The 132,427-nt window shown below is 38.0% G+C and overlaps 4 protein-coding genes across 5 annotated transcripts; all 4 read left to right on the forward strand.

Annotated features, from left to right (window-relative positions):
* Nucleotides 1–2,547: 2,547 nt before the first annotated feature.
* lbx1a (ladybird homeobox 1a) lies at nucleotides 2,548–5,043 on the forward strand. The gene is made up of 2 exons (XM_056238030.1): nucleotides 2,548–3,306; nucleotides 3,857–5,043. The coding sequence occupies exons 1-2, from the start codon at nucleotides 2,982–2,984 to the stop codon at nucleotides 4,339–4,341; spliced, it is 810 nt and encodes a 269-aa protein (XP_056094005.1). The 5' UTR covers nucleotides 2,548–2,981; the 3' UTR covers nucleotides 4,342–5,043.
* A 27,491-nt stretch (nucleotides 5,044–32,534) lies between these two features.
* tlx1 (T cell leukemia homeobox 1) lies at nucleotides 32,535–35,789 on the forward strand. 2 transcript variants are annotated; one of them, XM_056238034.1, is made up of 3 exons: nucleotides 32,535–33,331; nucleotides 34,256–34,493; nucleotides 35,527–35,789. In XM_056238034.1, exons 1-3 carry the CDS (start codon nucleotides 32,863–32,865, stop codon nucleotides 35,735–35,737), a joined length of 918 nt encoding a protein of 305 aa, XP_056094009.1. In that variant the 5' UTR covers nucleotides 32,535–32,862; the 3' UTR covers nucleotides 35,738–35,789. The 2 variants fall into 2 exon arrangements, with proteins under 2 accessions (XP_056094009.1, XP_056094010.1); XM_056238035.1 differs by having other exon boundaries at nucleotides 34,292–34,493.
* Nucleotides 35,790–40,433: 4,644 nt separating this feature from the next.
* On the forward strand, nucleotides 40,434–41,468 carry sdhaf4 (succinate dehydrogenase complex assembly factor 4). Its single transcript, XM_056238029.1, has 3 exons — nucleotides 40,434–40,609; nucleotides 40,773–40,904; nucleotides 41,123–41,468. The coding sequence occupies exons 1-3, from the start codon at nucleotides 40,531–40,533 to the stop codon at nucleotides 41,230–41,232; spliced, it is 321 nt and encodes a 106-aa protein (XP_056094004.1). The 5' UTR covers nucleotides 40,434–40,530; the 3' UTR covers nucleotides 41,233–41,468.
* Nucleotides 41,469–43,156: 1,688 nt separating this feature from the next.
* Nucleotides 43,157–97,918, forward strand: LOC130072804 (stromal membrane-associated protein 1-like). Its single transcript, XM_056238069.1, has 6 exons — nucleotides 43,157–43,477; nucleotides 71,652–71,785; nucleotides 74,897–74,982; nucleotides 83,898–83,973; nucleotides 93,916–93,987; nucleotides 97,769–97,918. The coding sequence occupies exons 1-6, from the start codon at nucleotides 43,360–43,362 to the stop codon at nucleotides 97,916–97,918; spliced, it is 636 nt and encodes a 211-aa protein (XP_056094044.1). The 5' UTR covers nucleotides 43,157–43,359.
* The last annotated feature ends 34,509 nt before the right edge of the window (nucleotides 97,919–132,427 follow it).

Genomic DNA, 132,427 nt, shown 5'->3' on the forward strand with positions numbered 1-132,427 from the left:
AAGATGCAGTAAACAGTTAATCTCTCAGCTACATCAGTTCATTTATATGTTATGTTTATATTATAGGTTTTGGGACTGGTCGGTCTATTATTAGAATGTGACGTTTTAGAAAAAAACGTCTTTCACTTTGATTGAATCAGTGGCTAATTAGGAGTATATTATCAAATGGAAAATGTTACACTGTTTATTGATGTTTGATATTATCTTAAAGGTTGCAAGTGATAGATTAAGAATAAACAAAGGATCAAAACTAATTTTCGCTCAGTTTTAATTTTAACTGTCGACATTTAATTCAACGTAGAATAGTTGTCAAATGATACATTTCTCTCGTGAAAAGTGAAAAATGGCCTCTCAGTTTAGACAGTATCAACATTATATTTCCATTTTACCAGATGTGTAGCCAGATCATTTACAATCCCCAGAAAGGTCATGTGAATAAAAGTTAGTGAAAAGATCTGATATTGCCTGTGAAATCGGAGCTCTCAGGTTTGGAAGCGGAGAATAAATTGTGGAATAAAACTGTCCAGACAGACGTTCACTGGATAAAAAAAATAAAAAAAACCCACCTCTGAGTCATTAGACGCATGCAGAATAGCCTACTCACATACCCCGTGTAGACAATGAAAAATGACTTATATATTTTTGGTTTGGTCAGTCTTTCAGGCATGGACAATCCCCAATCAAGTTGCATGTGTTAGCTGTGCACGAATCACAAAGTAGGCTACTGAATTGTAAAACACAATTAGCATAGGCTAAATTGTGCACCATATCAAATTAACAGCTATAACGCTTCTTTTGATCAATATTTGTTCAGGACGATAATTGTGGAATATTTAAATTACTGTTGTAATTATGCGATCTAAAATGTATATTATTATTATTAACGGTCATGAATATAAGTAGTAGGCTATGCGCTGAATTTATTGCATTGTAAATCATGAAATGTTGTACGCCTATGATATGAATTCAGTGGTAGGCCTATCTTCCATGGCATTTCATTGCGTCATATCGCGCAGGCATCCTTCTCACTGTAGACAACACTAAATGATCGTGTCACACAGGCTAAACCACCTGCCTCTGTATCCTTTATTGGGGTGTTTTTTTTCCCCTTTTCATTTTCAGTGGACAATTAATTTGTTTGATGAATGTATGCAAAATTGCTGTTTTTGTTGTTGTTTTTCTAGTAGCCTATTTATTTGAACTGTTATAACGTGGACTGTTATGGTTAATGTTTTTGTCGAATTTCTATGAATTCGTACGCGCTGCAAGAATAAATAGCCCATAATTTATGAGTAATAGCCTATAATGCAAATTATATAATTAAATATGAATTATTATTATTATTGTTAAATATTGACACATTAGCCTTGGAATAGGCTACATTCACTTTAAGGACATTTAAACAAATGCGTGACTATAACAAAGCTGCAAGAAAGGAAAACTTTCTGTATGGAGCTAATAGGCTACTAACCAACAAAACGCACTGTTTTCTCATGCTAGATCAGCCTTTATCCGACATACGCGGCTGTTATCCGACGTCCCTCGTGGTGAGCTTCAGCCTTATTCTGCCAATTTAACCGAGGCCTCGTTACGCTAAAGTAGGCTACACGACGGAACAATGCAAAAACAATAATTAGACGCTTTAATCAATGCACTAATTATATCAAATGCATACGAGCCAAAAAAATCATTGGGTTATAGCCTGAATTGTATTTTCTATAATTAAGTTAAAATTAGCTATTTTTAGTATCATTTCTTTGCATCTGTAAGTTTACCCCCGTTCTGCGTAAATCGACGAAAAATCCCATAATGCCAAATATACCGGGTATTGAACAGCAGGCGATTTTTAGAGATGAAATATCTTACTGCTGATGTGAGCTGGCCCTTTGAGCTTGAATTATGGCAAAGAAGATTTGGTGCAGCTGAAGGGGACGATCTCTCTCTCTCTCTCTCTCTCTCTCTCTCTCTCTCTCTCTCTCTCTCTCTCTCTCTCTCTCTCTCTCTCTCTCTCTCTCTCTCTCTCTCTCTCTCTCTCTCTCTCTCTCTCTCTCTCTCTCTCTCTCTCTCTCTCTCTCTTTTACACACACACACTTATTTTGTTTTATCCACAAGTAGCCTATTATCAGCCGTGATATACTACCTGACTCTAAAATACATTTAGTAAATAAACCCTAGAGAATATACATTTTAAAGCACTTTTTTGTTGTTTAAAAATGTATTATAATTTGTAAGCATCGACAGCTTGTAGCCTGCTGAATGTATTTTTCTGATATGTAATTGTACTTAATATATTTTACCAAAAATGTAAATGTGCTATATTACACTAACGTTGTACTAAAGTGTAAATAAGAACGAAGAGAATATCGACAAATCATTAATTTGTAGTAAAGAGTGGGAGCGTTAAGTGTAATCCGGCTGAGCTCCTCCTCCCGGCCATGCCCTCTAATTAACGGGGCTCCTTTCCTGCTAAAGTCTGCATCAGACTGCAACATAGTCAAAGAGCAAGAGGGAGAGAGAGAGAAAGAAAGAGGGAGAGATAGGGAGAGAGAGAGAGAGAGAGAGAGAGAGAGAGAGAGAGAGAGAGAGAGAGAGAGAGAGAGAGAGAGAAGTGCCACTGGATGTAATTGATTGTCTTGCTATCAAGAATAACTTGTTAGTAATAGTCAATTCTGGCTGCTTTTGAGGCTGACTGTTTCCACTGAAGCATCAGAGGTTGTCAGGCTGCTTCTCACTGAAGCTCAACCGTTATCCAGGAGCTGAGGACAGCAGACGTGGCGTTTTTTAAAGAAAGACTTAAAGTTCTCCAACCCTGCGGCAAAAGCAACAACATGCTGCTGATCGGCTACATCTAATTCTACGGATTTGGGGATATCTTCTCATTCAAGTTGCTCTCAATAGTTTTTATAAACTGAGCCGTTCTGCATTGCGCGAAATCGAGAAAAAAAAAAGCATATTTTTAAAACAAGCTAAAAAGACAAATAATGACCTCCAAAGAAGACGCAAAAGGCGCCTCGGTTGAGGATCGAAGGCGCAGTCCGTTGGACCATCTTCCTCCCCCTGCTAACTCAAACAAGCCCCTCACTCCGTTCAGCATAGAGGATATTTTAAACAAACCATCAGTCAAACGAAGTTACACAATTTGCGGCACGGCGCACCTGCTCTCGTCCGGTGAGAAGCACCCATCCACGGGCCATCCCCTCTCCAACCGCGCGCTGCTCACCCAGACATCTCCACTGTGCGCCCTGGAGGAACTCGCCAGCAAAACCTTCAAGGGACTGGAAGTCAGTGTTCTACAAGCGGCAGAAGGTAAACAAAAGGCCCGCAAAATTGTTTAGGCTGTCACGATATAATTTTTAGGGACACTATTCCTAAAAACTATCACTCAAAAAAGAATGTGTTTTGTCAACAGCTAAAGTAAAACTCAGTAGGCTATAGTATTTTTTACGTTTTATTTGTTTAAACGCTTCATTTTTGTGTTAATTAATTATCGAATGCATTTGTTAAAATAACCTGAACAAAGCACAAAAATTTGAGATTAATTTTGTGCATGTGTAATTAAAAATAAATTGTTAAATGATAGCTAGGCTATATCCACGTGCAATTAAAAAACAAATGGCTACAATATGTGTGCATGCATGTGTAATTTAAAAAAGGATTTATAGGCTATATTCGTATTTTCAGGCCTATTTTGTCAATTGAAGCTAAACAAATAAAGACTCCTGAAGACATTTTAGAAATGATAGTGTAGGCTATTTATATCAATACAGGCCTGTATTTGAGAAAAGAAATTAAAGAAAAGTAGCAGGCTCTGAATGCATTTTAATGTCGCTGCATTATTTTTGTTCGTTCGATTTAGGAAGAGACGGCATGACACTCTTCGGTCAGAGGAATACCCCCAAAAAGCGGAGAAAGTCGAGAACAGCCTTTACCAATCACCAAATCTACGAACTGGAGAAAAGATTTCTGTATCAGAAATATCTTTCTCCTGCTGATCGGGATCAGATCGCTCAGCAGCTCGGGCTCACCAATGCTCAAGTCATCACCTGGTTCCAGAACCGTCGAGCCAAACTCAAAAGAGACCTGGAGGAGATGAAAGCGGACGTGGAGTCGGCCAAATCAGTAGGCAATGTACCTTATGAGAAATTAGCCAAACTAGCAGACCTAGAGAAATGCGTTAATGGCACTCTCGGAGAATCAGGGGCCAAGTCTCCAACGCGGTCTAATCACGAGCACGAAGGCACCAACAAACTCCACATGTCACCATCATCACCATTTACAGACCACACAACGAGCAAAGAGTGTTCCGAGGACGAAGACGAGGAAATTGATGTCGATGACTGATTTTCCTTGAACAGCATCGGTATTATTTACCTTTTTTTCTGAGATGGTCCTAGTTGAAAGTGCCATTAATGCACCAAATGTATTAAATGACTTGTATTAAAAGCAAATATAAAAAAAAGGAAAAAAACTAAATCAAAGCAAGCATGGGACAGTTTCTTCAGATCTATTTATGCAGTGGCAGTATTGTAATCATTTAGCCTATTCGTTTAAACAGATAGCTGAAGAGCAATAAGTACATTGATAATATTTCAGTCAGATATAAACAGACAGACACACACACACACGTATAGCACGATCCCCAACGCAGATTTTTTTTTTTTTTATCAGGTTCTGACTACATTGAATGCATGTTTTATTTTGTTTCACGAAATTATTTTAGTTGAAACGGCTGCAGATCATAGGCCTAGATATCTCAAAATATCCCGAAAATGAATTCACACGCGCAGCCCCCCTGCGTGTCTCTATTGTGCTTTTTGGTCTATGACTAAAATCGTTTGATAAAAGAGTGTATTATAAAACATTTCCTACAAAAGCTATATCACAGGAACAAATCGACTTCTCTGATTAAATCTGGATTGTCACATTTTAATATATTTCTTATGGTTTGTATGCCTGTAAGTGCCTTTTAAGCCAGGAAACCATTTAAACCAAGTGTACAAAGTGTAATGTATTTAAAATGAAATAAAAATGCCTTTCTCTAAATTTTTGACGTTAGTCTGATAGTCTTATTTATCGTTTTCGAAATAAGCAATCACGTTAATATAAACAAAGCTTGTGTAAAATAGCATTTTGAAGTGTTTTTGTTGTTGTTGTTGTTGTTTATATTTGTAGCCTACTGTTATTTCAGTGCACCAACACTCTTTTGAAGTGAATTGAATGTGTTTTAGATTTGACATTTTACGCTTTTGATTTTCAAAATGGCATAACATGTTTTCCTGTCCCCACGATGTGTTTCAATATCCACAATGGATGTGTGTGAGAAACAGGAATCTGGATTGATGAATGCGCGCATAAAGGATGCCCAAAAACGCAGGGTTTTTGGCCCGTTTCTCCGCGGTTGAAAGACGCTATTTCCCTGCAAAGCGAAGAGATGCAGTCATTTCTAGCGTAAGGCGTGAAAACTGGGGACAAATGAGCAGTCTCCCCTGATGTGACAAGCTACAATGAAGCATGCTCTGCCTCCCGCGGCTCTCAATACGGAGACAAGCGTGTCCCACCGAATAAAAAGGACACAAACGTTTGGAGGCCATATGGTTTTTGAATTTTCCTCACAATTTTCAGACAATTTGATGGATTGAGCTAGCCTTCTTTTTAAAGTGTTTCGCTCAGTTTTCACAAAGGCAATAATGCGCACAGGGGCGAGGGCATCTGGGCCTATTAATGTCCCCTCTTTTCTCTCCTTTCACTCGGCTGTTTTAAACAAGTCAATGAATTACAATGATACTGACTCGTCTTGTTAAGAGGTTGTCTTCTGCCTTTGTTTGTTTGAGTGTTTGGCTTAAAATAATAAAGTTACCATTTTGGCTACGCGTAAAAGCAGAGCATATGGCTGGAGTGACACTATGTTTGGAATTAGAGCAAAATTCCTTACGGGGTTTGACCGAGTTATTTCTTTAGACAGTGTATGTTTTAGATGTTGTTGTTATATATATATATATATATATATATATATATATATATATATATATATATATATATATATATATATATATATATATATTATAGGCTATATAAATAATTCGGCCATGTTTTTTTGCACGTTTCTTTTTCAATTCGTAACAGATTTGATAGGCATTTGTGTATTAGATGAGATCTGTTAAATAATAATTCTATATTAATTATTTATTCTAATTTTGCCCTGCAGATTTTATTTAAACATTTCTTAAATAACAATAATAATAAATAGGCTATTATTAGTAATAGTATTATGTACTTTATTATTATTATTATTATTATTATTATTTACATGCATTTAATTCAGTAATATCATTATTATACACATTCAAAACAAATAAAAATATTTGTAATGAAAGTACATTTATACAATATAAGGTTATTATTTATTAATTGTTACTCATAATTTTTTTATCATTTGTTTACTCGTCCGCTTATATCCAATGTAGTCTAATAATTTTGGCAAATATCTTTCGTAGTCGAATTGCAGAAATGTGGATGATAGCCTACAGTCGAGTGAAAAAAGTTTTTTATTCGTGATTCCATTATTCGTGTTATGCAAATGATTCTGTATCATAAAAATTAAAGATCTCCGTCGCAGATATTTTAAGCAACATGAAGCGGCTGTATAGCGGGATCAGAGATGATACGCGGACAATGTGAGATTTGTCACCGCTCCATTAACATGAGCAGACGCCAGAGTCTCCAGCACTGTCTGCTCATGCGCCTCTTTGCTGCAATAGAATCATCACACACCTTTTGTATGTGATTGTGATTTACCGTTTTATCCAACTTTGAACGTTGTGGTTATACTTGCCCACATCAAACACACAGACCAGAGGGACGCATTTAGGGCTAGCTCACAAATGAGAAGACTCAGATGTCCTTATGCAGGGTAAGTCCGTCCCTCTCTCTTCGCGCTATTTGCACAGGCAGAAAGTGGAAAATGTATATAAGGGGTGCTGATATATCAGGGGCGCGCGAGCTGGTGGGGTTCAGTTCCTTATTTTATGAGGTGTTGTCAAATGTGGCAAAGATAAGTAATACTACAATCTGAAAGAGCATAACGTGGTAATTAATCCCAAAGTCTTAAGTGTATTTCAGCTCAAGAGAGAGAGAGAAAAAATCTCTAATTCAATCGCCCGGAAAATTGAAGTTTGATGCATGAGTCCCTGCTGAAACAATGGGTTTTGCAGCCTCCCTCCCTCCCAACCATCCCAACTCTCTCTCTCTCTCTCTCTCTCTCTCTCTCTCTCTCTCTCTCTCTCTCTCTCTCTCTCTCTCTCTCTCTCTCTCTCTCTCTCTCTCGTCTCTCGTTCGGTGTGAGTGTGAGCGTGAGCGTGAGCGTGTGGAGCGTCGTGAGTGTGGAGCGTCGTGAGTTTCTTTTCCTTTTTCCCTTTGTTTTTTCTTTTCTTTTTTTCTTATTTATCACTTTATTTAATTTTTTTGGATTGTTTAAGTTTATTTATCTTTTTTGGGGTCGCGTGGGGTTTCCCCTTGCGTGACCATGGCGGACTCACGAATTGGTGTTCTAAAGAATCTCACGCGGCGTCACGGTGTTAAAGTGGCGTCCGCGGTGAGTGTTGAAGATTGTTGTTTGGCAATGGGAGAAGTTGTTGGGCATGACAGTATTTTGTCGGCGTCTAAAATGAATAGTGCTGTTGTGGTCTTTTTGAAGTCGGTTGAGAAGGCAAACGAATTAGTGGAAAAGGGAATTGTTATAAATAATCTCTTCACACCTGTTCTACCTCTTTCAACACCCTCAAAAAAAGTAACATTGTCTAATATTCCACCTTTTTTTCTGATGATACTTTGGTTGAGATCTTGTCCCGTTATGGAAAGCTGGTTTCACCAATTAAGAAAATCCTCATTGGTACTGCTTCACCACTGCTAAAACATGTAGTTTCTTTTAGAAGATTTGCCTTCATGATTTTGAAAGACAGTGAAGAACTGGATTTGACTTTTAACATTAAGGTTGACAACTTTGATTATGCTTTCTATGCTACAACTGATAAGATGAAGTGCTTTAACTGTGGTGGGGTAGGCCATCTGATTCGGACTTGCCCAAAAAAGAATAAAGATCGTTCATCGACTGATGTGCAAAGCATGATGGAGGCTAGTCTAAATAGTGATGAGGAAAGGGTTGAAGCAGGGCCTTCTAATGCTCCCATTCTGAGTGTGAAAAATGTGACTGTTATAGAGAATAGTGGCGTTTCTGGGGCTCAGAATGTAGTTTCTGATGATATCACTGAATCAGTAGAGTCTTTGCAGGAAGGTGAGTTGAATGCTACTGCTGTAGTGAGTGTAGGAGTCAGCGATGTCATTACTGAGTCAGTTTTGATAAAGGATAAAAATAATATAAAATGTCAATCATTTGAACTGTGTGATGATGCTGTTGATCTAGAGTCAGATGCAACTGAGTTTAAAATTCCAGGTAAAAGGAAAAGTTCAAGTGAAGTTGAAAGTGCTAAACAGAAAAAAACAAATGTAGTTGATGATGATGACCAAGAAGGCATGGAAAGTGGCAATGAGTCTTCAGATTCAAACTTCAGTTTTTCTCAAAGAGCTTCATCCAGTCGTGATTATGAGGTAGAAGACATTAAAATATTCCTCAAAGCAACGAAAAATAAGAGAGGAGTACGTGTCTGTGAATATTTTCCAGACATCAAACAATTTGTTGACAAAACCAAAATGTTCATGGCGGAAAGCTTATTTACAAACAAGGAAATCTATCGGTTAAAGAAAATTGTACGAATTTTAAACCCTGATCTTGTAAATGATAATAGCTAAAAAAACAGATGTGACACATGGGTTTCTAGTTTTGTTTTTATCAACTTTCGCTTGTTTTTTATTTTCTTCTTTTCTTCTAAAAATGAATGAAGTTAATATTGCTTCCTTGAATATTAATGGAGCAAGAGATATTAAGAAAAGAATGGAAATTTATGAATTTGTGAAACAAAATAAGTTAGATGTGGTGATGCTGCAAGAAACTCATAGTGATCTAAAAAATGCTTCTGATTGGGCTAGAGAGTGGGATGGTCTTTCTTTTTTAAGTCATAATACTTCACTAAGTGGTGGAGTAACCATTCTTTTTGCAAAGAATTTTAACCCACATTCTTTTCAAGTAGAAGAAATAGTAAAAGGTAGACTTTTAAAAATAAGAGCAAACTATGACAAGAATGTTATTGTTTTTATTTGTGTGTACTGTCCTGTCTCCGCAATAGAGAGAATGGTGTTTTTAAATATATTGTGTTCTGTGTTACAAAAATGTAATCAAGAAGAGTTTTTGTTTTTGGGAGGTGACTTTAACTGCACTGAATCTAATCTAGATAGGAATCATTTAGAACCTCATATACCTTCTAGAAATCGATTGATTCAATTTGTTAAGATGCATGAACTGTGTGATGTTTGGAGACGATTAAAGGGCATGCAAAAACAGTATACTTGGACTCATGTGCGTGATAGAATCATTTCTATGGCAAGATTGGACCGATTTTACGTTTTCAAACACCATTATAATATTATAAAGAATTGTCACATTGTACCTGTTAGTTTTTCTGACCATTGTATGGTCAAATGTTCAGTTTTTATAAATCTTTTAAAACCTCAAAGTGCGTATTGGCAATTCAATACTGCCTTATTAAGTGACACACATTTTAAAGAGTGTTTTAAATTTTTTTGGGAGGATTTTAAAACTAAGAAAGGTTTGTATAACTCCGTACAACAATGGTGGGATGTAGGAAAAGCCCAAATTAAGCAACTTTGTTTACAGTTTACTCGAAACATCACTACAGAGACTAATTTTAGAATGAGTATCTTGGAGGCTGATATTTTAAAACTCCAAGAATTGGCAGAGTCTACTGGTACAAGAGGTTTCCTAGATTTACTTTTAGACAAAAGAACACAATTGGCTGATCTACTTGGTTCTAGGACACAGGGGGCCTTGGTCAGGTCGAGATTTCAGAATATGAATCAAATGGATGCTTCAACCAAATTCTTTTTTAATTTAGAAAAAAAGAATGGTCAAAGTAGAACAATTCATGCTTTACGATCTGAATCTGGTATTCTTTTGACAGATCCCTCGGATATTCGCCAGAGGGCAGTTGATTTTTACGAGAATTTGTATAAAAGTGAAGTTGCTGTAGAGCTAGAAAACGAGGGTGAGTTCTTCTTTGAAAACTTACCTCAGGTGCCTGAAAGTATCAACACTGGAATCTCTGGCCCTCTGAGTATGAGTGAGCTACAGAAGGCATTTCAAGGGATGGTGTCTGGAAAGACACCAGGAATCGACGGTATACCAGTGGACTTTTACAAGTCTTTTTGGTCAACAATAGGAGATGATCTCCTAGAAGTGTTGAATACCAGTCTGGCAACGGGTAAACTGCCTCAAAGTTGCCGAAGAGCTGTGTTGACCCTCCTACCGAAAAAAGGAGATCTTGGAGACATAAAGTGTTGGCGTCCAGTTTCTCTGCTCTGCAGCGACTATAAGCTTTTATCGAAGGTCTTAGCTAACAGACTGGCTAATGTAATGGACAGTGTTATTCATCCTGATCAAACCTACTGTGTCCCAGGTAGATCGATATTTGATAACATTTCTTTTATTCGTGATCTTATTGAAGTCTCCAAGATGCTAAACCTAAAATGTGGTTTTATTTCGCTAGATCAAGAGAAAGCTTTTGATCGGATAGAACATTGTTTTTTATGGAAGGTCTTAAATGCATTTGGCTTTAGTGAGAGTTTTATTAACTATATTAAAGTCCTTTATAATGATGTGGAGAGTATTTTAAAGGTCAATGGTGGTTTATGTACTCCTTTTACAGTGTTTAGAGGCATAAGACAGGGTTGTGCATTATCGGGCATGTTATATTCTTTAGCAATTGAGCCCTTGTTAAATCAGATAAGGTGTAAACTTCAAGGTGTAATGTTACCAGAATGTAGGAATAAATTCATACTGTCAGCATATGCAGATGATGTTACTGTGTGTATCAATGGACAAAGTGATATTCAGTTTTTGGTAAATTTGTTGAAAATTTTTAAAAAAATATCTTCTGCTAATATAAACTGGGGAAAAAGTGAAGCTTTTTTAATTGGGGATTGGAAAAATGATAAACCAAAACTTCCTATGGGCCTGCAGTGGGGAAAAATTGGTTTTAAATATTTAGGAGTTTTTATTGGAGATGAAGTAGTCACACAAAAAAACTGGGAGGGTATAATTGAGAAAGTTAAAGGTCGACTTGATAAATGGAAATGGCTGCTTCCAAAAATGTCATTTAGAGGGCGAGTTTTAATCGCTAATAATTTGGTGGCTTCGTCGCTGTGGCATAAGTTTGCTTGTCTAGATCCCCCGTTAACTTTGCTAACAAAACTACAAGCATTGCTTGTGGACTTTTTTTGGGATAAGCTGCATTGGGTCCCGCAAAGTGTCCTTTTTTTGTCCAAAGAAGCAGGTGGTCAGGGACTGATACATCTGCAAAGTAGAATAGCTGCTTTTAGATTACAATTTGTGCAAAGACTTTTAACTGTTTCAGATGTTTTTAATTGGAATGCTGTAGCAAGATTGATTTTGAATAGGTTGGGTAATTTTAATTTGGGCAGGACAATTTTTTTGATGGATCCACTGAAATTAAGTTTTCCTACATTACCTGTTTTTTATAGGAATGTTTTTAAAGTGTGGAATCTTTTTACTTTTCAAAAAGTGGAGGACTCAAAATCTCTTTACTGGCTTTTAGAAGAACCCTTAATCCATGGGAAGCGGTTGGACTTAACAAGCAATTGTTTTCTTCCTGGACTAAACAAAGCACTTATTGACAACAAAATAGTGACACTTGGACGTTTGCTGGAAGTAGCTGGACTTGATTTTAAAAACAAGGAAGCAACATCTCAATGTCTTGGAATTAAATCCACTCGTGTTATAGGCCAACTTCTTCAGAGATGGGAATCTGCGTTAAGTGATCAAGAGAGACTTTTGTTATTGGATTATAAAAACGAACTGTGTAATCCAGACTCAGAAGAGTGTTTTCCAGGTTTGATTTTTGCTCTTAAGTTGGATGGGTGCTCTGGGTTTCATTTTGAACAAGCTGATTCATTAACTGTTGATTTTTTTTCCTGTGACAGAAAGCGTTTGTATAAATATTGTGTAATTGTTTTTAACAAGGCAAAGTTGAATAATAGGATAGATACACCTTGGCGTGGTTTTTTTAAGTTGAATGAAGGAAAAAAACCAGAATGGAGAGTTTTTTACAAACCACCATTGACCAAAAAGACAGGAGATTTACAATGGAGAATTGTTCATGGTGTTATTGCAGTCAATGCTTTTACTTCTGTTTTAAATCCTGAAAGCACTGATAAGTGTCCTTTTTGTGATGACAGAGAAACTATTTTCCATGCTTTTTTAAACTGTTATAGACTTGAACCATTGTTTTTTGTTTTAAAGGATGTTTTTAAAAAATGCCATGAGGTATTCTCACAAGAGATTTTCATTTTAGGATGTAAATATGTCTTAAAGAAAAAGTTTGTGTGTCAACTGCTTAATTTTGTGGTGGGACAAGCAAAAATGGCTATCTATTTGAGCAGGAGAAAAAAAATTGAACAGGATGTAGTACAAAACATTGTTGTATTGTTTTTCAATTTGGTACAATCTAGAATCTTAATTGATTTTTATTATTATAAATGTATTGGTGATTTGCCTTCCTTTGAAAATATTTGGAGCTGTAATGATGCTCTATGTGTTATTTTTGAAGATGAATTAATTTTCACACTTTATTGATTTATATTAAGATTTTGTTTATTATTTTGGAGGCTATATAATTGTAACAAGATGCATTTTTGTAAATAAAAGCTTTGTGAATTCTCAAAAAAAATTCTCTCTCTCTCTCTCTCTCTCTCTCTCTCTCTCTCTCTCTCTCTCTCTCTCTCTCTCTCTCTCTCTCTCTCTCTCTCTCTCTCCTCAACCATTTACCCTTTCTTTTTTTCTGGCTAATTGTTTGATTAGAAAAGAGATACCTTAATTAAAATGTAATCTTTATTTATTTATTTATAGATAGATAGATAGATAGATAGATAGATAGATAGATAGATAGATAGATAGATAGATAGATAGATAGATAGATAGATAGATAGATAGATGAATGGATTTTTCCTTTCATGCAGTTATTTAAAAAAAACTTTCATCGACTGCATGCGAGACTATGTCATAAAGTGTATGATTCGAGTTGAAAAATTAAGCAGATTAACCTGAGGGGAAAGCTTGATTGATCACTAAATAGGGGTGGATTCCTGTGTTTTAGTTATAACGCTTCTGTGGGACCCCCTTAATACTTCAAACTTCAATTTTACGGACGATTGAACTAAGCATGTCCCTGACAAAATTGATATATGTATTAATTTTCTTTAACTGTTGATTAATTACTCTCCACTGAAAGAATTATACAAGACTTTTTTTTTTGCCTCGAATTTGCATATTAATCAAATTCTAGTTGATAATTCAAACGGAAAAATGGATCTAAGGGAGTTGAGGGGCATAACTCGAAAAATATACCTAAGCCAGATATTTTTCCCCTCCCTCGCTGCTAAGCTGCGTGTCTAGTGTATTAAAATCAAAGATGCAGAACGAGTTAGCCTGGCTATTTGGTGAAAACAGAAATTGCCTGTCCAGTTTTATGATGTGTTCATGCTGAGCAGGCAGATCTTAATGTGTCCTGTCAAAATGTCTAAGATTTAAAGGGGAAAGAGGCCTATTCAACATAGGGGCTGTGTGTGTGTTTGAAAGAGAGCACTGGGAGCAAAGCTTTCATATGTGTAATTTGCCACAAAAAAAATCCCTTTTTTTATCGCCCATATGAAGCATGCATGATTAGTACTAATATTTAGAATTTCAGCATATGCTTATTTCTTTTGCTATTATTATTCTTTATCATTTATTTACAGCAATAATAATAATAATAATTGATTGATTTATAATTGAGTTAGATTTATAAGCGCAAGAGAGATCAAGGCGTCTTAATTTCACCTCTTAAGCCTCTTTTTCATTTTTAATAGTCATGCAGGTAGGCTACGTGTATATTTCATTGTTTTTGTTTTCAGCTTATAATTGAGAAGTTGTCACAATATAGTTGTATTGATTTTGTCTACTGAGGGACCTCTCCTCATCTGCTGCTACATCAGGATATTGTAATTGCATTCTCAACATGATACAGAGGAAAATGAGAAGAAACGCATTCCGATAAATTTGCTATAATTTTTGTTTTGCCAATAGAAAAGTGTTTAGCATATTGAACTAAAGAAAACAATGGCACTCGTTTCATATTTTCAGTATTGAGCTTTGTCTGCGGACAAAAATGACATGCCATTGAAGTTCATTCAAATACAACATGATCAAATCAGTAAGTGCTTATTGTCCTTTGATCTACCTTTAGGTGTTTTTGTCTGACTAGTAACAAATATGAAAGAAAAAACCCGACGAGCTCTAAGGTCTGTGGATAGTGATCTCAGTGGCCAAATTATTGCCATTGGCAATCAAGGCCACTTAGTTAATTGATTAAATGTTTAAAATCAAATTTTTTACCTAGGCTATAAAATTACAGTTATAGGTCTAATGCAATTTAAAAAGGTGTAGGCTACAATAAATTAAAAATAGTTCTGAAATAAATTACAAAAATTAAAGTCTGAAATAACACCCGACAGAAAAAAAAGATTCTGAAGAAATTTTGAAAGCATTTAGAATAGAAAGAACGAACATGAGCGAAACCGAAAAATAACCAACGTTAAACAGTCTAATCTGCCTCAGATGCCCTTTCATATAGCGTAATGACTATGAATTCAGGTTGATTGGGACACTTTTCCCAAGTCATCTCAATGGCAAAAAGTGCCCCAAATCACACTCTGAATTCACCCCTATTTACTTTTACTTGTAAAGTCATTGTATTATTGAATGCAATTTATTTTATTTTTCTTTATCAATAATACTTTCCCGCTCTTTTTTGTTGTTGTTTTGCACGATTCTCATCATTTCAATTGCACACATCAACGCTGAAAATGTTTTGGCAATAGGTAAAAAATAGCTAGGCTACTTTTATGCCACAGTAAAGCATCTGAAAACTAAATTAAAACTGATAGAGAGAGACTAGGCTACTAATATTGTAAATATTAACGCACTGATAATTCATGCATGCAAACGTAGCTACAAGTAGCCTACTGAAAGAAAATAACTAAGGATAAAAATAACTTTTAAGCAATGAGTTAAATTCATAAACTTTGAGAGGAGAGGCTTTTTTCTCAGGTGACACGGACAGCTCGGATAGTAGGGCCCAGAGTGGTTAAAAACGGCTCTGGTAGGGCCTATTATCCGTTGTCTTTGGGGTTTGTTAAAAGAAAGGGTGCCATCGTGTGGCCTAAATGTTCATGTTTCTCTGAGCTCTCAAATCATGTGTATTTTTGGTCTTGTCGCGCCATCTAGTGGTGAAATGTATGTAACACATTTAACACGCATGTGCTTATGCAGACGCAGCGTAGCCTACATTTGAGAATCGGGGGAGAATAGACTTGAATGTTAAAAAATATATATTACATTTACCTACAATTATATGTACGTTTCAGTCGTATTTCGGCATTTCAATAACCACAAACGTTGGATTACAATTTAGCCTAGTCAGAACGCACTAAATGATGAACTGAAGTCGCGCTTACCTGAGGAGGTAACCATAGCAACAGTAGGCTTCTCAAAATCGGGGTTCACAGACAAGCATGCATTGGCTACTGTCGTTGTTTATCACTTCATGAAAGATGTAAATATCAGAAAATGTGTTTTATTTTAAAAGTATTTCAGATAGATTATTATGTTTGTGTGCTGTGGGACTGCCAGAAGCCTATAAACTGTTAAAAGGTAACTTAATGGCAACTTTAATGATATTGTATCTACAGCACTGCAGCATAGTAGGCTAGTAGTTTTCGCGGATCCGTGTGAATGGGGATCGTTTTGACAATGGTGTCGTCTGTACGCGGAAAACTCAATGGAAAAACTCACCGTTTTAAGCATATCGTTGTCGTGTAATTCGTAACGTTAACCAGTTAACCTGTAGCGGGCGGCTAACGAATAGGAAGTCTCGCGCGTTCACAGAAAACAGCTTACTTCCGCTTTGCAAAATAAGGTGGATAAAAAGCGATTTCTGTTGTCACTGGTTTACTGCACTTTAGTTTAATGCACTCCAGTCTGTATGCGTAGGCAGAGTTAGGCTAGTACAATCAACTTTCGGTGACCTAAATATCTGTAAGTTAAATATTTTAATATTGTCTATGTTTTCAAGTATGACCAAGGCAGTGGATGAAAATAAGGAGATCCCTGACCTCTGGCCTTCTGTTATCTTACTGAAGTGATCTGTGGGTGTGTGGAAGTGCTGCTCAGTGCCCTGGGGAGAGGATCGAGGCCTGCATGCTGTCTGGACCCATCAGAGATGCATTCACAGCTGAGAGAGAGAGAGCACAACCCAGACATTGCCCATGGGGAAAGAAAGACTTCTGGGAAACCAGAGCAGGAGAAGTGTGAGCATGCAAAATTAAGGTATAGGCTACTTTCATTTTTTAATATGAAAAATACCAGCTAATCGGAAATAATTCAATACTTTTTAAAAGACATTACAAACTTAGTCAAATTGTGTGTGTGTATATATATATACAGTATATATATATACAGTATATATATATATATATATATATATATATATATATATATATATATATATATATATCGCATACCTTTAGTTCTGGCAGGTCACGTTAGTCAAGCTCGCATCAGCTGACTCTGAGCTGATCCATGTCTACCTATAGGATTACGACGCCCATCACATCATCCATATATAAGTTCCTTCACTATTATCAGTGAGTATCGCGTTTCTCAGGAGCTAATTACCCTCCTCCATCCCCAGCTCCTCCTCTCGTCAGTCGGGATTTGGCATTCTGATTCCCCTTTGAATCAGACTAAATTCTCGAAATTATGTTGTACATTAAAATATTGACATTAATGATATCTGCAATACATTCATGTTGGTTCTGTTCTGTTTACCCTAAGGGGGGGGGGGTTATTGCTGCTCTCCCTGCTCTTATCCCTGCTAGGCTGCATGGATGCGCAGGGAGTTCTCGCCCAGAACACATACCGCCAATCCAAACTGTATGCTGATTGTCAATCGTATTTGACGACAGTGGTCCTGACAGAAATGTATCGCTGAACCTTGCTGAATATAAACATTAATTTATTTTTTACTGACCCCAAACTTTGAAAGGTAGTGCGTATTTAATATTAGCATCGACCAGCCTACTACAGCTAAATCTTATTAATTTCATAGTACTATATGTATATACCTGAATTTCTTCACAATATTGTTATACAGTAAATTGCAATGGAATTTTACATAATTTATTCCAATAAATTATGCAATCCAATAACAGATAATCTAACTACATTGTTATATTAACTGCATCATTTCTGTGCACTCTTTCAGTTCCAATTAACTTTTTGTATTTTGTTGGCATGACAAAACGATAAAACAGTAATATATCAAATATCAAAATTAGTACAAAATTAGAATGTTGAACAATAAGCTTATTTATTAAAAATGAATAAATTATGAAGGTATCCAGTAATATGTTAAGGTATTAAAAGTAAGTTGCAATGCCATAGAGTTGTAAAAGCAATAGAAATGATAGATAATAGAATAATAGAAACACACAGGACAGGAGTACTGACTGTGTCTTGTGTTGGTCAGTGGTAGCCCTGCGGACGCATGATAGAAGAGAGGAAGGACAGGAGAAAAACAGAACAGCAGGCAGAGTGAGTGTCTGACATGCCATTACTGCAGACAAGCCCATAACTCACCCTGATAAGTAAAAGCTTCTGATGACATGACCTCAAACAGGCCTTTAAGAGTGAGAGAGGCCGCATGAGTCTAATGAACCAAACTTCATAAATTACATCACAATAGATGTAACACATGCACTAATTGCTGTTAGTTATTTCACCAACAAAACTGGTTTCACTGACATCACAGCATCCTGAATGAGAGTATTTAAAGCCTGTCAGTAAAGGGATAGTTAACCCCAAATTACCACTAAAATTAGCCCATGATTTACTCACCCTCAAGCCATCTTAGGTGTATATGACTTTCTTATTTCAGAGTCAGATGAACAAAATCGGTGATATATTAAAAAATGTCCCGGCTCTTCCAAACTTTATAATGGCAGTGAATGAACGATAAGATTTTGAAGCCCAAAAAAGTGCATCAATCCATCATAAAAGTAATCCATACGGCTCCAGGGGGTTAATAAAGACCTTCTGAAGCGAAGCGATGCGTTGGTGTAAGAAAAATATCCATATTTAAAACTTTAAAAACTAAAATAACTAGCTTCTGGCAGACGGCCTACGCAAGTTGACTTACACGAAAAGAATAACCCCTGACGCGATGTAGGAATAGTGTAAGCTTCTTTGTGGTTCAAACAAACAGGGCTGGCTGGGCAACAAACTCAAGCTCCTCTTCTCTTATATTGAAATCCTTCGACATTTCTCTTAAAAATTTCTCTTTTAATTCTCGTTTTAGACTTCTAATTTGTGGCTCTATCCTCTGCTTCCGTGTTCGACAATACGTCATGCGACAGGTCAGGGGTCACTCTTTCGCCATAAATCAATGCATACGGCTGTCTGTCGAAGCTAGTTATTTGAGTTTATAAAGTTTAAATTAGGGATATTTTTCTTACACAAACGCATCAGGATGCACTTTTTTGGGCTTCAAAATCATTGTTAATTGACATTTTTAATATAGCTCCGATTGTATTCGTCTGAAGAAGAAAGTCATATACATCTAGGTGAACTAATAACCCTCTAAGTGCATATTTCCAATTCACTTTGTTAGTGGAGGTACAGTGTTCGTACCACTAGAGGGCAGATAAACATTTGTGGAAATTTGGTTTTGATAAATGATTTTCTTTTATCTCTTGCTCATATTTAAGATGGAAAATCACCACTGCATAATCTCATGGATATTAATGCACTTTTTGATTTTTTTTTTCATAGTCATGTATATTTAAATGCTGTTTTTCACCACTATAAATTTCATTTAGTCAAGATTTCATTTGCCTTCATAGCCTATATTTTACTATGCATGCTATTAATAATTTACATATGTGGTGATATCAGACTTCCAGTGTAATATAAGAGCTGCATATATGCATTTCCATGTATTCAGTGACTGCATCACATCATTATTGGAAACAAAGGCCATGAAAATGTCTATGCAGTTGACATCTGCTTTAAACTTTTATGATATTAGTGAGCTGGGATATGATTCAGATACTTAATGCAGAATGAATTGAATACAGAATGACTGTATAGGCTACATTTATGTGACATACACTTGCTATGTCTGATTGAGGTTATATTGTGCATATTTATTCAATCAGTTGAACATAATGAAAGGTGTTTGCTTAGTTCTATTTCAAAATGTACATAATGCAAGAATAAATGAATATAAAAAAAAAAAGTATCCAGTAAAACAACCTGAGATACCAAAATTTGTTTCAGAAGGATCTGTTATGTACAGTATCTCTTGGAAAGTCTTGGCTGTGTACCTTTTAGACAAGTAAACATTACTTTTGTTAGTAGCTTTGCTCGCCTGCCCACCCAACTAGTGCTCTACGAAAGTATATTTTCTGCTTTAAAGTATTCCTGCATTAATGTGATAATACCATGTTCCAATTGAATCAGAGCTGTTTAGGTACATTTTTTTAATTTAATTTTTTGGTGCAATATATGCATTCGATTTTAATGGTTATCCCTGGCTTGTATATTCTTTAATGATATGTGCATTGTTTTGAATTTCTGTAGCATGTCAGGATGATGAATCACTTTGTTGAAAGTGAAGCTATTTGCACCTGTCTGTCTATTCTTGTTTTTGAGCCTGAAATGAAACTTTATTAAGTTGGGCTGCTGCAAAAACACAGTGTTTGTTACGATAAGGTGTTTCTTAAGTTGACCCTGAATTTGTTGTTCATTTGGACAATTGATCTGTTTCATAGTTTGTGTTTCGTTATTTCCTAACATAAAATTGAGCAAAGAAGTAGCTGTTTAAACAAAGACAATTCATCACCTTTATTAAATAAAATTTTTTTTTTCAATTTTTATTTTATTTTTTATTTTACTGTAATAAACTGTAATTAAAAAATAGTTTTACACTTTATTTATAAAGCAATAATATACACTCACCTAAAGGATTATTAGGAACACATGTTCAATTTCTCATTAATGCAATTATCTAATCAACCAATCACATGGCAGTTGCTTCAATGCATTTAGGGGTGTGGTCCTGGTCAAGACAATCTCCTGAACTCCAAACTGAATGTCAGAATGGGAAAGAAAGGCGATTTAAGCAATTTTGAGCGTGGCATGGTTGTTGGTGCCAGACGGGCCGGTCTGAGTATTTCACAATCTGCTCAGTTACTGGGATTTTCACGCACAACCATTTCTAGGGTTTACAAAGAATGGTGTGAAAAGGGAAAAACATCCAGTATGCGGCAGTCCTGTGGGCGAAAATGCCTTGTTGATGCTAGAGGTCAGAGGAGAATGGGCCGACTGATTCAAGCTGATAGAAGAGCAACTTTGACTGAAATATCCACTCGTTACAACCGAGGTATGCAGCAAAGCATTTGTGAAGCCACAACACGCACAACCTTGAGGCGGATGGGCTACAACAGCAGAAGACCCCACCGGGTACCACTCATCTCCACTACAAAAAATGTTGCCTGGTCTGATGAGTCTCGATTTCTGTTGAGACATTCAGATGGTAGAGTCAGAATTTGGCGTAAACAGAATGAGAACATGGATCCATCATGCCTTGTTACCACTGTGCAGGCTGGTGGTGGTGGTGTAATGGTGTGGGGGATGTTTTCTTGGCACACTTTAGGCCCCTTAGTGCCAATTGGGCATCGTTTAAATGCCACGGCCTACCTGAGCATCGTTTCTGACCATGTCCATTCCTTTATGGCCACCATGTACCCATCCTCTGATGGCTACTTCCAGCAGGATAATGCACCAAGTCACAAAGCTCGAATCATTTCAAATTGGTTTCTTGAACATGACAATGAGTTCACTGTACTAAAATGGCCCCCACAGTCACCAGATCTCAACCCAATAGAGCATCTTTGGGATGTGGTGGAACGGGAGCTTCGTGCCCTGGATGTGCATCCCACAAATCTCCATCAACTGCAAGATGCTATCCTATCAATATGGGCCAACATTTCTAAAGAATGCTTTCAGCACCTTGTTGAATCAATGCCACATAGAATTAAGGCAGTTCTAAAGGCGAAAGTGGGTCAAACACAGTATTAGTATGGTGTTCCTAATAATCCTTTAGGTGAGTGTATAGAGATTTTTCTCAGTTATTACAATTGGCCTCAAAATATGCTTAAAGGGTTTGCCATGTATCCTGGAACCTTATAAAGCAAAATGTAGTGGTTTACTGAGAACCAGCTTATGGGTTACAATCTTATAAAGTTGCTATTGATGATATTGTAGTGTTTCTTAAATTCAGTGGCATATTTCTTTGCACAGGAGGTAAAACAGCCGAAAGAAAGAACAAAAAAACAGTAATAAGAAGATGCAAGATGTTCACTTCCACAGGACATGTTTATTATGAATTTACAGTGGATGCAAATGGAGTGTGCAGCAATGGTTCAGATGTACTTTACTCAGAATGAGACTACAGTATGCCAGACATCAAAATAACATCCATTTGAACTCTGTCCTCCACAGGATGTATTCTTGCAGTCTTTCTGACAGATGTCCCCTCAGTCTCATGCCCTATTACTCAACAGCATGGGGCTCTTCAGTCTTTATGTTTAAGTGACTTTCCATCATCATTTGTGGAAGTCCTGCTTACTCAGTAGAAGCTTTGTGACATTAGATGGTGAGAGACAGCCATTAAAAAGATGCTGCATATGTTTTGGATGCGTAGATGCCTGCTAGTGAGAATGGGGGCTAGTTGATACTGATTTTGTGGGGTATGTGGCGAAGTGTACCTTCCCTGTGCTTCCATCTGTCACACACTTTGACACTGAGATCTGTCTTAGAGAAGGCAAGACAATGAAAGACAATAATTAAACCTTCTTGGGAAGGTTGATACAGCACTGTGTGTTTGTGGGTGGGTGGGTGGGGGATCGGGGCTTGACACTTTCATTGTTGTCAGAAATGCAATATCCTGTCAGTGCCATGTGTTGGTGGCCAGTGTTAGCTTTAGATTATATTTTGCAGGGTATTTGAAAATGTTTATAGATGTTAAGGTTACCATCAATGACAATTTTACAATAATATTGTTGTTTTGTATTATTTATGCCTCTGAATGTGAGCGGTTCCCTTAAAAGGCCATTCAAGCTACCATTAATGCATACTGTATATAATCAGTGGAGCTGCAGAATAAACTAAAAAAAAAGAAAATTCTGGATTGTGTCCCTCTTGACAGCAAATAATGTTTCTGAGTTCTCTCTGTTCTGTTGAACAGAACTGTTTAACATAACTATCAAGGCTATTAGTGATCTGATCTGTCTGTTCACTTGCATTCATTGCTGCTAATACATAAGTTTGTTTTTATGATCTTATCGCTATTTTCCCTATTTTATCAGTCTTTTTTTAAAAAACGTACTGACCCCAAACTTTTAAACGGTTGTTTAAGAAATTAATACTTCAGCAAGGATAGATAAAATTGATCAAAGGTGACCATAAAGACATTTATATGTTACTGTAATGTAAAATTTATAATGTCATTGTTCTTTTGAACTTTTGAACTAAAATAGGCCTAATCCTGAAAAAAAAAAAATTCAACTTTTCCACAAAATAATAAACGGCACAACTGTTTTCAACATTGATAATAATAAAAAAATGTTTCTTGAGGAGCAAATCAGCATATTAGAATGATTTCTGAAGGAACATGTGACACTGAAGACTGGAGTAATGATGCTGAAAATTCTGCTTTGTCATCACAGGAATAAATTCATTAAAAAACATTTAAATAGAAAACAGTTATTTTAAATTGTAATAATAATTCCCATTACTGTTTTTACTGTATTTTTGATCAAATAAATACAGCCTTGGTGAGCATAAAATACTTCTTTCAAAACATTAGAAAATCTTACCGACTCTAAACTTTTAAATGGTAGTCTATTTTTAAAGTTCATCCATCTCAAGATACATTTTTTTTTGTAGATATGCTACCCATGTCTTATTTTTCACAGATCAAAGCATTCTGAGTTTCGTTCCAAATCTCCCTTATGTCCTATCATTTAGTTTTTTCTTTCAATGTTATGCATTTTAATAGTTTTAACCAATTATTTTTCATGACTTATTGGGCTTTATGGCTAGATCATGCATTTGTACAATTTCTTACCACTTCTCATGAGAATTAGTTAGACCTTAATCTCTGTACAGCTGTATTATTGAGGACACTTTACACGTATATTGATATTGCTGAAATTGCTGATCAATCATGATATCTAAATTGCTGCACTCCCCAAACAGTTTTGTGTTTTTTGTTACACTAACATTTTGTCACACTTTTTTTTTTTTTTTTTTTTTTTTTTTGCAGCGTCAGCCCTGTAGTTTATTGCGAGGTGGAATGAAGCATTTTACTTCTGGCTTACTTTTCCCATCTCTCAATCTTGGTTCTGGCTCTGGCTATGGAGTCTCGTCAGTCTGTGGCTGGGCCGGCCCAAGCCAAGGAGCATCTTGCAGAGGGTAATCCATCTCCATCACTTAAATGATTATCCCCATTAATCTGGTGTAAACTAATAAAGTCAACTGTGGCACTGCTTGCCTGAACTTCATTAAGTCTTTAGTACGTTTAATATGTCTTAATGTCCTCAGCTCTCCTGCTGCTGCAGATCACCTGGCATGCCGGTCCCCAGAGAGCCGCCTGAGAGATTGAGGCCATTTGTGCCATGTTTTGTTTCCTTTATTTTCCTCGCTCTCGTTTTTCGAGTGATGTAGTGTCTGTTGGTATGACATACAAAGAGCTAGACGGAGGAACGAAGGGTGGGAAAGAGGAAAAAAGAGAATGAGAGGAAGAGAAAGACATCAGTGCAGGAGATTTAATTTGCCCAGCCAGACCTCAGATGGGCCCCCGCAGTCAAGGGTTTAATTTGGCTTATCGCGTTATAAAAGACGACCCGGGCCCTGTAATCAATCATCGGCCTGTCAGCGGGAAAGGCAGTTGTTGTAAGCAAGTATGACTTCCCAACATGAGTCTGTTTTAATTGCTACCAAATTGACTGCTTTGTTGTTTTTTGGGGATGTACTAAAAGTTTGTTCAATTAAAGCCAACAAAAGCAGCTCATCATGATTATTGTTGTCCCCCTGCCCTGCCCCCACTGGCGGTGGTTACGCAGCTATCATGGGTTATGTTGACATGTGAATGAAGAGTGCGTTTCCCCCCGTAAGGCCGACGAGTGGCGCCTGCGCAATGTTAGGACCTGACACGGTTTACTGGGCTGAAGGATGTCAAGCTGCCTCTGACCATTACCCAGCTAAAGGGAGCATAACTCTCTCCCAGCTTCTTCTTGACTAAATAAGTGCTATCTCCAATAAATAAAAAGTTAAAGTGCAAGATGAATGCATCTGTATTGCTTATGGATAGACATTTATTTGACCTAATTCATCATGTCACTATTTTCTCTTTTCCAAGGTTGCAGTATGCAGAGAAAAATGTCTTTCCAGGATGAATGGCTGCTTTTTTTGGAAGTGTGTATTATTCAGGAAACAGAATCACAGAGGTATGTGAGAGTTTGAGCCACTGAATGCAAAAGCTCAACATTTCAGAAAGCACCACACATTGATTGTGGGATGGGAAAGAACAATTTTCCATAATCCCACAAGACCCAAGTTAGCACATGTCTACAGCTTTCCATTTTGCTTGGATGGAGTCATCAATATAATGTGCTCGGTTGCTGGCGCTCTGATATTTATGGCTTTCGTACTACAGAGTTGAGCCCCTGTGTCTGGTGGAGTGAACATGAATGAGATAAAGCTCAATATGGTATGAAGCTTGAGATGATAGAAACTTTTTACCATGAGTCAAAGTAAAACATGATTATAATTTACTGGCATATAAAAGTATAGCAATTCAGCAACATTCAATAACTGAATTTAAGGGGTGGTTATTTGAACTTTTTTAAAGATGTAACTTGTTCTACATTATGGTTTCGGTAGGAGAGACAAGGAGTAGTTGTAACAATTGTCACAAATAAGTCAGTGAGATGAAACATACTCAGCACACGCTCAAAGTTCTTTGAGACAAAGAAGTGCAAGTTCAACAACAGAAAAACAATATAGATAGATGAATATACACTCACCGGCCACTTTATTAGGTACACCTGTCCAACTGCTCGTTAACACTTAATTTCTAAGCAGCCAATCACATGGCGGCAACTCAGTGCATTTAGGCATGTAGACATGGTCAAGACAATCTCCTGCAGTTCAAACCGAGCATCAGTATGGGGAAGAAAGGTGATTTGAGTGACTTTGAACGTGGCATGATTGTTGGTGCCAGAAGGGTATTTCAGAAACTGCTAATCTACTGGGATTTTCACGCACAACCATCTCTAGGGTTTACAGAGAATGGTCCGAAAAAGAAAAAAACATCTAGTGAGCGGCAGTTCTGTGGGCGGAAATGCCTTGTTGATGCCAGAGGTCAGAGGAGAATGGCCAGACTGGTTCGAGCTGATAGAAGGGCAACAGTGACTGAAATAACCACTCGTTACAACCGAGGTATGCAGCAAAGCATTTGTGATGCCACAACACGCACAACCTTGAGGCGGATGGGCTACAACAGCAGAAGACTCCACCGGGTACCACTCATCTCCACTACAAATAGGAAAAAGAGGCTACAATTTGCAAGAGCTCACCAAAATTGAACAGTTGAAGACTGGAAAAATGTTGCCTGGTCTGATGAGTCTCGATTTCTGTTGAGACATTCAGATGTTAGAGTTTAGAGTCAGAATTTGGCGTAAACAGAATGAGAACATGGAACCATCATGCCTTGTTACCACTGTGCAGGCTGGTGGTGGTGGTGTAATGGTGTGGGGGATGTTTTCCTGGCACACTTTAGGCCCCTTAGTGCCAATTGGGCATCGTTTAAATGCCACGGCCTACCTGAGCATTGTTTCTGACCATGTCCATCCCTTTATGGCCACCATGTACCCATCCTCTGATGGCTACTTCCACCATGTCACAAAGCTCTAATCATTTCAAATTGGTTTCTTGAACATGACAATGAGTTCACTGTACTAAAATGGCCTCCACAGTCACCAGATCTCAACCCAATAGAGCATCTTTGGGATGTGGTGGAACGGGAGATTCGCATCATGGATGTGCAGCCGACAAATCTGCGGCAACTGTGTGATGCCATCATGTCAATATGGACCAAACTCCCTGAGGAATGCTTCCAGCACCTTGTTGAATCTATGCCACGAAGAATTGAGGCAGTTCTGAAGGCAAAAGGGGGTCCAACCCGTTACTAGCATGGGGTACCTAATAAAGTGGCCGGTGAGTGTATATATTAATTAATATGTCTTCTCAAGTTTGATGTCTTTATATAACTGTTTTATGTCTAGGTTGATGGTTAAAAATCATTATCACTGGTTGTTTTCATAAACCATGGCACAGTATACAACAAATCATGATCATCTTTGATACAGCCAGATGGAAGAAAATACTTTCTAAATCTCTTTTTTGGGCAATGTGGATAAATAACGATTTATGAAAATACGTGAGAGACGTGAGATTTATGATTCATAATGGAAGACAGCTTCCTTACCGTCCTTTCATGCCCAATTTCATCTAAATAGGGCATTTGTATGTTTAAATTTCTTTTTCTAGACAACTCTGGTAGCCTACCATATAAAGGAGAAAACTGTTCATTAATATTAATAGTATTGCCATGGAAAGTATTTCTTTATTCTGTTAAAATCTACAATTATTTTTAGCACATATAAATGTAGTAGTCTATGAGTTACGAAGGAAAGTGTAACATTTTTTACAGATGCCCCCATTCACCATTATTGACATGGAGTACTCTATGATTGAAACAGTTATTGTAGTTTTAGTCCCCTCTGTTTTGAGTTGTTGTGATAGCCCTCCTTAGATCTACCACCCTGAAAGAGTGCTTGTTTTCTTTTCTCCACCCAATTAGAGATGACCTTTGACCCCTGAGAGTGATGTCTGTCCTGCCGCGCTGTAAGGCTTAGATAAATGTCTCATGCATTTCAGTCTGTTTTCTTTTCAATAGTCTGCGATTGAACTGTGAAAAATATAAAGACTTTCATAATTACTCCTTTGTGCTTTATGATGATATTAGAGCTTTAGATAGACAGAATACATCGCAAAGAATATCAACGTTTTTTTTTTTTTAAAGGAATTTCGAAGGAAGGGTCAATGTCAGTCTTAAATAAGGGGCCGTTAACACAATGTTTTCAACTAAAAATGCGTTTACACGACAACAGTGTTTTTGGGGCCTGAAATGCAAACTTTTAAATATTAGTTTAAAAGTGGAAGTTTTTGAAAATGGTACCGTTATCGTCTCCATGTAAACTACAAAAACGCGAAATTTGTGCAAACGTTGACGTCATGCGTATTACGTTCTTTACAAAGTGACATCGCCAACTACTGGCCTGGCTTGAACAATATAGGATTTTTTGTCGTTTTCGCATATCCGTGTGAACGGGAATTTCTTGAAAAGGAAAAACTTGTCCGTACATCGTTGTCGTGTAAACATACCGTCAGTGTATCAGCTGATGCCACATACCTTGCTGTTTGTGTGGGGGGTGGGGTACCATGGGAGATGCTAAGCTCTGGCCCACAGCCTCTTTCCGTCAAAGCAGATCATTAGGTGTGAGCTGAAGCCCCCGAGGCCTGTGCAGGCACCAGCTAGTCTGTGGCTGTGTTTCTGGCTTGTAGGTTTGGGCTGGTGGACCTGTTTGTTATGGTGTAGCGAGCTGCATAATTGGGACAAGGGGAGAGGGAACAAGGAGGAAAAGATAAACACAAAAACAGCCTACCTGTTGAAGGCACCGTGTGATGACAGATTATGATGCCTCTGGTTGCCTCTCGTGCTGCGCTGTTGATAATAAAGGAAATTAATGGCATTGTTTGGATAACTCCCTGATCTTTCAACATTTCGATACATATACATGTAGATATCGCAGTCAGGGATTTAATGAAAAAATATTGCCTGCTTTTCCCGCAATGTGATCATGAATATATGCATGAAAATCTCTTTATGTATTCAGAGTAGATGCTGCAGTGTTTGGAAAATAATGAAGATAATGAAAAAGAAAAATTAGGTCACATATAATATGTAACTTTGATTAATGATGCCCTCCCTGCTTATTGTAAAATTGCTGGATTAATATCTATTCTTTTCCCACATGCTTTTCCCTCTCCTGTGCTCATTTCTTTATTCTTCCTCCTTTTTTTAAATTAAAAAAAAAAAAAAAAAAATTCTACTTTCTCTTCAGCTTTTCTCTATAATGCTTTCTTCTTTCATTTTTCTTTATTTTTATAGGATGTTTAGGTATTTAAAGGGATAGCTCACCCAAAAGTGAAAATATTTGGTCAAATTAAATTATTTTTGAAGACATTAAATGTAAATATTTTAAAAACTGTTTTATTCAATACAATGAATGTTAACTGGTATCAAACAATGAATGATTTTCATTGTAGAAACTAAAACAAATGTTTTTAGAATTTCTTTTCTCTCGTGTTCTGTAGAAGAAATAAATACATACAGATTTAGAATAACATGAGGGTGAGTAAATAATGACAGAATTTCCATTTTTGGGTGAACTATCCCTTTAAGTAGGCTACATTTTCATCTGTTGAGGTAATAATATGAAACCGTTCAAATCATACAAGAGGGAGACATTTGATGTTTTTATAATCAAAACATGCTTAGTTACTATGGATATTCACTTTGGCAATCTAGCAGCTAATGGTACAGACTGACTTCTAGAGAAGATGTTTTTTTTCCAGTTTGGTCCGTGGAGCTTGGGAAGGGGAGCAATAGTGTTGATCTCACACGTAATGACCAGTAGCTGGTGGGATGAGTCCATCCATCTCTGTGAAGTAAACGGGTCCCAGCTGGGCTGCGTTCAGGATGGAAAAGGGAAGTGAGGCCGGCTTCAACAGCCTCCCTTAAATAAAACAGGCGACAGGATGCACCCACACTCAAGAGGACAGACGCACCATCCAGTGACTTCCGCTGTCATGGGTGTCAAGTCCACTATTAGACCGCAGAGTGAATCCACATGGTGCCTGCCGTATGAAATGAGACTTCCCATGTGTTTGTGGGAGTGGAGATTCAAACAATAAATCTGTACTCCAATTCAACCTGTGAGCGATCTGTACGCCTCCTGCAATAAGCATTATGAAGGGCTGCGTTTACTAGTTTGTAAGTTGTGTGGTTATATAAGATTGAGTATGAAAGTGGTCAAACTTGAAAACGGACGAGATAGTTTGTATTTTAAGAGACAACATATACAATCTCCAACAACTTTTGTTGTAATACTAAATGGCACAGTGGCTAAATTGACCTTAATGTTTAATGATATAGCTTTGCCAAGTTATAGCACATGCACACAAATTGCATTATATTGTATTGCCAACAACACTTATAATATACATCTTAAGATTGTGCAAAATTATTATTGATTATCTGTGATAATGATTTAATAACCTTATTAAAGAACTTTGTTATTATTTGACGAAAGACGTCATATTATATGTCTGAACACAGTCATAACGTAACCTTGTTTTGACTTCTTAAATTTGGTGTAGTGGCAAACAACCAGTTTAATAATTTGCCTTATTCACTTGAAAATTAATTTGACTAGGTCGTCATTAGTCAAGTTATCCTCTCATTGCAAAAGCATTTCGTTTCTATCTAGACTGTAAGAAATATTGTAATGATGGGCAATTTGTCAAATAATTGTCCATACTATGTTTTGACAGACACATTATCCAGTAAAACAAGTCATTAGCATGGGAGACACAACAAGCTAATGGATGTCCTGTCCCTCAGCACCTCAGCAACTGATCTGGACAATTGTTAACCGGTGCTTGGTCATCATTCCAGTTTGCTTTCAGCAGACATATTCTGTCTCACCTTAGTGCGGCACTTTTCACATTTAGAGGCCATTCACTTTGCTTGCACACTCCCTTGAGGAGCTGTCTTGGCTTCATACCATCATTTCAAATCATAGATCAAAAACCATAGAAACCATATTTTGAGAAGGAAAGCTTTTTGTTGCTTACTTGGTTTAGATGTATTTAAAAGTTCTATGGTGTATTGTATATTTTTCATGTGGTTTATATAATGCATGCTTTGTCCTCGTATTTCCTTTTTAACAATACTGGCCAAAAAAAAAGAAGAAAAAAAAGAAGCCCAGTCCCTTCCCCTTTGACATAATGCATTAAGAAGCTGTATTTGCGGAGTTCATCAATCTATTTCAGAGGTTAAAGACAGTGAACCTGACCTTCTGTCCTCCAAAAATAAAAGCCCATTTCCCTTATCACAGAACTGAGAACTGTAATTCTACAGTGGGCCTAAATGTTAGTGAGGTTCAAATGTCCAATGAATAGCTGCTTAATAGATTCACCTGGCATTTTTAAAGAGGACTGCATGAGATACTTTTCACATCAATGAGTATTTATTTTGCTCATGCTGTTTTATGTTAGAGGTGTAACCTTCAGACATTTCTCAAAAGATAAGCGATATATTTACATATATCTGTCTCTGTAATTGTATTTCACTAAATGAAAAACCAAGCTGATGCTGCTACATTTCTGTTTTCATTTTTAGAAGGATGCTGTTGCAGAATGCAGATAGAATATTTTGAAAATCATTACTTAAATATGAGATAAATGAAGCAGGGCTAAATTGTTTTCATGTCTTGATGAGAGTGCTGCATGAATGTAGATGTACTTAAAGCTGTCAGCAGCAGGGCTGTGCGCTCAGAGATGCAGCTGATGGAAGTGGCGCCAGTGAGCGCCGATGGATCAGATGTCGAGCATTACACAGGTAGACTGGCGCACCACAGACAGTTCCAACGTGCTGGTAAATCGGGAAGAAACTAGGGCTCACGTGATGCTGGGGATCTTCTCTGAGGAAGCCAAAATAAAAGGTTCGGTTCATAATAATAAAAAATCTATATCAAACCTTTAACACATTTCAGTAGCTAACTGTAGGCCTACAAGAGAACGTTAACAATTTAAGCAAAGAAAGACAACCTAAACAAATCGCACACCAAAATATAGGCTACTGACAAATATAATTATAATTTCTTAATTCCTTTAAAATGCATAATATCTGGTAGGCTAATTCAACGAAAGAATTGTGACAGACGGCTTAAATTGAATGTAAATCATTTCGATTCCAGTCACATTCATTTGAGGAATGAAGTGCATAGGCGCGCAATAAATGACACTTTTCAAGCGGATAATATTAGGGTATAATAATCACATAAATGTATCGTCCCAAATTAATCCAGCACTTAACTGTTTTTTTTTTTTATGTAATGGAAATCAATCGTTTACCAGATGCAGTGCACAATAATGATGCATTTTTAAGCAACAGCACACTTTTAAGTAATAATTACGGTAAGTCTACATCACTAAAAACAAAAAATGACAATTTTAGCGAAAATATAGGCCTACACCATTGTACTTCATTAAACATTCATGTTGGTCGTTTGGCCAGCATTAATCTGGAGCCCCATCAAATATTAATACTTAAATGCATCTTATACGTTAAATAATCACCTCCTTTCTTCCAGAAGGAATCGATAACCTGAAAGTGTTTGCTTTCCGTCTAATATCTTTTATTTATTTTGTTATTGTCTGATTTAGAAAGATTAATGCATACAAAATAAAATGAATAATTAAAAGCATAAGTTAACACATGAACACACTGCAACGGATCAATGCATCTTGCCAAATTAATGTGGATAAATAAATTCTGTCCTGACTAACATTTAAAATAAATAAATTAAAATAGTTTGAAAACACATTTCATCCAGAATTTCCTTATCTTGTTGCAATCTAAATAATCATCAATGTTTTGATGAATAAGACAATTAATAAGATAAGTCAGAATGATTGCTTTATTCAGATTTAATTTCACAATGTAATGTATTATCGTTGATAGTATGGTTTTGATTATGTTGTGGGATTGATCCGTCTCTAAAATACTGATAAACCACTGTAATTCAATTGAAATCTAAGAGTTCATGGTCGCGAAATATTGTTTTGTTGTGAAAGGGACTCTTCGCGTATTAAAAGTATCCAAAGACAACATTTCTCAACAATGTAGACTGCATAGCCAATATAATGTAGCTAATTGAAATGTTTTTTTTTTTCACGTGTGTGTTGTTTAAAAAAAAAAATCGCCTGTGTTTTGGTTTAATAAATCTCTTCTTTTGAGTTGCCCTGCATGTGCTGAAGAGGGAATTCCAGTGAGTTTCATTGAATAGAATCGTCGTGGATTCTTTAGCCAATTGGGTCTCTCACCCCAGAATTGGAGGCTTAATTTTACCCAGCCTCTTTGGCATTTTGATTGATGTTCCCGTGGCTCCATCCGGCAGGCTATAGCTATAAGGGTAAAGGGAGGCAGTAAAAAAGACAATCGTCTAGTTCAGTCTTTCTCACACATGCAGTCAACGCTATTAGATAACGACAAACTGGACTAAACTGCGTTTTAGTTGCTGTATGATAACTGGGGTGACGTGGAGGATCCTGTAGGCTCGCAGGAGCGCGCGCCTCTCCACACCATGGATCATATGGGAGTGCATCTCCACCAGACGCACGCAGACACCATCAGTTTTGGGATCGACCAGATTCTTAACAATGCAGACCAGGGGAGCTGCATGATCTCCAACCCCAGAATGCAGGACATGGACTACGGTTTGGGCTGCATAGTCAGCACAGCCTACAATACCATGACTGGCAACTACGGCGTCAATAACTCGGCTGGATACAATGGAAACTCGTGCAGCGTTGGTTCCCTCAACGGCTCGTACAACATGAACTTGGGCGCGAATGTTAATGGCAATTGCCTTAATTCTTCGGGAGTGATCCGAGTTCCAGCGCACCGGCCGCTGAGCAGCGTTCACTCGTCCATTCCCACCAGCGCTACCACGGTGCCAAGTATGGGAAGCATGGGCACCATTAACAATCTCACGGGATTAACGTTTCCATGGATGGAGAGTAACAGGAGATATACCAAAGAGAGATTTACAGGTAATAAAAATCACTCTGAACTCGCAGTGGTGTTTGTGACACTGTAAAATGTTTTCACAATATCAGTAATCAAAGCGGTTGAAAAACTAGGCTATTGCAGGTTGTAACTTTGTCACAACTTTTTCTTAAAATTTTAAGGAAGCAATTAGGCTACGCATGATTTGATCACGCAGTAAATTCACGGATTAATATAATTTATAATGACTTAAAGTCCTTCAATTAAATTTTCATTATATTTCTGACAAGGACATTTTAGAACTTTCGATATAAAAATAGGCCTACTCGATATAAAGTTTATTAAGCCACTGGTCTCGCGAATTAATAAACGAGCATTTCTACAAATATCGACTATTGCAAATTTAATGCAATAGGCAACAGAAAAATTAATATCCACAAATTGGTTCCCCTATGGGGACGTATCAATAGTCGATATAAACGTGTCAATAGTCGAGGCTAATGTTGATTTATAATGTCCGTAAATATTCTACATGGCCATTATTGTTTTAGCATTATTATGTAAAATAATTACACACTGTAAATTGTGAAAATGTGCAGTTGTTACCTTAATGTGCTATTGATTTAACCCTCTTTGATTCATGCAAATTAAATAATTATATTTTTGATCCTGATAAAATCTCTTAGCCCAATTTAAATGAGGCACATATTTTTTGTTTGACAAAACATTTTTACTTTTTTTTTTTTTTTTTTTTTTTTACATTTAACACACGTCATGATGCCGAAAAGATAGTCTATCACTGTCTGCTTGCTTGGCTGAACTTATTCGATATATTTCGTGGTTGTTGCATGTTTTTTTAAAGGACAAAAGTCGCCTCTCTCCTCTGGAAGTCTCATTTGCTTCTCACTGCTTGGCTCTGGCGTTTTGCTGATTTTTTCCGCTTGATTTCAATCTGTCTCTCAATATAGTGGCCCTCTCACCGTTCACTGTAACACGCCGTATAGGTCACCCGTATCAGAACCGAACCCCTCCGAAGAAGAAGAAGCCCCGGACGTCGTTCACGCGCCTCCAGATCTGTGAGCTGGAGAAACGCTTCCACCGTCAGAAGTATCTGGCGTCAGCTGAGAGGGCAGCCTTAGCGAAAGCACTTAAAATGACTGATGCGCAGGTCAAAACATGGTTCCAGAACAGAAGAACGAAATGGAGGTGAGCTTTTGTGATCTAATCATGGTTTTACACTCGCATGTAATGCATTCTTTTTCGTCTAACCACTAAACTCAGTTGAGTATTTGTTTTTAAAGCAGCCTACTCCATGAGGTCAGTTGGGTTAGTCCCATAGTCTACATTCCATTGGTGGTTTGTAGTAAGGCCTGTTCATGCAGTTCACTCAATATCAAAGCAATCCAATCGGTACATCAGTAGGCTAAATATTGAATTTGATCTATTCAAATTTGAATGATAAATGACAATTGAATGTCCTTTTTCTTTCTCAAGACTTAATTATGGACTTCTAATACATTTTTTACTCCAGCTCTTACTATTTTGTACATTCTGTTAGACCTAGAATTAACTTCATAGAAACAGACCTGAAAATGACAGAAATTATATGCTCTGATTTTGTAACCAAATGTTGCTCTAAAGTCTTATTTGTAATTAACTGAAGCTGGATAGGCTAATTGATGTTATGATGATTTCATGTGGCTATAACAAAAAATAATTCATATTTAATAAACTATTATAAATAAATCTTATTGTCATTTGGCTAAATAAGCGTTTGACGCTGACATATGAGAACCTGAAATGTAATTTATATTGAATTATATTTGTATATTATATAAAATATTTATAAATTTCCAATTTATACAGGCCTATCATAGGCCTGAAATATGCATAGCCTTAAAAAAAACTGAATTCTGCTATATTTTAAACTATAAGCTTTCCATGCACATAATCTGAGTGAATTAATGACAAAAAAAAGTGCTTATGGGAACTTTTATGGGTAAAGAAATAAAAGGGTGCGATTGACACCATGAAAGTACTGTCAGAATTATTTAGGGAAATCCACTTTATGATGTATAGGTCTAATATAATAAGAGTGATAATATGTATTCTTTGTAATTAAGATCCTATGTTCGTATTCTTTGATTAAATTTACAATTTAGCCAAGCACTTTCTAAAACAGCCTATAATAATGACTGGAATCCGCGACTAAATGACTCCTGTGATCCACATCACACAGGCGGCAGACAGCAGAGGAGAGAGAAGCAGAGCGACAACAAGCGAACCGAATTCTTATGCAACTTCAGCAAGAAGCTTTTCAGAAGACTATAAACCAACCTGTTACTCCGGACCCAATCTGCCTTCACAACAGCTCTCTGTTCGCACTTCAGAACCTCCAGCCCTGGACTGAGAACACGGGGAAAATCAGTAGCGTTCCTAACACTGATTGAGATGGGCAGACTTTTATGGACGTGGGATGTACAGAGGAATATCCCAATATCAGATTGCTTTCTTCTTTTTAATGTAAAATTAGTTTTTCATTTGTAATATGCAACTTGTAAAAAAAAAGAAAAAAGAAAAAAAAGCTAGGCTACTTGATGCTCCCCGTTACAGTCGTTCAGAATAATCTGTTTTTTTTTGTTTTTAATGATTTTATCTTTTTGTTTTCAAAATGCAACGAACAATATGCAAAACATAGCCTATATCACATTTCGTACCTCAAACATTCTTTTTTAATTTGTATACTTCCAATAGCATAACGTTTGTAGTAGGCTAACACGTTTATAACCTTTAACTATTAATAAGTCTCAAAATATTATAAATAAAATAGGCTGTTAACACATAAAAACGAACGTACGAATCTTCGTAAAATTATGGGCTCCCAAAAGCATAGTAGGTCTAATTTAAGTAGGCCTGCTAAAATGTTTAACTTTTCGCAAAATTATAACTAAACTTAATATAAGCCTTCTATCAAATTATCTTGCAATATCCACTGCATAAATGATTACTGACTAGGAAAACATCGTGACAGCTGAAAAAATAGATTGGCCATATTGCCCGATTTGCTCATCGATATCTTTGCACATCAGAGGCAGAATCTTGCGCAACGCATTACTGTCATCATTATGAAAGCACGTATGGCTACTTTAAGAAAAAAGCAGACCACTGCTTGATTGGTGAATGACGCAACCTCTCTGTTGTACCCTATGGAAATACGGTAAGCATTATGATTAACAGGCTATCCGTGTTGCCATTGCCAGGATTATACACATAGCCTACTACGGCCTCGCTGTAGGAAGACTGAAAAGCTAGCCCCTCTTTACTCACAAACGAGTGAAAACGAAAGAGTCGAGCATGCGTACGGACCTCCTTGCCACAATGACGGTGATTAAACCATAGATAGGGTATAGGGGTGAATTCAGGTTGAGTGGGACACTTGTCATTGAGATGACTTGGAAAAGGTGTCCCAATCAACCTGAATTCACCATGTCTACTTGATGAAAAAGACACCGACTTTAGCGTGTGAAGGGTGCTCTAATGTTATGTGCACTTTTGCGAAAAGCATGTAAAAACAACAAACGTTCATAACTTTATAGGCTTCTTGGAGGAATGCAATAGCTAAGGCCAATCAAGATTAATTCTCTCTATTTGAATGAACTGTTTCCAATTAATCAGCTAATGAGCTGATGAACATAATTTTAGGAATATGAACAAAGTTATTATAAAGTGTTACCAATTCATTTTTAGATAGGCTATTTTTTTTTCTTCATAATTGTAGGCCTATACGCTTGCATAGAGGGATTGCATTTTTGCACGTTTGTTAACACTTTCAACAAATTCGTCCTGTGGATTAAACATTAGGCTACAGGAAAAATGGGCCCATGAGTCTATACATTAATGGGCCGGCTTTCATTTTTTATGCTTGTGATAACTATGTGGGACTTATTTTTTCACCGTAGCCTATATGGTGAAGACGGAAGCGTGATATAAATTAAAGCACTTGATATGCAGAAATATGTTGTTGCAACTTTCCAGAAAAATTATTCGTTGTCAATGTAATTATTTTAACATTATTTGTAGTGCATTTATGTTTTTAGCTTTCTGGATAATGTTCTCGGGAACCTGTAGAAGCAGCCATTTATTTTGTTCAAATAGGCTCTAACTAGACTATACTGATATGAAAGAGACAACGCCAAAATATCAATGTTCAGTAGCCTAACACCTGTAGCTACACGTCTAGGCTACATTTTACGCATCCAACAGTTTCTCAAAGGCATCAACTTGGTAGCACTGTAGGCCTATGCTTATTCTTTTATATTAAAATATAAGCTTATGTGATACAAGATTTTTATTTGTCCTTTATTTTCTTCGAAGATGGCGTGACCTATAAAATCTCTATTTTATTATAGCTTGATATGAATTAAATATCTGTCATGTCGCAGCCAGCAGCCTGGGTCTTTCTGTTCGATTTGTTTAGCGCTTCTTGTTGAGTAACCATAGCAACACCTCACAGGGCTTGTCATATCTCTCATCTAAGTGAATGACAGTTTTGGTTGCATGATAAATATGTGCCTTGGAGAATAGAGAATGCATATGTGTGTTTGTGATATTAACGATGTGCAGATGTGATGGTGTTTCTGAAACTAAGCAGAAGCTTATCCAATAGGCCTAACATTTCATCATCTCTTCCGAAATCGCATAATGTGTCGCTTAAAACCTTCCAGCATGTTAAGAGATGGAAGTCATTTAGCGCAGAAACATGGGACAATGAACTAGGCCTACTAACATACGGTAAAATATCTCATTCCACGTGGTGGGCTGGAAATAATGGCATGCGGTGAGAGTTTAACTCTATAGGCCCACTTTAACATATAACGATGGAATATTCTTGATAATGATATTGATTTAAAAAAAAATTTTTTTTTAAATGACGTCCCCACGATAGTTGCGTACGGCGTGATACCTCAATTTACTGGCAGCATTTCCCACATTATCTTCATATCGGCGATACAATCTCCTAGAGGCCACTTGCCTTTTTAGGACAAATATATCCGTAACGATCTGTTGCTGTGTTTGGGAAGCAAACAGGCCGCGTTGCTACGTAAGATAACGTAAGTTAACGAGACCGTATACTGGTCTGGGAATCGGGAATCAATAGCTAGGCCTAAATATAGCCATATCATATGCCTCACAATATACATAGGCTATGCCAACTCTATGGTAAATAATTAGAAATGTAGGCTATTAGAACCAACTGCTATAGTGCACTAAAGTTGCGCACTTTCCAATTGTCTGAAGTTATGAGGAACATTATAGTCGTCATTTTAAGCCAAAATGGGGGTCAACCTAGAACAAATTGCAACAGAAGCAAACTCAACTGATTTTGTATCCTCAATATGTCCTGGGGGGGGGGCCGAAGAATCCCATTAGGGGAAAGTTTCGAAAAAGACCCAAATAATATCATACGCCTATTCATTCTTTTTCTCACGTGAATAGGGTAAAAATTTAAACCTTCAGATATCACCATGAAAATTACTGAGTTGATTACTTGCATCAAGACAAACAAAAAATGTATTACAAGTTTTTTTTTAATTGTTTGTTAACATGGGCAAACGGTGCATAATCTAATTATGTATGTGCTAGTTTGCATAAATACCACAACAGATCTAAACATTGGATATAGCCAGGTGAAGATGTCTTGTTGAATCTTGTTGAAATCTTACAGTAAAAAACTATAGAGGCAAACAAATGTCACCATAGGAGGCAGAGATTCAGTCATTCATTCAAGGTCCACTCAACTGTCACGCTGTCACTCAGGAAAGAAAGATTTCCTTTTGTTTCATGGATTAATTTGATTGTTTGATCCAGCCAATTTTTATTTGACCTACCTTTTGCTTTCTGCATTCTCCTTTCCAGTGTCTCTTCTTCCCTCAGACTCATCCCCCAGAAACAGTCCCACGGGCACAGCCCCAAACCCCATCTCTGCTATAATAATTAATAAAGGCTGGTTTTAAAAGTACTTCTTCCTGCCTCTATGTATTAATGCTCATGGGTAGCCTAAATGGGTTCCAATCATACCTTAACATTAAGTATTTTACTGTTATGTGTCAACAAGATTCAACAAGACATCTTCACCTGGCTATATCCAATGTTTAGATCTGTTGTGGTATTTATGCAAACTAGCACATACATCATTAGATTATGCACCGTTTGTCCATGTTAACAAACAATTAAAAAAAAAACTTGTAATACATTTTTTGTTTGTCTTGATGTAAGTAATCAACTCAGTATTTTTCATGGTGATATGTAAAGGTACCCTATTCACGTCAGAAAAATAATGAATAGGCGTATGAAATTTGGGTCTTTTTCGAAACTCCCCCTAATGGGATTCTTCGGGGCTTTTTTTTCTTCCTTACTCAGGACATATTGAGGATACAAAATCAGTTGAGTTTGCTTCTGTTGCAATTTGTTCAACCTTTTTTCATAAAATGACTGGACTATTAAGCCTAGCCTACATTGACTAGGGTTCGTTTAGATTCACGTAGGCTATTATTTTAATATTGTAATGTAGGCTACACGTAATATCTCAGAGTGCAAATTACAATTAGGTATGCTTAGGCTATAACTATAAGAAAGCGATTATTTTTTATTATTTTTATGTGGGTATACGTGGCTTGTCAATTTCAAAACAGTTGCAGATTTGATTCAAAGTAGCCTTGCATGATGCAGCACGTTTTTGTTTTCTTTTTGTATTACAACGCAATTAAAGGGATAGGCCTGATTCACTCAACAATAAAAATTAAATCCCTTTAAGAAGAAAATCGCGTAACATTACATCATATAATTTTACTTTATATGATTAATAAAATGACCATTTATGTTTGTAGCTATTTTTGCTGTCATACCTTTAAAACTGTTTAATAGCTGGGTACCATCACAAAAGGTAATTGTGTACTTTTTGAGTATGTTCTGTAACATTAATAGTAATTCATTTCCCTGTCTTACAGGAATGTATTATTTCGTAGTATCGCTTTGGGGAAAAAATGCATGCAAAGCAGATACAAATGTGCATAACATTAGATTCTGCACTTCTTTAGCGCCGCCTCCACCATTTCGAGTGTATTTAGTGTCCCTAAAAGATGACGCAAGACACGTCATTTTTCGTCGTCTAAATATCCTTCAGTTGTGTAATTTTCTGCAGCGACAAGGGAAACGTTCACAACATTACAGCATTTAACGCAAGATGTCTCTTTTACGTGTTTGCTGTACGACAGCTAGTGGTTTTGTTAAGAGAGGATTGTTTTTAGAGTCGACTTATCCTGGTGAGTGTTTATTTGGATGCTTGCTTGCCCAATATGCGTCTAATTGTACTTATGTCACATTTATCTATATCATTTTCAACCTTCTTTATATTGATTACTGAGAATCGTGAGTCTTACGAACAGCGACAGATTTGTTGAAATATTGCACTGCTGTCTCCTACAGCATATCATAGGACAGCAGGATATGCTTCTGGTGGGGTGACCAAAGATAAAGAACCTTTAAAGAAAGCAAAAACGCCCCAAGGACGCTTTGACATGGACGAAAATGAGCCCAAATCTAAAGATGTCCTTAAAAGTAAGAACACACGGCAACTCTGTTATACAGTTATAATATAATCGTTGAATAAATTACATAAAGGACAGAGAGCATAAGGAAGGATAGGAAATGTTTTCTTTCTTTCCAAAAATTATATGTCTATTTTACAGATGCTTTAAATCAGATGACATATTTAAAGTGTATAATAATTATTACACAAAACGTTTGTTTAATTGGTTAAATTTCTCCTTTAACAGGATTTCCAGATGATGTGAATCCAGAAACTAAGGAGAAAGGTGGCCCCAGAGGCCCTGAACCTACACGATATGGTGACTGGGAAAGGAAGGGTCGTTGTATTGATTTTTAGATTTGGCCTGTTAAAATACTCAGATTTATTTATTTGACCATTTGAGTCATTTGAATGTAATCATTAATTCTGTATACAGATAAATAAGAGAATTTCTGAACCTAGAAATGATGTTCGTCTCCCCTGATTGTATGGGCCTGCTATGTAGTAGTATGTAAGTGTGCAAAAGTAGTAACTACTTGAATGGATCTGTGTAGTCTTTAATTGGCATTTTGATAAGAATCTGTATGTGTATATAGGGGTGTAACGGTTCGATACTTATCACGATACTGAACTCACGATACAATATTATTGCAATACTCCAAGACATATGGTAAAAGGTTAACAAAAAATGTACAGTTGATTAAAATGCTACATTTGATATTACATTGTGGGTGTAAATGAATAGGCTTGGACTTGGTGCTGGTAACCCAATGACAATGGTGACACCAGGATAGAAATAATCATTATTCTGAAGCTGAAAATACAGAATTATTTTAGATGAATATGCTTGAACTCTGTCACTGACTAGATATATTTAAAATAATGTAGGCCACTTTTTACACAAATATAATAGCCAAATAACTATTAAAAAAATCTCACGCAGTAATTTGATTTTGAGTGAACTTTCCACGATACATATTGTCACGATCCACAATACATATTGTTGCATTTTTGTATTGTGTTATTGTGACACGATATATTGTTACACCCCATATATATGTATATATATATATATATATATATATATATATATATATATATATGAAAGAGGGTAACACAGTGTCCAAAAGGTCTCTTTGAAGAATAAACATATTCAACCATAAAATGTATTAATCATTTATTTTGTCACATTTCAAACATTCAAAGTTTTGTCACAAGGACATTTATGTGTTTAGTATAATGTAATTAGTCAGTTTTATTTTGTGAAAATAATATATTGTTTCCCTGCGTATCTGCGCATTAATTGTTATGGCTACAGGCAGTACCATATCAGCTTTTACGCAGAGAGGGGTTAAAAGTATAATCAGGGCACAGCAGCAAGGCTGGGAGGGATAGCCTGATCAGCGTATAACTCTGCAAAGACTACAAAACTGAACAGTGGTAGTTTGGCTGATATGTTGCAGGGGATAATTCAAAGCACATTCAACAAATACATTATACTTTGCTGTCGCATGTGTTTTTTCTATGACTTTTGTTAAGAGACCTATTAAAGATTGTTGATAAACTATCATCTAATATAGCATGAAAAGTAGCATTTTTTTTAGCATATTGAATGTCTGTTTCCCCTTAAAATAGGGGGTTTGGCCTGTGCATTATTAAAGGTCTTATTAGATTGTATTTAAATATTAAAATCATACAGCAATGCCATAATTTTAATGGTATTTTTCCAATGTATTTTTTTTCTAGGTCATTTTTATGTTTTTTTTTTAAGTTTTATTTGTAAAATTTGTTGTTAGAAATTGGCATGATTTTAGAATGTAGTTTTTAAGGTTTAATTCGTAATAGTTTGTTATTATTGTTTATTAAGCTTCTGTCAGGGTTTAAAATTTAGACATGCTTTCGCAAACAGGGTTGCAAGCTTATAATGTTAACGACGTTACCCAGTTAATAGCTTTTGCCGAAGTAAACGATAGTCTATTTATCAGGTTTTAAACAAATGACAACATTCTACGTTACCTTAGCAATGCTTTACACATAATCATATCTCCACCTTTCGCGTCATGCTCATACCGGCTGCCCAACCTTCCTACACACACATACGTCACCAATGACGCAAAAGTCACAGTGGCCTCAAAATTTGGATTTCACAAAGCAAAGGTTTGACTTTTAAAATTACATAAAAGTAATATTTCATTAAATGTGATTAAATGGTCTCCCGGTTCCCCATTCACTGTATTTTAAAGCTATTTTAATTATCCCACTGTACTTCGTCTCAGTTTCCGCTTCCGGTCAGTTCCTCCAATCGGCCATATTCCGCCGCTCAGTCTCAACCTCTCAACCCAGTCGCCGCTCTGTTGCCTTCAGCCCATCATAGTTTCATTTCACAGGGGATGGTCTTCCATTTATTACGATCCAAGTGAACAGAGTGAATCGGAGGAAAGACCGGTGATTTTATCCAGAGACGTTGACAGAAAACGGTCCGAGATGACGACTCGATCGGAGAGGGAAAAGGCTCAGAAACTGAACGAGCAGCATCAGGCCATTCTGTCCAAAATGCTGAGAGAGGATGATAACAAGTACTGCGCCGACTGCGAAGCCAAAGGTGAGATGATCTAAAAAAAAAAAAAAATCCACTGTTCCTTAAAACTCGCGTTTTATGTTTTGATCACCTTTACGCGGCAGGACTCTCGTTGAACAGCCCGTTCAGGTTTCTCATGCTTCACGGTCCTGAGTCACCCGGAGAAAAAAGGCCAAAACTATGTGTCAAAAGCTGCCTATTTTGGCAGCATATCGCATATGAATTGAATGATGTCCAGACCCTGACGGCTCATTGTGCTTATATCCGGCGAATCACTATTCAGCCATGCGTCTTTGACCAAAACCATTACTAATGCATGAATGGAAAACCAGCCTGGAGTTGAACTAATCAGAAGGTCTAATACTGCCCGTCTGACGTTTCATATTCAGGTAGTGTTATTATATAGTGGTGGTGGTGATTTACCCAAGTATGTGTACCGGCTTTGTTGATGATGTTGTTGATTTTGTCACAGATGATCACTGTTCCACATATCCACCTGTTTCATAATGGTTCACCTTGGTACACTGCATACTATCCTATTATGTGTCCACAGGGACTATGTAGCCAAAAGTGATACTTGACCATTAAGCACAAGTGAAGTGAAAGCAGTTTTTTTGTTCTTGGTCATATCAATATCTTTCTTCAGATTGTAACCAGGTGACTGTAACCATAATAGCTGTTGAAGTGGGTGGTCTCACTGTGTTTTAGTTTATGTGTGTTCACTTAAAGGTGGGGTAAGCGATATTTCAAAAACGCTGTTGGACATTGTTAATATTTGAAATGATAAACACACCCCTCTCTTCATTGGTCCGCCTCCTAAACTCACCCTCCAATCCTAACCGCCCTGCTCTGAGTCTGTCTCGAAACCGATCGCCGGCATGCGAGGCGAGTGCACTAACTAGCAGTCGTCAGTGCGACTCAGTACCTGGCCTCCATTACGCACGCAATCCAAGAGTCGATGTCTGTTTATCATAGCAGAAGCGCAACAAAATAATATTTCACGAAAAATAAAGTGCAGAGGATGAACGAATGACAACGAATCACAAAAAAATTGTTTGTACAGTACACGATAGTAATTACAAACAAGAGTTTGTTGTTAGTTGCCAGCAGCACAGCGGCTCCAGACAATCAATGACACTCAAACCCAGTGTTACTCACATGTGGAACGGAATCAAAGCAACATCCGTGTCTGTTTTCAGGCCTTCCCGTTTAGCTCTCTCCAGCGCTGGAAATCGTCTCTAATATTAACGCGGGTCCTAAAGCTCTTTCCCGATCACCTCTTAATTTTCCATTGATATTCTTCTGAGGTTTTCTCTTTTGTATTGTGTCTTATCTCTATTTTCTGCAGTCTTCAAATCTCCTTCCTCGTTCTCTCTCCTCCACCGTCATACGCCCCCTAATGCTGATTGGCTACACACGTTTGTTTGTGTGTCGGTCCGTCTAACTTCCAAACAGCGTTTTTTAAATAATGCTTACCCCACCTTTAAAATAGTCATAAATGTATCAGTACAGTTTCTTGGTGCTTGGTTGTTATTATACTTGAATTAATACTATAAAGTCAATATAGTATACTATACTATAAAGTTGCAGTTGTTATTATAAATTGTTCATTCATGCATATAATTATTTATTCATGTGCCCTCATAATCTTTAATCAAAACAACTTTTACGATAACCTCAACAATAAAATAAAATTTTAGATGGACAAAATTAAGTTATGCCATTTTTTTCTTGTTCGAGAAGTCGTTGCACTCGGAAATGCATCATAATAGGAAAGAAAAGACTGTCGCAACTTCTGTTTCATACCAACTTTAATGTGTGAAGCATGTTGTTTAAACTCGTCATGAAATGAAATGTTTTTCTAATTTCCTATTATCTATTTTGTAAGTGCATGTCATAGATCTTATTGTGAACAATTTATTTGTGCATGTTGCATTATTTTAAAATGTTTTGACCTCATATTGTTAGTCATAACTCGATAATGTCATAAATCTTAATGTCATAACTCGATATTCCAGTGAAAATGACTTCTGATCATTTATTCCTCTTAAACCCGCCATTTTAAAATCCAATCAACAACCCACAAAGAACCAAGTCCCAACCTAACTTTTTCTTTTTTTCTTTTCAATAATCCATTACACTTGGATGTACTTCAGAATACAGAATAAATTATTGGTTGCTATTTCCTTTTTATCATGGCTTTAATACGTCATTGTTATAATAAACATTGTCACAAAGTTGCAAGCAGGTCCTTTACTGTCACTTTGGTGTAGCTGTGTCTGTGTGCATTGCAGTTGTATTTGTAACATGGAGCTAAACATTATTGAGAACAAAATGCATTCTCATTTCCTTGCTTTTTTGTAAGCCTTACAATGGCAGTGACATTGCTATATTTGCTAGCTACAATCTTACCAACAGATCCTGATGCAAGCTTATAGGTGGACTGCCACAAATTCAGTTCTATTTTCAGATCTTTAAATTCTGTTTTAATCCCTAAACAATGTCCCATTGGAAAGAGTACATCCTGGGTGGAATGTGAAGTAAAGGTGCTCAATGTTCTAGGGTTCATCATAATCCATCAACAAAACCCTGGTAACCATCTTTTCCATTTCCATCGTCTGTTCTGTTATAAACCCTCTCCTGCCTTTCCATAAAGGTCCATTATCTCCATACAGAGCATATGAGAATATTTAGGCAGGAGGCAGTCTTCGGCTCTGCGGTGATGTCGCAGGCCAGCAGCTTCTCAAGCTCAGCTTTCGTCTTAACCAGACCAGTTTCATCCACTCTGAGCTCTCCGGTGTCTTAAGTGCAGCCACACCTCACTACTCATATTGCCTGGCCTCTTTCTGCCTCTCTCTTACACAATTCTAGTACTGATGGGTGGAGTTTTGTAGCTTCATTTGCTTATGAATGACAGCCTTGAGAGAGTGTTAAAGTCAGCATGAAATCAAAAACTAGCCCATTTAAATGACCCAAAAATCATCATTTACTCACCCTCGTGTCTTTCCAAACCTGTATGACTTTCTTTCTTCTGTGGAACATAAAAGAAGGTATTTTGAATAATGTTGACCATTGACTTCCATTGAATGGACAAAAAACATTGAAGTGGCCCAAATGGCGCACTAATCACTGTGTACTCTACCATCTAGTGTATGAATTTTATAAAGTTATTTTGTCATCCACTATCAGTTGAGAGTATGTATTGCACAACATTCCTCACTAGTTGTTGAAACTGCAAATTATTACTTTTAGGATTTTCAGTGTAAACACACTGCTCACACCATTCATACTACAAAATGGTATAGAGTAGTGCATTAGTATGCGATTTGGGATGCAAAAAACCTTATCTTTTCCACAGTAAGCAGATAGATATCTGATATAGTTTCATTTTCATTTCATTTCATTCTGATACAGATATAGTTTTATTTGAAGGGTTTGTACATTTTTCATCAAAATGTAGTTACTCCCTCAGAGGCTCCACCTGTGAATTATTCCTGCTTGGTTGACATGCAGGCTATTGAGATTTGCATTGTTATGAAATGCCCTATTTTCAACATATAGCCTGGCCTATTTAACTGCTTATTGGTAAAATCAACTCCCAAGTAATTTTTTGACTTGTTGAATATGGTTTCATTCAGAAATGTTGGACATTATGGGAGGGAAATGGGTTGTAAATAATGTTTCATGTTGGTTCACTCGACAGAGGCCAACTTTAAGGTTTAGTAAGCGATTTCTGAGAAATGCTGTTGAAAGAAGAGCACCACAACACACTTGTAGCCAATCAGCAGTAGGAGGCGTGTACACATGTTTGGGGAGGAGAGAGTGAGCAAGAGGGAGATTTAAAGAAAGACTGTAGAAAGAGAGATGGCTGGGAGACATTACAAAAGAGAAAAGATCATAAGAATATCACTGGAAAAAGAAGGGGTTTGATTTGGCAAGAGCTTTAGAACCCACTTTAATATTAGAAAAGCTTTACAGCGCTGGAGAGACATAAGCAGGAAGGCCTGAAAACGGATGTTGAGGTTGTTGTTCCTGCTCCATACGTGAGTACTATTGGTTTTGCTGTGTTTCACAGAACCAATATATTCTGTTGTTGTAATGTTAGCTATAGTAACAGGACACTTTTGAGTGTTATTGTTTGTCTGAAGCTGGTGTGCTGCTGGCGACTAACAACCAACTCTTGCTTGTATATACTCTCATGTATTCTATGGTAATGTTTTGTTTTTCCTTGTCATATTTTGTCATCTTCACTTTTTTTGCAAAGCATTATTTTGCTTCGCTGCAGCATGATAAAGATACATCCACTCTTGCACTGCGTTTTTATGCATTTTGGGCAGGAGCAATGAAGGGAGGGGTGTGTAGGGTTGGGAATCAAAAATCGATTCCAATTCTGGAATCGAATACTAAAGCTTAGGAATCGGATACTTGTTCTTAAATTAAAATGATCGATTCCTTTGTGTGCATTTTAATGACTTTAAACCATTCAAGCGCAAGAAGTCCCGTGTGCTGTTTTGTGTGTTGCACACACATCCAAAATGTGCATACCGAATATTGAGCGATACCGAACTGCATTCTCTTCCACATCTTTTTGCACTTGAATGGACAAATGTACGCAAAAATATCTAAATATTCTCGCAAACAGTCATTTATGTCTTAAGTGAACGTAAACATAGCAGCTTTTTTCCATATGTTTGTGCCATCGCAACTTTGACTCCACATGGATGTAGAATTGAGAGACTGCCATGAACTTCTGCTCTGTCAAGTAAAGTAGGAGAGGAAATGTATGGAGTGCAGTAGATGTTTTGAGTGTGGCACTGCAGGAGCTGCTGGTTCTAGCCGATGGATGTGATTAGATGTGACAGAATCGTAGGGATTGGTCAGACATGGCTGGGCACAGTGTGTCCAGGGGCTTTTATTTATTTTGTGCAGTGCTGCTCTCTCGCTGCCTGATGCACTGTGCCTGCTGTCACGGACATGCAGAACACCACTGGAGAATGATGACCCTATGTTTAGGGTCATATTTGCTTTGTGTGTGAAGATTGTGTGTTAGGCTGAGTGTCATACACACGCTTTCAGTCTTTGTGTTTTTTTTTGCATTTCTCTGTTTGCTTATTTGCTGGGTTTGCCCCAGCTGCAGAGCGTTAGATATACCTATCTTTTGGAGCTTGGGGCACCTCTGAGCCACACACAGAGACTCGTGTGACATGCCTGTTGTCTGGCGATAAGAACAGCCTCTATTTTTCGGTAGGTCACCTACATTTGTGCTGCGGGGCGAATGCTGCTGTTATTGAGGTCATGCATTATAATCTTTATGGGCTGCTCAATCTGTCAAGAGGTATAAAGGTTTTTTCTCTTTAGTTGGTAGTATGACAAATTAGTAATTACATTTGACATGTTTAAAATATTTTTCTTTAGTCTTCGCTTTTTTGAGGCCAGTTCCAGTTATTATATTAATATTATTGGTTTGCATGATATTTTATTAATGCATTTCTTCTTTTATTGTTGTTGTTGTTCTTTTCCTTCCATGCAATAGTAATAATATTTCAGTCCTAAACATTTAAAGGTTTAGTTCACCCAAAAATGGAAGTTCTGTCATTAATTACTCACTCGCATGTCGTTCCAAACCCGTAAGACCTTTGTTCATCTTCAGAACACAAATTAAGATATTTTTGATGAAATCTGAGAGCTCTCTGACCCCTCCAATAGACAGCCATTTAATTACCACTTTCAAGGCCCAGAAAGGTAGTAAAGACATTGTTACAATAGTCCATGTGTCTATAGTGGTTCAACCTTAATTTTATGAAGCGACAGGATCAGGGTCCGAAATTAACACCCGCCAAGCGCCAAATGCGGGTAGATTTTCCGTTTGGCGAGTAAATCTCAAAAGGCTATCCGCCACACTGGCGGGTGAATGTTCATACCAAAATAGTAATGTAATAAAATGTTTATTACAATTGCATTTTGTAATGTTATAAAATATCTGGCATGAGGGCTCGGATTTGTTGTGTTTGCCAGTAGGGATGGGAATTGAACTGCTGCGCGTGTGACAGGGCGCAACTGAAGAACGAGCAGAGAGAGAGAGAGAGAGCCCCGTGCGCACTCTTTCTCTTCGGAGCCAGGTGAATATATAAACAAGGCTTCACCGTCTCCTAAGCGCTGTCTTGCTCTCTCTCCCTGGCACATATTAATCAAAATAAATCGACACGATGGTAAAAGGTCGGAAGACCATAGTTTCATGTGGAGCATTCGGATTTTTTTTTTTTTCTGAATTACTGCTGGGTGTGAATTGTGCTAAAATACCTTATCTTCTCTGAAAAGCGTTCCGCACATTCAGCTGACATAAACCACACTTTAAATAAACGAAAAAACCTATCCAGTGATTAAATGTTTTCTGTGTTGACACAAATCTTGAGGGATGTCCTTCACACAACGCGAACACATCCGATAATGACACGTCCGATTCGCGAACTAATGACTCCTTTGAACCGATTCATTTTAATGAATGGTTAAAACAACTGATATTTCCAGTCCTTCAGTTACTGATCGGATCAGTCAAGAGTAAATGGAGTAGAAAAATAGGCAGAGTAAAACTAATTTTTTGTTGTTGTTGAAATAATTATAATATATTATTATTACATATATTTTATTAAATATACAATTAATACATTTCATTTCTACAGAACTATTTTCATAGGCACCACCACAAAAGTATTATTTTAATGTGTGTAAATTGTGTAATATGTGTGTAAATAAAAGTAAAAATGGAAAATAATAGACCAGAAATATAATGACAAAAATGTTTAAATATAGCCTACCTATATATAAATGAATGTAGGCTATATGTGACACAAAAAGGCTGTTTTTTATTTTGGCCGGGAAAAAATATGCTTGGCTGGTGGATTTTTTCATCTACCAGTCCCTGTGGCAGGTGAGCCAAAAAGTTAATTTCGGACCCTGGACAGGATCCTTTTGTGTGCAAAAAAACATAAAAATAACGACTTTATTCAACAATTTCTTCTCGTCTGTGTCAGTCTCCTACTACACTGTTTACATTGTGTAAACAGTGCAGCGCTTTTGGGTTCTATGTCAGAATGCCGGCAGATATATAGAGGTGCAGGTATGTCTCACTTTGTAGGCCAATCTGCAGTTAGCATCACGCTGGTTCCCTCGACGAAAACCCAATAGAATTTTCCCATAGGCTTTTGGATTATCGCAAAAAACAAGCTCTGTGATCAACAAAAGTTTATGATACTTGCTCGTTTTGTCCATCAAGATTCATTTCACAAATGAACAACTTTAAAAAAAAAAATCCCCAGAAAGTTTGAGTTAGAATAGTTTATCAGACACAATAAGGCTTTAAAAGCGTTAGCGTACTGAGTTTACCTGTTCGGTGTGATGACGTTTAATCACCCTGACTGACTCTAGTCCCATTTAGCCACTTGAAATAATAAATCACGAGTAGGGTAATACTGATGTATTATATGTCATAGAATAAAACGTAAAAGTGTCTTGAGCTTGTTCACCGCAGACCTTATTTCAGCTATTTAACCAAATCCCATTAAAAAAATCCCATTGACCATTCCGCGTTTTGACCTACAAAGTGGTCACACCTGCACCACTCTATGGGTGATGTGATTAGTCGGTGTCATATAGACAACTGTATTGTTAATGATGATGATAAGCATTCATTATCAGTCATTTTATTGTGGTTCAATGCATCAAAACACACAGATTGTTGTAGTCGAATCAGCCAATGAAAAATAAATGTATACACATTATATCTATTTAGCTATAGCCATCAAACAGCAAGCAGTGAGTGTCCTCCTCACATGAGCTTTTTTTGTGTGAAACTCTGTGGGCACAGATTCTGGGAATGCCTCTGGGCAGTTCTAAATGAGTAATGATTCAATCATAACTGCAGGCCTGAAGACAGCAAAGAGTACTGAAGTGTGTGTGTCCTTCCTGCTTTAATTGCTGATGCTGATAGAGGTGTATATATGTGTGTGTGCTGTATTGGTTTTGCATTGTGTATGGCAACTGGAGAGTGTTGAGAGAAGTGTCTATTTGATAGTCTCCCCATCTTTTACTTCCTCTGCAGTACACACACACCACAAGAACAGAGGAAATGTGCTCTGGTACTTCCTCCTGTGTGTGTGCTCTCTTTCACACTGTCGCTCACAGAGATAAGAACTGCTGAAAGCCTGTGTCAGCATTTTTGTGTGTTTTGGTAATTTATATATTTTCCAGAAGTTATGTTTTGATTAAGAGCAGGTTAAGTATGGTTTTTCAGAGTTTTTCCAAATATTAGGGCTGTCAACGGAATGTGATTTAATTGTGATTTAAAAAAATTAAAATGCAATAAAAATGCAATTAATCACATATGGACTTATACATTATTTGTGAATATAAGCTTTGACATCCCATCGAAATGAGTCCCAGCTGCTACTACAGGTAACGCGACTCCCCAAACAACACTTCGGCCTGTACTCATTCTGTACTACTGCTCTTGGTAAGGAGTCATTCACACAGCTTGTGTTCTTGGTTAAAAAAAAAACCCTTGAGAGCACAATAAAATGGAACAGAATCCGGGGTCTGAGAGGCATCCAAAAATCTCAGCTGGCCCCTAAAATACCACAGACGGTACCACAACTTGATTGAAAAATAGGTTGCTGTTAAGTAGACATAGGCTTATGTTAATTGATATGAAAAGAAAACAAACAATAAACACTACAAGTTTGTGGTCAGTAATTTTTTTATTTTTTTTTATTAACTTTGAATTAAAATTGATAAAGTAACATTTTAAAGACATTTATTCTGTTTCAAAAGAATCCTGGAAAAAATAGAAAATATAAAATACAAAATTAAGCAGCACAACTGTTTTTAACATTGATAATAATAATAATGTTTTTTGAGAGGCAAATCAGCATATTAGAATGATTTCTGAAGGTTTGTGTGACTAAAGACTGGAGTAATGATGCTTAAAATTCAGCTTTGTATCACAGGAATAAATCACATTTGAATATAGTAAACATTTATTTTAAACTGTAATAATAGTTTACAATATTACATGTATATTTGATCAAATAAATGCAGCCTTGGTGAGCATAAGAGACTTCTTTCAAAAACTTAAAACCTTTGAACAGTAGTAGATGTAATTAATTGGAATATCATGTAATGTAATTTGATTAGTTTTTAATTGATTGACAGCCCTAATACCAGTGTATATTAATGTAGTATGTTTAGACAACCCTACATTGTAGGCAATATCTGACCTGCATTCCTACACGCATTAGAAGGAACATTTCCCCTGCTACATGAAACAATGCAAACAATGAGTCTTTTCCTCTCTGTCAAGAATGATGTGCATGATCACTATCGCTGTTGGTGCGTTTCTAGAAATGCCTGCTATTGCAGCAGCTTTCTTTCCTTTGGGCTGGATTCTCCTCTGGCTGTGTCTAAACATGCTTTTGCAATAACTGGAAAAGAGATAATGTCATTTGCATATGAATTATGACCAGAGTAATTACAGACTGACAAAAGCATGAAGTGCCTTTAGACTTTTGGTCCGTTGATTCTTTTATTTTAGTGTGAAAATAAATCTGTTGAATGTATTTAAATATAGAACATTTATTGGTAGCTGAACACATTTTATTAGACAAATATTTAATAAAACTGTTCCTTAAATATTTATTAAATGTTTTGTCTAATTTAATAAGTACTTCGACAGTGATCTGTGGATTTTTTTGCAGACTTAAAGGGGAAGTTCACCCAAAAATGAAAAAAATTTCTTGAAAAAATGAAAGACTTTCTTTTTTTTTGCAGAACATAAAAGCTATTTTGAGAACGTTGGTTACCAATCAGTTTTGGTTCCCGTTTACTTCCATTTTATGGACAAAAATTACAATGGCAGTTCTGTTCAACATATTTCAAAATATCATCTTTTATGTTCTGCAGAAGATAAGTCTTTTTTTTGAGAATTTTTATATTTTGATTGACTGTCATAGCAGGTTTGTTAAATGTATGAATGTAACATGACATTTAGAAATGAGGCTTCTTCCTTATAGGACTTTATTTCTAGATGTCCGTTTCATTGTTACCTCTAATCAGGTGTTGTTTAAAGAATAATTCAATAAAAGCTACAATCAATTTAGGGACTTGCACACATGCGTCTCATCCAGTGCTTCGATTTCCCCAAATATTAGCCTGCTGTTTTACTGGCGGCTCCACCAGCTGGAGTGGTTTCGATAAGAGCAGCTGTTGTGCTGCTTTATAATGCTTTTCAGACAGATTCCATTCCACTCGAAGCCTGGATCAAATAGGGCCGCTTCCGGATGTCACTGTGGAGCCTGTGACTTCCGAGACTTCGGAAGAGTGTTCCGAGAGTGTTGGTGGTGACCAATTGTGTCAGGGCCAGTTCAATTGGTAAACTTTCAGTCTAAGTTGGTGTTGTTGAGAGTCTCATCCTTCAGATATAGAAGTTACTTAATAGTTACTAGGGTGCTGGTAAATTATGAATAGTTGAATATATTAAAGGGCTTAAAAGCCTGTATGCTGCCTCTTCCTCTCTTTAAATTTATAGTGTCTTTAAGTGGTCTGGAAATATAATTGTGTATGTGAGTAACGCTCAGCGTGTTTAGGTACTTTCCTTTAGTTTGTCAGCAGGTGGTGCAAGAGAGACATTCGTTTGTTTGCCTTACAGCATATGTATGTGGTTAAACTGTTGACTAGATTTATGTTCATTGTGGTGACGTTTTGGCTTAGTTCTCCCCGCTCTGTGGATGAAACCCTGTTGCTACACAGTCTTAGCTGAATAACGATGGGAATTTAGCCTTTTGTGTCTCTGGCAGTGATTCATTTAAGCAGAGCTCGCAGGGTCTTTATCTCATAAAGAGCATGAGGCTCTGTTCCAAATGAAACACTAGCGTAATACTGCACAGTATACACTATATTTATTTTACAGTATCCACCTTATTCCTACGCCCCATGACGTTTTGCACGAATTATGGGTGTAACTTCCGTTAAGCTGTAAACAATCAGTGAAAGGCTCGCTCTATGAACGCAATACGTTAAAAAAGTGTCACAATGAGATTACATTAATCGACTCACCCTTCAACCATCGAACATTAAAATGAAATTTAAAAGTTTAAAATAATCAACAAGGTCAACAGACCAAAAATAGCCCCAAACGCGCGAGTCTTTGGTTAAATATCACTGTAGTACGCAAATATACCTATTGTATAACAAGCCTTAATCAAAAACGTTTTTGGGGTGTGATTTTGTTGATAAAAAATAGACACTATTTGTGTACATTTGTAGGTGTAAGTTTGAGCACCAAATCAGCATATAAGAATGATTTCTGAAGGATCATGTGACACTGAAGACCGAAGTAATAGCTGCTGAAAATTCAGCTTTGCCATCACAGTAATAAATTAAATTTTTTAAAATAGAATTTTTTTTATATAAATTGAATATAAATATTTTACTGTATTTTTGCTGTAGTTTTGGTCAAATAAATGCAGCACTGGTGAAAGATCATAATACTTCTTTCAAAACCATTAAAAAAACTTCCCTACTCCACACTTTTGAAGGGTAGTGTTAGTGTATGTACTTGAAAACTAGTATTAATCTGGTAGAATGCATTGTTCCAAACATACAGCCTTTAGCGCAAATATTTCCATAGCTTTTAAGCACACATTTTTCCCAATTTCCCCCTCACTGTATGACCAGACATTGAAAGTAGTAGTCCTCAGATTGTACTAATCTCCAGTGCGGATCACCAGCAGGGGGCAGCACAACACCACCTAAAGCTGGAGTCAATCGGTTCATCTATCCTTTCAGTTCTGTTTAAACTTACCCTAAATGACGTAGGTTTCTTGGCTGCGGGTCACATTCTCCAAAACCTGATTTTAACACAATATTATGAGATGTGTGGATACGATTATGGATGTTCACAGAGGTCACAGTGAGTCTGCCTTTTTCTCATGTTCACTCAGTCTTTCCTCTCCTTTCCACCTGACAGAACAGCCTCTGTGCTGAGACCTTAACCACCCCCAACCCCCCCTCCCCCCCCAAAAAAGCTCTGCCTTTCCTTCCCTCACCTGTCAGAGATAGCAGACGCACACCTTTTCTCCCAGTCTCTGTCAGACGTCTTTCTCCTGCTAGGCTGGAATAGAGGGCTCTAATTTCATGCTCTACTACTCTTCCCTCTGTGAGGCCGAGTTCTACTGTCACTCAGTTGGACTCCACTGCCAGTTTTGAGATGCCGTGTGTGTATGTGTGTGTTCTCGTGCCTCGGAAGACTGACAGAGCGGAGCTTTTCTTTGAACAGGGCTTTTTTTTTTCTCTAATGAAGGAGTTCTCTCAGGATCTCTGACTGGCTTTAATCTTTAATTGAAGTCTTAATTTATTTTGGGGGCTTTGTAGAGTGTCTTCAGTGGCGTCTGCTCTTTTGAGCTTGTATCTGTGAAGATGAAGGTTTTGGCAATTATTGTGTGTATGCGTCTGCTTTGTTTTGGTTTTTGGTCTGAAAAATCAGAGCTTTTACTGTTGTTTCTCAAAGATCGCTTTATTTCATCTCTTGTTTTTGTCTTGTACAACAATCCGTGAGTTCTATGTAAATTAAGTATGTCAGTCATCGTTAATGATAGTGTGCAATGGGGATGTCAATTTACATAAATTCCCATAGTGGATTGTTGTTTAAATTAACGATCAATTCATCAATTACTCGATAACCTTAACCTCTTAAATCCAAAGCGAGTGGCGCTACTAAGTCTTCACGTTACTTAACAACCACTTGCTTAACCAGCATAAAATAGGTGTTGTTTTAAAGCTTAGAAGCTTGGCTTTACAGTGAATATCGGGTAGATATGACCATCACTTAACTAGTGCATTTAAATTTGCTGACAAATTAGTGCTTTTTTCATAGCGTGAAAAGGATAATTACTTAACATGAAATGTGATCTGTAAAATCATTGTACATAACAGATAGACTTGTCATATAACGTTGAAAAGGTCTCAACTAGCAGAATACAAGAAACATATTTGTTTTAAGAGACCAAACTATATCAAGTATTTGTGTGAAAAAGCACCACCGAAGCACGTGTAAACAGGATACACATAATCATATCGTGTCGCAATTTTCCAACGTCATTTCAAAGTTCAACCAATGGAAACTGGAGCCGTTTCTCAATATGCTTTCTGTTCTTGTGGACTTCAAACTAAACTTCACGCTAAATTGATTATGCGCATATGCGCATTCACTACAAATATTTCTATTTTTTGATAGAAAAATCAGTAATGATTTTGTGTAGGCTAATTTAAAGGTGCTCTAAGCGATGTTGGTTGTCGTCACTTCTTGTTGACATTCGATGTATTGTCAAACAAAACGTAGGCTAGCTAGACCCTCCCTCCTCCTCATCCCGTCCCCTCCCTTGTGTTGGTTTGGCGAACATGAACGTCCATTTAGAAAAACAAAAAAAAATGGATTTACCCACCTGTCCAGCAAAAACAGAGCTACCTGGATGTCGGATTGGAAGCCCTTCTGCCGGCGGAGTTCTCGCCAACTTTAGAAGGCTTTTCCAATGTAAATTCGGGACTTTGCGCGTTCCTTATCCTTTTCCCTCTTCTTTGCAATTTGTTCATCGGAACGTCGTCTCTTTGGTCGTGTGTCGGCCACAATTCGAACTTCCCTCTTCATGCTTCTCTCTCCTCCACACCCCCCTTCATGTGTACGCGCAGTCGCGCACTAACCCCCCAAATCCTTCTTGTTGGGTATTGGCTGGAACACTGTTTATGTTTCGTGGTGCGGGTTGGCCCAGTTTTTGTTGCCGTTTGTGGAGCGTTTTTTAACAGTGTGTTCAGGGGACAGGCAGCTAGCCTGTAGTGAGGATAGTGAGGAGATGTTTGCTGTATGTGACAAAAAATGTGTTGGCCTAAAAAACGCGTGACATCACTTAGAGCACCTTTAAGTGTTTAACTCCATTAATGAGAATGGCTTTGTAAAACAGTTTAAATCATTCTTTTATTTATTTAAACTGTTATTGTGAACATGCACTGTATTTATGATAAGAACTTACTTACGGCCTATAGGCATTAGTTTCACTAAACGGCCCAACGCGCTCGCTGGCTCGGACATTTAAGAAGGGATGGATATTTGCTTCAAGTGAATTGGCTTGGTGAGTGAAATTATATTTGTATTATCTTTCTTTATATGTATAATTTTCTTTCAATTTTCTGTCTAAAAGTGACCAAAAGACAGCTCACCATCAGTGTCGCCAAACTGCTCTGTTTCCAAAACGTTCGTACGCATGGGTCAGAGCTTGCGTGCAGGTGTGCAAATTTTCCCGTCAAGTTTGTTTTTATAAATCACAACTTATGCGTGAGAAGTGGCGTACGCCTCTTTCAGGGCCTGTTTTGTGCGTATTCAACGGTTATAAATGAGGCCCCAGGTCTGCAAGGCTCATACTGTTCTCAGTGTGACTCGTGTTCCTCCCAAAATGCTTTGCAGCATTGTTGGAAGCCTTTTGTGACAAAAGCCGATCAATTTGGGGAAATAGAAGCTACTGTGGCTTTGTTTAAATGTACACCAAAAGCAGGGATGTGCCCAAAGCCTAAATTCGGAAAGGCATGGAAATGAAAAAGCCCCTAGAGAGACATGGTTAGGCTTGCTACATTACAGTAGGCTACATCAGATTTCACTTAACACATGAAGATAGTAAGGAGAGATGACTGACAGGACGATGGCAGAGGATTTGGTGCGCAACAGATCCGGAACGTCATTAACAAATATATCTTTTAAAATGTGCGGTCAGTACCTCCGCTCCCTATACACAGAGTACGCGTGATCGCAAACTCAAAAGCGATTTCAATACCCCGCATAATTGATAGCAGCTCCCTGATACCAGCAAATTATGTACAATTAAATGACCCAACTATATAATTGTGAGAGAACGCATAAGCATTTAAATATATTTTTTCCTCCCATCTCTTAATTTTTTACATCACCATGTCATATTAGGGCCTCCGTAGAATGTGTCATTTCCTTTATTTGGCTTCGGGCACATCCCTAGCCAATCGTCTAATTGTTTGCAATAATCATAAAGATATTTATATGGGCAAGTTGTCTACATGCTACTTGCCATTTTTATTATACACTAAGAAATAAAAAACAATTATTATATAAATAAATACTATTAATATAAATGATTATTTCTTCACACAAAAATGGATGTTCTTTCATCATTTACGCAGGAATTTCATCAAAAGGCACCAAAAATGACGTAAAGTGAGATGCAAAGCATGCGAAAGCCAACTAATTGGTTGGAGTAGATCCAGTCAAGATTAAGGTACCAAATAAATAAAGTTCTGTCATCGTGTACTCACCCTCACGTTGTTCCAAACCTGTATGACTGTCTGTGAAGCACAAAAGAAGAGATGTTGATGCATGTTGGTCAAAACAGTTTTGGTCTCCATTTACTTCCATTGCAACATTTCTCAAAATGTCTTAGGTTCCACATAAGAAAGTCATACAGGTTTGGGACAACTTGATGGTTAGTACATGATGACAGAACTTTCTTTTATGGGTGAACTATCCTTCTAAGAGCTTTTTTTTTAACTACTTCAGCCAATTAGTCAGCTTTCACAAGCTTTTTATCCCAATTTGTCATTTTTGGTGCCCTTTGTCACCTTTTAAAGTACATCTGCGTTTTTCATCACCCTGTCATTCTTTCCCTGCAGGGGGAGCTGTGAGGATACACTATAGTTAAAGCAGTGCAGTGGAGTCCTCGCTGGCTCTTTTTTTCGGGCCATGGTGCGCTTTCCATCTCTGTATCCTTCCTTATAGTTCTTTATATTCACATCCATCTCAGAAAAGACCTGATCCTGAATCACCTTTCCCAGCTGCCCTGCTCGCTCTCTCATTTCTGACCCTTCTCTGTTGATCTTAGCATCACAGGGGCCAGCTGATCAATCTCCTTGGTGCATTTTTTGGAAGCACCAGCTGAGAATCTGACAGGTTGTAATTTGGTTTGTGTGAAGCCCTGTGTTCACGGGTACATTTATTACATTCAGTCTATTTCAGGATTTTACTCTCTCAATCTTTCATGTAGTTCAGAGGGGGGCTAGTCTATATGTATTCAGTGTCAGCGTTTCGTCTTACGGTTAGTTTTCAGATAAATCCTCTTTGCTCTGTGGGTCGCTTGCTGCTGTTACGGTTGGTATTTAAATACGCTTGTGTCATGCGCTTCTGTTTCACACTTGGTTTTTGAGTTTATTTCCTCGTGTGTGGGTGTTTTTGGGGTTGATCATGGGTAGGAAGGATCTGAAAACACTCCCAGGCGCAGCACAGCGTAATCTCACGGTTCCAGTACATTTCTTGACTCCCATCAACTCCAATTAGTTTTGTTACCATTCTGTGCAGTGCTGGAAGATGCTCAGGATGATGCATGATTCTTGGACGACCCCTTTTGCGTGCTTCTGTCTCTTTTAGGCCCTTTTGCACCAAATGCAAATGTTCAGCAGTAACAACAGTTTGAAAAGAAACAATGTTCCTATGAAGCTGTTCAGACCAGCAGGGTTTTTCCTGGGTCAAAAATGGTCTTCGGTGGTGGAGGACGGGTACAGTCAATCTACACAAAGTACTCTACCCATGTGAACTGTAAGCCCAGTACTATGAATATTAAAGCTTAACGCTTGCTGCACCAACTTTTTTTATATATATTTATACACTCACACATACACAAACACTTTGGGGTCGGTAAGATTATTGTAATGTTTTCGTAAGTCTCTTATGCTCATCAAAGCTGCATTTTTTGATAAAAATACTATAAAAACAGTAATATTGTGCAGTATTATTACAATTTAAAAAAACTATTTTCTATTTGAATATATTTTAAAAGGTATTTTATTCCTGTGAAGGCAAAGCTGAATTTTCAGCATCATTTACTCCACTCTTCACATGATCCTTCAGAAATCATTCTAATATGCTGATTTAATATTAAGGAAACATTTATTATTATTATCAATGTTGAAAACAGTGGTGCTGTTTAATATCTTTTTTGAAACTAATATATATCAGGATTCTTTGTTAAAGTTTTATTACATGTATTAATAAAACTTCAACAAAGTTGAAATGCAAAAATACATTTATTAACATAGAATTTTGATATGACAATGTAGCCTAAAAGTTTTTACTGTTACTTTTAATAAATTGAATGTGTCCTAGTTGAATAAAACTATACATTTCTTTACAAAAAATTATATTTATGTGTGTTTTCGATTTAAAATGTATCTTTCATTTTATATGTTGGCTGGTATTTGATATTTAAATGTTGTGCCAATTTCCCCTTTTTTATATTTAAATTACCTTTGCAGTCATCTAATGTTCCCAAATCTCTAAAGGGACATTGTGTAGGAATTTCTCCCATCTAGCGGTGAAAAAATGTATTTAGCATTCAAACGAATTGTGCTCTCCAGCGCCTCGCTTTTTCAAATGCGCGTTGCATCTACGGTAGCCATTATGTACCAAAAAGCTATGACAGGATGTCTTCTAATAGCACTTCGTCGAGTGTTCCTTCGGGTGAACAGGTTTGTTATTTCAAACAAACAGCAACTTGACACAACGAACAAACGAATGTTACAGTATGAATTACTGACTGTGAAAAACATGAACTATTGTAATAAGTAGTTATGCCTTCTTTATTCGTTATATTTTCTGAAGTACGTGCATTAGATATCATCATCAACTTTTAACTATAAATGTTCATCCGTCTATAAAATAAAGCACACAACCAAACAATGAAAAAAAAAAGCTTGTAATTAAGACTGTAACATTGACTTACCTGTCGAGAAGAAAGCAGGCAACTTCAGCGTCTCTTTTGAAATGTTTCTCCTGCATTAGCTCTATCCACCTGGTAAAAAGCTATCCCGACATTAACTCGTGTTTTTTGTAATCTCCGGTCACGTTTCCTTTTACGATCTATTTTGGACTTTTCTGGCGACGAGGATTTGCAATGCAGCATTTTAAACTTGCCGGGGCAGTGACAAGCGCCTCTCACTGCTCTGCTCCTCCGTTTCTGCTGCCTTCAGTTACGTGACGCTGGCTCTGAACGAAAACGCGTTGTGGAAACGCGTTGGCCTAGTACTTTTTGTCCCTCTCTGCTATTATAGTTTTTCAAGATGGCGGAACTACATGGAAGCCTCCGTGGACCTACCCGTCCCATGTATATAAAGAGAATAAATTCTTCGTTTACGAGGATAAGTCCGATAATTGGCAGAGGTATTTGTACACCATTGAGGACATATTTATGAATAAAAATATTGATTTTAAATAATAAAATGCATTAAAAAGTACACATTGTCCCTTTAAAAACAATAATAATTTATTAATATTCTTAAATGTAATCTTTAGCAAATCTCATTTTCAAATTGTAGATGTTATAATGCCTAAGGTCACTTGTAGCATTTAAAAAAAAAATGTTTTATTGTTTTACTTTTAATTTATTTTAATAAAACTGAATTTATTTGTCATCAGCCTTAAACTGAATATAATTATTGGCTTATTGCTATCGGCCAGTACTTTATGGTGCATTTCTGATTTACATCTTACAAAAACTGATAATGACTTTAGCTAAACATCACATCTGTGTTTCAATATTTTTATTTTTATTATTAAACTTGGCCAATGAATTTGCTTCTCCTGCATCCTGTGCTTCTAATAGGCCAGCTGAAGGGTGCATTATGGCATCTGTTGAACCAGCGTGAATGTGCTTTTCGTTCAGCCCTATATGCGTTTCACTCCTGGTGTGAATAGACCATTCGCCTGCAATTCGTTTAGCTTTTTCATCTCCCGTTTGGTGTGAAAGGCCCTTTAGATTGCATGAAGTGTGTTCACTATGGCAAACAGCTGGGGGTCCGTACAGCTAGCACCAACACTAATGGGCACAACTGTGATGGACGGGGCAGAGCCGCATATCCCCCCTCCCCCCTCACTCCACTCTATTGCATAACCAGACACAGTTTCTCCTCCAGTTATGGATAATAAATACACACATGCATATTCACACCCTGTTATTTGGTGCAGGTTGAGATCTGTGCGATGTGGTTGTTTTCCACTGTCACCTTTTTTTAATGAGAGAAAAATGGAGGCTTTTAAGAAAATAACAGCTCTTTTAAAAAGGCTCAATAGGTGACCTTATGCAGTACAAAAGTGTGTGTGTGTGTGTGTGTGTGTTTGATAGACTGCTGTGCCGATTCACTAGGCTGAGTGCCACTGCAGGAAACTTCTGCTGCCTCACTTCCTGTTTTTTTTTTTTACTAGGATCCCACCGCCACATTCCCAGCATGCTATGTGCAGTGACCTATACTCAGCAGTCTCTGCTCTCAGTGACTTACTTAGAGATGCGCACAGATGCACTGTACAAGCGTGGCTTGCCCTTACAGACCAAGTGAGGCATGAACACACACACAAACACACAGTCTGTTATATAAATATCATCAGCGCTGTCATGCACTAAAGAAAGCAGAGCGAGTTCTTTTTAATAGACATATGCATATTATTTTGCGGAACTGCACTGAGAGTGTTTGTGTTCTGGGTAGAATACACACATTGTTGGACCTTTGTTTCTGATGTCATTTGTGAAAATGTGTGTATATACAGTTGTAATGGAAATTATGTTTTCAATGAACAAATCAAAAAAAAAAAAAGTAATTGAAACGGCTCAACACAACTAATGTTTCAAGTGGTTTCCCCAAATTCAACTGAATACAGTATATTCCAAAAACATATTAAGCAGCACAATTGTTTTCAATATTGATAATAATCACTGAAGACTGGAGAAATTCAGCTTTGCCATCACAAGAACATTTGACATTTTTAAATGTATTAAAAATAGTAATATTGTGAAATATATGCAGCCATGGTGATCACAGGAGACTTCTTTCAAAAACATACAAAAATCTTACCGACCCCCAACTTTTGAACGGTTGTGTATATATATCAGTTCAGTTTTAAACTCTCATAGCCAGCTGAAATACCCCTCTTGTCCACAGCCATTCATAAGTATTCGTTGTAGGTTTTGCATCCTATTCAGCTGTTAAAAGCAAGTCAGATGTTGAGAAGGGCAGCTATGATGTGGGAGCCTGAAACACAGCAACTGGCCCCTGTCCCTGGACCAGACTGGGACAATCAGCACCAGCCTTTTGAAGTGTTACCCGAGCGTAGCTGGAGGGTCCTCCAGTTCTTTGAGGTTTCTGGGTGAAGTACAGTGGCGCTCTCTTCTCCTGTATTTTCTTCTTCCCTCTTTCTTTCTCCCTCTGTCTCCCTCTCCTCCCTCTTTGGCAGAGCTGATGGAGGGGTTTAGGAAGGAAGTGAAAAGAGAGAGATGGGCTCTCGTCGCCACAGTTACCCATGCCCCCAGAAGTGAAAGATGGAGGGCAGAGGGGACTATTGTTTATTTTGACTAATGCTTTCTTGTAGCCTTGAGGTGACATTGACGAAATGATGCAGCCAATCAATTTTCAGTGAGACAGGTGCCAGAAAGGCACAGATGACATGTGTGTGGGACAAAGAGTTTGTGTGATTTACACATCTTATATCGGCCATGTTCCATTGTTCATGTGTGTTCTACCCAGGCAAATGAGCTACAGGCTTATAAATCTGGGGTGACTCCTCAATGAAGTGGGCAGAGACCTGGGAACTGCAGAGGCAACTGTAAATCTCCCACTGTACCTACACACACAAAGTCCCAGCGAGCCCTGCTCTGGATGTTTAGACACTGAATAATTTATTTGGCCTGCCTTTTAATTGAGTTTTCAGGGAAGGGCTGCCTTGCACACCTAGGGTGTCCTGTGTTTATAGGCTCCCCAAAATGTTATCTCATTACCCAGCTGTTGAAACTGAAAGCATCCTTTTGCATGTTCTCCTCAGGTCTAAATATAGCACGCCACAGTCTTACTGAGAACACTTTCTCTCTCACATCTTTCTAGTGCAGCCTTGTTCACAGCATCCGGTTCCCATTTCATAGAGGGGAATGGTGAATTATTAGCCAATGTATGTTGACTGAGGGACTTGCCCGCACCGATCTACATCTGCTGCGACCAGCTGTGGAGATAATGAATGGACTGGGGAAGATGAAAATGAGAGGAAGTAGAAAGATCATGCGGGCATGTCACAAAATTTCCCCCGAAATTGCCCCTTTTGGACGCTAGAGGCCGTCATCAATCCCCTCAGACTGGGAGAGCTTAGGTAGGGTCATAGGTCATGACCTGTCTTGGTTGCAGCCTCTGCCAGTTCCTCTCAATCGCAGCACTTCCTGTTTATGTAGACATGTCTGTCTGCAGGGCTGTGAGACAGACAGCAGTTAGTTATCTGACCTTTACTCTTGGCTGGTTATCAGAGTCCTTGTTTACACCTGGCATTAACATCCATCTCAGTAGGGCTCTGCAGCTTGACAGTAGGCTATATACCATGCAATGGTAGATGTTATGTTAAAGCTACAGTCTACACTGCAAGTTATGTTGCAGACAGGCGCGCCCAGCTTCATTTATTTTAATTAATTTCATTTTGACACATCTACTGTGTTTGTTTGTGATGTAGAGAAAGTAAGTGTAGATTGTTTATGGTTGCCAGCAATGTAGCAGCAATTCAAGTGATGTGCTGTCATACTGTAGGTTTGTGTGTATCGGTTATTTTATCATTTTGAATGTTGCTCATCCAATAGTACCATTTATAATGTATTGCACTGCTACACAGTACCAGGCAGCTGTTGATGCCAGACTTGTTCATTCATTTGATATATTGAATCTTACAAATAAATATCTTTAATTTGTGAAATATTTAATTAATCCTTGCATTTAAATTCTTTTTAATTTAAGTAAATAATTCATTTTATTTTATTTTAACATTCAACTTAATGTAATGTAATTCTCTAAATACTTAAATATTAAACTAATTATTTTAATCATAATAAAGTATTGTAATATATTATTGTAATATTTTATACTACCATGATATAAAATGACTCATCATGATATTTTGGTATTGCTATTTTTGGCCCCCTCCTACATCTCAGATAAGCCAATCACAAGTGCGCAGCCAAGACAGATTACTGTTACACTGGCATTATTATGCAAATTAAATATTTTGCCTGTAATCCCTTTTGATCAGATTTTGGTTGTGGGGAAGTTATCTGATTAAATATTTCTAAATATTTCAGCGTATCACTGCAGGCATATTGAAAATGTATTTGTGTATTTAGAACTGCACTATTCTGGATAAATTGAGAATCAATTTTAAAAAATAAATAAATGGAGATCATGATTCTCCCACGATAACGGACAACTAAACAACTTAACATGTAATTTACTTGGGGTTCAGACAAATGTTAATTGCTGCAGTCTATTTAAATGTTTAATTCGTTTGAATGTATTTGACAAAAATTGGTTTGAATGAATGATTCAATGACTCATTAATGCTTCACTTGTTTCATTACTGGATTAATGACAAAAACATTTGTTTAACAGTCACTTGTATGTTATCGATACAATTGTTATTTGAAGCGACAATTTACTTTCAAAAGGTGATTGATTTTGATCGCTTCCGTAGATATCAGTGTTTATATTCCAACTATAAACCTTTATCCCAGTTTTTCTGTGATATTTGAACACATTTGTAACACAGAAATAAGTAACGATACTGTGTGGTTTAAAAGAAGCTGATAGCCTAACTGCTCTCTCTGGGGCAGCGGCAACACAAATTTGAATGTTCCACTCTGTGATTTTTGTCAAAGGTTTAATAGACATGGCCGAGTCACTGTCATTTAGGAATAAGATTGTGTGGGTTTAAATTGAGATCGCAAAAGGTATTTCTATTTTTATTTTGTATTTAATTGAGCTGCATATATATACACTCACCTAAAGGATTATTAAGAACACCTGTTCAATTTCTCATGAATGCAATTATCTAATCAACCAATCACATGGCAGTTGCTTCAATGCATTTAGGGGTGTGGTCCTGGTCAAGACAATCTCCTGAACTCCAAACTGAATGTCAGAATGGGAAAGAAAGGTGATTTAAGCAATTTTGAGCGTGGCATGTTTGTTGGTGCCAGACGGGCCGGTCTGAGTATTTCACATTCTGCTCAGTTACTGGGATTTTCACGCACAACCATTTCTAGGGTTTACAAAGAATGGTGTGAAAAGGGAAAAACATCCAGTATGCGGCAGTCCTGTGGGCGAAAATGCCTTGTTGATGCTAGAGGTCAGAGGAGAATGGGCCGACTGATTCAAGCTGATAGAAGAGCAACTTTAACTGAAATAACCGCTCGTTACAACCGAGGTATGCAGCAAAGCATTTGTGAAGCCACAACACGCACAACCTTGAGGCGGATGGGCTACAACAGCAGAAGACCCCACCGGGTACCACTCATCTCCACTACAAATAGGAAAAAGAGGCTACAATTTGCAAGAGCTCACCAAAATTGGACAGTTGAAGACTGGAAAAATGTTGCCTGGTCTGATGAGTCTCGATTTCTGTTGAGACGTTCAGATGGTATAGTCAGAATTTGGCGTAAACAGAATGAGAACATGGATCCATCATGCCTTGTTACCACTGTGCAGGCTGGTGGTGGTGGTGTAATGGTGTGGGGGATGTTTTCTTAGCACACTTTAGGCCCCTTAGTGCCAATTGGGCATCGTTTAAATGCCACGGCCTACCTGAGCATTGTTTCTGACCATGTCCATCCCTTTATGGCCACCATGTACCCATCCTCTGATGGCTACTTCCAGCAGGATAATGCACCAAGTCACAAAGCTGGAATCATTTCAAATTGGTTTCTTGAACATGACAATGAGTTCACTGTACTAAAATGGCCCCCACACAGTCACCAGATCTCAACCCAATAGAGCATCTTTGGGATGTGGTGGAACGGGAGCTTCGTGCCCTGGATGTGCATCCCACAAATCTCCATCAACTGCAAGATGCTATCCTATCAATATGGGCCAACATTTCTAAAGAATGCTTTCAGCACCTTGTTGAATCAATGCCACATAGATTTAAGGCAGTTCTGAAGGCGAAAGGGGGTCAAACACAGTATTAGTATGGTGTTCCTAATAATCCTTTAGGTGAGTGTGTGTGCCCTTCCTTTTTTATTTTATTTTATTTGTTGTTTTCTTTTGAAGCCGGTGTGATGACGGGTGCTAAGATGGCGTCATCACTGCCTTAGTCATTACAAATTGTGGGCTTCTGTTTCTTTTTCATTTGTTATTTAAGGTTTTGTGTTTCTGTTGACTATGGTGCAGTCCCTTAGGTTCATTATTCTATAATACTCATTTATAATAAGTTTAAGATATGCTGTTGGAGTGGATTGCAGATAGGTGCACATATCAGTGGTCTTCACAACATGTTATGTCTGCTATAGTTTCTCTTTGATTTTCTCATTAACCACACAGACAAGTTTTTAGTAATGCATTTTTGTTATTTATTATTTCAAATTTGTATTTATTTCTACATTGCAAACAGTTACCCCACATGCTGTCTACTCACCATTTCCTGTTCCTGTGACTCCTCAAAGGAGGGGGCGGGTCCACAGCTTTCCTTTTTCTTGGGTCGGGTTAAACCATTTTTACTAATAGGGAACTTAACCCTTGGTAATGTAGGCATGGAGAAATGTCTTATGGTGTTTGCATTTAGTTTAAGTTGCTGAATGAGTTTATTTTATTGATTTTTTTGATTTTTGAAAGTTAATTGGATAATGGTCATATATTTAAGCTACAAAGGTTTTGTATTGATACCCCTGTAGTTGGTATGGTCTTGAGTGTAATGAGCCTGTTCTAGGCTATATAAGACAGTCTAAACTGAACCTTGGGAGAAAAAGGATGGGGTTATATTGCTGAACGTATCATGAAGATTTTTGCTGCCTGTAGCAATTTGTTTTCTTTGGTTATTGTTATATCAAAGTTTGCACTGAGTCCAGTGTATGTTTATTTTTGTAATTTATTTTTATTTTTTTTGGTTTAATTTTGGAATTGTTTCTGTGACACTTCACTGAGAGTTTGTACACCCCTACTACTCCACTGGCCTTTAATAAAAATCCTCTGTGGGATGATATCTGAGTCCTGAGCCTATCTACCACCTCCCCTTGATCTCTACGGGACACGTTATGACAGCCGGATGCAGGGTTCTCATCACTGATCTATATAGATCAGTGGTTCTTACATACCTGGAAGGAACACCTGGAAAATCAGGGAACTTCTGGAAAATTAATAAATTAATAAAATCTTGCATGGCATGGGAATTTCTATAGTCAGTATAATTTGTTTTAGTTATTCTCAATTCTTCTGCTCGAAATACTCTTTGTGAGTGCGTTTTCTCACATAGAAACACAAAAGTATTTGTAAGAATCATGGACAAATTATGTAAATTCATTTCAGGGTCCCCACACCTTCTGACTAATTAGCATATCCAGCCCCCACTGCAGCGTTTCAGTCCAGCGGGGAGGGTGTGGAGAGAGTTCCTCTAGCACTTCCCCTCTGCAGGGGCACTGCACCCTTCACTGCATCGGGCTCCACTCAATGACAAATTAACCCTCTTTAATTGTGGGTGAGTTATGCAGCTCCTGGTGCAGCGGTGTGAGGCACAATCTTGCAGCCTTTTATTGGGCTAATAAATCTGGGAGGGTGGCAGACGGGGCTGGTGCAGCCAGCCGGATGGTAGTTTGGGGTGGGTGAGAGATAAGAGACTGGAAACCCGCTCTCTCTCATTACCGCAGTTTTTGCCGGAGTTTTTCCTGTGTTTTGGGGGAATCTTGTCAGCCTGTTCACGCGTCACTCGTCCTCTTTTGTCATCTGAGCAGAGAACAGAAGCAAGATAGCCATTAATATCCTGAGCAATTATGCAGGATGAATTATGAACACGCTTAAAAGTGAAGAAACAGTGCGGTATTGTTTGTTATTCTAATGGCTGTACTTGTCGTGAGTGTGTGAGTGCTTTTTCCATTCAGGAGCTGTGTGGGTGGCACTGCCGGGGTCAGTGGTTTACTCTACTGTTGCATGATGGGCATGCAAAAGCATGCCAGGCATCCTGTGGGCAGAATACCATCCCCCCCGCTACCACGGATACGGCTCCGTACTGCGAGAGCACGTGAGGCGGAGGAAGCGAGTTGGATGTTTCCTAAGATGGCTGACAGGTGTAGATAAAGCCAAAGAGGGCGGGTGAACCACAGAAATCCATTTCCCAGCAAACCCTGTGATTTATGGCCCGTCAGGAGTAGTGTTCTCACCAACACCAACCGACCAGCGGAGAGCTGTCAGGACCGCTCCACTGCACCCGCACCCCCCAATCCATCCACCTCTACTAGCAACTTCTCACACAAACGCTATTGACTTCTTTTCAGTTTCTCGAACAGAGCTGAAAAATACTAGGGAAGTGCGAGACTAGTTGACTAAATGTTGCCGTGAGTTTCGACGTCGTACTAGTCGTTTACTTTTTTTTTGTGCACATTTATGTTTTACTTTATATTTCTATTAAGGCTATGTTCAAAGGGTTAGGGGACAATACCGGTATGGAATTTTAAACCTGTTTAAAGGGGAAACATTATAAATGAAACTTTCTTAACCGCAACATATCTATTCTATTCAACAGACTAGAATATGTAAGGAATAGTTGATGACAGGTAGTTGAATTATTAGAAAATAATGCACACCGAGGTGGTAATGACGCGAAGAGGAGTTGCTGTTACACCTCGGATGTGCATTATTTTCTAATAATTGAACCGACCAGAGTCAATCATTCCGCTTATACTATGGTTACCACACCTCAAGAGATTGTTCAGATGTTTTTGTCCTTAAAACGCTCTTGTTTAGGACTACCTCATCCCACGCCTCCGTTGCTAATTCTAAAACGTTATTTTAGAGCTAGTAATGGAGGTTTGAGTCATTTATAGCAGACTAATGCTGTTATTAGAGAGAGATTAAGTGTATGTGAATTACCTGAGTGTGAGAAATGTCATGTCACTTAAGTTGCTAAACTATTTTACTGATAAAATCGCCAGAGCAGCGCTGACAACACGTTTGTTTGTGAGTGTGTGTCTGTACTGTATGTGTGTACGAGTGGGAGAGAAAGCGGGAGAAAGAGAGTATGCTTTATGTACATAATAAAACTTAATTTTGTAGCAAAAAACATGGAAGTAATTTGATGTTTTTATCCTATTGTGTACTATATTTACTTGCTGGGTCAGTGTTGTTGTGGGTTTTTGATTCTTTTGTTGTTGTAGTCTGTAAGGACCTTTTGTAAATGAAATCATTTGGCGAAGTGATAGAGATATATTAATGCGGTCAAGACCTGCTTGGAACTACTTTAGCAGTGCGTTTCCCTGAAAAGAATTGCACACCCTAGAACGTTCGTCAACCAGATTCAAACATTCAACAGCCCTGTAGTATGAACTTAAATGTATCATTGCTGGTAAACATCAAGTTTAACATACAATGATCATAATCTCTTTCAGCGGCATTCAGTTTGGGAGTTGACTGATTCCTAGATTAAGTATGTTAATATGGATCGCTTATATAGACTGTCTTCTGGGGGTTTCTTAGACTAGTCCGTTACAAAATTTCCATTTAAATGTTTTGGCGATTAGGTGTGGCGTACATCCCTAAAACATACATAACCTCCGTCTCTGCCTTTGATGTCATCTACAGTCACAACGCTTCCTTCCACCCCCGTGCTATTGGAGTCACTTCTGAGAGCTGAATATTACACACCGGGCTTAAGATAATCACATACAGTCTGTATTGTAGCACAATTCACATTTTTCTTCTCCTTTTTTTTCAGTTGCTGATGAGATCAGGAGTCTCACAATGTAATTTCACCGTTTTATTCCGGTACCTGTGGCTATTGACTTTTGATTCAGGTGGGCTACCTGCTGCATTCATCTGGCGCTTGGATCGAATTTTATTATTACAACTGCAAAATTCCATTGTTTAGATATGGTTTTCAGCATCACAAAACAATGCCGTTTATTCGATGCAGTGGCGAGGCAGAATTACGCGGCGGAGCTTGAGGCGGCTGCGGCACCATGACTCAGAAGATTTATTTTAAACTGCTGTTTCTTCACTGCCTGTTATGATGGTGTTATCTGTTTCAGATAATGGGAAGTGCTTTACTGCAGGTCTAAAATCTGTCTGTTTTCGCTCTCTTTCCCCGCAGGACCTCGATGGGCCTCTTGGAATCTTGGTGTGTTTATTTGTATCCGCTGTGCTGGAATACACCGGAATCTCGGAGTGCATATATCACGTGTCAAATCAGTCAACTTGGACCAATGGACCCCCGAGCAGATACAAGTATGAATATTTTTGTGTAACACTGTGTTGGTTGTCTTTTCTTTCTTTGTAGGGCTGAACGATATGTTTCAGGCCTGGTGATGACCCACCTCTCAAACTTTTTTTTTTTTTTGAACAACTTCTCACATTCATTGATCAAATACACTACCATTCAAAAGTTTGGGGTCAATATGATTTTTGATGTTTTTCTTATGCTCACCAAGGCTGCATTTATTTGATCAATACAGTAAAAACAGTAATACTGTGAAATATAGTTACATTTAAAGTAGGGCTGTCAGTTAAACGCGTTATTAACGGCATTAACGCAAACCCATTTTAATGCGATTAATTTTTTTTTATCGTGAGATTAACGGTCTTTTTGGCCTAGCAAACTTTGTAGGTTTTTTTCCACATGCTTTTGCAACAGGACGCGGCATGCCCTATGAAACTCATTGATTTCAATGGCTTGTGCCGTGCGAGGACGTTTTGTTGCTTCGTTGACCAAAGCGCAAGAGCAGCGGCGCGCACGCCGCGGTCAATTTTTTTTGCCACTGTGCCGATTATCAGCGCGGCCAATAGAAACTTTTGGCATCCAAAAAGTTTTGAAACTGGTGTAGCGCCGCGCATTCCGCATCCTGTCTGAAAGCACCGGATCTAGCTAGACCGGAAACACACTTGTTGCGAGCCGGCCAAATAGTAGGTTAACGTTACGTTTTGAGTGGATGACGAGCACGAGACGCCGAAATGGATGCCAATAAGATTCTGAATTAAAAAAAGTTGCCAAATGGTTCCATTGACAAGACCAAAGTGATCTCTGTGTTTTGTCGTTGTGAACTGAGCTAGCACGTCCAGTCTGACACACCACTTGATGGCCAAGCACACACACACAGCTGATGCAAATTCTCCGCCCCCTCGTCAATATCAGGATCTCGTCAGTATTTCTTTAACCCTTTTTTTGATGGACAGTGTTACATTGTGTGAGAGATTATTTGCTCCAAGTGAGAATGTTTTAGTGTGAAATTGAACACAGTATATGCCAATGTTGTTTTCAATAAAAAACATTTGCACAAAGCAAGCCGATCCACTTTTTCATGTTGATAAGAGCATTAAAATTAGAAAAAATAATGGGACAAAAAGAAATCAAGAGACATTTAGAATAGATAAAAATGTGCGATTGATTGAGATTAATCGCGAGTTAACTGACATAATGCGATTCAAATATTTTAATCGTTTGATAGCACTAATTTAAAGATAACTCTTTTCTATTTTAGTAAATTTTAAATAGCAAGTTATTCCTGTTATTGCAAAGCTGGATTTTCAGAAGACATTATTCCTGTCTTCATTGTCACACGATCCTTCAGAAATCATTCTAATATGCAGATTTTGTGTTCAAGAAACATTTCTTATTATAATTATCATTTATTTGAATTGGATATTTTTTTAGCAGTATAAATACTTAATTGTCATGTTTAATCAATTTAATGCATCCTTGCTAAATAAAAATATTGATTTATTAAAAAAAAAAAAACTCTTACTCGCCCCAAAAATTTGAATGGGGCAGTACATGATTTTTTTGGCTTGAAAATGGAAACATTTTACTAGGGATGCAACTATATTGACCTTTTGCCAAAGTAATATTAATTAGTTAGCTAGCACACATGAGGTTCTAATCAAATCTGCAAACCCTTTAAATATCAGATAGAATAGTTTGAAAAATATTTTTGTCATATTTGTGTTGGGGTCAGTGAAAATCTGTACTACAGACATTTTCACACCTGTTATATAAACTTGCAACACCAGTATTACTGATAACACGGGGTGGGATGGATGATCGCTTTTGACTTTCGCTTTTAAATTTGCGATTACACGTACTTTGTGTATATAGGCCTATAATCCGCAGGCATCATTGATCCCTTGTACTCTGTTACACGGTGTACAGCCGAATACCGTGTAACAAGGACTACCGTAGCAAGCCTACTACTGGCCTGATCAAGCCAGCATAAAAATCCTTGTAGAGCACTTCCTGAAGTTATGAGGTCATCTATTGTAGTACTCCATAACACACTGCTATTTCAGGTGCAAATAACCATCATTCAAATCACAGGTATATGTGTGTAACTGTATTTGCAGGTCTCTGTGTGTTGTGCTGTAAAGAGAAGTGTGGCTTGAAAGATTTATGAGATTTTAAGCAACCTAAAGGGAGTCTTGCATCTCCCCTTCGCATATTAATTGACATCTGGATGGATAATTAATTCTTGATGGGTAATTACTTGTCTGTTTTTCAGCATATACTCTTCCTTCACTCTGATCCATCATTCTCATATTAATTTGTCTCTGACAGACTTAGACGTACGTGACATTGAACTGATAATGCAAATACGTGTAATTTGTATATTCGAACAGTGGTTAAGTACAGGATTACACGGTTAATTAAAAATCAAGGCCATGAACTCGCACAGATGGCTGAGTTTGTAACCAGAGTTTTATTTTAAGCCTGTTTCAGATGAAAGTTCATGTGTTTTACCATTTTGCTTTATTAGGAAGTTATTAGGAACTTTATTAGAAATTGGGATTTGTGGCATGAATCACGGTACAGATATTTTGCACTGTCACTCCTGTTGCCTCGGCGATTGTGCACATCAACCAATCAAATTCCACCCCTTCAAGGGATGAATGAGGTCACTCTTCATCCAGAGGTCATTGCAGTACTTTGACATTGAAAGAGAGAGATTGATATAGCTCTTTTTAGGGATCCAAGCAGTGAAATAAATACTATTTTTTTTTTTTTTTTTCAGGTTATCCTTTATGCATTTTAAATTATGCTAAGGGTCTTAATGTTGCACCGGTTTTACAGTTTACACTTGCATAGCAGACCTGATTCCTCATTAGTTGAACTTGAATTCATTTATTTATTTTATAGAGTTGTATTTTGGAGTTTATGTACTTTTAATAATGGACAAGGACACTTCTGTTAGTGTTCTAATAGAGTTGACAAAACTGTGAAAAAATTAATTCTCAATAATTTTCAGTTGAACTAAAACATGATTTGCAATGTTTTTCATAAAGAAAACTACTTGGTTGGTTTATATGTATTTTCACCTGTTATTTCTTTGTCTCTCTTTCTCTGTTTAGAGTGTGCAGAGCATGGGCAACACCAAGGCAAGACAGCTGTATGAAGCTCATCTCCCAGAAAACTTCAGACGGCCGCAAACTGACCAGTATCCTTGAGTCTATCTGTCTGTGTTTGTTTGTGGGATTCTGGTTGCAATTATGCTCTAATGGCCTTTGCTAGTCAGTTGGTAAAAGTCAGCATCAACTTCCTAATCTGAGGTTGTTGTGTGGTACAGATGCTTTCTTGATCGTCTGGAGAGAATTTATATGATTAAAGTGAAAAATCCCTTTTCTTGGCTCTAGAAAAGACGAATTGCAGATTTGTAATATGCAAAGAACTGTTTATTTGTGAGCTTATGCAGAGTTTGTGGTGTCGCGTCCTACTCTTTTCTTGCTGCTGCCAAATTCAAACAAACTATCAGATTCTGTAGCCAGCATTAGCAACTTTTCTCTTGTAAGCAACAGAGAAGGGTTTAGAGTATGTATGTACTATGTAGCAGTAGCAGTGTAATTTACTGTTTTAAAGGTAGTTCTACATATTGGAATGTCTTGCACATTGATAAATGAAGATATTCAATGTTTGATTGCCAAATACTTTTTTAGAGTATTTCCACAAATATACACTACCGTTCAAAAGTTTGGGGTCGGTACGATTTTAAATACTTTTAAAAGAATTCTCTTCTGCTAACCATTGCTGCGCTTATTTGATTAAAAATACAACAAAAATCAGTTATAGTATTAAATATTATTCCAGTGTAAATCAGCTGTTTTCTGTGTGAATATATAGTAAAGTGTAATTTATTCCTGTGATCAAAGCTGAATTTTCAGCATCACCAGTGTCAGTGTCTTCAGTGTCAAATGATCCTTCACAAATCAGTATAATATGAGGATTTGATGCTCAAGAAACATTTATTATTATTATCAATGTTGAAACAGTTGTTGGTCTGTCAGTTGTACAGTTTTTTTTTTTTTTTTAGGATTCTTTGATGAATAGGAAGTTCAAAAGAACAGCATTTGTTTGAAATAGAATCTTTTGTAACATTATAAATGTCTTTACTGTCCTTGATAAATAAAAGTATTGATTTCTTTCCTCCAAAAAATAAAAATAAAATTCTCACTGACCCCAAACTTTTGAACGGTAGTGTATATGGCAAAATATTGCTCACAGTTCTTAAGCTTGCAATTGAAGTGATGTTACATTTGAATTTGTTACATACAACACCTAGTGCTATTGCAAAGGATGTGTGCCATTTCCCGTAATACTAATTATCTTATCACCCACTACTCATAGTATTTGGCTAGGCAACTCAGGGACACACCAGTGATTTTTTAACATTTCTATAACTAGCTTGAAGGCAGTTCTTATTTTTAACGGAAAGGGTAGAAAACCATCAATAAATGAGATCTCTATAAAAATTATATATATATATATATATATAATTTTTATATATTATTCAGATATTAAAACTTTATATATATATATATATTTTATATATATATATATATATATATATATATATATATATATATATAAAAAGTTTTAATATCTGAATTAATTGATTTAACAGGCTTTCCAAAGATAGCCTTGGTCTTCTGCTCCCAAAAATACTTCATATTTTCCACCATGAATATGCATGCATGAATATTCTTCTTGTAGCTTAAGAGATTTTTTTTTTTTTTTTTTTTGTCTTTGAGACGTTTGATACCATTATGTTTTTTTGAGACATTTAGTTCCAGGTGATGAACTTTTGCATTACAGGTTGTTCAAACTTGGAAAAAAGGAAAGGATAACTTTTTTTTTTTTTTTTTTATATGAATAAGAATGCATGTAATTGGTACAGTAAGAAAAAAAGCACTGTCATGGAACTGATTGTCTGCACATATTACCATGATTTTTGGACATCATCTACCTTTAAAAAGTTTGGGGTCATTAAGTTTTTTTGTTTTGTTTTGTTTTTTAACAAGGATGCATTGAATTGGTCAAATATACCGATTATCGATACCGATTATCGATACCGATATATCGATACCGATTTTTTTGTCTCAAGATTCGATTCAAAATCGATTTTCGATTCAAAAACGATTCTCGATTTAAAAAACGATTTGCAGTATATAAATGTAGTTTACTTTTTCCTATGTGATTGATTGCAGTAGACACAATTTAAAAGAAAAAAAACACAACAAATTAAATGTAGTTTGATATTACTTTATATGTCTTCATACAAAAATAAAAACTTTTGCAACTAAAAAGTGCAAAGTGCCAAGCTTTGGCCAGCTTTCAAATACATTTAATTCAAGTTTAAAATAAAACTTAAATAAAAAGCTTTTACATTTAGCTTTACAGTGCTGTAGTCAGATCAAACAAACAATTATGCTAAATGTGGTTTAAGGACTACTTCAGCTACCAGATTGACTGTTGAAATGTGAACTGGACTGGGCACATTGAACTTCCTAAAAATATATACTAATGTCATAGAACCTTAGCGAAATTATTTTAAATAGATTTTAAAAAGCCACCGCTACTGGTAACATCTATGGTTAGATTGATTTGTTTAGATCCAGTGAAGTCGTTCATAGGCGTAATTTGCGGGTATCTCCAGTTAACTAGCAGAGCATTCATTTAGTTCGCTATTAAATAAGAGATCTGTTGTTTTTGAAATCAAGCTGAGCGCTCGTGTCCGCTGCTATGTGTCATGGATACAGTGTTCTCTGTGGCTCGCGCAGTCTTCACTCGGACGCGCGCTTCAATCTATCGCCGTTGTGGAGACTCCGGTGAAATCACAAAATAAAATGCACACAAACGTGATGAACATATTCGGTTTTGATGAGAGAGAGAGAGAGAGAGTAAACTATACGAGTGCGGTTTAGAACCCGTAACCTCTGACACGCTTGGCAAAAGATCTACAGAACTCAAACATAATCTGCGGATCGATGCATTTATTTACGGGTTGAGCAGAGAGGCTGCAGTTTGACCAGTGGGCGGCAAGAACTTAGCCTGGATGCCAGCCCGAACCCCGCCCATAACATTTTTTGGTCGGGAAGTTCGGTCTGGACTCAATCCATTGAGGAGCAATTATGATCAGTCAAAAAATGTTCGGGCCAATCAAATTGACAGGGCGGGCTTTATAGAGGGAATGCATTAACGTCACTTTCCCGCCGGAACACGCCCCCCTCAGCCGGACTGAGTGGCAAAAGAGCTGCTGCGTGGCTGGAGTTAATAGGGGAAACTGCGAAAACGCGAGTAAAACAAACTATTATCAGTTTAAACTAAAAGTTGGACTCGATGTAGTGTTCCCTTACAACTTATCAAAGATCCAGTGATCCATGGATATTGACATGCAGCCAGGAATCGTGTTTCCTGACATTTATATGTGCCTGATTTCGACGCCTGGGAAATAAATTAAGAAAATTTGCCTGTAAACGTTTTATATAAATACAATATCGATAGGTCTAAATCCGAGTGATCACTTATATTAATGTTATACTGTATATCATCATATCGTCCAGCCCTAAAACTTGTATAGTTTTTTGTCAGTGTTTATTTAAAAACATCCAATTATGCAGAATATAGTCTGTTCTGTAGCTTTTTGCAGTCTGTAAAAATATACAGTACCTCAGATTTCTGGTCAAATCTAGTTGTACAGTCAATCGCAAAGCTCTTTCCCGTTTTAGATGTGTTTTGTGTGTTTTTCACGGCATTCACGCTGAAACAAATGCTGCCGCTCAGTCTTTTTGCCACTTGTGGGCGTGACCGCATTCACTCCGGCCGACGGTGACGTCATGCGCATACCCTCTATACGATGATGGACAGATGGTCTGCAGGGACGTAATCATCACATTATCAAAGAGCGCTTAACTGGTTTCCCTCAAAGATGACTGCAGCTGGAGAATTGAGATGTATAGATTCCGCTGTCGCGTCTGTTGTAAAATAAATCGACAGGGCATTCTTTTTAATAGACGAATAGAAAACTGCAATCAAGGCATTTATCGATCGGAAAGATATTTTTGCCGTCCTTCCTACAGGATTCGGCAAAAGTGTAACTTATCAGCTGGCTCCGATGGTCGCTAAGAAGATGGGATGCAATGAAACCCTGTGGTCGTTGTGGTTTCTCCTTTGGTCGCACTCATGGAGGACCAAGTAAAAGAAGCAACACTCGTTATTTTACTTCTTCCAGCGTGCGTGCATTTGAGTTCTGTAGTTGACAACTGTGCTATGCAAAGTAGTTGACTTACTGCGTTGCTCTGATTGGTTGTAGGTCTATCCAATTGAGTGCAGAGTTTTTTTTTTTCCTGGTTCGGTTAAGACACGCCTCATAATCAAAGCCCTATGAAGCAGTATCAGACTCACATTCTGACTAGAATATGAGTATGACGAAGTCAGGCTAGCAAGAACTTGCAATGTAACTATTTATCAGACCGGCCCTCGCGACCTCGAAACACTACCGGACCACCGGTAAAAGTCCCGACTCACCCGATTGCCGTGCACGCCATTAAAAAAAAATATATGAATCGATTTTTGGAATTCTATGAATCGATTCTGGATCGGTAAAGATTGAATCGATTTTTTTGCACACCCCTAATGTGACGCTTAAGACTGGAGTAATGATGCTGAAACATCAGTTTTGCCATCACAGGAATAAATTACATTTTAAAATACATTAAAACAGAAAACAGTTATTTTACATTTTAATATTTCACTAAATGTTTTTTTTTACTGTATTTTTGATCAAATAAATGCATAGACTTACCGACTCCAAACCTGTGAGCAGTAGTGTATTAATAATTGCACAATTCTATGAGGAATTTCAGAATAAATGGGTGATGCATTTTGAGTTATACATTTCATTTGCCAGTTCAGTTCTGTCACAAAGTATATACACATATCATGAATATATATATATATATATATATATATATATATATTAGGGCTGGGCACGTTAACACGTTATTATCGCGTTAACGCATTTATTAATTAACCGCGACAATTTTTTTATCGCACGTTAACGCAGTTTTTATTTATTTATTTTTTTGAAAGTCCGTTGCTCACTGGCTCTGAATACACATAGGCCTACAGTCAAACCATGGGTCACAGGAGGGGTGGGATGTTGGTCAGCCAGCAAATAACCCTTCCAAACAAGCAGTGGACGGAGGCTTCGGCAGGTTCTCTCAGGTGAACAGAAAGGGAGACAGCGCTCCGCGAGTGAACGGCAGGCGCTCTATGGATAGTAACCCTGGCAACGGCTTCAGTGCGCAGCTGCAGCCTTCTTGACTTAAATTAAAATTATACATTTAGTTTAGCGGGGATGCTCTGCCATGTGAATTCCCTCCTGTTGATGTCCTGATAACTATTTAGATTCTGGAAACTCACAAACAGCGAGGATCAGTCTCTCTTCCAATGATTTGTGCTGTGTACAAAAAGTTCAAAACAGTTCAACTTCGGCATCGGGCGGGCGTGTGCGCACAACCACGACAGTCTACCGGGAACGCACCCGCTTGTCGCTGCACCTTGTGCTCGACCACTTCACCTCACTCTAACAGGGAAACTTGCTACTGAACACAGACTGTTTGATACCTGTTCAGAAAAAAAACAAGAAAACAGGACTCTGATGGTAACTTGTTTTAACAAGCTAGATAAAAGGTAATGCCCTGGCAGTGGCAAATAGCTTTGGTTTATTATTTAATTTGATTACAATGTTTAAGTTGAGATTTACAAGAAATATTTTATTTCTACTTGTGTAAAGGGAATACTGCTGGTAAAAAGCACATTAGGCTATTTGTTTAAAGTTTTTGCAAACCACATGTTATTGCACTTTTATGTATATAGCAGTACATTTAAATCGAAAGTGCGCAATACACTACTTTAGAATTCATTATTCAATTTTGCGCGTAACAATGTGATTAATCGTGATTAATCACAAAAACATCATGTGATTAATCGCGGTTAAAAATTTTTTAATTGTTGCCCAGCACTAATATATATATATATATATATAACAGTTGGGAATTCCTGTTCTAATATTTGTGGATGTGTGTGAGTTTGGCAGGCAAAGCCTGTGTGACTTCACACCTCTGGCTCCAGAGATCCAGAGAAAACAGCTGCTGTTTTCAGCACATTCACACACAGCAGAACTGAACAGGAACTTCCTCATCTCTGAGGCCCGATAGGAAGTCTCTTCATGTCTCTCATCCCTCCGCCTCATCTCTCTTGCCTCGGGTATCCTCCTCCGTCCTATTTCACACCATCAGTCTAATTGGGTGTGTGTGGCGGCCAGGATAATTCCATATTCTCCTCATTGGCGCCTTCAGAAACTCTAATTGAATTTCCCTGGCATCCGTGGCCCGTTATCAGCTCTCCTGCATTTGGTGTGGCTATGGAAATGGCTTCATTTGTATGCTGACCGATGAGGTACAATATTCTTAACCGTCAAAATGGATTAATCTGGACAGCAGAGGTGAGCTTCCTCCACAAACTGGCTTTGATGGAATTTGCTTTATCACAGGTGTGGTTTCTTCAGATGGAAATGCGGATCTTTTGTGCTCCAGTGTGGGGGTATCTAACTCTCTCTCACTGTCTCTCACTTCCCACTTATCACCGCTTCTCTCTCTCTAATGGAAAAGTTGGTCGTGTTAATATAAACGTCAGATCAGCAGAGAGAGGAAATTTGAAGTTCTTTCTCTTTTGTTGCAGAGATACCTTCATTTGGTGTGCTTGTAGATTCTTTTTTTCTTTCTCATTTTTCTGTGTGTGTGTGTGTGTGTTTTTAACTGCATATACCTCATTTTTCTTTCTCCTATTTATGCCAGCACTATTTTTTTATGCATCATCTTTCCTCCCGGTTTCTCTCTGTAACGTTTGCATCATGTTCTATCTCAGTGTGATGCAACAAAACATCTCTTGCATTTTAAAGAAGCCCTGCATAATGAAGTGTTCCTGAGGATTTTAATTAGCTGGTTCAGGTGTGTTTGATTAGGGTTTGAGCTGAACTTTGCAGGAAGGTAGATCTCCAGGAACATATGTTATGCTATGTTCATTCAAAAACAGTAGATGGAGTGCAACAGAATGGAACTGAATGCAAGTGTCTCCACTCGTTTTAAATTTAGGTGCTTTAAAGGGTATTTATGTAAAGATGCTTGAAACTTTTCCAAGATGGTTTTATGTGGTAAAACTGTCTAACAGCTACAGCACAGCAAGCTGTCTGCATGTTAATTAAAGCAGTACTGCTATATATTTATATATATATTAGGACTGTCGATGTTAACATGTTAATGTATGCGATTAATTCAAGCTCCTTAACACGTTAAAATAATTTGTATGCTATACTCATGTTGCATTTTCAGTGAATTATTAATGACAGTGTGTGCTTTGCTTTAAAACACGAGCTCTGTCATATTCTGTGATTGTGTCTGAAGAGTGTGAGCCCTCACGCATCGCGCTGTGTGAAATATAGACTGAACGGAACGTCAAAACATCCCACCGCTGTATGGCCAGATAATACGCAAACTACGTTTCTCATCTGGATAAAGCAAACCAGGGTGTCGCGAGTTTTGATGGATGGAGGATTGCTGTATCTTAAACATTGAATGTATTCCTCCTTGTCATTTTGTTTTGGGATGTATTTTGTTTTCAGCGAGAACCAAAAAATATTATGCGTTGATTAATCAGATGGCTAATTCAGTGTTGGTGCTTTTGGCAGTTACCTATAATTACTGTACTGTTCAAAATTTTGGGGTCAAAAATTTTAAAGAAAATAAACTTTTATTCAAGGAAGCATTAAATTGATCAGAAGTGACAGTAAAGATATTTACTATGTTACAAACGATTTATATTTAAAATGGATTGTTCTTTTGATCTTTCATCATAGCATCCTAAAAAAACACATCACTGAATTCACAAAAATATTAATCAGCACAACTGTTTTCAACATTGATGATAATAAATGTTTCTTGAGCACCAAATCCGCATTTTAGAATGATTTCTGAAGGATAATGTGACTCTGAAGTGAACACTTGAGTATGATGCTAAAATAATGCAAATAACGCTGTTTTATTTATTATATAAATACAGCTTTGGTGGACAAACTTTTCGACTCCAAGCTTTTGAAAGTTCATGTATTTTAGCTCTTTTTATTAATATTATTATTTTTTTTTTTCACTCAGTGTACCACTTAAAATTCTTCCTGGACCAGCAGGTTGAGAACCCCTGATCTTTTGTACTGAAGGTTTTCACAAGGCTTTTGTCACACACTTTTTTTTCTTTTTTTCTTGCATTCTTTCTCTTCCTGCCACCTGCTTCTTCACCCTGATCCATATTTCATCCGATGCATTATTGTATTGTGATAAGGGATTCATGAGAGTGTAAATCCAATAAAGCTGCATGAACCGGTCCTCTTAGCATTTACCTGTCACTGTATAAATTCGCACTGTTAACAAAGGGTGAGATTCGGAGAGTGTGTGTTTTGATTTCTGTTTGGCCCCAATCTTTGTGTGTGTGTGTTTGCTGTGAAAGGAAGGGTTTCTCTTTTTCAAATACCGTTGTTGTATTGAGTTTGTGGTCCAGATGCGGTGTTGTTGGTGCTCTGGTGTCTTTAATGATGAGGAGAGATAACAGCCAGTCTGAGAGGGCCAGCATCTTTACTGCAGGAGTTACATTGTAGCTGTGCAAGATGCCAATTAAAGCTTTCTAGCCAAACTGAGATTTGCCATACCTGAGATTCAAAAACCAATAAGACAATAAAAACCACATCAAAAATGAAGTTTTGTGGCTTTCAGTCTATATTTGTGTACTTTGAGGACATATAAAAATGAGGTATGATGAAGTATATCCCATCAATCAGATGAAAAATGTGAGACAAACCATTTCATGGGGTGTTTTCAACATTAGCTGACATCATGTTTCTTGATGTTTGTCACAACCTTCTCTCGGGTACAGAGTGAATGCAAGCCAGGCTTGTTTAAATGCTGTGATGTTTAAAATGATTTGTGTTAGTTAATAAGGCTTGAATTTTCCTTAGCAATGTTTCAGAACTGTGGAGTTCTTCATCAGGGACAAGTACGAGAGGAAGAAGTACTACGATAAAAACGCTGTCAATGGAGCCATTGTGAGTATCAACTTGCACCCATTCACTGTTGCTATCAAACATCTGTGTGTGTGTATGTGTGCACTGCAATGTTTTATTTTTCAGGTTCATGACCACATTATTTATAAATCCTCAGCAAAGTTGGGTCACCTTAAAATCGTTTTTTAGTAGATCTGTGGTAAAACAGTCATATATTAATATATTGTGTTTTTCCCCCTACATGATTGCATTGATAGTTCCTTATTTGCTCTGGACTCGATCTATTGAGGAGTAATTATGATCGGTTCAGAATTAGTCGGGCCAATCAAATTGCCAGGGCGGGCTTTATGCGATGATGGACAGATGATCTGTAGTTACGTAATCCTCACGTTATCAAAGAGCGCTTGGGTTGAACTGGTTTCCCTCAGAGATGACTGCAGCTGGAGAACTGAGATGTATAGATTCCGCTATCGCGTCTGTTGTAAAAGAAATCGACAGCGCATTCATTTTAAAAGACGAACAGAGAACTGCAATCAAGGCATTTGTCGATCGGAAAGATGTGTTTGCCGTCCTTCCAACGGGATTCGGCAAAAGTTTAATTTATCAGCTGGCTTCGATAATATTACACGCAATAAAGTGCGTATCAAATGCACGCACAAAACTGCGTATCATATGCACTTAAAAAATAATTTACGCGTATTAAATTGCACGATAAACACAACGCGTGCTATAGAAATGCATTTTCCAGGGGCTATGTATTTTCTTTAACTGACAATTTACATTTGTTCCTCAATGTTTCCTTTAGGAATCGTGTTCGTGTTTTTGCAACACAAAACGTGTTGGATGTACCTTGTGTAGGCCTACTAGGAATAGTGCAAGCATTTTTTTTATTGACCTATTCAGATGTCTTTTCTTTTTTCAGATTGCACATAATGTGTATGTGTTATGTATTGTGACAGGGGCTATGTATTTTCTTTTATTATGGCCTACTTAAGCATATACAAATTTGCTCACTAAGAACATGTGAACCACAATCCCAAACTGGCAGTTTGATTTTCTGTGTACTGAATTGTTTACCTAAAGTAAACTTGTTGGACTTCTATGCACATCATGTCTTTTTTTAAATATTACTTTTTCTAAAATTATAGTCCTACTTTAAAAAAATCCCAATAAATCGCCTTATGCACAGTATCGAAATATATTGCAATATATTGAATCGTGACCCATGTATCGTGATGCGTATCGCCAGATTCTTGCCAATACACAGCCCTAATTGTATAGTGAGCCAGCACTATAGTTTACTGTATATTTTATGTACTGAAGGCCTGATGTTGGTGGTCAGTTGTTCTGATCATTGAGGCCTCAAATTCACATTACACAGCCTGATGGGTTGCAGCTGTGCTTTACCAGGTAAATTGATTGACAGGAGCCAGCAGCCAATTAAAGCACTCTCACTCATGTTAAATTACTGTCTGTGATTACCAAATCTTTAAGAACTTCACAAAGAATAGTAATTGACCATCCTTAGCGTGCTGTGCTTAAGCTCCTCACGCATTATCATGAGACTGAAGTCCTGCAATCTAAACAAACAGCCTCCTTTTGGCCTTTTCTGATTGCTTTGGATCAGGAGAGACTGAAACATGGTTGCAGCGTGAAAGCTTTTCGATCAAACTCTGCAAGGCTGCCCTGTCCAATTACAGTTCTCTTTCTACTTAAGCCTACCCAAGAAGAGCTCTGCCTCTCTCCGACAGGCCCGTCTGAGCCAGCCAATTAAAGCCCCTGCCTGCAGAAACCGACAGCCAATCAGATTTCAGCAGAGGTCAATGCGATGGTGGGCAGCCGCTGATTGAGTCATAAACCAGACATGTATACAAGCAGCATCAGTCTGTGTCAGAGAAAGGATGAGAGAAGAAAGAAAAACAGTTAGATGAATTAAAATTCAATACTAAAATGTAAAATAGTGGCGTGTTGTGCACCGCACTGTAAAGTTGAGGGACTGCCTGAAGAAAGACTGTGATTCCAGGTCGTCCTCGTTCACCCACTCTGCCAACGGCTTTTAAATGCAAATAAGTGATTAAAAACAACTCGCTATCAGTTTAAGGCATTTTGCTTAATGTGAGGAGGGGGGTCTGGATGAGAGAGAGAGAGTGTGTGTGTGTGTGTGTGTGTGTGTGTGTGTGTGTGTGTGTGTGTGTGTGTGTGTGTGTGTGTGTGTGTGTGTGTGTGTGTGTGTGTGTGTGTGTGTGTGTGTGTGTGTGTGTGTGTGTGTGTGTGTGTGTGTGTGTGTGTGTGTGTGTGTGTGTGTGTGTGTGTGTGTGTGTGTGTGTGTGTGTGTGTGTGTGTGAAGAAAAGAGAATGAGAAGCTGAGTGAGAACAGTTTTGTGAAGTGAGGGACTGTTATTTGATATGAATGCACAAGACGTCTTTGCTCTTTGTGTGTTTAAAATGTATTAATGTTTAAAAACTGGTTTTGGTTTGTGTTGTTAATGTGAAATGTAGCTTAAACAAAATAAAATGTAATATCAATTTTAGATTAAAAAAAAAAACCATGGCAACATTTCTCATTTTCATTTAAGGTTTTGTTGAAGTACTACAATAGTCTGGGTCCCATCCCACCAGTTGAGACTGTTTTAAACTAAATACGAAAATTAATTGTTGCCCTACTGTTAGTATTTGCTGATTGAGTACAAAACAATGTGTACGTTATTATTTCCCTCCTTTAATACATCTGCGTTTGTCTTTTTGAGTACAAAACAATGTGTACGTTTTTATTATTTAGTTACCTCCTTTAATACATCTGCGTTTGTCTTTGCTAATGCATATCCTGGTTTATATGCACAAGTTCCGGCTTTGACGAGGGTGTAACTGAAGCCATTACAATCATGCACGTTATTTACCTGTCACTGGTTAATCTGCCTATTAGAAGGTAAATGTTTAAGCAACACTATTTAACAAAGCTTAAGATTCTGCCATTATTCACTCACCTTTATTTTTATTCCAAACCTTTATGACAGACTTTCTTAAAAAATAATAGAAGATATTAACATTTGTCAGTGCTGTTTTCTTCCATGTCACATAAATTGAGCCTTTAATGCTATCAGAAGCTCGGTTGTGTTATACTAGTTGATTATTCACTTACGTCACTATTCTAAAGTTTAGTAATGTTTGAGAAAGGAGTATCTTATGCTTATCAATGCTGCGTTTATTTTGATAAAAAATACAGTAAAAACAATAATACTGTGAAATGTTATTATAATTTAAAATGCATTTTCTCTGTTGATTTATTTTAAAATGTGATATACGTTTGCCTGTGAAGGCAAAGCTGAATTTTCAGCATCGTTACTATAGTCTTCAGTGTCACATGATCCTTCAGAAATCTTATTATTATCAATGTACAAAAAAAAAAAAAAGCATGGAAAGCATGATACTTTTTACAAGATTTTTGAAGAGAATAGTTCAAAAGAACAGCATTTATTTGAAATAGAAATATTTATATAATGTACTATAATTGTCATTACTGTCTTTTTTTTTTTTTTTACTTTTGTGTGGTGTTTTTTTGTCTCGGCTCTGGTGCTGGGTTTCACCACTCTTTGGGAACAACTTGCCCCAGTGATGTCTTTTAAGTCTCATCATGTGACTCTGACTCTAAGCCTGAGATGGAGGCATCTGATGAGCAGCTAGGACAAAAAAAAGAAAGAAAAGAAATCAATAGTTGCTTGCTTCCAGCCCAGGCGGAGAGAAATGCAATATTGCAGCCTTTCCTTGCTTCAATTACTAAAACAAGCTCAAGAGAGTCTAACGGACCATCCCTCGCTTTCCTTCTCCTTGTCTTCCTGTCTCGTGGCAGTAATGAAAGTTCTGTGTGTTCTTCTGTGGCAGTAGATGGGGAATAAATGTGTCTTATTGAAAGCCTTATCTCCAGTCAGCGTGCTGAAGTCATGTTCCCTCCCTGCTGATTCACACCATTTAAATGATTGTGTGTGTGAAGCCAACAGCGAAGCGGAACCTCAGAAAATAAATGTCCTAGGATATTAAGCGTCCTGCACTTCCTTGTTTTGTTTTGATGTTTTCAAAACGTGTTTTTTTTTTTTTTTTCATGCTTTTTTCATTATTTTGATCAAAGTGTTTCCGAAGCCATGGAAAATGCGCAAAATGAAGAATCTCAGTGGGCCGTTTTTAATATCAAGAACAGAATATATAAAAGACGACAGTAATATGAACATCACAGGCTCAGCTCTGCAACGGTCTGTGTGAGCGTGAATGTGTGAGTGAGATACCAGAGCGTTACTAATAATAGCTTCAGCCTTCCGCACCCAGCGATTGGACAATTCTCATACTTCTCACTGTCTCTTTTCTCACTGCAGTCATCTAAGCCTTATTCAGCCCCAAGTGACCTGGCCTGCTTGGCCGTTTGCACTGCATTATGGGGCATTTAGCTGTTCGCTCCTTCTATTACTCCCCAGCTAGAAAGCTGGAGACCTTTGGACCTCACACCGATGCTGTTACTTCTTTGAGAGGATGGGAGTCTTCACGCCTTTGGCTGCATTTAGATGGAGATGGGTTCTCTACACCCTCCAGGCTGATTGCTGTCTCTGCTTATTGACCGCCTCTCCTCATCTCCTCCTGCTTCCCGTTCTGGCCTTATTTCCCCAGACGGGCACGCTGGTATTAAAGGGATTGGGGGAGAAGAGGAGGAGTATTGTGTGGTATTATTTAATGGCTCTCTAATGAATATGGGCCCATGCTGCTGTGGAGCATAGTGGTGATGCTTACCCAATAAAAGCAGATTATGAGGGGCATCCATCAGCAGGTAATGAACCGGTCCGGACAGTTCTGTGTTAACTCGAGCTGTAATGGACCTACTTGTTCAGCTTGGGCTCTGTGGACGCATGCTGCTGACAGCACTACTTCCATACTGGGACAAAGGGAAAGTCATCCGTCTTCTTGTCCCTTCCTCTTCCTGAAAACTCCCTCGCCAACGTCACTTGCTTCAAAGGAATATTCTGGGTTTAATACAGGTTAAGCTCAACCAACAACATTTGTGGCATTATGTTGAATACCATTATAAATAAAAAAAATGTGGTTATTGTGAAGCACCTAGAATGCCGTTATGGCAGAAATGTGAAGCTTAATTTTATTTTAAAAAACAACACTTTTTTTTAATTTTTATGTTAAATATGCATACATTTTTGTGTTAAAACATATGTATTAATTTAGCTGTAAAGTAGTTTAAATCACTTTTGTATAGTAATTCTCAGGTTTATGGTGTAACGTTGTCATGGCAAGTCGTTACGTTGACAATGTTTCACAGACATGTTCAGTAAACAATTTTAAAGGGGTCATATAATGCCATTTGTGTACAAGCTAATATGATTCTTTAGGGGTTTGTAATATACTTTAATTAAAAATTCTCATTAGTATTGTAAGAAAACACTTACCTGGTCAAAAACAGCTCTGTTTTCAGCACGCTGTTTCAGTGCATATGACTTTAAATGATAATGAGCTTTGTTCTGTGCTTACACCATTTGTAACTCAATAACACAATAACCAATAACGCTTTGTTCAGTATAAATGTGGGATTATATGAATTATATTGAGAACGTCATACATAGAAAACATGCCGTAGTGTACCCTGAGTGTAAACCTTAGACGCATTCATTGTGAAGCGTGCAAGCGATTTGCAAAGATTAATATATTAATATAAAGTTTAATAAAACGTTACACTCACTTCAGTTCTTCTGGAGATTCAGCAGGAACACGAATAGTTGGTACCGATCCTTTTTTCATGAGCAGCTTCTTAGCAAATCCAGCTTTATACTGATCCTCGTTTATAAAGCAGTCTGGTGAGAAATGATTCGAGCAAACATGAGAGCATTGACTTTGATCGTGGGGAATATTCCCTTCGGAAAAAAACCACTGCGTCTTCAGCGGTTCGGATTTAGGAACATTATGACGTTATTATTATTTTAGGAACATAAAATAATAATACATTATTATTTAGGAACATAAATGACGGCTGTGTTCGTTATTACACCCAAGAACAGAACACCGCAATCGCTTAGACGTCATTCTGCTCATAGACAGTGCTCCAGCATATCAACAATGACCGCGCCGGTCCGCGCGGACTATGATTGACAGCTGGCTCACGAGCGAGGGCGGGTCTGTGTTGAAACGCTCCTGTCAATCAACAATCGTGGGAGGGGCTTCCGAGCGTGTGCCTTCACACGGTCGAACGGCTTGATTTGAGGCAGGGGAAAACATATAAGGAGATTAAAACAAAAACACTGGATGGATTTTTAGCATTTTATGATGGTTGTGTACAGGCACTGCCAACACACATTTCAGTACAATCAACTTGTAAAAGTGCATGTACCATTATATGACCCCTTTAACACCAATATCATGTTAACACATTGTTTAAAACACGTAGATATACTTTTTAAAAAAACGACTAACGTTTAAAATGTTTGTAATCAACATTATGCCACTAATGCTTCCTGTTGAGCTTAAACAAGCCAAACATGATACAAAAATTACTATTTCCAAACAATTACTATTTTTGCTATGTTTTGAAGTGTGCATCAATAAAACCTAAAATTGATTTAATACCTTCAATATTAAGAATGCTACTACATTAATTTTTTCCTGTCAATTAACCTATCATTTTCTTTTTATTTTAGTAGTTCTATATTACCCCCACCCACAATAAATCTATCAATTATTTTCTGATTAGGTGATTAACCCTTAGGTTAACTTGCCAATAAATAACCATAACTTCTGGCATTTATTTTCTCTGTTTTATTCAAACGTTTTCTCATAAAAAAAACTTGAGCATAAAAATACGAAAACATGTCCAGCATTAAAAAAATACTGACGAAGGCAAAGAGCCGAAACGTTCGTATAATCTTTATCTCCTCTTTGTAACAAATAAAGTATTCTTAGAGTGCTATGTTTTTTGCATTTTTGTACTGATAGGTCTCCGCACCTAATTAGCTGGGAGAGCGCGGTGAGCGTTGATTTTAATTTTCTCACCCATGCTCTTTTCCATATTAGTGATGTCCAGTTCATGAATGAATCATTCTTTTGAACTGGTTCTTTTTAGTAAACTGGTTGAACCAAATTGGACTGAACGTGCTTGCTAGTCACATAGACTCAAAATGATCCAAATATCCAGAACTATGATCCTATAATGGTTTATTTTTTTCTTAACTCATTCTTTCTGACATATCCGACTGAGAACTGTCTGCTGAGGGTTTCATAACGGGGGCAAAATGTATGTTTGTGATGTCCTTTGCAGAAAAGCATAAAGTATAACAAATGAAACGTTTGGAAATATAACAGTGATCCGACGGCGGTAGTTCTTCTTGAGTCAACAGCAGTTCCCAGTCTCTCTCTCTCTCTCTCTCTCTCTCTCTCTCTCTCTCTCTCTCTCTCTCTCTCTCTCTCTCTCTCTCTCTCTCTCTCTCTCTCTCTCTCTTTAATAATAGAATTGCGTATATGTAAATGTCATTGCATGATTACGTAAATAAATCAGTGATTCGATTTTTTGAACCAGTATTGAAGCGAATTGTCTGAAAGAACCAGTTCGCAGAATAGAATCAGACTTCCCATCAATACTCTTCCACTTCACCCTCTTCCTTTTTTTCCCCTCCCTCTGTCTATTAGGGATTGGAGTAGGAACCATGGCCCTGACCCATCCATATCTCCCCCTTCTCTCTTTTTCCCCCAAGATAAATAGGCTTTGTGGGACTCTGTGAAGGGGCAGGGCCATCTATCTGCCCCTGAGTCAATGAAACAACTACCCTAAACAAACTACCCTGAGCGAATGAAAGGGGGCACAGTGAGGGAAAAGGGAGAAGACAACAAAAGATCAGTATCATTCGATGCTTGGAAGATGTTATAGCAGGTGATCTTGAATTACCAAAAAAGCGCTTTGTATTAAGAAAACATGAACATGAGGGTGATTTTAATTTTTAAGCGGTTTGACTTCACATTTTCTGTGAAAGAGGTTTTTTGTTTTTGACAGGTGACTCAAACCTGTATTTCTACATATTTAAGCATGTGGCTGTGCAGGTTAATTTGTTTATGTACATACAGTGGAAGTTCATAAAAAGAGGGATTCATGTTGAGAGTAGGGGTGTGTGATATTGACAAATTATATCTCGATATTATCAGGGATATTATTTCTAACAATAATTTGACAATATTTTGCTCAGTGTGTTTAGTGTGTTGGTACCATGACAGGATTAGGACTGCCTTGGACAGCTGACTCCCAAAGCTTTTGATATTCTTCATATTCTGTGTGGAGGTCAGTTCGCCGCAGTGACAGAAATCATCTTTTTTTCAATAAGTTTAAATCGATTTTTTACCTTTTTTCGACCATTTGATTACATAATTTTTAATGATGTAACCAATAAATTCAATTTAATTCACATGCACGCTAACCTACTAAGACTACATCACGTAGTGTATGCGTGCACTCTCTAGGTGTGTTTTTGTAAAGTGAGGGACGTATTTGATAATGTCACACATCGTTAAAACAACATTCACGATATTATCGTAGACGGTATATGTATCGCACACCCCTAGTTGAGAGCACATATTAAGTTTGGTTTCTCAACCAGTACAGTCTTTTGGTATTCCACACAACATTAATCATAAGAAGTTTGTGCATAATTAGAGACTAACTATATTTTCAGGCTTCTGTATTTAGACTTCAGGAATTCACACCTGCTATTGCAATCGATATAACGCTAAAGAGGAGTCAGACATGACTTAATTATAAGTCAAAAGGCATCACTTGCTGGCTTGCAGTTCTCACTCACCTTGTTGAACATCAGCTGCTATGCCTTTTTGTTATTTTTGCTTTCATAACTAAACGGCGTCAATGAGATTTTAAATGTTTCATATCCCTGTTCAAATTGTGCTCTGTTCTTTTGAAAATAAAATAGAAATATAAGGCCATGCAGTCCTATAATACAAGCAGTAATTGAACCACTTTGGGTATTTTGTTATATTACAAACGATGCTGATCTACCCCAGACAATGCAATTCTTAATGAAACTGAAAATAGAAATCCATATTATTGAACTTGGCTGAGCTTTTGATACGTATATGTAAACGTATATGAGCAGACTTTTCAAACACCATTTGTCTGATTGATGCAGTTATTTGCAGTGGCTACACTTGTGAGTTAATTCTATTGATTTGAGGCAGTCTTAGCCATGCAGATTGACAGACTGACTGCAGATTCGACAGATGGACTCATTTATAGAGTCTGTTGGAACATCTGGAAAAGTCTGGGCTATTTTTAACCAGCAATGTGTCCTTGATGATCGATGTGACTGCTTATGCAACTAGATCAAGATACGTGGATCCTTTTCCTGATTTGTATATTTGTGCAACCTATTTAAATGCAGAATTTTTGTCTTGTTTTCCAGTTAAAATATCGAAACATCCTTAAAACAAGGTAAATTCACTTGAGAAGTAAAACTGCATACGTTAAATATATTGTGAACTAAGTTCTTAGCCCTTTGGCAAATTGTTTTTTTTGCCTTTTAAGCATGAATCTTATTGAGTTTTACATGTGAAAATAATGCCAGTGGGTAAACAAAAGCTTAATTCTCAAGATTTATTCTCTGAAAACAACTCTTAATATCTGAAGCAGTTTTGCTTTACGAGTGACTGTTGTTTTAATGATGTTTAAATATTTTTACTTGCACAGAAGTTCTACTGAGTTGTTCAATTTTGGGTGTGAGTGTGTGTGTGTGTAAATTTTGCTTTTCCAAGTCTCCCACAGGCTGAATAATTATTCACTGTATAGTGATTGCTGCAGCCTATTAATTCAGATCTCTCTCTCTCTCTCTCTCTCTCTCTCCACTCTTTTTATTCCACATCCCCTCTTTATCACTCTCTCTCTCTCATTCTCTTTCAATTGCTTTCTTTTACCCTCTCGTCCTCTTTCTTTCTCCTCTGCTCCTGCAGAAGTCCTCTGATGCTGCTTTGCCCTCAGTATCGCCTCCTCCTTCGCAAGCAGCTGAGAAAAGTAAACTGGAGGTACTGTAGTCTTGTGCTTTGTGCTGTGCAGATCACTGATATTGGTGCTGTGCTTATGCTGTGCATTCCGCCTGCTTCCCAATTCGCATGCTTTCCATCCTAAATAGTTTGCAAGTTTAGAATTATTACATTCCAAATTATATTATGTTTAAAAAATTCCAAACATGCCCAAATGTAGTAGTTTTTCTGCTACATTTTTTAAATGTACTTCCATAAAACCTAAAAACAAAGTGCCTGTCTGTTAGCTTTGAATCCATCTGTATGCACTAACTTGACACATTTAGCTTTTAACTGGAAGAAAACGAACTAGAAACATCGATGTTGTAGTACTAAGACCTATTGGTTACTGGCCTCTTTGATATGTTGTATCTAGATGCAACTTTTTGAGGTATATTTCATCAAAAAAACAAATGCCCTTTTTGTGCTGTTATTCAATCACTGAATCAATGTTCTATGATAATGTTACGCAGTCTCCATGTCCAGCTTGATTTATGTTGGTTAGTGCTACATCTTAGCTGGTCAAGTTGGTCAGCCAGCATGTTTGGTTAAGATAGTTTGGCAACAGCTTAGAAGCACCAAAATATGTTGGTGGCCATTATTATTATTCTAAATAATATATATTATATGTAAACTATAACAACAATTATTATAAAATTATAATAATAACTATTATTGTCATTATTGTATAAATTATAAGCAATATTATAAAATCTAAGAAAAAATAATAAAATCATATATACCAGTACTATTTAATTTCCTACTGCTACAATTTCCAATACATAATCTATTTGTAAAATGGAGCATGTAAAGCGGATGTAATTGCTCAACCAGAACCGTCTGACTATTGACAAGTTAGCAACAGATTATATAACAGCCTGTAAGAACGATTATTTAAAGGGACACTATGCAGCTTTTTTAGCTTAACTGAACAGCTTCAGAGTTATTGAAATGGTTATATAACTTCTTTCGGGTTGAATGGTGGGCGTCTCGACCCCCCCTGGTGCCTGTGAGCGAAAAAATCTCACTTGCAACTTCGGTGCGGCGGGCCGCGTCAGGAAGTATCGCATAAAATCAGCTCTCGCGATGTAACATATTCCTTTACGGCAACTGCACACATACACACAGGAACAAGGTATAGATGGATGGAGTTTGTCACACTATCGTCATGGCTGAGCCGGCATATAAGATGCAGAAAGCTAGGAAAGCATTGTCGGAGGAACAGAGAAAGAGGAAACGGCAGACTGACCGAGCGAGGAGTCGGACACGAGCATAGGCATAATTTGCGGGTGTGCTATGTCCCCATTGAAACTTCTCGCGGCACGGATGTAACGTTACCATTACAAACAAATAAAACATCTCCAGGTAACTCTAGTAGAGCATTCATTTCGTTCGTTTGTTAAATAAGAGGCGATCTGAAATGTGTTATTTTTGAAATCAAGTGACCAAAGTGCTCGTTGCCTCTGCGATCAGTGGTGCAGATAAGTGTTCTGTTGTGACGCGCGCCTGAATCCGTTGCGGGGACTGAGAGACTCTCTATATTTTGTTATGGTGAAATCACAAAACCTAATGCACAAAAAACATGTCCCTGCTTGAAATACAACCACTAATAAACAATCGGTTTTGATGAGGAAAATAAACTATACTACTAGCTAGTACCGATTAGAACCCAGAACCTCTAACACGCTTGGCAAAAGTTCTGCCTCTGGACCATTAAAATTGTCGGATCTATGTATTTAATCACGTGAAAATTCTCACCACTAACAACATATATTATATCTCATTAAACGACAAATTAAACACAATGTACTATTGTATACTATGTAACAGGCATGTCACGCTCTGAGTGAGTGGTATTTACGACAGTAACGTTAAATTCAAGTACTCCACAGTAACTCTAGGGGTCGCTGTTTGACAAAAACGGGATTTCTGCATAATGCCCCTTTAAACCAAACAAAGGGGAAGATGAAAGAACCTATAGAAATCACACTGACGGGTTCACATCCATTGTTAAAAAGTGCTGTGGTTGTATTTGAGTGTGTGTGTGTGTGGAGTCAGATGCCTCTGTGCTCTGCTGTGGAAAGGAATCGATAGCACAGCTCTGGCAGCATGCAGAGGGGAAATAGAATAATCAATGGGCCCATAAAGAGCTCCAAACGGCCAATCCGCACCTCTCCTCTAGGCCTGTTCTCCATTTGTTCCTTCTGCTGGTAATCATAGTGCCAGTCAGACACACCACCACGACTGCAGAAAACCCACTCTGATCCTTTACTCCCACACCTGAACCAGCCTCTCTCGCTCAGCGTTTTTGCAGCAGCAATTGATTTGCGCTGAGAGAAAAGGAGGGCTGATGGCTCGATATCAAGGCCAAGCCTTTATGATGCGATTGTTTGGCTTCACCATAGTGTTGGGAGTTTTAAACGGTGCACTTTGTTAAAAGCTATTGCAAAACTGTATATGGGTGTTTCTTCAACCCCAGGCACTTGTTTCCAGAATTTGAATTTTATCCCCAAAAAAAAAAATGGGAAAAAAATGTTGTGTGTGTATACATGTTATCTCTTAATCACAAAAATCATAATACTAATTTTGTTTGTGAACATGTTAAAAACTTAGATATTTAAATGATTTGTTTATTTGACTCTGTTTATATTATCAATTTTGTTAAAATTAGTTATAGCAATTTCTAACAATTATGACTGTCCTCAGTTGTTGTGGAATCAATTCCATTTTAGCAAGCAATTTTGCTAGGAGTTAGTGCACTTTGTTTCCAAGGACAAAATGGTGTCGGTAAAGAGGATGTGTGAGATAAAAAACAATAAAAACATGATCTGTGAAAAAAATAGAAAAGAAAAATCGAGGTTGAAAAAATATATTTAATCTATTTAAGAGATACATAAAATGTATCTAAATGGTAAAAATTACCATTACTTTTTTTTTCTAGCTGTGCACTTTCGTTCCTCCTTAAAAGCCCAAACTTAATTTGCAAATCAGTAAAAACGTGTGTCTTTCGTAAAGTAGGATGTGCTTGATATTAAATGTAGGGCAGGCAATGTTTTTCTTAAACACTTTTTGTTATACTGGTTGAAACTCTCTTCACATCCTGATAGCAATCAATAATAGAAGTGGTCTAAATATAATTTTTTTTTACAAATGTCTTCTGTGGATGTCTCAGGACCAAAAAAAATGTCATCCAATCATTGCATTTGGTCCGATTGCAATAATAGTATGTCCAACCTGCCTGATATAGGCATCTTACAAGTTTTCCAGCATCCCTCCGGCACCCCAACTCCCCACTCTCGGCTGGTTTCTATCCCAACCAGGAATATTGGGGTTTCTATCCCAGCCAGGAATATAACAAATTTCGAGCTCGAAGTCCTCCTTTTGTACAGCACGCCTAATATGTATACTCTTCCACCACAAAAATATGATCAGAAACAGTACATAAATTGAGATTTGGTGAAAATGACACTGTGAAGGTCATCTCTGTCAAAATAACAAAGTTTTTCTGTGATGTTCCCATAGTTGTAGAAAACTCGATATATAGCATGTGTTTTAAGCTTTGTTTGCCGTCAAAGTTTGTCAAAAGCTGTCAAAGTACAGGCCTCAAGGCAAAATGATAAGCCTTGTGCCCCAAAGGCACCTCAGACTTGTGGCTGACTCAACCTTTTCTCCATGTTCAATTTCTTGTGTGTGTGTGTGCGCGTGGTGTGTTTGTGTCTATGTCCTGTCTCTGAGTGCAGTTTATCCTGACACATTATATTTTCTGTTCCTCATTCTGACACAGAAAGAGAGAGAGAAGAAAAAGGAGGAGAAGAAGAGGGAAAAGGACACCGATAAAGGGAACAAGCCAGCAGTTTTTGAGAAGGTAATCAACCTCATTACTTACCAAATAGACTGGAGCCATTACCTTTTTAATGACAGCTGTGTTTTTTAATAATTTTAAAGGGTTAGTTCACCCAAAAATTCTGTCAGTAATTACTCGCCCTCATGTTGTTGCAACCCCATAAGACTTTCGTTCATCTTCGGAACACAAATTAAGATATTTTTGATTAAATCTGAGAGCTGTCTGAGGCCCACATAGAAGAAAACGAATACTTGAATAAAGTCGTTATTTTTGTTTTGTTTTTTGCGCACAAAAAGTATTCTCGTCGCTTGATAAACTTCAGATTGAGCCACTGTAGTCACTTGGACTATTTTAACAATGTTAATAACAATGTTAACCCTTTAAGTCGTTCTGTTTGAAAAGCATGTACCTGATACTCCTGGGCTTCTTAAATATGATCCCAGTGGGAAAAGCCTTTACAAATATGAATGATTTGATTGTCTGGTTTTCTTGATTTCCAATGCTTGCATTTTGGCAAAACTGAGCTTTTGAGAATCACACACGAGTAGGACAGTGTACAGTAGGCTTGGGCGGTAATACGGTAATATCGTATACCGCGGGATCTAAAAATAGCAACGGTATCAGTTTCAATATCGTCATACCGTCATAAAAAAAATCCAATGCACTTATATAGGAGACAAGGATTAAATATTAAATATAATTTATTTAATGGCTAAAAATGCTTATGTGTGGTTGTCATCACGTGACAGTGTGGAGGAGAAAGAGTGGGGGAGAGAGGGGGAAAGATGGCAAGTTGCGCACCGAGTGACCTGGTCTCGAAGAAGAACACGACTTCTGCAGTTTGGCAGGGATGGGCATTCCAAGCAAAAATAATATTTGAAGATCGCCTGGTATTATTTGATTATTATTCGAAAATCGCACCCCTCCACCATATGCACACACACATGCATGTAGGCTACACAGCTATACAGCGGAGCGGTGTGACACTTAAATAGGCTATAAGTAAAAAAAAAAACGTATTTCTTTTCATATTTATGTTTAATAATATAATGTTGTTATTTTTTTATTTCATCTATGTTGATTATATGAAAAGGAAACTGCATGAGATGAATAAGATAGGATGATAAGATGCCCAATATCGGAAAACATTTGGAATGGGTCAGACATGATTTTTGACCACTTATTACATTTTGTTTTCAATTCAATTCAATTCAAATTTATTTGTATAGCGCTTTTCACAATACATATTGTTTCAAAGCAGCTTTACAGAAAGTGCATTTCAGAAATGTACATAGAAGAATATAGTTAGTTAATCATCATGTATTAATTTAGGGCATAACATTTCGCCGGCGTCGAGTCGTCTCATCGCAGGTGTTGGGGCATCTGAAGTCTCCGTGAGAGGCTTTCGTTTTGTAGAAAGCCTTTCTTTAAAGTGAATTTCGTTTTGTATAAATTGTATCTTAATTTTAATCAATGTTTCATCAACGAATTGCCTGGAGTAATAAATAAAAGCATATTTATTAGACAATATAAACCGGACACGGAGGCACCGGCGCGTGAACTGGAGCGCGTCTCCTAAAAAAACGAAACTCAGCGTATAAGATAGATGCCTTAAATATCTGAGAAGTGTATATATATAGTAAGCTTGAAATGTCTACTTTTAAACAAAACAATTAAAAACTAAAAGAAATGGGCTGCTCTCTGTGTAGGCTAATTCATATGAAGTGTGCATTTCTCTCTATGCGCGTTCACTACTGCGAAGATGAGAGTCTGCATCGTAAACTTTATCTGTGCAGCCACTGACATAGAAAGTTTTTCATTAATAAACAATTCAAATGTTTCATGCATTATAATTACTTTTGCCGGTTCTTTGTGGCAAGCTTTATGCGTGCTTTGAGATGCAGAATAGGCAATATATTACGAAAACGCTCATTATGGTTTAGCATTCTCTCCTATATATATTTAAGTAATTTAATCAATATAAATATGTGATTAGACTAATGGCTTAAATCAACTACTACTAGTCAACTAGAAAAAAAAACCTTTAGTCGTGCACGGGCAGCCCTACTTCACATGTTTTCTAACCAGCATGTCACTGCGGGCGTTCTGAGCGCGCGACGCTGAGTGGACTGAGCACGCGGCGCGGGATCTTCAGAAATGCGCTCTCTGCTCTGGAGGAAATATTACCACTCCGCTCGCATGCTCTGGTGTGAGACAATGTGCATCTTCTCCTGTTGTCTGAGAGTTGATTGACAGCTTTTAGATGCATTATTGGCATCGCCACCCTCTGGTTGAACGTGTCACCACCGCATCAGAACGGAAAACATGGGGATTTTTTTTAGACAATAATCCCACAACCTATTCCATATTCTATAATAAAATCAAATATTCGAAAATTGTGACTCATCCCTGCTCAAACCAACAGTTTGGTGATGCCTTCTGAGCCTTATGTCATAATTTTGAATTATCACGCGGTAATACCGTATACCGCGGTAAAATAGGGAGGAGGTTTGACGGTATCAAAATTTGGATACCGCCCAAGCCTAGTGTACAGTGACCATAAGGAAGATCACAGTCCCATCTCTTGTGAGATCAAACACTCTGGGCACTTGAGTTTAATTTGTCTTGCATATTCATACGTCTCTTTGCAGGAAATTAGTTCACTGGAATCTCTGGGTTCATTTTAGTTAAAAACCTCATGTGGGGGATTGTGGATTTAAGGTGGTGTGAATGTGAAATAGCTGAGAAACTATAGAGCGAATAAAGTTATGTAGACAGTGGCGTTTCTGGTGTTGAAATCACATTGACAAATTAATATTATTTATTCAAATTTAAAATTTAGTTTGCATGTTCTCTTTGTGGCTAGAATGAGTTGACAAAAGTGTGTTACATTGCTTGCTAAAATGGAAAATTGAAATCTTATTGACCCCAAACTTTTGACCAGTGTTGTGTGTGTGTGTATATATGATGCATTATTGTTCATGATGTATTCTAAATTATGATTGTCAAAAGAATAGCATAATCAAAGAAATGTATTAAATTGCCACCACATACTTTTGGCATTCAGAAATTAAGTTTGCATTTTTCAAGCTCTAGTCTTTCGCATATATATATACGATGACTTCATTGAAGATGTATTGAACGCAATTGCCCGCACGGAAACGACCACACTGCTGTTCATTTTACAGACAAACCCCCGAGTGTCTGATCTCTAGTGCTTTGAGCGGTATCGAGCGGGTTACTTCTGCGCCAGTGGACACGTAGAGTAGCAGATATTGCAGGCTTGAGCAAACAAGCAAACACTTCATAGATGTGCTGAAATAGCCACAGCAGCAGTAATTTTATTTTTTCGTCTAGTCGACAGTGCACATTCACAACTCTGCAGCACAAGAAAAAAAAACATGAACAGGCATCTTACATTTGTACTTGTGTAATGATCCTCTCACTCCAGGCACCTTGCTTTCCTTCGGGCTACACTTCATAACCACTCGCAGTCACACACACCTTTCCCCTCCCCTGAAGCACAGTTTGGGGTCATCTGGGATTGTAACGCAGAAAACAAACGCAGGGAAAAAAGGGATATGAAATTGGCAGTCGAGTGTGAGAGAAAAAAGTGTGTGTGAGGCTTTTGGGAATGTGTATTATTGTCGTCTAGCAGTCAGAGAGCACAATGGCGGTATTTGATTGACAGGCGGTAGTGCGAGGCTGGTTGGCCCTGAGTGAGAGTGGAGAAAGTCACGGAGAGGGCAGTGTTGTGCTTTTTCTTCAGTAGTGTCTCTTTCACTCTTCCTCCCTCTCTCTGTATGGCTCCTTATCCCTTATGCTCTGTTGTCTTGCTCAAGTGGCTCTTCACTAGGAGTATGCAAAACTAGATGATAGGTTGTCTGAATGGCTAGTTAACTGTTGTCTTAGGGTGCTTTTTACCTGGAAACGATTGCTGCGGTCTGGTTCATCTTAAAGCTGCAGTCGGCAAGTCTGGCAGATTGAGTGGATTTAGGCAAAATTTTGAATGTTTACAACTCTCATGGCCCTTCCCCACTATCAACGAATACCCTCCCACCGAGTTCATGCTCATCAGTGCGTGTGCACCAGATTTTCAGTGAACGCGCCCGTCTCATCAGCATCCATCAACACCATGGATTATTTGGAGGTATGCTGTCCTGGCTAATCTACCGATAGATTGCAATTGGTAACGTCATTTATTCCTCTAAATGAGCTTACTTGATTTTCCGGCATCACTCTTCGTTACTGCCGCGAACTTCAGGCGTGTGCATGTGATTGTAACGTGCGCGAGGGGTGGCGTGTGCCCGATCTGTGATTGACAGTCAGATCTCACACCCCCCTGCGCTGATTGGACCCGATGATCCGGGAGCTGTGGATTTTTGCAAAACAAATAACACGCTCCAGGTGGAGTTAGAAGCTCTGTTTTTTTCTAAAACCACTTTATTTATGTTGTTCTGTCGGATTATAGTGTCGATTTCACTGAATATGATCAAAAAAATGTTGCCGACGGCAGCTTTAAATCTGACAACGCATATAATATGGTTTGTTGAAAATAGCAACGCGTAAAACCGACAGACAGAGTTCGGCTAATGTATGTTTCTGTCGATGAATAGTTGGATACGCATTCTGGCTTCCCCTAAACTGTGTTCAATGCGAGTGCCGTATGTTCTAATTTGACCAGTCATTTCCTCGTCATCACCCAGGTGTTGAGAGCGCTAGCGCAGGTGAGACCTGAACAGCACATGTTGCTATCGTGTTTAAACAAAACTTGTATTGAAGCCTTGCCAATTTAAACATTCAAACTCAAGTTGCAAAGGAGAACTCAACTTGCGTGCTGTGAGAAGATTTGTGTGTGCACTCATCCGAAGCATGCACAGGGAAAGCCTTGTGTCAGACAGCGTGCAAATGTTGATTTCTTTTTCAAGTCTTGCGCTTGAATGGACAAATTCACACACAAATTGTCAACATGCCAGTCTTGGCAATTATCCTAGCAAACATAGTAGGTTATGTCTTAAGTTAATGTAAACAGTCGAGAAAGACAACGCATGTGATGTGTACAGTATCAGTGTACTGGATCCATGCATTGCATTAAAGTGACAGCAGCATAATATTACTGTCTGTGTTTTCAATGTTAATCAAACAACAAAAGACAATAACTCACTGCTCTTAATTGAATAGCTTTTATAACTTTAATATTGATTAATCTTTAACTTATACAGTGAAGATTATGTGCAATGTTAATTTTACATTTGATTACTTTATTCAATTTATGTACCTAAAAACTACTGTTAGATACCTGAAAAATCTGAAAAGCACTGTTTAATTTATTTGTTTCTTCGCTCTGTTGTATCTGAGATGAGATTGCGTAGGTGTTTGAATTGAGATTGCAATCTTTTAACGATTAATCGTGCAGCTCTACATTCAATCAAATCATGCCACAGTTAGTTCCAGTACAACTGAACTCAGACTTACAGGTAATCTTTGGTTCGGTACCCCAGTGTGCTCCTGGTCCTCATGACAGCTTCCATTTGAACAATTTTTCATGGGAACTGTTCCCCGTTTCGAACTAAAGTGTTAAAGCACCCTTAAGAAAAGACTGTGTAATCATGCTGATTTCATATTTATAATTAAGTTTTTTTTAAGGGGCCAGCTGTATTGAACAAAAAGCATGGGGTCTCGAGATGTATTTTTTTTACACAGTATAGCAGTTTTAGGCTATTTTGTGTGGTTGCAACCTTTCCAACAGGGTTTTAGTGAAGTGTCCTAGAGTGCATCAGTCAGGTTCCATAAGTAAAAATCCTTTTCATTTTCTCTATAGGTGAATTGATTTTAATGATAACTTATTGACCTTTGTAGACGGACCTACTATGAGCTATTAGTATTAGATTGGCATTTGTAATGCTTCATTGGATCGTAGTTCTTTCCTCCTTGTCCATCTTGTACCTTTGTCTTTTTGTCAGATTTGTAAGTACTTTTTTCCTTCAAATCAACCTTACCTTGTACCTGGTTGGTTTGGTTCATGGCTTGTAACTCTAACAAAGACTTAAAAAAACCAAACAAACAAATGGGGAAAAATGAATGGGAAACCAAGGCCTTTAAAAAGTGGGCAGGTACTGCTGATCATATCAGAATTCAGAGTCATAAATATGAGTCATAATTGACCATTGTGTAAATACAAGTAAGTGTTTTTACACCAAAATACTGTTTGGTTGGATGAACACAGCCTTTGTAGTCAGCTAAAATGGACATGACATATGTTTTCTCTCTCTCTCTCTTTTTTTTTAATGTTGTATATTTTGCTGTCCTAGCTGTGCACCATTATATGATTAGTTGAATTTTGTTATTTGCATTTAAGATTTGCATGCTTCAGAACCAACCTGCAACTTTTTGGGCTCACAAGCCACTAATCCACTATCCTACTTTCTTGCCATCTGTCTCAACTATGTGTGTTGGTATGTTGTTTGAATTGTGGGTCACAGTGGAGAAGATTGAAAAATGCAGTGGCCTTTGGAAGTCCAACTGCAATCTCTCCGCTTTCTGCTCCACTGAGTCAAGAATATTCACTGTCTTTGTAACTCCTGGAAGACGACTAAGCATTAATAGAGACTGAGTTAACACTGCAGGGGCACCTCCTGTTCTAGAGCAGTCTCGCACCCTTCCCGGAGGGAGAGAGATGAGATGAAGGCAAAAGTGTGAAAGATGAAGGAATGGAGGGAAAGATCCTGACAGGGCAGTTCAGCACCTTTGTGCCTTTGGGGCTGGTGCCTGTGGCCATACGTGACAGCTCATGTGTGAACCTCCACACACAAAACCAGTGCAGTAATACAGAACAAACTACATTCAGTTTGCTGTAGTGGATGTCCCTCTTTCTGCTGTCAGACTGGATTGAGATTAACTTTGTCTTTGAAACCAAGGTACCAGAGGTTCATACTGTATCAATACTAAATCGATACCTTAGCCCTGAGGTTTTCAAACTGCCCCCTAAGGGGGCACAAAGGGTTAGTAGGATGTCTGTGTTTAATTTAATTGGCTTTTTAATATTTGTAATATCTCGTGTTTAGGCTTGCTGCAATAGTCTGTTACCGGTGTTTTGATTGTTTTATAGTAATAAAAAAAATCATTTAGAACTGAACAGGTCTGCTCAATGCAGTGTGAGCTGAAAGAGAGTCGCTGCACAGATCAGCAGTAGGAGTCAGATTTCATTTATCACGAGCGTGAGGAGCTGACTGACAAGACGATGGCGGAAGATTTGGTTTCAAAGCAAAATATAAAATAACCTATTTGGCAATATTTTGGATTTAAACCCAATGCTAATAGGGAACCTGCAAAGATTAGTTGTGTTTTTCTAGTTATGTTTTTCAATAATAATAATAATAATAAACCTTTGCAGGTTTAGCTTGTGTCTGGAAAATCTCTTTGAAAACAGAAACAGGGCCAGATTTGATGATGTGGACAGATGATAAATGAAATCTTACCGCATTACTTTATCTCTGTGTCTGATTCAAAGCGGGCAGAATGTTAGATCTAACGAGACGTAACTGACAACAATAACCGTCAATTTTACCCTTCTGGTTAAATATTGCGCTGCAAACATCAAGAACCGCTTTAAGTTGTCAATGCTGGCAAATGACCATGGTATTGCGCTTTGCAATGGGCGGTTCTTTGCCTCCACGTCATGCATTAAAAACGTTTAATGCACAGATATACACTCACCGGCCACTTTATTAGGTACACCTGTCCAACTGCTCGTTAACACTTAATTTCTAAGCAGCCAATCACATGGCGGCAACTCAGTGCATTTAGGCATGTAGACATGGTCAAGACAATCTCCTGCAGTTCAAACCGAGCATCAGTATGGGGAAGAAAGGTGATTTGAGTGACTTTGAACGTGGCATGATTGTTGGTGCCAGAAGGGCTGGTCTGAGTATTTCAGAAACTGCTAATCTACTGGGATTTTCACGCACAACCATCTCTAGGGTTTACAGAGAATGGTCCGAAAAAGAAAAAACATCCAGTGAGCGGCAGTTCTGTGGGCGGAAATGCCTTGTTGATGCCAGAGGTCAGAGGAGAATGGCCAGACTGGTTCGAGCTGATAGAAGGGCAACAGTGACTGAAATAACCACTCGTTACAACCGAGGTATGCAGCAAAGCATTTGTGAAGCCACAACACGCACAACCTTGAGGCGGATGGGCTACAACAGCAGAAGACTCCACCGGGTACCACTCATCTCCACTACAAATAGGAAAAAGAGGCTACAATTTGCAAGAGCTCACCAAAATTGAACAGTTGAAGACTGGAAAAATGTTGCCTGGTCTGATGAGTCTCGATTTCTGTTGAGACATTCAGATGTTAGAGTCAGAATTTGGCGTAAACAGAATGAGAACATGGAACCATCATGCCTTGTTACCACTGTGCAGGCTGGTGGTGGTGTAATGGTGTGGGGGATGTTTTCCTGGCACACTTTAGGCCCCTTAGTGCCAATTGGGCATCGTTTAAATGCCACGGCCTACCTGAGCATTGTTTCTGACCATGTCCATCCCTTTATGGCCACCATGTACCCATCCTCTGATGGCTACTTCCACCATGTCACAAAGCTCTAATCATTTCAAATTGGCTTCTTGAACATGACAATGAGTTCACTGTACTAAAATGGCCTCCACAGTCACCAGATCTCAACCCAATAGAGCATCTTTGGGATGTGGTGGAACGGGAGATTCGCATCATGGATGTGCAGCCGACAAATCTGCGGCAACTGTGTGATGCCATCATGTCAATATGGACCAAACTCCCTGAGGAATGCTTCCAGCACCTTGTTGAATCTATGCCACGAAGAATTGAGGCAGTTCTGAAGGCAAAAGGGGGTCCAACCCGTTACTAGCATGGGGTACCTAATAAAGTGGCCGGTGAGTGTATATGTATGTATGTATGTGTATGTATATGTATATATATATACAGTGAGGAAAATAAGTATTTGAACACCCTGCTATTTAGCAAGTTCTCCCACTTAGAAATCATGGAGGGCTCTGAAATTGTCATCGTAGGTGCATGTCCACTGTGAGAGACATAATCTAAAAAAAAAAAAAAATCCAGAAATCACAATATATGCTTTTTTAACTATTTATTTGTATGATACAGCTGCAAATAAGTATTTGAACACCTGTCTATCAGCTAGAATTCTGACCCTCAAAGACCTGTTAGTCTGCCTTTAAAATGTCCACCTCCACTCCATTTATTATCCTAAATTAGATGCACCTGTTTGAGGTCGTTAGCTGCATAAAGACACCTGTCCACCCCATACAATCGGTAAGAATCCAACTACTAACATGGCCCAGACCAAAGAGCTGTCCAAAGACACTAGAGACAAAATTGTACACCTCCACAAGGCTGGAAAGGGCTACGGGGAAATTGCCAAGCAGCTTGGTGAAAAAAGGTCCACTGTTGGAGCAATCATTAGAAAATGGAAGAAGCTAAACATGACTGTCAATCTCCCTCGGACTGGGGCTCCATGCAAGATCTCACCTCGTGGGGTCTCAATGATCCTAAGAAAGGTGAGAAATCAGCCCAGAACTACACGGGAGGTGCTGGTCAATGACCTGAAAAGAGCTGGGACCACCGTTTCCAAGGTTACTGTTGGTAATACACTAAGACGTCATGGTTTGAAATCATGCATGGCACGGAAGGTTCCCCTGCTTAAACCAGCACATGTCAAGTCCCGTCTTAAGTTTGCCAATGACCATTTGGATGATCCAGAGGAGTCATGGGAGAAAGTCATGTGGTCAGATGAGACCAAAATAGAACTTTTTGGTCATAATTCCACTCGCCGTGTTTGGAGGAAGAAGAATGATGAGTACCATCCCAAGAACACCATCCCTACTGTGAAGCATGGGGGTGGTAGCATCATGCTTTGGGGGTGTTTTTCTGCACATGGGACAGGGCGACTGCACTGTATTAAGGAGAGGACGACCGGGGGCCATGTATTGCGAGATTTTGGGGAACAACCTCCTTCCCTCCTTAGAGCATTGAAGATGGCTCGAGGCTGGGTCTTCCAACATAACAATGACCCGAAGCACACAGCCAGGATAACCAAGGAGTGGCTCTGTAAGAAGCATATCAAGGTTCTGGCATGGCCTAGCCAGTCTCCAGACCTAAACCCAATAGAGAATCTTTGGAGGGAGCTCAAACTCCGTGTTTCTCAGCGACAGCCCAGAAACCTGTGATATGCTTATATCACAGGTTTTATAAAGTGGTCTGTGGTCACCACCTGTAGAACCACTCCTTTATTGGGGGTAGGGATGTCCCGATCCGATCACGCGATCGGAAATCGGGCCCGATCACGTGGTTTCAGACTCGATCGGAATCGGACGTTACCTCCCGATCAGGACTCGGATATATGTAAATTAGGGGTGTAACGGTACATGTATTCGTAATTATTGAACCATTTCTGTACGAGGCTTCCGGTTCGGTACGCATACAAACCGAACGATTCCTAGGACCATTTTTCCTGCAGACAAAATCCGCGCTGGCGCGATCACCACAACGTTGCGCAACATCAAATGGCAAACGTAATGAAAGCGGAACGAAACTGAGCTTCTCATTATATTGTGCTTAACGGACCGTTTATCAGTTCGGACAGCGCGAGATCAAGCGACGCTGTGCTGAGAGATCCAGTGAAGAAAACATTTGAATTTGCCACTGATGTAATAACATTGCTGCGAGATCTAGTGAGAAGCATTCACATTTCTCCGTTATTAACCGTAGATCTCTATTAGATCAAACAGCGCTGACCTGGGAACCAGAAGAAACATTGTGCCATGAATGAACATGGATTTTAATGTTGGACTTCAAAACTCAAATATTATATAAATATATATTTAAATGTTATTTTTAATGTCATTACCAAAACATTATTTGTTCATCCTTCAAAGATTACCCCCATTTATAAACCTGAAAGTTTCAAGATGTAGGAAAACTCAAACTTATTTAAAAATAGTTTTTCTTTTAATAAATAGGAAATTTCTCTGGCATTTCTTTCTTTTTGCTGTATCGTATCGAACCGCGAATTTTGTGAACTGTTACACCCCTAATGTATATATATATTCTCATTATTTTTTTATACACTTTTAAAACATTTTTTTTTGTTTGTTTACATGCCAGCCGGGTATTTTAAGTTGAGGTGCTATTTGTTTTTATACATTAGACTTTTTCTAGATTTACTGTTGCACTAAAGTCCAAAAGTGAAGATTTTATGTTATTTATTACTTGATTGTTGAAGCTACCTCACAGAAGTGCTCTGTTTGTTAACAGAGTTGTTGAATGTTAAAATAAGGTGAATTAAATAAAAAATAAGGAACATCCTGGATCTGTTTTTTCTCTCTTCTTATTCTTTTTTATGTATTATATTAAGTATCGGATCGGGACTCGGTATCGGTAGATACTCAAAATCAAATGACTCGGACTCGGACTCGAGGGCAAAAAAACCTGATCGGGACATCCCTAATTGGGGGTGTCTTGCTAATTGCCTATAATTTCGACCTGTTGTCTATTCCATTTGCACAACAGCATGTGAAATTGATTGTCAATCAGTGTTGCTTCCTAAGTGGACAGTTTGATTTCACAGAAGTGTGATTGACTTGGAGTTACATTGTGTTGTTTAAGTGTTCCCTTTATTTTTTTGAGCAGTGTATATATATTAGCTAGTGGATCAGAAATGACACACTGCACCTTTAAGAGTAATACAAGTATGCCGCCTCCGGTTTTTCTCTGAGTGCAAACATCTATCTATCTATCAAACCTTAATTTGGTCATCCCTGAATGGCTGAATAGATGCCATGCACGTCTCTTAAACGCTCCTGCGGGGAACAGGGGTGCCTGCCTTGTGGCATCTGATGCATATTTTCCCCCTCGACAACCTTCATTTGTCTGTCGTTGTGAGTTAATCTCCATACATATTTCCTTTGCCATCAAAGGTGCTTGCTGGCTTATGTTAAAGTCAGCCAAGCGAGGACCTTACAATGATATTCATAGCCTCTCCTGAACCTCCACAACTGTGTGTGTGTGACTGTGTCGCTTTTGTCATGCCCCCCCAGCATGACCTCTCCTGATCCATAGTCTGTGAGTCACATGTTGAGATCGCCAGGGCACTGTGTGTTTTAGGGAGTGTGAAAAAGGAAAAACCCGAAAGAGATCCAGTACTGACCCCAGGTCAATGTAGACTGATTAAAATGGCAGTCTGGCTTCATGTGTGAAACAATGGAGGCATTTATAGCAAGTCTGCCACTTAAAACAGCCTTCAGACAACATCCTGTCGGCAGGAGAGAAAGGTGAACGTCTTTCGTTATGTATGATGGTTTGTTTAGCTGCATAAAAACATTCAGAGATGTTTGTGTGTTTGCCAGGCTGAGATGATGTAGAACCAAGTAAATTCAGTTGGCTGTAGCTATTGCTCCATCTGTCTACTTTAGGGTTGGATTGAGACCAATACTTTGGCCTTGGTACAATACCAGCCTTTGGTACCAACCTCAGTATCGGTTATAACAAATAAACAGCCTTGGCCGACTGATTAAATGATTTTAATAGAATTGTTAATTTAGTGTTCATATGCTATTAATCTCAGTGTTTGTAGCATCCACTCCCTTTTTTAAAAGAGAGAATCAGCAAATCGTCCTATTGAAAGTTTGCAATAAAAAATATTTATTTGGTTAAAATGCCTACCTGGATTTGATTTATAGAGATACTTCTGTTCAGAAGTTTGGGGTCATTTAAGATTTTTTGTGTGAATAAATGAAATTGATCTGAAGTGACATTAAAGACCTTTACATTGTTACAAAAGATTTATAGTTCATATAAATGCTTTTCTTTTTAGATTTCTATTCCTCAAAGAACCTCAAAATGTACCAGTTTCCACAAAAACACTATGCATCACAATTTTGACTTTTTGTTTTACTGAATATATTTGATCAAGTTAATGCAGCCTTGATGAGCCTAAGAGAGTTCTTTTAAAAAAAAAAACTCCCTCAGCAACTGAATACTGCCTGAACTCCTCAGCCATTACTGGAAGTCTTTGTTTTATTATTGGTGTTTGCTAAGACACGCATCACTGTTGTTCATACTTCAGGGTTTGGGATTTAAACAAACTCCTAACTCAAGGTATTAAACCGTAGCACGTAACTCGCTCTGCACTGTTTGTGCTACAGAATGAGTAAAACCTTACATCGTGTGGCATGTTTGAGGTATTGTGTGATATTGTTTTCTAAGCGATCAGGCTCGGATGATAAAATCCCATATATTAGAGCCAAATCTAAGGACCAAAATATTGTCGAGACTCCGATGGTCTCTTTTGGCCTAGTATGGCCTACAATTTTGGATGTCCTGCAACACTCTAATCTAGTCATTCTAATCTAAATGAAGTATAGCGAAGTAGCATTTTAAGCTCTAATCAGCTGAGCTGTGCTCCATTCTTATGTTTTTTTTAGACATAATGGTCCCTTATATGGACTGAAATGTACAGCAGATGGTCTATAACATTCTCTGGAATAGTGCTACAATAGGATCAGTTTTTGATGGAGGCTTGTTATTATGATATGCTGCTCATAAATGAATGGATGTGATTCTGTCTGCACAGTTCATTCCAGAGGGGTCATGCCTGTTCACAGGATCATGTCTACTGTCTGTCATTACTGTAGGAAAGGTACGAATCAAAATGTAACTGCTGTTACTTAACCTTCACCATCAGTGTCACATAAAACTCAGGAAGGGAATTTACAAATACACAATATTATTCTTAAAGTTGCTCTACTTTAAGAGATAGATCACCCAAAAATGAAATTTACCCCATGATTTACTCACCATCAAGCCATCCTAGGTGTATATGACATTCTTCTTTCAGACGAATACAATCGGAGTTATATTAAAAAATGTCCTGGCTCTTCCAAGCTTTATAATGGCAGTGAATGGCCGTTTCTGTTTTGAAGTCCACAAAAGTGCACCCATCCATGATAAAAGTGCTCCACGCAGCTCTGCGGGGGTTAATAAAAGCCTTCTGAAGTGAAGCGATGTGTTAGGGTAAGAAAAATATCCATATTTAAAACTTTATCAACTAAAATAACTAGCTTCCAGCAGACGGCCTACGCAATTCGACTTACGCCAAAAGAGTAACCCTTACTCCTTTTAATACAGTAGTCAAGTAATACCATTTTTAATATATTTGTTTATATAAATAGAGCTTGAGTGATCGAATAGAATTCAAGCGTAGTTCAGGCAGACCACTGATCGCTAAACAATATCAGCTGACGCTCAGCTGATTTGTTGCTCTACCTACTCTAATCAACTACAGTAATTAAACTCATTCAACGAATGCTCCGCAGTCTGTCGCACAGACATTTACACCCACCTCCACCCCTTCACCTCCTAGCATCTTCATAATAGAGCAGTGGATTCTGTATAGAAACTCCATGTACGTAATCATTGTATCTCCTTCTGTAAACTAAGAAACATTTGGTTATTAAAAGGCTTGGGGGATTTGTGTCTCAAGGATGCATCTCAAGCTGTCTAGTATGGCAGCTCGAGCACCTTAGAGCCTAAGCCTCTCGCCAAATCCAAAGATTGTCAATAAATTTCATTCTCAAAGTGGTCCTGACTGAACTTAATTTTTTATTGTTGATGTAATTTGTATATTGCTTAGGTAATGAATTTTGATTTATCCATCCATCTATAAATATTTCGTTCATCCATTCAAACTAAGACAGTTTCTTCCTGTCGATCATTTTGGATGTTCCATATTTGCCGAGCTGGAAGTTGAGATCATGGTAGCTGAAGCGGATCATTTAAGTTAAGTACCATATTGAGCTTTATAAGCAGTTGTTAGGTTTTCATGTGAAAACCTTCTCTCCATCTGTATTACAGTGCTCTCAACATTGTGATGGTATTTTAGCAGGGCGGGTTTGGGAACAAGAGGTTGTCTCTAATTCAGTAGTTGGTGAAAAGTTCCAGAATGGCTAATATTGTTTATAGCACTTTTTAACAACCCAAAATCCCTGTTCCTTATCTTTTTGTATTTTATTGTATTTTAGGGAAGAATAAACATTTATAAAATGACACTTTTATTTAATTTAATTCTCCTCCTGCAGCAGTTTCCAGAATTTTCAAGATCCTGGAGGGTCTGAACGTAACAGCAGCTAGTTGGCTTGTGCTTGCCTTTGAGTTTATTAGATTGTGATTTGTTTTTCCAGTGACCCCAGTAGACTGTTTCCGGAGGGCAGCGACTGCCCGAGTATCTCGTCCTGCCCGACCGTCTCTCATTAAAACTCAGTGAGATGCTCATTAGGGTTTAAGTGGAATTAGTATGAAAAGCTCTCTCCCTGCGCTAATGAAGGCAGCCGCGCCACAATTGTTTTCATTTGCCGTGACTCTCCCTGAATGCAATCAGAAACCTTGACCGAGCCCCTGCTAGCTCTCTCTCTCTCTTTCTAGCGCGTTTCATCCCATGTGCTTTCCAAGGCCAGTAGGCAAGGTAACTGCACAAATTATCTCTGCATTTACACACCTCAGTCTTTTTTCGTCATGTCCAGAATTTGTAAACGTTTCATAGATATAATAAAAAAACATCCACTATTGCTATTGTCAACATAATTTCCCCTTTCTCTCATTGGTGCGTTAGGCTATGCTAGCATCTGCTTTCTCTCCAGGGTTAGTGCCCACACAACACCATACACCGTGTGTGATTCCACATGTGGTGCTGCAACATGTTCCTGTATATGTTTTTTTTTTTGTCTCTGTGTTGCTCATCGAGTTGAAAAGTCTCGCTTCCTTCAAACACCTGTCTTGCTTTCTCGCTCACTCATCCTCCGTTCTTTTCCCTTTGGAAATGAAGCTTACGTTTCAGTCTTTTTTCCCATTTGAGCAATGAATAAATTATCAAAGAAGAAACACGCAGCGTTTTGCCGATCGGAAAATGCTGCTGTTATTGTTTGGTACACATGCATGTGTACTGTTCTTTGTTTGTGTGTAGGATTCTGCTGCTTTTATTGTATGAAATAGTAAGCCATCTGTTCACCTGAGAATCATGCTGTGCATGTGTGAGACATTGAAGTGTGTGTATATGTGGAAAGCTCCACATATTAATCACACTCGTGTTTGTCCTTTTTGAGTGTGTGCATGCATTTCTTGCTCAGATCTTTCCATCCTCCTGCTGTTCTTGTGACAGTCTGTTGTCAAGGGACTATGAGCAGTTGGAGAGGAGGAATTTCCATATTACTCGGCCTCGTGTAGAATACGGTACATCCAGATGTGCAGTCGACTGCTGGGGAGACAGAGGCCCTTCCTAGCCTAAAGATGGAAGTTTTCAAAGCCCCTGCTCCATAATGCACCTCTAACAACATTTTTGACCCTGTTGTCCAACACAATATTCAAAGACAACCCACACCCCATAGGCTAAGATGTTTCCAGTATATCTGCTAAAATTTTGACAAAGCTGCTTGTTTTCAGTTGTTTTTTTATTTTTATTAACAGAAACAGAGAGTGTAGAAATTAACCACAGTTCATTCCAGAAATTTCAGCTCCATTGAAAGTTTGCAGAGGCTCCATTGTTGAGAACCACTTCTCTAATCTGAGCTGAGTGAGATTTGTTGTTTCAAGCTGACTGTCAGGAAGTCCCGCGCTTCAATCGAAAAAGCCAATCGCTTTAAACCATGTCGCTGTTGTTGCTCATTTGTGACTGTTCCTAAAGAGTGCTCAGATAGATTTTAATCATGCAAAATTGTTTTCAACCCTGCAATGAAGGGCAACTGGATATCCAGGGCAGGCCCTCTGTTTTGGAAAAAATAATAAATTATGAATGATGAGAATTTCAGAATGTTAAAATGTACCATCTAGCCTAGTTTCCCCAAAATATTAAAACATTTTTGATTTAAAGTTTTTTAATCATTTAAAGTATTTAATAATGCACCGAAATTGAAATAATTTGGGCAGCTAGTATGTGTGTGCAGTCTGATAACAAACAGGAAACATTTGGCAGAAATGAGCAAGTGACTAAGAGGAGTATCTTAGTATAAAGATTTTATGCATTTTTGTTTACTGACTTTCAAAAGTTGGGGTTGGATTACCTTTTTTTTTTTTTTAAAGAAGCCTCTTATGCTCACCAAGGCTGCATATATTCATTCAAAAATACAGTAAAAACAGTAATGTTTTGGATTTATGTTATATATTATATGAAATATACATTTTTTGTATATTTTTTGGTGGGCAACACCAAGCCAACAAGGAATACACAGCACACATCACCTCCTGCCAGGAGACTGTTATTGAGGTGCCAAAGGGGGTACAAGTGGCATATTTGTACGTGTCATAGACGCATTAAGATTGCGTTTGAACAGGTGAGATCCCATAGATCAATAAGTTCAGGGTCTTTTACATGCTAATTGAGCAGGACCTGCTGTTAGCAGTGTGCATGCGTTTAATTGAACAGTTGCTTTTGTGTAAGAGCTATGACCCTGATCACTGCACTTAATGAAGACACACACGTGCATCTCAATAGTACAAGGCTGCATGAGTGTTTCGTATTTATGTGTAGTGCCAGCAGGTGATATTTTTCCTTTGTAGTCTTTGTGAGGTAAAATGCATAATTAATGCAGATGAGATATTTAAAGCTTAAGGCCTGGCACTAACCAGTGTGATGCACATCTCCTTTCTCTCTTGCTCTTTTTCTTCATGTACACTACCATTAAAAAGTTTTGGGGTCGTGACAATTTTAAAGGCTTATAACAGGAATATTGTGAAATCGTATTACTATTTAAAATAACTCTTTTCTCTTTGAAAGTTTGAATACATTTTAAAATGTAATTTATTCCTGTGATGCAAAGCAGAATTTTTAGCAGCCATAATATGCTGATTTTGTGCATTTCTTATTATCATCAATGTTGAAAACTGTTCTCAGTTCTCGCACATGCGTCGTGGGGCTCTCGTGAACTCACTCAGAGGCCCACACGGAAGAAAAGGAATAGTTGAATCAATTCGTTATTTTCGTTTTTTGCGCACAAAAAGTATTCTCGTCGCTTGATAAACTTAAGGTTGAGCCACTGTAGTCACTTGGACTATTTTAACAATGTCTTTACTAACTTTTCTGGGTCGGCAGAATGAAATTACCAAGCAGCCTATATGAAGGAGTGAGACAGCTCTCAGATTTCATCAAAAATACCTTAATTTGTGTTCTAAAGATAAACAAAAGTCTTACAGGGTTGGAACAACATGAGGGTGAGTAATTACTGACAGAATTTTCATTTTTGGGTGAACTAACCCTTTAATGCGATGCATTTACTGCCATTCTAATGACTGACAAAACACAAATCTCTGACATTCGCTGGTTAAAATCCTCGTAAACACCATTTGAGCTTGATTTTGGAAAAATGTTAACAATATAACGACACACACATGTGTCTGACCAAACATAGTCACAATACTAACTTTGACAACATGGTGTCATTTAAAAATATGCCTGCATTTTTATTTATTTTTTTAATATTAGCGGTTCTACACTAACCACTTTTTTTAACTGGTTTCAAAACACCATGGTAACATATCATCGGATAAATTCCTGCGATCCAACATCTAATGCCAGCACACTGCCTTGCTACTTGCATAGGACGACTTGACAGCCGAGCGTAGGCATTTCACTCAGGTTGGATGTGTCAACATAACATTTGCATTTGCCGTACTATTTGAATTCAAGATTGGTTGACTGGCAAATTAAAATCTTAAACAGAACGATAAAATAAGGTTATTAACTGGTTAATGGTAATTTCATATAAGTGTTTCTGTTCAGATAGTTTGATTACGTTTTTGTTTCTGTTCCTGTTAAAATTTCATTGGTTTCCATTTTTGTTTTTGTTTTCGTTCTGCTCATCATGAAATGCTGAAAAACATAAACAGTGAGATACCACTGTTCTGACAGAATCCTGCGAAATTGAATGGTGTTCTTTTAGGAATGTACATTTTCCAAGTTGAGAGAAACTGAGATAAACTGTCACTTCTAAACTCCCATGTATTTTAAATTATACAAAAGTTTATTTAAAAAAATTTTTTTTAGCAGAAACAAAATATAGAAATCAGCCAAATTAGTCTGAAATGTAAGTTACTTGATCGTAATTACTTGTTTATTGAACTGTTCCATAAAAGCAATATCACACTTGCAGTTGTGCTTTTGTAATGACTGCCTACGGCCGAATCCCAGCCGCACAGAGAACTAGAGTAAATTTAAATGTATTCTTCATGAGTTGGTCTCGCTTCAGTGTTACCTCATCAAAACGTTGAGTCATTCTGTCTAAAACCGCCTCGGCACAACCTCAGTTGTCTCTCTCCTCTCTCTTCATTTCCCACTCATAGTCTGTGTTGGAACTGTAGATGCTGATTCACTCTCCAGCCTGAGGACACCAAATAATAAGAAAGTCGGTCACATGATAATGGCCGTTCCTCCCTGCTCTTCCTGCCTAATCTAGGCTAACAATGACCTTGGGCCTGTGCTTATACCACACACACACAGGGAGATGGGTTTCTGGTTTGGGGATACAGAAAAGATTGAGAAGGGAGAGGTGATGAGGGAGATGGAGAGAGAAATGAGGTTTGGGAAAGATGGAGATAGAGAGAGAGGAAGACAGAACAAAAGGAAAGGAAATGAGAAAGGGAGAGAGAGAGAAGTGTCGAGGGAGATGAGAGAGAGGTGGTGTTGAAAGGAAGGGGGAGACGGAGGAGAGGAAGAGGAGATAAAAGACGAAAAAGGTGTGCTGGTGCAGGGCGGGAGACTGGCGGTTGGTGTGAGACTGAGCGTGTGTGTGAGAGAGAACGAGAAATTCTCACTGGGCTGCTCATGCAGGGAATGGGATTTCAGGATTCACTGTCCACTCTGCCTAAAGGGGTGTGTGTGTGTGTGTGTGTGTGTGTGTGTGTGTGTGTGACAGAGGAAGTGTTCTTGTGTGTTTCTGGTGTATGTGCAGTATAAAATAGCTACAAAAGATACTATGGGTCTGTGACTTCACCAGTGGTTGTATCAAAGATGGTTGCTGAGGGATTTCTGCCTCCCAGACCACATGCCTTTGAAAGTCAACATGAAATCTAAACGGACTCCATTTCGGATTAAATCACAGCCTTTGAGATTTTATAATTGCACAAAGCCATGTCGCGATTTCAGTTGTATTCCGATTAATTGTGCAGCCCTAATATGAAATAAGTAAAAATAGGTTACATGTTGCAAATTCATGTTGACTTTAGACTTGGAGTTCTCTGACTCATAATAAATGTTCAGTTGTAAGGACACACACACACACACACAGCTTCTGTTCCTCCAGGCCCTCCTCCACACCTGTGCTGTGCCCACTGCTTGCCCGTCTGTCGTCTGTTATTTATAGAGCACGACTGACCTCAGATCAGACTGACTAAGCTCAGATTGAGGTTTTTTCTCCCACAATGAACCTCCATTAGTCTGGAGTATCTCTCATCCCTTCTCATTCAGTGTCTCTCTATTTCTTGTTCAATGAAAAAACAATTTTTTTTAAATTATCGCAACATCCCCCAAACAAGATAAATATCCGGAAGTAAAAATACCATTCATTTTCTCCATAGGGATTTTTAATGATAGCTTGCATTAAAGACAGACCTGCTGTGATTTCTGAGGTTGATCATCGATAGTAAATGCTTATGTTGAAGCCATCAGCCTGCATTATTTCAGCTTAATTTTTGTAATTATTGTGTTTAACAAATCTTGGTGGCAAAAAGAAAACGGCATTACCCATGACTCTGTCAAACAAGTCTCCACCAATCAGAAACGAAACAAGCAAATTGCAAAACTACTTAAATATGTAGAATCTCAAACTACTTAAATGTTACAAATATTTCGGTAACACTTTACAATAAGGTTCCACTTTTTAACATTAGTTACCTATATTAATGAACATAATTAACATAACTTTCAAAGTATTTATTAATTTCAGTTAATGTTAATTCCAACATTTACTAATACATATTTAAAATCAAAAGTTGTCTTTTAATATTAAATGGACCTGAGCTAACCACTAACAATGATCAATTGTATTTTTAACGAATGTTAAAAAATATTAATAAATACTCTAATAAATGCATTGCTCATTGTCAATTAATGATAGTAAATACATTATCTTACCAATATTATATTGTGCGTGTGTGTATGTATATATACACTCACCTAAAGGCTTATTAGGAACTCCATACTAATACTGTGTTTGACCCACTTTCGCCTTCAGAACTGCCTTAATTCTACGTGGCATTGATTCAACAAGGTGCTGAAAGCATTCTTTAGAAATGTTGGCCCATATTGATAGGATAGCATCTTGCATTTGATGGAGATTTGTGGGATGCACATCCAGGGCACGGAGCTCCCTTTCCACCACATCCCAAAGATGCTCTATTGGGTTGAGATCTGGTGACTGTGGGGGCCATTTTAGTACAGTGAACTCTGTCTCATGTTCAAGAAACCAATTTGAAATGATTCGAGCTTTGTGATATGGTGCATTATCCTGCTGGAAGTAGCCATCAGAGGATGGGTACATGGTGGCCATAAAGGGATGGACATGGTCAGAAACAATGCTCAGGTAGGCCGTGGCATTTAAACGATGGCCAATTGGCACTAAGGGGTCTAAAGTGTGCCAAGAAAACATCCCCCACACCATTTCACCACCACCACCAGCCTGCACAGTGGTAACAAGGCATGATGGATCCATGTTCTCATTCTGTTTACGCCAAATTCTGACTACCATCTGAATGTCTCAACAGAAATCGAGACTCATCAGACCAGGCAACATTTTTCCAGTCTTCAACTGTCCAATTTTGGTGAGCTCTTGCAAATTGTAGCCTCTTTTTCCTATTTGTAGTGGAGGTGAGTGGTACCCGGTGGGGTCTTCTGCTGTTGTAGCCCATCCGCCTCAAGGTTGTGCGTGTTGTGGCTTCACAAATGCTTTGCTGCATACCTCGGTTGTAATGAGTGGTTATTTCAGTCAAAGTTGCTCTTCTATCAGCTTGAATCAGTCGGCCCATTCTCCTCTGACCTCTAGCATCAACAAGGCATTTTTGCCCACAGGACTGTCGCATACTGGATGTTTTTCCCTTTTCACACCATTCTTTGTAAACCCTAGAAATGGTTGTGTGTGAAAATCCCAGTAACTGAGCAGATTGTGAAATACTCAGACCGGCCCGTCTGGCACCAACAACCATACCACGCTCAAAATTGCTTAAATCACCTTTCTTTACCATTCTGACATTCAGTTTGGAGTTCAGGAGATTGTCTTGACCAGGACCACACCCCTAAATGCATTGAAGCAACTGTCATGTGATTGGTTGATTAGATAATTGCATTAATGAGAAATTGAATAGGTGTTCCTAATAATCCTTTAGGTGAGTGTATATGTGTGTGTGTATGTAGGTATGTATGGTATGTATGTACTGTATGTATGCATGCATGTACGGTATGTATGTATGTACGGTATGTATGTACATATGCACGGTATACCTATGCCTTTACTGTGTGTGTGTGTGTGTGTGTGTGTGTGAATGTGAAATATATTTATATTTATACCATCCTTAAGTTTTATTTCTCTATTGTTTCATGGGATTGTAGTTATTTCCCTCATTAAAGCTGTTAAGTACACTGTCTGTCTTGTACTTGTCTTTTTGTCCGATAAAAAAAAAAAATGCTTTAAATTCAATGCCTTTTCTTGGAGGATGCATGTGATTTCTGAGGTCATCTTATTATGCATAGCTGCCTACCTTTTTAGAATCAGCAAATCACTGTTTCAACAGTCTCTGTTGTTTATGACTGTTTATGAGCAGTTCATCTCAGATTTTGTGTTTTTGATCTAGATTGATTTCTTCACACTGATGTAGTAGGTCTGTAGAATTCATTTCAGATTTTGTATAGATGCAAGCGTGTTTTTGCGTGCACGAGTCCTCAGCTAATCAGTTTGTGTCGTGGGAGAGGAAGTTCCCACTGTGATGGAGGTGTGCCTCAGATGCTGGACTGTATGGAGAGCGCTTGAGACCCTGATGTGTGGTGGAATAATGTCCTCTGATTTGCACAGTCAATCGAGGGAGGAGAAAGTGAGAGAAAGTGCTTATTTTAAATATATAAAGGAGATCGGAATGGCATCAGACAATGAACAGCTTAGAAAAAAAGATTTACGGAGGCATTGGAGATGGCGAGGGGAATTTTATATTGAGTCAAATGAACAGAGATGGAGGAGAGAGTCGCCCTGCAGGAGGTGGAAAATGCAGTGATTTGCTGTGGTGCTGTAAGTTGGCACACTTGGGCCTGGCAGAGTGAGTGCTGCTTTTAAGATGTTTTTTTTTTCCGGTGTCAAGGCACAAAGGACACACACACACATATACGCTATACGTGCATTCATGTATTGTAACACCTTAATTAGACCCTCACAAGACCCTCTTTGTGCTTTAAGTGTATATGCAATGACATTTGCGATGCATTTACATGTTTACAAGTATTTTTAGTGGCACGTAGAAAATGTCCCTGATACCAGGTGCTGTTGAAGGCAATTGGCTTTTAAGTCTGTGATAAGCATTCTGGTTTGATGGCATGTCTTTGGAGAGTGAGATTTTTTAGGGATTTTAGTAGTAGCAGTGTAGCGGAGCAGCTAACATTGCTTACAGCACCTTTAGTGTCTAGAATATGGCACGTCTAAGTGAATTAGAATATTCAACGGAAAACAAAACAAAATGATCCAATGGTATTTGATTGGATTGTAGATGTGGTATTGTTGTAGTGATTTCTAAGGAAAGCTTTACTATTATTGTTCATGAACTAAGTGTTATGGAATTGGAACAGGTGAACTGCCTTTCAAAAGTTTGGGGTTAGAATGTTTTATATATATTAATTTTATTCAGCAAGGACACATGAAATTGATCAAAAGTGACAAAGACTTCTATTTCACATAAGTGCGTTTCTTTGGGACTTTTTTTTATTTGCCAGAGTATCCTCAGAAAAAAATGTGATCTCGATTTTCACATATTAAGCACCACAGCTGTTTTCACCATTGACAATAATAATATTACTTGAACACCTAATCAGCATATTAAAATGATTTCTGGATCATGTGACCCTGATAACTTGTGTAATGATGCTGAAAATTCAGCTTTGCCAGGAATAAATTGCATTTATATTGTCTGTGTAAATGTGTATACACCAAGCGTGCCGCACAAGCCCTCAAAAGTGAAGCCAAAACGTCTCGATCGCCCCCCGGTGACCGGTCCTAGTATAGGTCAGGAGCCCCGCCTCCCCATGTTATTCAACGGGACGTGAGACCAACTAAATAATTAAATTACACTTCACATATCTTTTTTCTAAAGATAGTTTCTGTCATTTACTGTAGTTTCTATCACGTTGATGTAATTTCAATTGTTTGTTTTGTAAAATAAGTTAGTTTTTAGTTAGTTATTTGATGCTATAAAAACGGTGCTGTGACATCATGATTGACAGCTGTGATTGACAGGTTCTCTGTGTGAAGTAGTCACTGAAGGGCACCAACAGTAGTTGTATTTACCTTATTTTAACGATGTACTGCAATCAGCAGACATCATTGGAGAGGAACGGAGCAGACAAGGCCACTTAAGAAAAGTGCAGGGGCGTGTGCTAGCGATTGATTCCGCGAGAGTGAGGGCGGGGCCTTGATTTCACGGCTTTACTTCCTGCTCACGAGTGCGCATGACTGGTCCCGAAAACGCTACTGCCCAGACTCAAGTTCCAATATGTCAGCGCCATATCGGGACACTGCCGGCTTCAGTTCTCTCCAATGGAAAAGAGCGAAGGGGCGTCGTCCATCTTTTTTTACAGTCTATGGTATACACACACACATATGTGCATACTTAGAGTTTCCCCTCCTTTTTTCCAACCTCGCTTTTGAATGACTTTTATTACTATAAAAAAATCCAAACGACGGTGGGGGGAGGTGCCGCGATGGGCAAGCAATGTGCGGCTGAACACTGTGTAACACTGACTATCACAGCAAGCCTAATATGTGTATGTGTATATACACAGCATATATATAAGGAAATATATATATATTTCCTTGTTGATGTAGTATTACAATAGTAATATTCCCCAAAAAATATTGATTACTGTAGTACAGTGGTTCACAATCCTGCTCCTGCATTACCCCCAGCACTGCACATTTTAGGGCACTTTTACACAACAGCGATGTACTAAAAACGGAAAAGTTTTTCCTTTTGTGTTTTTGTTGTTGTTGCGTATACAGGCGACAACGTTGTTAAAACGATCCCCGCTCACACAGATTCAGACAGAAAATGGTAAAAAATGCTGTATTATGCATGCCAGGCCAGTAGTTGATGTCACTTTGTAAAGAAACACTATGCTTCTATAGACTGAACACGCAATACACATGCGCATGACGTCACACTTTTCACAAATTCGCATTTTTGTAGTTTATATGGAGACAATAATGTATCTTTTTCAAAAACACATTGAAACCAATTTTCACATGTTTGCGGTTTCAGGCCCCAAAAATGCCATTGTCGTGTAAATAACGGCTAAAAGTAATACGTTTTCCGTTTTTAGTTGAAAACGGGGTCGTGTAAACAGCCCCTAAGATTTCCCTAATCAAACACACCTGATTTAACTCATCAGCTCATTAGTAAAGAGTTGACTCCAAGACCTCAAATGAGTGTGTCAAAAAAGAGAGACGTCAAAAATGTGCAGTGTTGAGAGTACTCCAGGACCAGGGTTGGGAACCACTGCTGTAGTACTACATCCCTGGTGTGTGTGTGTGTGTGTGTGTGTGTGTGTGTGTGTGTGTGTGTTACCTGTGAGGCTGCGGCAAGTGTGTGACTTGGAGAGGAGTGTACGTATTAGTCAACAAGCTATGTGTGAGCCAGTAAATGCATAGATCAGAGCTTGTCAGCCTGTGCGGTGCGCTACATATTGCAGGAGCATAAATCAGACGAAGACATGATGACACAGAACTCAAGATAACACCCATACCACAGCTGATATATGACTCTATGAAAGGCCTGTCTTCATTTTCTTGATTCGTTTTAAACCATGTAGGCTTTTTTTGTTTAAACCTTGTACTGAATTTGAAAATCACATTAGTCTTATATTCAATATATAGTTTCTGTGAACAGAACTCGTTTTGTTTACCCACTCTGAGAATCCATGCATTTGTGTCTGAGTCTTCCGTGGTCTATTTGCAGCTTATTCTGGCCAAGAGCGCCCCATTTATAGAGACTGTCGGACCAAAATCTAAAGCTAAATCTAATTTGGTTTTTACTTTCCAAAATCTGATTTTTGTGCATTTTCGATTGAAATCCGATCAGAATTACCATGTGTGAATGGCAAAAAATCACTTTGCATTTCTGGAAATCCATTACAGTCTGACTGCTCTGATCGGATTTTGTGTGGTTTGTAGGGGTGGGGGCTATACCGGTATGAACGTGACTACTGGTATACCATGATATGGATTTTGCGATACCGAGAATACCGTTAGATATTCATAAATTAAAATTTTGCAGTTATATTGTTTTGTTCAATTTGGTACTCTTTACAACTGTTAACACTACTAATGACGATACAAAATCGAGGCTGAACTGAACGTTTAACCTTTTCCTCTATTCTGTCCAACTCGCGTGATGCAGAGGCATTAATAATCAAACACACAGAAGCAAACACGCAGAATGCGCCACAGAATCAACACCGGCCGCCACATAATGTGCTTCGTAATTCTTCTTTTTTTTTACACTATTTAAAACACGCAGTGTATTCGTTCTCTGTCACTGTGTGTCACTCACGCGTCTCTCGCACACACACACACACACACACACACACACACACACACACACACACACACACACACACACACACACAGCGTCTGTCTATGAGGTGCCGGACTGGACAAAAGCGAAGCGAACTCCGCGAGCGACAGCGTGAGAGACCGCGTGTGTCCGAGCATTAGTAAATTGATACATAGTAATATATAATTACTATATAAGAGGTATGGAAGTTCGATAAATGGACAAGAATATAAATAAAAACAACAATTAAATTCTCACCACTGAATTAGCAGTATGTAGCCTACTTCTCTCTTTTGGTCAGTACAAAAACTTCTTGGTTAACATAATGTTGTCTTCTATTAGGCCTAAGTGTCAAACCTCTCTGAAATCACACTATTTCATATTTATTGATTATAACGTATTTAATAAACCAAATTCCAGTGCTACTCATCTTACGAATTATTAACGAAGGAATTATTTTGACCCCCGCAAAATAAAAAGTGGAAAGAGATAAGTGAATTCAGGCCTACCTCATGTTGCACGTTTGCACATTTTGAGAAAAACATATTTTTCAGGTCTATGTCCAATTAAATCCCTCACCTTTTTCTAGTTATAGGGTTAAAATCATAGACTGTAAAAAAAATGGACAAAGCGTCTGTGACGTCGTCACCCATAGACTTTTTGTATAATGGTTTTGAGGCCGTTTATGGGGGCTATAAGCGGCGCCATCTTTTGAAAATCTTGGGAAATCCTAACCCCGCCCACCTTCTGGCCAATCCATATATGGGTAAAAGGGCGGGCTTTGTGTGAGACTGAGCCGGCCAGTGGACGCGGCTCTTCAGCCAAGCCTCAGCTATCTGTAACGTTACAAGATCGACTGGCAGACTAGGCTACTTTTTACAGTCTATGGCTACTACATTCACCGCAAAGCTGCTGAAGAACACTCCAATGTGGGACATATCAGTCTATTCTTATGTTACATTTATTCGTTTCAAACGTCAGTTATAACCGGTTATAACCATACGCATAGGGATAATTTGCGGGTGGGACATGTCCCCACCACTTTTTGCCAGGGTCGATATTGTCCCCACCAATTTTGAACTCGGACGCGCGCTTTAATCCGTTGCGGATACTCTCTATTCGTTCCGGTGAAATCACAAAGTAAAATGCACACAAACGTGTCCCTGCTTGATATACAACCACTGATAAACATAATCGGTTTTAATGAGAGAGAAAAAAAAACAAAAAACTCTTTTTTTTTTTTTTTTTTTGTCTTTGTCTTCTCAGGTGAGAACCACCTAATTATACATGAGGGGGTTGGGCCGTTCACACCCATTCGCATATTGCCTTTCCAAACAATTTTTTTTTTTCACAATTTAAAACAACCTATTGTTTTATGCGAATGATTAGGCAGGATGATTTTCAGATCATTTTGAAGCAAAAACTCTAGGCGACAACGTCCATTAGTCAAAAGTCTTGTGGACAGATATTTAGTATGTGTTTTGTGGCCTTATTTCAGAAACTTTAATTTTTAGTTTTTTGAATAACCATGCATAAACAATATTCTCTCAAAAATACAAACATGTACATACATGTTGCTCACATATTATGGTAGCCCTGTTTGTGCTAAATAGTGTGATTTCACCTGTGCCATCATGTTTATAAGCAACTGAAAAAAGCACAAATATCAGGGCATGTCAAAACATCTCAAGGACCCCAAAAACACCTTAGACCCCAGAGGGTTAGTAAACTGGTAAACTTTATATTCGTAAAACGACTGAGTTGTCATAAAGTGTGCGCTCTCACTTTCACTTCTGCCGTGATCAGTAACGTTAGGCCTATCGCTCCGGAGACCGTAAGCTGGATCACGAACAGTTGGTACAGATCCATCCTCAAATAATAACGAGAGTAAATGAAGATAGCTGTATTCATTCTTACATCCAACAACAAAACACCTCAATCACTTTAGAAGACATTCTTGTCTAAAGCCGCTCCGGCGTCAAAACAATGGCGGACTGTGTACAGCTCACTCAGGGCAGGTCTATGCTAAAACTGCAGTGTCCGTCAACAGTTGTGGGCGGGGCTTGTGCAAAAGTACGTCACATTGCCCCGAATCTGAGAACGGCTTGTTCTGAGACAGTGCTTATGATTTATGGGGATTTAAAAAAAAGAACTGCGTGGATTTTTATCATTTATAGGGTGGTTGTGTACACACACTGCCAACACACATTTATGTTCAAACACCATGTAAAAGTGAATTTTGCATAATAGGTGCCCTTTAACTATCACACTGGCATACTCTTTCCCCCAGCACCACCTTTATCTCTGCCTCCGCCTTTCAACAACACATCTGCCTCCAGCCCCCTCCGCTGGCAACCTTAATGCGACAGGAGCCACGTGTACGAGAGCGAGAGAGTGAAGGGCGCCCTAAATGAGCAGCGTCCTCTGACAAACAACACTCTTTGCCTTAACTAGACATCTCCCTCCCCCAGCATCCGCTCAGTCACCCTGCAGGGACCCAGTTTAGTTTCACACCACGCGCAATCGCATGCACACACACACCTGCAAACAGACGATCGATAGCAGTGCCGCAGGAAGTCTGATCAATATTGCCTGAATTTGGAGCAGCGGGAGAGCGGTGAATTAGCTGAGACGTTTCCCACCGAATATCGGCATCAAGGGAGCCCACGCGGCTTACTCTGTCTAAAATGTGTTGTTGTATGATGCATTTGTGTTGCATTCTTTAAACATGCGAGAGCTCTCAGAAAATCCACTAGTGTCCACTTAAACAGTCACCACATTCATTAAAGGTGTCAGATGCAGAACCGAAGCACAAAGATGTCATAAAAGAACATTTTGTCCTGGTGGGTTTGATGCCTCGTTTCTAAACCTTCCACTGGAGGCGGGATATTAGCGAAGTTTTTACGAACGAAAGCACGAAGGCACTTGGTGGGAATCATAATTAGATCTGCGGCAGCTTTTAGGCATTCGGTTGTGGAAATGAGGGCTAGGATTTCTCAAGCCCTATGGAGTTCTTCATGATAAAGATAAGCATTTATGAAAAGTCTTAATTAAAAGTTTATTGCCGGCGGACGGTCGGGTGAGGGTGGCTGTTGCCTTTTATGCATCTGTTTGTGTGAGGCTGCAAGAGAAAGATAAGATCTCAGAAACCTGACTAGGATGTTGCACGGCCATATTTGAATACATCTGAACACAAACATAAAAGCATGTTGCTAGTTACGATTCTTGATTTTGTCGAGTGTCATGAACCGAGACCTGTGAAAAAGGCAAATCCAATTACTTTATGCAAAGTGAGATTAGTTGTATTTTTTATTAAGAACAAAACCAAAACTCGCATTCAAATCTATTAACGGCGCCTTGTACGCAAAAAGCAGATTGCTTTGATGTGGCAAGAGCAAATGAGTTTTGGAGAGCCAGTCAGAGGAAAGTGCATCAAAAAATGCATCTGAAAGTGGCGAGTAGATGTAACGCCTCTCCTGAAAGCAAACGAGGAACTTCTAAGAACCTTTTTTCTTTTAATTGTTTCACCGTCTCACTCACCCCCTCCTACCGCTATCTCCCACCATTTCTCTCTTTTAATAAGCCATCATTTACCAAGTCTGACGGCGTCCTTAAACGTGTTTTGCATTGATCTCTGGGCCTGTGGCCTGCCTGTCTGCGTCACTGCAGACCCCAGAATAGGGTCAGCTCCCATAACACCGGCTATGCCTGATGAAATCTCTTCCTCTCCTGACCTATGGCCTGATTGTGCCAAGAATGTTTAGTTTTTTTGCATAAATTAAATGTGAACGGTGTATTTTTTTTTATGTTGAAATGCTTTCTCCTGCCTTGTTCAGTGTGCAGAGACTGATATAAGTTATTTGTATGTTGACCTCCCAAAAAGGGGTTCTGATTCCCAACCTCTTTTTAGATTCCATTTGTTTGATTCACCACTGGATACCAAAATAACTTGATTGATTTAGTAATTTTTTTGTGAGTTGTACTGCATTGGTTGTGCTTGGGTTTCTCCCCAAAAAGATCGCAAGACTCATTTGTTTGTAAATCAGACTCTTGTGCTGAAGATTCATCAATAGTGGCAAAAGGTCCATCCAAATTCACATACTGTCTGAGCAGACTGCAGATGAGATGAGAAACAAACGAACGTTAAAAAAAAAGTGTGTTCTATATCAGGGGTCAGGAACCTTTTTTGACCAAAGAGCCAATTTTTCATTTTAAAATAATGTTTAATTGTTAATGTTTTTTTAATTTTTTTTTTTTATAACATTTCAATAATAGTACATTTTGGGTCCATAGACAACTAAAAACAAACAAGGGCTTTCACTAAGAGGTTGAGTTACCACCTGAGTCTCGCAGTGCTTGCGTCGAATGTGTTTATGTGAATACTCACCAAGGTGGGCATTTTTACATATTTTATTATGACTACTATGCTTGTCCGTGTTCTGCTCCGAGCGTGTGCACAGAAAGCATCCTGTCAGTAGCAGATTCAGTTCTCTACTTTATATTAGATGTCTAACTTTAATTTACTAACATTTAAATGAATCACTTGATAAAATGTACTTATTGTGTGCATGTTTTGACATTGTTCTAAAAATTTAAAAATACCTGCATGTAATTACAGCTGTTACTCATTTATGCAATTACACCGTTTAGCCCTAACTCCTTAACCAAACCTTAAACCTACTCATACCTCCAAACCTTACCTGCCTCAATAGCTGCAAAAGTGTTTTGCAATACAATATGAACATAATAAGTAAGGACACCTAATGTAAAGCGTGACCAAATTTGTATCCATCCTTAGTGGTAGGAGAGTAGGAAATCAACACAATTTCTTTACAGTTCTGTTTGGTGCTTCTGGTGGCACAGAAATCACACACTTCACCTTCAGAATTGCTATTAAACTCAGTTTATGCATTTCTCACTGTTTATTTGGACACCTCTACGAGTTTGAGACTTCTCTGTGCAGCCGTGCATTACGCGACTTTAGATTCAGGTTGTATATGACGCTGTAAAAGTGTAATTTGCTGCCCGGTGATTCACATTTCTTTTATTATTAATGAACTTGCTTGGAGGTTATGGATGCTTTGATTCTCTGTGGCATTGTTTTATTGTGTGGGAGTGGGGGTAAAAAACACAAAGGACAAAGAGAAACTGTTTTCAGAGCACCATCTTTTCTCATAAGTGGCCGAAGGGTTGGTCTTCCCCCTCCCCCGTCTTCCCCATTTACACCGTCAGACCCTGCAAGCTGAACATTGCAGTTGACCTTTGCAAAAACAATTTGGAAAGCGTGAGGATCCAGTAGGCGTGAAAATGACTGTGTGGTTAGAAGCCTGGAGTGGAGAGACTGTAACTCCCACCCTGTGAGTATGTGCGTGTCCTTACCGAAATTGAGGCCTAACCACCGTATTGACTTGAGGCTTGAGGTGCGAGTGAAGTGGCTCTGGGGGTTCAGACAGCCCTCGCTGAGCTTCATATATACTGCAGTGAGGGCATCATCATTAACCTCAACATCTCAGCCCATCCACTCAGAATTCACATTAGCTGATATACAGGCCAGAGTGATGTCAAGATAAAAGGTGAGGGAGAGAGCGAGGACAGGGGGGTTTCTGGGAAGATGAGGGTGCAGGCAACCTTTAGAGAATGAGATCACATATCAGGAGGGCCGTGATACACACACACACACACACACACACCTGCGATTCAGAGGATGTGCTGCAAATAATGATCCATCACTTTGACAAACTGGGTTGTAAATTTTCCGTCAAGCTCTGGTTTTACTTTTTTATGCTGAAAATTATATAGATGTATGGCATTTCTTCTTGATATACCCTATACGAATATTTTAAATAACAATGCTGTTCTTTTTTAATTTATTCATCAAAGAACCCTGAAAAAAATTGTATCATGGTTTCCACAAAAATATTAAACGGGACAGGTTTCAACATTGAAAATAATAAGAAATGTTTTTTGCCAAATCAGCGTTTAGAATGATTTATGTGACACTGAAGATAATTTAGCTTATTATTACTTACTAGTTATAATTTAAGCCTATATCATTTTGTCTAGGTCTATAATGACCTAAACATCACAAAATACAGGCTACAGTGGAAGATAGAAAGAATTAAAGTCAAACAGTTCTGTAAATCTGACTTTATTAATTTGATCACAAAAATATTTCTATCATAATTTCAGTTTAAATATATAAAAATCCCTAAAACAAGATGTACTTGCTTGTGAAGCAAAACTGCATGAGAAATTAAGACTTGCTTTTAATTAATGTATCTATTTTTGGGTGTATTTTTTCTAACTGTACTGCTTGAGTTTTTTCATTAGTTGGAAAGTATAAGAAAGGGAAAAACAAGTGAAAAGACAAAATACACTTCTTAAAGATATATTTTTTGAAAACTCAATATCTTATTCAGTGTTGCTTAAGTAAATCTTGTTACAAGAATTTTTACTGAAAAACAAGACAAAACAGGCTAATTCAACTTATTTAGATGTCAGTTTTTGCTGTGCTAATATTACAAGAACTTTTATAGCAAGAGCTCTTTTAGGATTACCAAGTGTAGTGTTGTAGATTTTTGGCTTTTTCCTTTATATTTTGCTCTTAAAATAAAGACAGAAGGTGCTGTAGTTTTGCTATCTGGCCACCAGATTATTTGAACAATATTTCATGAATTACACTATGTATAATTTTTCTCCCCAAATCCACACTCATATCTAATTGTGTAGGGGCACAAGCTATTTTCCCATTTTCTTCAGTTCTAACCCCTATTAGCTTCCTTTACTGTGGGATTTAAAAAATAAAAAAATAGGGAAATGCAATAGACTAGATAACTTAGTTGTATATGTACAGCTTGGTTTTATATGTAATATATTTATATTTATAATAGCTGAAAGTATATTTAATTGTCTGGCAATATTTTTAAACTTCAGTAAATTACAGAAAATGTATAATTAATGCAACATCTGCTGTAGAATGTTTGTGCTCCTTTACTTTTTCGCTACCACCTTCCTTTTTTTAATGAATTAAGTGCAGCCACATAAAAAAAAAAAACATTTTGTCTGGCAACTGAGGATTTTGACCCCTCAAAGTTGGTTTCCGTAGCCTTCACAAAGCAGTGTCTAGGGAAGAACGCTGTGCATGTGTGTGTATGCAAGCAGGCAGGCGTGGAAGTATCAGTACACTGGAGTCTCCTCAGTGTGATGTGTGTTGACAGTTTGTGACGGGCCAGAAGCTCGGTCCTGAACCCCCTGCAGTGAATCATTCACAGAAGTGAGCCCTCGCACCAGCGTTCCCTCTCTCTTCCCTCACATCTATTGTTGATCTGTTGAATTTTCATGCCTGTCCATCCCATCTAATGCTAACAAAGGCTTACGACTGGAAAATGCCCACTACCCAGCACATACATAATACAGATTACAGTGGCCATGTTTACGGTGAAATGTTTGAAAACACACATATATCCATACGTATATGCAATACATTGCATGGGCTTGCAGCACATAAACAAGCTCTTTTCATCTCTTTCCCTTCATCCCTCATCATCGCTCTAGGCCATCAGCAGGTCCGCAGATTTATGCTGAATTATATAGTCATTCATATAATTCTACACATTTCCTGCTTTTTACATATTTGTTTATTAAATATTTTGGCCAGTCTTAGTATGCTTTCAGCCAGTGTTAATTTCGTCAACGCAAGCAGTCATTACTCCAGTCTTTAGTGTCACATGATCCTTCAGAAATCATTCTAATATGAAGATTTG

This window comes from Rhinichthys klamathensis, unplaced genomic scaffold (assembly GCF_029890125.1).
Source record: "Rhinichthys klamathensis goyatoka isolate OS25496 unplaced genomic scaffold, OSU_Roscu_1.1 h1tg000505l_1, whole genome shotgun sequence".
Lineage (NCBI taxonomy): Eukaryota > Metazoa > Chordata > Actinopteri > Cypriniformes > Leuciscidae > Rhinichthys > Rhinichthys klamathensis.

What these genes read in the sequence shown, in the direction of transcription:
- lbx1a (XM_056238030.1), top strand. Translation starts at nt 2,982, where the DNA reads ATGACCTCCAAAGAAGACGCAAAAGGCGCCTCGGTTGAGGATCGAAGG. An exon ending in TGTTCTACAAGCGGCAGAAG is followed by an intron (nt 3,307 to 3,856) that starts GTAAACAAAAGG and finishes CGTTCGATTTAG; the next exon opens with GAAGAGACGGCATGACACTC.
- tlx1 (XM_056238034.1), top strand. Translation starts at nt 32,863, where the DNA reads ATGGATCATATGGGAGTGCATCTCCACCAGACGCACGCAGACACCATC. An exon ending in TACCAAAGAGAGATTTACAG is followed by an intron (nt 33,332 to 34,255) that starts GTAATAAAAATC and finishes CTCTCAATATAG; the next exon opens with TGGCCCTCTCACCGTTCACT. An exon ending in AACAGAAGAACGAAATGGAG is followed by an intron (nt 34,494 to 35,526) that starts GTGAGCTTTTGT and finishes CACATCACACAG; the next exon opens with GCGGCAGACAGCAGAGGAGA.
- sdhaf4 (XM_056238029.1), top strand. Translation starts at nt 40,531, where the DNA reads ATGTCTCTTTTACGTGTTTGCTGTACGACAGCTAGTGGTTTTGTTAAG. An exon ending in TTTAGAGTCGACTTATCCTG is followed by an intron (nt 40,610 to 40,772) that starts GTGAGTGTTTAT and finishes TGTCTCCTACAG; the next exon opens with CATATCATAGGACAGCAGGA. An exon ending in ATCTAAAGATGTCCTTAAAA is followed by an intron (nt 40,905 to 41,122) that starts GTAAGAACACAC and finishes CTCCTTTAACAG; the next exon opens with GATTTCCAGATGATGTGAAT.
- LOC130072804 (XM_056238069.1), top strand. Translation starts at nt 43,360, where the DNA reads ATGACGACTCGATCGGAGAGGGAAAAGGCTCAGAAACTGAACGAGCAG. An exon ending in CGCCGACTGCGAAGCCAAAG is followed by an intron (nt 43,478 to 71,651) that starts GTGAGATGATCT and finishes CTTTCCCCGCAG; the next exon opens with GACCTCGATGGGCCTCTTGG. An exon ending in GGACCCCCGAGCAGATACAA is followed by an intron (nt 71,786 to 74,896) that starts GTATGAATATTT and finishes TTCTCTGTTTAG; the next exon opens with AGTGTGCAGAGCATGGGCAA.